This window comes from Natrix helvetica, assembly GCF_964273705.1.
Source record: "Natrix helvetica genome assembly, chromosome: 1".
Classification (NCBI taxonomy): Eukaryota; Metazoa; Chordata; class Lepidosauria; order Squamata; family Natricidae; genus Natrix; species Natrix helvetica.
The window spans coordinates 192,553,536-192,691,043 of NC_138548.1; the positions used below are offsets into that span (position 1 = coordinate 192,553,536).

The window sequence follows — 137,508 nt, forward strand, 5'->3', positions numbered from 1 at the left end:
ATATCTTAAGGGCCCATTGCAATCTAATCTGGAAAGGTTGGAAGACTGGACTGAGAGGGAAAAGAAGGCCTTCATCAGGAGAAATTGAAGAAAACTATAGGCAATGTAGTAGAACACTCTATAAGTTGAAGTTGTGGTGCTCTCCATTCCTGGAATCTTTAAAAGGAAACTAGACAGTCTCCTCTTGAAGATAGTTTAAATGTTTTTCCTACATATTATTTCTACAAATTATAGAAGGTCAAACTATGCAAGTCTATGGTTCCTTCAACTCCACCATGCTATGATTCTATTTGCTCCCAATTACTGCAGCAAAACTATGTGTCAGGGTTCATTCCCTCTGGCCACTGTGGGTCCCTGTGGAGATGACCTTGACATCTGGAATGTGATTTGTTTTGACTGAAATCCAAGTTCCTCGATGCAGCTGTGAGTCTCAATTCCCCATCTATGGCAACTTGAGAGCAGGTCAGGAATGCTTTGCGAGTTGACTTCCTGAAGGCAACCTGTGCAAAGCAAAAATAGTTTGAGTGCAGGTATAAATTTTAGGGGCAATCCCTTATAGAGGTGCTCATGCAACACCTTGTTTATTAACTGCATTAACACCGCCAGGGAGCCCTGCAGTCTGAAAGGCATTACTTTGAACTGCCCTGTTTTCCATTCATCTCCCTCCCTGATGTGGACTCGGTAGTATGTTTCCCTGAGGTCTAATTTAGTAAAAACTTTTTCCTTGGTTAGATGAAACAACATGTCCTTCATGAGAAGGAGGGGGTATAGGTCTGTGATGACAAACATGTGGCACATCTGTGGGCACGCAAGCCATCGCCCCAGCTCAGCTCAACCACGCATGCATGCGTTCCTCCCACCAGCCAGCTGATTTTTGTGTCCCTTCCGTGCATGCAGGAGATGCGCATGCCTGCATGGAGGTGGGGGACTCACATGTGCACACACGGGATAGAGGGAGTGTGGGGGGTGAAGCGCACCCCTTATGGCCTATTTTTGTTCCCAGGAGGCTGCAGGGAGGCCTACTGGGCCAAAACCAAGACACGGGGGGACAGGGAGTTGTGACGAGAAAAAGGTTAGCCATCACTGGTATAGGTTGTGTACACACACGCAATTTATACCCTAAAATCCACACATAATCTCATAGTTCTTTTTTTTCTCTTTAAATAGGACTGGGGCTGGCTTGATGAATCCTTTTGCTAGGTTTTTGCCTATGCATTTGTGCATTTCTTGCATTTTACAGGTCGTCATGGTGTACAGTTTGGGTTTGTATAGTTTTGTCCCAAGGATGATTTCAATGGCGGAATCCATCTCATGGAGACAGGTAGAACGTTGCGCTCAGCCTCACTGAACACCTCTACAAAATCCTGATATTTTGGGGGATCTGTTCGACCTCTGGGGTTTTGACAGAGGTGGCTGCCAATTGTTCTGGTGGGGCTTTGGGGGGGGGTTTCCTGAATGCATGATGTTTCTATTTGTTGGTGTGGAAGGGGTTGGGGTCCCCTTGCTATCCTTAGCCTCCGGGTGCCCCCTGGATACCACCAGATTGTCAGGCTGTACTTGTGCAGCCAAGAGAGCCCCAGTACGACCGCGTCTTTCACTTTTTAATTGAATTGCTTCCCAGTGGTCCGCTAGCTCTAGCCTCACTAGTTCGGTCACGTGGATGGCGTAGACTCCCCTCAATAGGGATCCATCAACCTGTTCAAATCTGACTGCATGGGCCAGTCTCTTTGCTCTAATCCCCAATTTCAGGGCCATGGTTAGGTTAATCAAGCATCTAGTGCAGCCTGAATCTATTAGCCTGAGTACTGAAAAGTATCTTGGGTCCCTGGTTTTGGGGCTGTGAGGTGTATGGAGAGGACGAAGGGGTGGATTGGTTCACTCACCATCGGGTAATTTTCTGTCATAGGGATCCAGCAATTGGTCGGCATTGGCTGGAGTTCCCCCCCACTTCAGCTGGGTGGGGAGGGACCTCTACAGCCTGGAGGGCTTTTCGGGATATGCCAATGGCACACCTGGGGCCTCGTTATGGTCGCACCCTGGGTGGTGGCTCTGGTTTGGATTTCAGAGCTGGGGTCGCGCATGCCTATGCAATGTGGTCCATTCCTCCCCATCTGTAGCATTTCAACTGGCTTCATGGGAGAGTTAGTCTTGGGGCCGGCTGTGCTGCTGCCGTCTCCCATCAGCTGGATGGTCTCCGGTCTGGTTGTCCTCTCTCCTTGGTATCCAGTTGCTTCTGCATTTCATTGGTGCGCAATCCACAGTCAACTTTTACAGCTACTCATTCCAATGTCCCGATAGATGGTTTGGAATGTCCCGATAGGTGGTTACTTGGGCAATATGCTTGTCCAGGCTCATTCTGAAAAAGTGAACTAATAGCCACTGCGGCAAAGGGAGTAGCTTCCCCACAACTCTCCTGAATTCATGGATGTGTTCTTTTTTTTATTGTATTCAGTTTAATGCCATATTTACGCACATTATTTTGTTCTGTTTAACATTAAAAGCAAAGAAATTCAGAAGGGCAGGAAATATTTCACTGCTTTTTCTTCTTTTTTTTTGAACAAAATTTTTTATTGGTTTTACAAAATTTTTAGGAAAATGGGTAATGGGTAAGGTTACAAGTTTTGACAGCTACATTATGCAGGAAATGGTACTCCCCCTGGTTCTCATAACTTTCACTTGTTAATAATTAGATAATTACTACTTAGCAATATTTTGACAGCGTATTTTTACCTTATATCTTCCAATAATTTCAATCTATTTTATATCAAACAGAAAAAATTCCCTGTATCAGCAATTGCATTATTTTTCTAACTCATTTTTGTGATCTAAGTTTTCTCAATGTTGCCTCTCCCCCCCCCCCCACCAGCAAGGCTCTGGCACCTCCCATGTCTTGTGTGTCTTGTGTGGTATCATCAGCTTTGTCTAGGAGAGCTTTGTTTTTTTCCATGAAAGCCTCCGCTTCCGTATGTCAGGGCTGTAGTTATATTCTTTTTAGGATCTTTGGCCTGCCACACTTTCTTATAATTTTCTATGCTGTTTCATTAGTGTAGTAGTTGGGAGGGGGGAATAGAAAGGAGTAGGATTGTGGAATGTATTGTTATGGATTTTCTTAGAAGCTCAAGGTCGTCTTTTGTCTCCGCACCTCGACACCTGGCCGGAAGAAGAGGGGTGTACATGCCAGCGTGGAAGATGAAGATTGGACTATGTGATGAATTATGGGGTGTGGGGTTAGATGATGAACTTTTAACTGGGTGAACTCACAGGATGTACATTAGAGTTGAAATTTAACAGCATAATGCCAAAATGTCTGTCTTATTAAATTGGAGTTTTAAGGATAACTTTGCCTGGGACAATGATTTAATTCTGCATGATATTTGGAACGCTGACATTATTTCAACTCTCACCTAAATTTTTTTATTTTCATCGGGGTACTGAATCCCAGTTCTGACCCAATCCTGGGCAGGACGAAATTTCAGTGAAGATGGAGGAAGGAAAGAATGCAGCAGAGAAGGCTAAGGATGATGGATCGCTTATTTTTGTCGAAACTATCTATGCACCTTCTAAAGAAATAGTTCAACATGCAGAGGCGAGGGAAAGGGAACTTCAGCTGGGCGCCCGGCGAAAGGAACCGAAACCAAGATTTTCCTCACAGACGGAATTAGACCTGCGAGATGAAGCTTCAGGATTTATTGCTTCTCAGGAATGCCTGCTAGAAGGAGAGGGGCCCCCCAAGGGAACTCTGACAGGCGACTGGAGCATGGGGAGAAGAGCAAATGAATGGAGATCTCAGTCGCTCTCACGCAGCCAGTCTTTGATGGGCCTTCAGGACCAATTCCGACGCCTAAATGTGAGTGAACAAAAACCCCTGGGGCCCCCAGAACCACCCAGGTGGAGCCTAGCAAAGCCCACATTATCCTTTCCCAGCAGAGAAACTGCTGCACAGTGGAGTGGAGACCTTGGTTCTTTCCACACAGCCACCAGCGAATCAGCACCCCCCCTCCTGGAGTGAAAAAAAGTTGGGAAGTAAAAACTAACCAGCCGAAAGGGGCCTGGAACACTTTCACCTCCCCCCCTCTGCAAGGTGATGGCTCTGAACCCATCAATCAAGCCAATCCAGGTTGGGCTTTCTTCCCGGGTCGTGGATGGGCTCAATGCCAGTGGACGCCTGCCCCTTCCCAACTAATGGTGCCACCCCAAATAGCTTCCCAGAGGCAGAGCCAGGGACTGGGACCACCACAGGGTCCAGCCCCCCAACCAATGCCTCAGCAGGCTTTTGCCCAACCGATGGGTGTGGCCCCACAAAGAAGCTTACCACCCCAAGCAGCAGGCCGACAGGTTGCTCCGGTTCAACCACCAGCACCCCCTCCTCCTCCCACACCCCCAAGGTTCCGTGCAACCTATGATGGCAGCCGAGACAAACTAGCTTACTTTATGAATCGAGTATTGGCGTACGTTGACCAAGTAGGCCCACAATACCTGATGGATCGAGAACTGATCCAAGAAATAGCAGAGGGGATGAATGAAGGAGAGGCAGCACAATGGATAGCGGAACTCCATGAAGAAGCAGCTCCTGATTTAGATGATATAACGGGGTTCATCCAATTGATGCGGGCCCGATTTTACGATGTGGCCCAACAGGTAGATGCTGAAGACCAGATCCAGGAATTACGACAGGGGGGTCGGCCGGTCAAAGAATTAGTTTGGGAATTCCGGAGAATAGCTGGAAGATACTGGCCAGAAAGACTATTGGTCTATACGTTCAAAAAGGCCTTAGATCCCAAACTGAAACAAGCTTGTGCTGTAAGGGGGACCCCAGATCGTATCCAAGAATGGTACACCACGGCAATCATACTGGACCATAAGATTAACACCTATCCAAAGCCGGGTACCAGAACCCCTGAAAAAAAACCATTAGCCCACCAAACGCAGAGGCAGCAAACTGAAAAGCCCCCACCAACCCCTCGTTCCTGGGCCCCTAAAATAAAGTGCTACCGTTCTGGTCAGCTTGGGCACCGGGCATCTACATGCTGGGCTCCAGCCCCAGTTCCACAAACACGTCAACCACCTGCCAGCACAATCAAGAAAACCCCCAGAAAACCCCCAGAAAAAAGTCGTCTGGCACAACAGCCAGCAGGGGCAGAGAGCGGAGCCACTGAAAACACCCTGGACACCTCAGAGGAGGAAGAGGAAGGAAACCCAGAAGACGACCCAATGGTGAGTGCACCTATCCGCCCCTTCCAGATAAAAGCCAAACTCCAAATACCGAAAACGGGGGTAGAAGGGGAAGTTGGGGTGATTATAGATACTGGCTGCACCCGATGCTTAATCAGCATGTCAATAGTGGAGCAACTAGGTATACGCACCAGACCCCTAAAACATCCCATTCCGTTTGAGCAAGTGGATGGAACCCTAATTGGGGGAGCTCCGGCTACAAAGATCACTGAGTTAGTAAAGCTGGTGATAGGCCGCCACTATGAGTTCCTCAGATTCATCGTGGCCCCTGGAATGCAGGAGTCAATTATCCTAGGGCTTGCATGGTTGGATAAGTGGGAACCTACTATAAAGTGGGAGGATGGCGTTAGAAAGGTGACTATTGGACTTGGGCCGTTACCACCGGTGGAACCAAAAGGCCACCCAGGAACGTTGGAACCTAACAGCCCAACCCATCCAGAACCTGCAGCAACCGCAGCAGACATTAAACCTCTGGGAATCCAACGAGTCCCAAAGATCTATTGGGATCTAGCGGAGGTGTTCAGTGAGGAAGACGGAAACTACCTTCCACCTCACCGCGCCACAGATTGTGCAATAGAGTTCAAACCTGGGGTAACCTTACCAAAGCCCAAAATGTACTCTATGATGCGTAAAGAGATGATAGAATTGAGGAAGTACATCGACACCAATTTGAAAAGAGGGTTTATTGAACCAGCAAAATCAAAAGTAGCGGCCCCAGTGCTCTTCAGAGAAAAGAAAGATGGGGGGGGGGGTTCGCCTCTGTGTGGACTTACGAGCTTTGAATGCGGTATGCGAAAAGAATACCTATCCTCTCCCCCTAATGAAAGATATGTTGAACCACTTGGCTAAGGGCAAGATCTTCACCAAGCTGGACTTGAGAGAGGCGTATTACCATATACGAATCCGGAAAGGGGATGAGTGGAAGACCGCTTTTAATACTCCCTTAGGCAGCTTCCAATATAAAGTCATGCCTTTCGGACTACAAGGAGCACCCGCAGTATTCATGCAGTACATAAATGAAGTGCTACACTACCACCTGTACCGCGGAGTACTCGTTTATTTGGATGACATCTTGATCTTCTCTGAGACCATGGAAGAACATGTGAACTGGTACGGCAAGTCCTGAAAAAACTTCTAGCTGCCAAACTTTATGCAAAATTGTCAAAGTGTGAATTCCACAAGACCTCGCTAGATTACCTGGGATATCGTATCTCCAATGAAGGAGTAGAAATGGACCCAGGAAAAGTGAAAGTGGTGTTAGATTGGAAACCTCCAAGCACTCGCAAACAATTACAAAGCTTCCTTGGATTTGCAAACTTTTATGGGCAGTTTATTCCAACCTTTGCTGAAATTGCCCTACCATTGACTGACCTATTAAGAACGGGGCCTTCCCCTACTAAACCAAAAGCAAACCAACCATTAAAATGGACAATCGACTGTCAAAAGGCTTTTGAGAAATTAAAACGGCTCTTTGCCCAAGAACCCATATTGCAACACCCCGATCCAGAGCGACCTTTCATAATCCAAACGGATGCCAGTGATGTCGCGATAGCCGCGGTGCTACTACAAAAGAATAAAGAAGGCCACCTCTTACCATGCGCTTACATCTCCAAGAAACTCACCACTACGGAAAGAAGGTGGCCCATTTGGGAGAAGGAGGCATTCGTGATCAGGTGGAGCATGCTCACCTGGAGACATCTCCTGGAAGGGGGGGATATACCGTTCGAGGTATGGACTGATCATAAAAACCTCGAAACTCTCCTTGCCCATCGAAAGTTATCCCCCAAACAGGTCCGTTGGGCCCAATATTTCCAAAGGTTTAAATTTGAAATTAAACACATCCCCGCAGGGAAGAACTTGTTAGCAGATGCACTGTCGAGAAAACCCCAGTTTGACAGTAAGAAGGAAGAAATTTTCCACCCCATCATATCTCAACAAGGACATCCTAACGATTAATGATGGCGCAGCCTGGAAGGGATCCAAACTGTACATCCCTGCAGAGATGAGATTGCAAGTGCTACAGCGGAGTCATGATGCGAAACTAGGAGGTCATTTCGGATTCCTGAAAACTCTCCACCTCGCTAGACATCAATTTTGGTGGCCAAAGATGAGGTCGGAGGTGGAAGATTATGTAAAAAGCTGTGCTACTTGTGCAACAATGAAAACCCGTCCGGGAAAGCCCCCTGGACTACTACAACAAGTGGCCAACCCTAGCCGACCATGGGAAGAGATAGCAATGGACTTCATCGTCGAACTTCCAGATAGCAGTGGTAATAAAGTAATCTGGACAGTTATTGATTTGTTTTCCAAGCAAGCACACTTTATCGCTTGTTCAAGCCTACCATCTGCAAAGAAATTAGCGAAAATGTTTGTGAAACACATTTATCGCCTACATGGGGTTCCAAAAAGGATCATTTCAGATCGCGGAGTTCAATTCACCGCCAAGTTCTGGAGAGAATTCCTAAAATTGATCGGGTCCACGCAGGGACTCAGCTCAGCATTTCATCCCAGCACAAATGGGGCAGCAGAGAGAGCCAATGCGATGGTGGAACAGTACATCCGGTGTTATGTGGACTATCAGCAAGACAATTGGTCGGACTTGCTACCCTTCGCTGAAGTAGCATATAATAATGTGGTTCACAGCAGTACAGGATTAACTCCTTTCCAGATTACCAGTGGCATGGAATTCGTTCCCATGCCTGAACTACCTAAGGAACCTCCCTCCTCCATGTCCTTGAATGAATGGCTGGAGGCACTAAAGAAGGCATGGGAGAATACGAAAAAGGCGCTAACAGATGCGGCAGAAGCCTACAAGAAGCAAGCTGATAAACATCGTTCCCTACAACCCCCCTTTCGAGTGGGGGACAAAGTTTTTTGTCTACTAAATACATAAGATTAAAGATGCCTAGTAAGAAATTAGGTCCAAAATTTCTAGGTCCTTTCCCAATAGAAAAGATAATTAACCCAGTTACAGTTCGACTCAGCCTACCCAGACTCTTAGGGAAAATTTACCCGGTATTCCATTGTAGCTTATTGAAGCCGGTAAGGGGGTCTAGCACGAGACCATCCACCCAAACTCCACCTCCTCCCGTAGTGGTAGAAGGGGAAACACATTATGAATGAGGTGAAAAAAATATTAGATTCCAGGCTGTATAGAGGTCGATTACAATATTTAGTGCATTGGAAGGGATACCCTTTGTCAGAAGCTACGTGGGTGAAAAGTTGGGATCTGAAAGCAGATAAATTAGTGAAACAATTCCATGAGAAGTTCCCTGATAAGCCAAAGGGTCCCCCTGGGGGAGGAAGAGGTGGTTAAATTTTAATAGGTTAACTTTTATGTTATTCTCTTTGCAGGAAACGTTTTTCTTTTGAGGAGGGGCCGCCTGTCAGGCCTGTAGTTATATTCTTTTTAGGATCTTTGGCCTGCCACACTTTCTTATAATTTTCTATGCTGTTTCATTAGTGTAGTAGTTGGGAGGGGGGAATAGAAAGGAGTAGGATTGTGGAATGTATTGTTATGGATTTCTTAGAAGCTCAAGGTCGTCTTTTGTCTCCGTACCTCGACACCTGGCCGGAAGAAGAGGGGTGTACATGCCAGTGTGGAAGATGAAGATTGGACCATGTGATGAATTATGGGGTGTGGGGTTAGATGATGAACTTTTAACTGGGTGAACTCACAGGATGTACGTTAGAGTTGAAATTTAACAGCATAATGCCAAAATGTCTGTCTTATTAAATTGGAGTTTTAAGGATAACTTTGCCTTGGACAATTATTTAATTCTGCATGATATTTGGAACGCTGACACTTGAATTAGGTAATGGGGAAGATTGTACTCTGCGAGGTGAGTAGAGATTTTTTTTTCCTTTTGGGAAGAATAGGGGAGTGTTGCCTTGTGTGTGCATATATGAGACGAAGGAAATTCCTACTAGAGGTTTGCCTTTGACTGGAGTGAGGAGATCCAATCTTCGGTTTTTCCAATCTGCCAGAGCGGATAGCCCACAGAGACACATTAAAGCAGGGGTGTCCAAACTTTTTTCAAAGAGGGCCAGATTGGATGAAGTGAACATGCTGGAGGGCCGAACATTTTTCCGAACATTCTTTGAACAATTACAATTAAATGCAAATGAATTATTTTATGCCAAGTTAATTGCAAATGGCATACTTTTCATTTCATAATATTAAGATCAACTGACAGCTGAGTTTTCACAATGTATTTTAAATAAATTTTAAAAAAACTTACCTGCACTAATGTGAAGGGTGAAATTGAAATCTGTACTGCAGGAAATAGGCTCGGTCTGGTACAAAGGCAGTGGTTTTGATGTGCAAAATGTCACACAGATGAGAGTCACTTAGTCTTGTCCTCAAACGGTTGTTGTTAAAGTTCATAGCAGAGAATGTCTTCTCACACAAATATGTTGAGCCAAACAAGCTCAGCATTTTCTTAGCCAATGTCCGAATCTCCTGAAACCTGCCCTTATCCAGTTGGCGGTAAAAGTTCACAAGAGAGAGCTGTTGGTGATGACTGTGTAACTCGCTGTCACAATGCAGCTCAATGAGCTCAAGCTGCAGCTGATCTGGAGCATCATCGGGGTCAACAGAGAATGGAGAGGAGAAAAGGCTGATCTCCTTTTCAATAGCTGCAAAATCTTGAAAGCGCCGTTTAAACTCTCCAGCCAGAAATGCGATGTCTGATTGAGGGCGGCGTGTTGTGAGCGACAGAGGGCGGTGACATCAGGATCGGGCTTCTGATGCGGCCCCCTCACCGCCCTCCCTCCTGTGGCAGACAGTCTTCTGTCACTTCTAACGCGCCGCCCTCAAGCAGAAGATGTAAATACGGCCCTCCCACAGCCCTCCCTTCTGATTGAGGGCGGCACGTTGTGAGCGACAGAGGGCGGTGACGTCAAGATCGGGCTTCCGATGCGGCCCTCTCACCGCCCTCCCTCCTGTGGCAGACAGTCTTCTGCTTGCCGCCCTCAATCAGAAGGGAGGGCCGTGGGAGGGCCGCATTTACACAGAGCAGGGAGGGCTGTTAGAGGGCCGTATTAAACCGCCCCCCGGGCCGCAAATGGCCTGCGGGCCGGACTTTGGACATGCCTGCGTTAAAGGCTGTTGCAGCAATGGGCAACCATACTGGCAGCCTGTTTGGAACAAGTAACCTTGTAAGAAAAACAGAGCTGTGTTTGCCTCTGGACTGCCTGCTAGTCCATTGGGACACAGTAAAACCTATTGCAAAACCTATTGTCCTTACAAAAAGGAAGCTAAAAACACCTCTGCACATCTATCTGGCCAACCTACTCTATTGGTCCTAAGGTAGGAATCTGGCCTCCAGAAGGCAGTTTTTATTTAGATTTTGTCAACAAATTTGCTGATTTTCTGGCTACCATCAGACAAACTGAAGAGGAGCTCTACCTGAGTTTCTTCTCCAATCTCCTTTAATTCTCCTTTATTTAAAGGGAACTATGAATTTGGGTCTTCAAATGCAGGTCTCTGAAGAATTAAAATTGAAATGCTATGTTGATAGTGATTATGCAAATGAAGTAAAAACCAGAAAGTCCAATTCTGGGATTGTGGTAATGTTTAAATGGGCTGTAATTGGTTGGGAAATCCAGGAAACAAACAACTGTAGTAATTTCTATCGAAAAGGCATAATTTATTGCTCTATCTGAACTCTGTTCGGAGGTAACCTGGTATGTACAGCTGTTCCAGGATTTAAATGTAAAGGTAAATGAAGCTGTAACAGTGTATGATGATAATGCTGCCTCCATTAAAATGGCAACAGGTGACAGAGTAAAGAATAGAATCGTGGGACCTCTCTGCCGGCATGCGAGCCGTCACCCCACCGCACATGTGTGCAGGCCTCCCACCAGCCAGCTGATTTTGGGGTCTCTGCAGTATGTTGTTTAATCAAAATGCAGTTAAAACATTATACAAGCCATCGAGAATATAACTATATACATCCAAGGAATAAAGCTGCATACAAGGCAGATATAACACCTGTAACAGCGTAGACATGCACGAGGGGGCAGGGGGAGCACTGGGGGGCATGCCCCCCAAGCCCCCTCACGCCCCTTTTTTGGTCCCAGGAGGCTTCAGGCCCAAAATGGAGCACGGAGTCGCATGTGCAAACATGGGGGGAGCATGTGGGGGTCACACATGCATGTGCAGGGAGCGGGGCATGCCAGGGGGGTTGCACATGCATTGTATTATAGGTGTGGGTATGCAGGTGCATGCTGTCGGGCACACACACACACACTTTCAGCATGTGAGGACAAAAAGGTCAGCCATCACTGGAATAGAAGCAATCATGTGGCCATTAAATATTGTGTCAGGGACGTCATGAAGTATAAATTAATTAGCTTGATTCACTGTGCGTCAGAAGACAATCTGGCAGACATAATTACCAAGCCATTGGGTGAAGTGCACCATGGGAGGAATATTAAGTTAATTGGATGTTTGTCTATTCCAATCAAGAAGGGAGGATTGTCAGAATAATCATGAATTGGAATAGGACAGTAATGGCTAACCTTTTTTGGCTCTCATGCCAAAAGTAGGGGGAGTGCAGGGGGCTTGTGCGTGGGCATGCCACACCCATAATGCTATATGCGCAACCCCAGCACGCATGCATGTGCAACCCCTTGCTGCATGCATGCATGTGCAACCACAGCAGAACACCCCCCTCCCCACTTTTGGTGCATTTTTTTCACCTTCCCCAGGCTCCAGAGGCTTTCTAGGACACTAGGAAGGACAAAAACAGCCCTCTGGTCCCTCCTGGACCTATGTATTGTAACGGCTTGGGTGGTGGGTGGTGTTCGTTTGTTGGCTAGGGCTGGTTTCCAGATGTTTGGTAGGTGGGAGGTATCATCACGTTTATTCATGTTGTGGGGGTGTTTCTCTATTTCGATGGCTTCCATAATTATTCTCTTGTTGAGGTGTTCTGTTTTGGAGATTAACCTGGCTCCTTCAAAGTTGATTTTGTTTTCCCCTCCCACCAAGATTTACAGAAAGACGGCAGCTCCGATCCCATTTTAAGCCCAAGCCTGAAGATGGCAAGTGAGAAAAGACCCAGCATATATATATCTGGATTTGATTTCTGCAACAAACTCTGACAAATACAAAGTCAGGTTCTAGGGTTGAGCAAAAGGTGAAGTGCTTAGGGGTTATGTTGACAAATACAAATATAAAACTGTTCCAAAATAACTATGTCCCTCTTTGGTGGGATTAATATCCACAGGATTTACAAAGATTGTAAGTACTTTTGTTTACTCATGGAGACCACTTCTGAATTTCGTGTTTGATGTGGAGAAGACTGAAACTCTTGACTTTGGGTTTTACTGATTAGACTGATAGATCTCTATAGAAATGGCTTGTTCATATTATTATGAAAAACCAAAAAGTTGTGATTTGATGTTAATGCCTTATTTTACTGTAACAGAGCTTCTTTTCTTACCTTTCCTCACCTTTCCTTCTCCTTTTCTATTGCTTTCCTATTTACTTTGTATTTTGTATTTTACATTACTATATAACTCAATAAAAATGTTAATGACAAAAACATGAAAACATTCAGCTGAATGTTTAATATCATGTTCAACAGCCCAGAAACACCTATTGGAAGAAATGTCCTTCTGGGTTCATCTCCAAGTGGGGAAAAAGACACTGGAAACATGGAGGCTGCTTAGAAAGATGTTTTAATGGTGGATAGGACCACATGACTTGAGTCCTGAACAGAAAAGGTGAACACATGCTTGAAAGAAAAGAGGAAAGAGGAAGGGGCTTGCTGGGTTTTTTATACTCTGTTTGGCCCCACCTCTCTGTTTCCTGTTCCCGTGTAAGAAATGTATACTGATTGGTTGTCAGATTCCCATCGAGCCATGCAGGGGCAAATCTCTAGGCTGTTTTCAGTCCACATTTGGTTGAGCATTGCTTCTTCTCAGGTGCCCTGTGGTGAGATGGGTAAAGAGCTAATACTATCATGCCTTAATCCCCTCACTCTGGAGCTGATGGGGAGGTTCTTTGTCATGTAGAATAGACTGACTCAGATTTTTTAAAATGGCCCATTAACAAAGGTGAGGGCTATTTAGAGTGAGTCTGTTTCCTGCTTTAAAATATGTTTCCACATTTCATATCCGGGGAAATATAATATTCCGCCTTTTCAATATTTCCCAGGATATTTCATTTTTCTAGGAGGGGGTTGGGTGCTAACTTCCTACAACACTAAAAAGTCTAATAGCAGAGATGGGCTTTTGCTAGTATAAGACACCCACTAAACATTCCTAATATGTAGATTTCCCTTAAAAATTTACATTGATTTTATATTGGAAACATTTATAAAGTAGTTATGGAAAAAGTATTTTAAAGGAAGTTTCACAACTAAAATAACTTTCTGCCCTTTTCTCTCTGCGGTTTCTCTCTTTTAATGTTTGGGCGGAATTTATCCAGCATTCTATTGATGCCTATTTGTGTAGCTGTTTGCCGCGCCGGAGAAATAGGAGCAATGCGCGATTCAGTCATCTGTAGTCGCGCCCACCCGGCTTGGGCTACTGGCCGAGTAGCAGCGGAAGACCATCGCGAGGGCGCTATCCAGGCTACGGATTCGTGCACTTCTTTCTTACCCCTTCCTGCCTACTCGCAATCCCTCGGGGGCCGCGCCTCAGAGACGCTTCTGCATTGCCTTACAGCAAGCTACGTTTGAATTCCGCAATGATGAACGGCGATCCCAGCAACAAGGAACCTGCTGATGCAGACAGACCTCACGGTAAAGGCACTTGCTGCTTCCAAGGCGCAGGCTGAGAGAGAAGCGCCCTTGCCGCTGGAGATCTGGCCCCTTGGAAAGCGTCCTCCGAGGCGGCGGCACTAGGATGGTGGGCCAGCAGCCGAGGTGGGCCGCGGCTTTTTTTTTTTTTTTGCCTGGAGCCTTTGGGTGTCCTGCCGTGGTCCCGCCGTAAAGGCGCCGACGCGGCCGATTTGCTGTTGCTTTCCCGGGCGGCAACTGTTGAGAGAAGAACGAAGGGAGGAGGACATGATCTACGGAAAGAGCCCCTTTTAAGCCCGGCCGAGCAAATGAAAGGGGTTCTTTCCTTTTTGAGGTTTTGGGCAGCTAGCCTTTCAGCTGATCGAGACTAGGGTTGGTCCCCATCAGCATCAAGCCGGCGTTGCCGCCCATCAGACTGGAGGGCTTGCTAGCCATGGATTCGTCCCCAGCCCTCTTCACTTTGCTGTAAAGCAGAAAGGGAAAGTCTCTTGTTCCCCAGTTTCAGGCTCCAGGTTGTACATTCAAGACATGGATCAGATTGCTCTACTTAGGGTTCTTTATTCGTTCTTTTTCAGCGCATCTCTAGGTTGATTGTGAGGTAATTCTGATTTGTAACAAGAAATACTTGGCAGTTGTGTAGGTGTGTGTATTCGAGATCAGCAACAGTCCTCCCATCTAGTGAGTTGAGATGCTGCTGTACTGGATATAGTATCTTCCTTCTAGTCGTGATTACAGTTTAAAAAAAAACTCTGGCACAGCTTGCTTTGGGAGTCTATACCATGGTTTAATTCAAGAGACTGTATTGCACTAAATGTATTAGTCCTCCAGTTGTCTCTGCTGTTATTGACTAAGCGAACACCCTTCTAGAGTATGGATCAAAAAGAAGGGATAGCTAATGATAATAGCCATTTTCCTGGTTGAGATGGCTGTATCAGTATTGGAAGAAATATTGCTCTGGTTCAGTTCACAAACTGGGAGAAAGACACTGGAAACATGGAGGTCGATTAGAAAAATGGTTTAATGATGAAGCAGAACCACATGGGTTTGTGGTTCTGGGCAACTGACAAAATGGAGTTGAGAATGGGGTTTTTTATACCTTCTCTGGGCTTTGTATTTGAGCTTCCTGTTCCTGTGCAAGAAGTTAATTTTCTGGCGTGTGCATGTCCCCTGGGCAGCTTCTCTTCCTGGTTGCAGCTCAGACAAGCGCGCACATGTATGCAAAGCATGTGCACATGGGAGAAGTGCTCCCTTTCTGGCACCCAGTGCCTCCCGCCCATGTGCATGCTCCCTTTAGGTTCATCATCACTGCCTTATAGTGACACTCAGACATCCCTAAGGCAATATAAATTCTATTTTTATTCATCTTGTACCAGAACAGTTTTACTTGGATGACCCTTAAGACAATATTGTATAAGTCATTTATTTCATAATTAGAGGTCTCTGTACTAAATTCAGTTCTTGGGAGATATATATCCTTGTTTTCAAGCTGCCAACCTAAAAGTGGGGGGGAGGATTGTGGTTATAGCAACAGAATCAGTAGATTAGTCTGTGAAATAGAGTCAGGGGTGAATTCTTGCTGTTTTCTCAAAAGAGTGTGAATTGGAAAATTGTGTAAATGTAACCTAGGAAGAGATGTTGTTGACAGCTGCTTGCTTCTTATTTTAGAGCAAGAGAGAAGGTAAGCCAGGATTTACAGGCAGATTTATGGATTACTTACATAGCTCTTACATCTCAATGGCTGAGTAATATAGCCAGAAAAATGATGTTTTTTTTGTCTTCAGTTTGACTGCTAAAATCAAGAGCAGATCTGTGTGCAAAAGGATAGGGCGAAGAATGATCCAATATTGAAAGTAAATGCTAATCAGAACAAGCCCTCCTTCATCCTTTATCTCCCTACTTTTACTACTACTACCACTACTACTACTACTACTACTACTACTACTCTCATACACACAAACATACCTGTCTTTGGTAGGTAGGCCATATGTTTTTATGCATATTTATAGTTCAAATTCATAAGGGATCTAAAAAAACTTTTATAATAACTGCATTTTAAGTACAACTATTTAATACAATAATGCTAACAAATAAAACATAAAAAACTAAAACCAGAACAAGGTTAGCAGGCTGTAACCTGCTAATGTTTAGGACCCAACATGATAAAAATACAGAGACAGATATAAAAGGCTACTTCATGAAAATTATACCAAATTATACAATAAATTAGGATTTTAAAATGAATAGAAATCAACCAAGAAGTAAAATAAGAGCTAAGCCTACCAAATTGCAAAGAGGCACAGTTAATCCTGAATTTACAACAGTTCATTTAGTGAAGCATTCCTATGATCATATGATCAAAGTTCAGATGATTGGCAATTGGTTCATACTTATGACCGTTGCTGTGTCCCAAGTCACTTTTTGTGACCTTCTGACAAGCAGAGTCAATGGGGAAGCCAGGTTTACTTAACAACCATGTTACATGCTAACTTAGCAACTGCAGTGATTCACTTACCAACTGTGGTAAGAAAGGTCAAAAATGGGGCAAAACTCAATACATGTCTCACTTAACAAACAGAAATTTTGGGCTCAATTGTGGTCATAAGTTGAAGTCTACCTGTATTTAAAAAATGAACTAAAGGTTCAGATCTGCCTCTTTCTTTGTTTCACTGAGTTCTCTCCACCCCTTGTGTCACCTCCCTTTTTCCTTTCACAGGATGTGCTGCCTTTCCCCACCCCCACCCATGTGACCATGATGGCTCTAAGAGAACCTGCCTCCATTCCTCTTGCTTTTTCTCAAAGCACAAAATTGTTTTGAAGCAGTTGAAACTGGCCTCACCAGCTAAAATGAGGACCATTTGAAGTAGGGTTTCTGTGGTGCTCCAAGCAGCTCTTTTTTCTGATTGTTCAGTGAGAATACCTTTTGCAATATTGGAGAATATAAATGACACATGGTTCAATTTTCGGGTTCTTGATACTTTCTGAACCTGGAGGTTTTATTTGCTGATATTTCATTATCAAATAATATAGTCAGTACTCTGAAATAGGGAAGTGAGGTTTGATGGCTATTTAAGGAAAGCATATGTTTACTGGTAATTTAACATTATAGTGTAAGGATTTCAAAACCACAGGCTGGAGTTGAAAATGATACCAGTGTTTCACATCTTCATCCTTTTTTCTTAGAATGCCCTTTCTTGCTTCTTGGCATAGTATCTTTCCCTGGCAGGTTCTAATTCTATACACTCACACACCAAGAGACTTGTCTTCTTGGCCAACAAACATACATCCCTCGCTCATGCTGTCTGCATTCTCCTTGTTTCAGTTTTCTGTTTAAAGTTACCTCATTTCTGCATGTTTACTTCTTGAGACAAACGCTCCTGCACTGAATTCTAACTTTACCTTTTTTCCCTTTCTCTTTTTGCCTGCAGTAACAGTTTGTCTCTTCTTTCTCCTACTCCCTACTGTTTACACTATCCCATCTCCAAGGAGAGTACACTGTATCCCCTTATGTCTACAACCAAAGCAATGTTCTGATATAGAACATTGATACAGACCTTTTGCAACAAATTTCACCTCTGTCACAACCATGAAGTTGCATTACTTCTGGGTTTTTTTGTAAAAAGTTTTTTATTTTTTTATTTTCTTACATATACAGGTATAAATTCACAGTTATTATTCTTATTATATTTATCATATTTACGCATTTATTTCCCCATAGAAATATGTGCATTCGAGATTGCTTTGTTTACCATCCCATACACCTATTTTATGTTGTCACCACCCTACTTTTCCTTCCTTTCTCCCTCCCTCCCTCCCTTCTCTACTTTCTTCCTTCCTCCTCTCCTCTCCTCTCCTTTCCCTTTCCTTCTTCCCCTACCTCTCCCCTGCTCCTCTCTTTCTCTTCCTGCCCTCTCTCCTTCTCTTCCTATCCCTCCCAAGCTTCCTCTCCTTTCCTCTTTCTTCTTTCCCTCTCCTTTCCTCTCTTCTCTTCTCTTCTCCTCTCCTCTCCCTCTGCTATCTTCTTCGCGCATCCCATTGCCTTGCAAGTCGCTTGAACTTGCAAGGCAATGGGATGGCAGCGAGAGTAGCCTGTTTTTCGCCAACGATAGGACTTTTCAGTGGCCTGCGGCCAGCCACTGCAGAAAGTAAGCAACCAAAGAGGTGGGGGGGGGAGGAAATGGGGAAATGGGGGCAACTAGCAAAGGGAGGGCGGGGATAGATAGGGGAAAATCCTAAAAAAAATTGTACCTTTTCCTGTGGGCATGGCTAGGTGGGGGGTATGTGATTGAGTGGGCATGGGCGTGAGTGATGTCACATTGGCCATGCCCACTCAGTCACATGCCCCCCTAACATAGCCATGCCCATCAAACTAGTAGCTAAAATTTTGGAACCCCACCATTAGAGAGCTCGGTTAATTTGTTGCAGCAAAGCAATAAAGCTGTGGCACAAAACATTTTATGTCATCTACTAACTATCCAATGAAAGGTTTTGTGTGTGCATTACACACACTACTGGAGCTGAAATAAAGACTGGAATCAGACGGAAATGCAATCAAGAAAGATTGCTAAGAGTGCCAGAGCTTCCAAAAGTGCACCTGACCACTAGGTGGAAACAGAGCTATCAGTGTTAAGAATTGTGTGGATCCAGCCAATAGTGGTGTCTTTATCATTTAAGTGTGATTTGCTTCACAACTTATCAAATTTGGTACTCAAAACATTTTGATGTGAAAATATTGTCCCAGTACTCATCGTTTGTTTGGGACTCAACAAACAATGAGTACTGCTGCAAAAGAAAGTGGGGGACAGCTGCAGAGAGTGGATAGGAATTTGGCTTGGAAGTTTGTTCACATAAGAAAAGGGATAGATAGGAAATCCTTCCCAGCTGAAACAAAGGTTCATGTGGTAAGTCACATGGTTTGTTTGGTACTCATCCCTTTTAATACATCGTGCCCCCCAAAATCAGGGTGAATACCAAGGTACCATTGTGTTAATCTAGTTGAAACTCCAGGATGACAAACTCCAGCCTTTGTAATGAGAGTCTATTTCATTCTAATTATCCCACTCTGCCTCACTTCCTTCCTTTCATTTTGTTTTCAGGTTTTGCAAGAGAATTCAGGCAGGATGGAGAAGAGTAGAATCAGGAAGTAAAGTTTGCAGCAAGATGATTGTGGCAGACAATCTCATCTTAAGATAGAAATAGTGGTTATGTAATGAACCACCACTCACCACCAGTTTGAAACTACTAGAAAGAAAATGCAAGAACTGTTCTGGGAGAGCAGAGAATTTGCACAGAGGGTATTTCATAGTTTTTTATAGCTTTGTCCTAGTAGACAGCAAAATTCCTCATATCTAGCCATGCCAGGTGTGAGGGCCTTTAGCTGAGCTCAAGTCAAACAGACAAGATGGCTGTTCCAGGCTATGCATCCAGGAATTTCAACCATATAAGAGTAATCATATGGTGGAGTATTTGAAAAGGCTAACATTTTTTGTTGCTGAGCTGTGGGTGTACTATCTATGCCCTTCTTTTGAAAGGGATTTTACTTGTCCAATAATTTCAGAGAATAGCAGGATCATTGGAATTCTGTCCGCCTTCAAGTCTTTCCTCTTTTTACAAGTGACTTGAGTCTATAATAAGGCTCTTTTTATAAGAATCTTGCATCTGTAAAGTCTGTAAAATCAAATGGGATTCATCCTTGGGTATAACAGAGAACATACCTATCTTGATATACTAATAAGAGCTTTCAGTGAAGAGATTTACTTTATTTACACACAGTTACACACTTTCACTATTTCTGCTTGACAGTTGTGAAATGCTTCGACTATTCAACCTGCAGAATTCTTGACCTTTTGGTTCATTCTCCTTCATCTACAGTGATATTGCAAAGCTCACCCTGAGCCTTCCCTACCATAAGCAAAGAATATATGTATGTATGTATGTATGTATGTATGTATGTATGTGTGTTACAACCCCTGGTATGACTTATTTATCAGTACAAATACAACACACACACACACACATACATACACATACATACATACATACTTACATATATATATATATATATGTATATATATATATATATGCTGGTTTTGTTGTATTCGGGTCTTTTCCCGTGTAAGGTTGTTGGAAGCATGTGGGGATCAGGCTTTTGTCTCGGCTGTTGCGTAGGAATGTTAGGTCACAACCTTACACGGGAAAAGACCCGAATACATATATATACATATATATGTATATATATACATACACACACACACACACACACACACACACACACACACACACACACACAGAGCTTTATATGCACAGCTTTTACTTCTGGTATCCCAGTGTCATGAGATGACAAACATTGCATTAGTTTAACATGTTTGCATTAGTTTAACAGAATAACAGAGCTGGAAGGGACCTTGGAGTTCTTCCAGTCAAATCCCCTGCTTAGGCATGGGGACCCTACACCATTCTGGACAAATGGCTGTCCAATCTCTTCTTAAAAACCTCTAGTGATGGAGCACTCACAATTTGTGAAGGCAAGCCATTCCATTGATTAATTGTTCTCACTGTCAGGAAATTTCTCCTTGTTTTTAAGTTGAATCTCTCCTTGATTAGTTTCCGTCCATTACTTCTGCCTTCAGATACTTTGGAGAATAGGTTGATCCCCTCTTCTTTGTGGCAGCCCCTTAAATATTGGAAGACTGTTATGTCACCCCTAGTCTTCCTTTTCATTAGACTAGATATATCTAATTCCTGCAATCATTCTTGATATGCTTTAGCTTCGGTCTTCTAATCATTTTTATTGCTCTTCTCTGCACTCTTTCTAGAGTTTTGACATATTTTTAGTATCATGGTAATCAAAACTGGATGCAATATTCCAAGTGTGGGTCTTACCAAGGCATTAAAAAGTGTTATTAGCAGATTCAATGTGTTTGTCAATTGCTTGGCTTAGTTTAAACAAACTTTTGCTTTGGGGAGAAGTAAAGGAGAAATTGAAACACTTTTCTTCATCACCTGTAAATTGCCCTAGTAGCAGACTTATCAATTCCTATTTTTTAGAATTCATTTTTATTGAGGTTTATTATAACATAAAATATAATAAAAACAAATTTTTTAAAAAGAGGAAGGGGAAGTGTAGGGGAAAAAAAAGAAAAAAGGTGTTGACTTCCAACTCTTTCCAAGGCAATGCTAAGGATATTTAGAGCTTTAAATGTTTATGTTCCATTTAGTTATTACAAGCCAGGCACACAGTTATTCAATCTTTGAACTAAAATCCAAGTTTCTTTTTTTTTTTCAAGCATAAAACCCAGAAGCAATTTCCTAATACAAACAGGATCAAATAAAATGTCTTTTTTAAAAAAAGTTACATTGCAATCAATACTTCCGGTACAAACTGGTTCTGGGCTTCTCTGGGCTTCATCACCTGTCATTCCCCCTCTCTATTTCCCATCACATACACATAACCATAGTGTCCATTCTCTCCCCCCCCCCAAATCCCTCCAGCCTTTGATGGCAGGAACTAGCACTACCTGACACCGTATGAAAATTGTGACACTTGAAGGGATGCCATAAAGCAGGACAACACAAAATTAGGTCAGAAGGAAAATGCACCAGTTTAATGCTGCAGCTAGAACAGTTCAACATATAAATTAATTATGAACTGTACACATTCTTTTGAACAATTTACTGTCATTTTCTTTTTTATTTGATTTATATCCTATATTTCTTGCAGAAGCTCCAGATTGCATTTATACCATTTATTTTCTGTTCTCCTATATCAGTGATGGCGAACCTTTTTAGACTCCTGTGCCATGAGGGGGGAGCACAGGGGGGGTCGTGTGCAGGTGTGCTGCACCCATAATGCAATGCGCGACCCCCCCAGTGCGCATGCGTGCACAATGCGCGACCCCCCCATTTTACATTCTTTTTTTGCCCTCCCCAGGCTCTAGAGGCTTTATAGGAGCCTGGGGAGGGCGAAAAGAGCCTCCCCTGCCCCCCTGGAGGCCCTCTGGAGGCTTCAGGGACCATCGGGAGGCTTCCCTGAAGCCTTCGGAACGCTTAAAATGACCCAAACTTGGAGGGTCGTTTTAAGCGTTCCGAAGGTTTCAGGAACAGTCCGGACGGTCCCTGAAGCCTTCGGAGCACTCAAAAGGATCCTCCGAGCAAACCGGAAGTGAACTGGAAGTGAACTGGAAGTGAACCGGAAGCAAACCCTCTGAACAAACCGGAAGTGACTTCCTGTTTGCTCGGAGGGTCGTTTTAAGTGCTCCGAAGGTGTCAGGGACCGTCCGGACTGTCCCTGAAGTGACTTCCGGTTTGCTTGGAGGGTCGTTTTAAGCACTCCGAAGGCGTCAGGGAAGCTTCCGGATGGTCCCTGAAGCCTTCAGAACGCTTAAAACGACCCTCTGAGCAAACAGGAAGTCACTTCCGGTTTGTTCAGAGGGTCATTTTAAGCGTTCCGAAGGCTTCAGGGACCGTCCGGATGGTCCCTGGAGCCTCCGGAGGGCCTCGGGGGGTGTGGGGGAGGCTCTTTTCGCCCTCCCCAGGCTCCTATAAAGCTTCAAGAGCCTGGGGAGGGGGGAAAATGGCTTTTAAAAAAGATGAACTCAGCTGGCCAGCGCGCACATGCGCGCTGGCCAGCTGACAGGGCAGCACCTCGCGTGCCCTGACAAATGGCTCCGCGTGCCACCTGTGGCACACGTGCCATAGGTTCACCATCACTGTCCTCTATAATATCTAATCAAAGCAACTTATTAGGATGTCATCCCATTGGTAACACTGAAATGATGTAACCCCACCATGTAATAAAGAAGTTGGTTTTGAGTTTGATACTTGAATCTCATGGGTACTTATGAGACTGAATCTTTTCCAACTTCTATAGAAATTCTTCTCCACAAGTATCAGGCCTGCCTCCATTCAAATCTCAAGAAAGAAAACCCCTGATTCCATTGAAGTAGAGTAGAGGTACTTTTACTGAGTTTGAAATAATAGCAAGATCTGAGCCAAAAGGTGTGAAAGTTACATATTGAAAGTTTCCACAAATCCCTCCCCCCAGGGACCCAGTCTGAAATGAAATGAAATCAAAACTTTATTGTCAATGCACAACATGATACAATAAAATTGAATAAGCCTCCCTTGGTGCAGCCCCCCCCCCCGAAACACAAAATACATCTCAATAACTCAATCAATAAAAGAAAAAGAAATCCCTAAACCCAAATAAGTAATAACTAGCACACATTGCCATATACATATGTATAGTATTATATTACATCAGTATGAACATGTTGCACATTGCGCTGCCCCCCCTCCCAAGTCTTTCATATTAAATCTGTTTGTGGTGTTATGAATAGTGTCATGTGGGATACATCTTCAGGTATTTTCGTCCATCTGGAGTTCCAGTACAGTTGGCCTTGAATGGATGTAAACAACTCCATTCAGCAGCTCAGTAATTCATGAGAGCAAACCTCCCTTTTTATCCACATACACCATCTTCACACCAGGTCACTTCCCAAACCCCAATGCCATGCCCTCACCCCCTGTTACTATGGCAGCCGATAGCAAGCAAGCATCAAAGGGAAAACCCATGCTGGAGATCCAGCTGACAACAAACCTGTTCCAAAGCCTTGCAACTAGCAGAGAGCTCTAAGGAATGCCCCACTGCCCCAGGTTGAATATTGAAGTTTCATGTTACTTCTAGTTAAGACAAAGTTTACTTTGTTACTTGGTATGGATGCAGGGCCACATTCAGATTTAGACCAGTTCTTTCTTCACTTTCCCTACAGGAAAGTTCTGATCTAAAGATCAATCAGCATCAGTTTGTCAGACAGAATTTACGTGAGGCTCATCAGAGCCCACAGTTTTTTCTGTCTGTCTCGCTGAGGTACTTTTGGTCTCAGCAGGGGCTGCTTTAAAAGCATGTTTCTCCATTTCTCATTTAGGAAAATACAATAAATTACCTTTTAAAATATTTCCTAAAATATTGAGGAAAGCACATGCCCCAAAATTCTTCACAGCCATGGTTTTGCTTTGGTAAATAACTACTGTCTGCCCATTTCCAAGGGTTGCTTCTTTAACATGCCTTAGCTCTTAGTCTAGTGCATCCAGGGTTTGTGAGGCCAAATTGAGGCTAGCCAGTGTACAGTCCAGGATATTAATATTTTTGAAATTGTGCACAATGAGCTCTGGGACTCCTACTAATGAAACCACCAGTGCAACGTGCCTTACTGGGCAACTGGGCAGCATCATTTGTGAATCACAATCGGGGCTTGGGGTTTGGAGATCTTTTTTCTGCTAGCTCTTCAGTGAGGGAATTGCCTAAGGGGGCATGCCCCCTCCCCCATGGAATTGGCAGAGAGGTATGATTGCTTGGGCCTTAGTGGCACAGAGCAAGAAGCAGCCTAGGGGAAGCTTTGTGTGGACTTAGGTGAAAGGGATAGCCTCAGTCTGATTCTGAATGGTGTGTGTGTGTGTGTGTGTGTGTGTGTGTGTGTGTGTGTGTGTGTAGTTACTTCTACAAGACAGACAGTACAAACATCTTGGACAAATTCGCTTCCACTAGACAGACGTCCAAGGTGTTCAGGACTTGCTGTGGCAACCAGTCCCAAATGTCATACCTCCATGAATCCATTTAAGTAGTTACAATGTAAATGAAGCAAGAAAGGAAACCTTACAATGAATTTCCACCCTTCTCCCATAGTCTACAGTTGTCTTTTGGGGATTGAAGAGAGTCTTTACTCTTCACTGGTCCATCTCAGGGTCCTCTCTTTCAAGTCTGCTGGGTGGCATTAGGCTTGGCTTGGTGGTAAGGCTGGTCAGTCAGGCTTGGGAAGATCTGCTAAATTCTGGTTGCTGTAATGACTTTTTTGGTAGATGACTGGATGCAAACCCAATTCCCTGGTTCAAATGGATGGAGGGTCTCTTCTGGAGACAGCATCCACAGGTTGCAGAGTCGTCTGTACAAGGCTCAAAGACATGAGAACAGGGGCCTGTCCCCTCTTTGTGGGTGATCCTTCCAGGAAAGGCATTGTTGGAGGATAAGAGATGGAGAGGTGGATAGATACTGTAGCTTGCAGGCAAAGTTTGAAAAACATTAATGTTAACATTGCAGATATTAAATAGACAGATAAAACTACTTAACACTTATAGTAAATACAAGAATGAAACTTTTCATTTAAATGAACATAAAACATTCTCTCATAACCTTGGGTTGTTCTTAAAGGTACAGAGAGGGAAATGAATAAATTCTCTTCACCTTGTTTTGCTAGCCATGCAACCTAGGGTGAAGGTATTGTCAGCTCTGGTGGTCATCTTTAACTTTGGATATTCAGGGCTGCCACACTGGGTGAATGGGCATGCTGTGGGAAACGGGAGGGAGGATGGATGGTGACAGGGTGAGATGTATAGCCATAACAACATTCTTTTCCCTGGGAGTCAAGGACATTCAGCCTGCACCTGGAGAATCGTGACTGGGAAACAACTCCAGTTGGGATGGCGACCTGATTGGACCATGCGAGTGTGGGTGCAGGGGAAGGGACTTTGACTTTACTTCAGGTATAGGGAAAACCTAGGGTCTTTCAGATTCAGGTTTTTCCAGATGTGCCAATATGACATCTCTTAATAAAATTGAATTTTGAGGAAAATGCCTGCCTCAGAGTTTTACTTCTGTTGGAGATGTTTCTTGGAACCCTGACAGGTATTTTCCATTTCATTACTTAATTTAATATTATTTTTAACAATTTGATTTTTTTTCTAGGGATGAGACAATTAACAGTTGCAATTACCTTGAGGGCACACAAAGACTTTGACACACATATACATACAAGAAAAGAGAAAAGGAGAGGAAAGCAGAACTCTCAGAACCAGTTTGCTGAGCAGCCTGCTCTTGAAGTGGTGGCTGTGGCCAATGGGCTTGGCCTTGGGCTCTCACTCCATCTGCCTGGGATGCTCCATCTGCTCCATCTGCCCGGGAGATGGAGCTCAGGGAGGAAGGAAACGACCATCCAGGCGGTTGCGCCCAGCATTCCCACCAACCAGAACTATAAAGACAGTGTTCAGTTCTGGGTCAGCTGAACAAATGGTTGAATGAGTGGATGGATCTTTATAGGTTTCTGTGATTTTGAAGTTTGAACTGTTCTGGAGGTAGTGCTATGAATGGGCTTGTTTTTCTGAAAGGGTGTTGTTGTGGCCCAGCAGCAGCTGACTGAGCTTTTGGTGGACTCTGACAGCTCAGATCATTATGGGACTGCTCTGGAGGATGAGGAAGACTCTGGAGGGTATTTGGAGTCAGAGCAGGAACTAGAGAGGCCTGTTGGCCACCAGGTGGCCTCTGAGTCAGGGAGCAGTGAGGAGGAACTGAGGGAGGTTGTCCCTGATGTGCGTATGTGTAGAATTGATAGGAGAAAGGAACAGTTTGTGGAGAAGATGTCATAGAAGGAAGTAAGGATAGCTGGCTAAGGGTGTGGCCCCTCCCAAAGAGTTTATAGGTGGAGTGACGGGAAGGGAATCTTTGCAGGAAACAACAGTCCATTATACGAGCCTTTGAGAAAGCATTCTGTAAGTTTAATCTTGGGTTCTTGAAGATAACTTTCTAGGCTCCTAGCCAAGGGGTGGCTTTATCTATGTAATTAGTCATAGCAGACAGCCAAGCCTGTGTCTGCATCTTTATTGGAATCATGGGACAGAACAGGTGTTGAGCAATTTTTATTGTGGCTAATGGCTTTTGTCCTGTGTTGGATCTTGGGTGAGGGGCTTTCTGTCTTTAAGAGCATGTTTCTCCATTTCTCCTTTAGGAGAATAATATTTAGGAGAATAATAGTATAATATTCTGCCTTTTTAATATTTCACAAATATTTCATTCTTCTAGATAGAAGGAGGGTCTTCCCACATTTTCTTTTACCTAGAGAATGATAGCAATTTTTGATATTTTTTGTGTTTGCTAAACTATTATTCCCCCCAAAACAATAAAAATCTGCTAGTTTTGCTGATGCCACCAGCAAGTGAAGTACCTATGCAGTATATAGTGCTGCTCTCTCCTAGCTTTAACTTAGACTGTACCAGGGAATTACTTAAGTGTTTTGGCTGGTGGTGTGGTGTTACTCTAAGATGGGGTAGGATCAATAGGGCTTCATAATTCAAATAAATAAATAGTCATTTACTATTTCATCATCCCACTTCTTGGGATGCAGTATCCTTGTCTTAGCAAATCACTGAAAATGTATTTTGTTTATTTTAAACATTGCTTAACTTTTTCCCATTGAAGGAATATAATTTACAATGAAAGATTACAGCTTTCAGTTAAAATAATGTTTTCAATTAATATAAGAGGATAAAACAATAAAAAACACTAATTAGGATATTTTAATCCAAAAGATTGAAGAACAGGCTAGAGAATCAGTTGTCCTAGATCTGGTTAATCAATAAGAAGGAGCTATTTGAAGAGATTGTTTTTTTCTCAGTTCATTAGTGGCCAGTTCCTGGAGACTGCCTGGACAAGTACCTGCAGTTTTCTTGGCCAATTTTTCTGAAATGATTTGCTCTTTCCTCCTTCCTAGGGCTGAAAGAAAGTGGCTTTATCCTCAGTCCAAGTTGGCTTTATCCTTAGGCAGGACTAGATTCGGTTTCTTAGATTCCATTTCAAGAAATGGAATACTGTGCTTTCTGGAATTCCATTTCAACACAGAATAGTATTGCATGGATTCCATGAGCACAAATTCTCAGGTCAAAGGGGAGTACAAGACTGTTGGGAATTTCTCAGAAATATAACAGCACATCATTCCAATAAGAAGTAAAAACGGGAGGTAGTTTAGGAAGTCACTTTAGATCCATAGAGGGCTTTTGTTTGCAAAAAGGACATGTTTAAAAAATGGAAGGTGGGTGCAACCACCCAGGAATCATATAAGCAGGTATATAATATCTGTAGGCAGGGGTGTCAAACTGGTGGCCTGCAGGCCGGATACATCATGTGCAGGCCATGCCTCCCCCAGCTCCATGAATGGGAAAAATGTCATGAAACATCACATGATGACAACATGATGTGGCAAGTTAAGCATAAATGAAAAGCTATAAGCAATGAAAAAGAATTTTTAAAATTATGTCAATAGTACAAAAAGGAGGCCTCTCTGGAGAAAAATGGCAGGTTGGTAAATTTATGGATGGATTTATTCAAATCTGATTGGTGTTTCTTAGCCATGTTTACAAATGCTTTTCAACAGAGCTCCCTATAAATGTTCTGGATAGTCATACTTAATATAGATTGACGGACTAGAGCAGCTATTGGCTATATTCAGACGTTGCATAAAACAATAAAGTCAGTTAAATACAGGAAGTCCTCAATTTAGGACCACAATTGAGCCCAAAATTTATGTTGCTAAGGGAGAAATTTGTTAAGTTTTGCCCCATTTTATGACTTTTCTTGCCACATTTTTTAAATGAATCAGTGCAGTTGTTAAATTAGTAACCTGATTGTTAAGTGAATCTGGTTTCCCCGTTGACTTAGCTTCTCAGGTTGCAAAAGGTGATCACATGACCCAGAGACACTGCAACTGTCATAAATGTGAGTCAGTTGTCAAGCATCTGAATGTAAATCACGTGACCATGGGGATGCTGCAAGGAGCCATAAGTCTGAAAAATGGTCATAACTCACTATTTTCAATGCCATTATAATTTCAAAGTGTCTCTAAGTGAACTGTGTAAGTTGTGGATTACCTGTACTGCAAAATCATTTTTTAGTTTAATGTGATATATGGATCCAGAAAAGAATGTGTAGTAATTATGTCTTAGTAACGGTAATTATCTGTGAATGTAGACTAACAATGTGAGAAGCTGAATGACAGGCAGTAGAACATTTGCTCAAGACAAAAATGGGGATGGTGGGAGGGAGGAGGTCAGATGGAGTCACTTGGCACCTTTCTAGATGTGATGCGATTCCTTAAACTTCCATGGTTCTTGGAAATTCTGAACATTGCAACCCTGGAATGCTGGAAAGTATCAGCTTGAGCAAGACTAGGTGTAACTGAGTGAAAAAAGAAGAGAGCTGATGGCAGGCTCCTCTGTTGACACTAGCAGCTAGCTCAAGGATAACCAAATCTGTTCATTGAATTAATTCTGCTTAACTCACAACACATCAAACTGAAATGCAGCTGAGCATTTTAAATTCAGGCTGTCTTGCAAACGCGAGAAACCCAAGTTCACTTCACCACCGTTGCTGTTCTCTTGTTTTGAAAGCTACATCCCATAGTGGGGAGAGGTGGGGTAATTTCGAGATTTTTGGTGTTGCATTTGGTTGAGAAAATCGAGCGTCCAAGGCTCTGTTTGGTAAAAGAGCGGCGTGGGGAAGAGTAAACCAGCTGCTCTAGTCCATCACGAAGCCGTAAGGCTGTTTCTGTAGGTGGCTTTTCGAGCGCAGACAGGCGCCTGTCAAGGAGCATTGGCCGGGCGGCTCTTCTCCCCCCACCCACTTTCTGCTGATTTGGTTAGTTCGGCCCCCCCGAAGGAGAGACAATCCAAGGCGCCTCATTGGGTGGCTGTTCAGCAGCTGACTTGGAAGGAGGGTGGGGAGAAAACGAGAAAACGCGAGCAAGGAAACCGAGAAGGCGGATGGGATGGCGAGGGAAGAGGAGATTTACTATGGCAAGCACGGTAAGCCCCAATTGAGCGCATTTGTTCCCCGCCCTCTTCTACTCTTGGCGAGGGATAGCAGCAGGTGATCTTGGCCTGGTACAGATCTGGGAAGCGGCTTCCGCGGTTGGCCAGGTACCTGTCTTAGGCTTTGGTCACCTCCGGACCAAAGGAAAGAATCTTGGCGATCTCTTGTGCGGACGCAGTCACTGGTTTTGCTTCGCAGCCGTGTAGCAGCTTTCCTCACATCTGTCTTGGCTCCCAAGGCGGATTCGGAAGATATTGCAAAGAATACTGTGGAAAACCACTAGGAAAGGAGTAGGAGAGTAAAATAATTGAGCAAACCAAACAGGGTTAGGATCAACGCAAAGGAAAGGCCTTTTGCTCCGGCCAGTTCGCATTCTACCACTCTCGTTTCCGCAATTCCCTATTTAATGTTTGAGTTTACAAGTCCCTGAAACTATGCTAAAGCTGGAGTGGATCGTTTGTGGTTCAGCAAGTTGTAAAGCAATCTCTTGGCAAAATACAGAAACAGACTGACGATAACTGCCCAGAGTCACTGTGAGTTTGGATCATATAAATTTAAGTTATTAATTATTATTAAAGCTAAAGTACTGTAGTTTTCTTATTTGGGCATATTCAACATTTTGTGTTCTGCCTACTTCAAAGGCTCTGGGTGATTTGTAACAATCCTGATACATCAACATATAATGAATGCCACAGTCCCCTAGTATTAATAGTCAAATTCCTGATTTAATAAAACCAACTTTTGCAAAATGGCCCAGTAAGAAAGCTCATCCCCACCAAGTGTTCCCTGGAACAGGATGTAGTCTTCTGCCTCATGAATGCCTGGGGCTACCTTGAGAAAAAACTCCATAGGGCTGTGGAAATATAGCTGTTAGATTTTAACTGGGAGTTTTTTCCCTGAGTGTTGTGATTATTAAGTCTGTCTCCGAAGTGGTAGGAAAAAAAAGTAATCAAATCTCGATTATATAGTTATCCCTGTTGATTTGTATACTTGTGGGATCTTAAATATGATTGAAAGACAAGAAAACAAAACTAGGGCAGGGATTTGAAATATGTTGTAAACAAATATTTAAGGCTTAAATATAATAGACTATAGATCTTAGACCACGGTCTGCATTACCTACAACAAGGGCTTCTGGAAAGGAATGGTATGCACCTCATAAGAACCAGGAAGAATGTATTCAGAAAAAGACTGGCTCAGCTTATCCAAAGGGCTTTAAACTAAAATTGTGGGGGTGAGATGACCAATCTTTAGACCAGTGGTTTCCAACCTTTTTTTGTCCATGCCCCATCTAAGCATCTCTAAAATACTGATTCCCCCCTCCATGACATATAATTCTTACTATTGAAAAAGTTAACTCCTATGCACACGGAGGAAGCCTAAGAGGCCATTAACAAGGTTCCAAAGAACATGGCATCCATGAAAGAGAAAAATAAAAGAACGAAAAACAGTAGAAGTACTGAGGAACTTAAAAAATAATAGTATGAAGGGATATGAAAAAACAGCAAATAAAGTTTCAAAACATAATAGAGAACTGAAATGCATAAATATAAAATAATTTTAATGAAAGCTTTTTCTGTAATACTTTAATCATATTAATTAGTATACATATTAAAATAAATAAATTCAAAGTACATGTTGAGCTCACCTCAAGATCATGTTTACAATGCAATCCTATGCATGTCTACTCAGAAGTAAGGACCATTGTCTTCAATGGGGATTACTCCTGGGAAAATGTTGTAGGATTGCAGCTTTAGTCTACTTAAATTAGTGAGATCCTTGTGATTGATGCCTGTTGCAGAGAGATTTTATATTAGGCTCCAATTTAGTCAACTTCATTCTCAAGTCTCAGTGATATCCAGTCTATTTCTTTTCTTCAGTAGCAAATCATTTACAGCACTAAAGCCATGTTCAGCTAAATATGAAGATGGGAATGGTAACCACAGTTTTCTTGTAAAGTTGGTTGAATTTGGGTATTTAGTTTCTATCTCATCACAAAGCCATGCCATCACTCCTTTTATATTTTCAAGTTTTAAGTGGCTCATCATTTGCATTTCCAAGAGTTGTTCTTGGTACTATATTGAAATATCAGATAGATCCACCAGCACTGGCTGCACTACCCATGTTGGAAAATCAATTTGTTTTAAATCAGAAAATCTTTCTTTCAAATCTGAGGCCAATATTTTCAGATGATTCACAATGACAGATATAGCAGCATCAGTCACCTCACACTTTTTTAGCCAATGAAATGTACATTTTTTTGTCAGAAATATGTTTTTGATATACGTAAGTCTATAATTGTAATGAAGCCAAATATCTTTGCTTTTGCATCAGTAAGAGTTTTATTTGTTCCTGTTTATTCAACATATTCAGTTTTTCAAAGATATCTGCTAAATAATGCCCAAATGCTTTACCATCAATGGTTAGCAGCTTCTTCGTTTCAGGCTTGTCGTTTAAAAATCACTAAGAACATAATATAGTTCCATGAATCTTTTCAAATAATTTCTCTTTGACAGCCACCTTACCTCAGTGTGAAGTACAAGTCCCACATGCTCTGCATTTTTATCTTCACAAAATTGCTTAAAAAGACACTCACATTTGGCATTAGCTTTTATAGTATTGATACATTTTATAACTGATTTTAGTACCTCATTTTTGGACACTAAGTTCTCTCTATGAATAACACTGCACAAGAAGCATTTCTGGATTCCCATCTTTCATCAATTTTAAGCAGCCATTTTTCTTGCACATCAACAGGATCACCATCTGCAGGACAAAATGTTATGTTTTCCATTGATATATTATTGACATCTAAGTAATTTTTAGCATGTATGTATGTATGTATGTATGTATGTATGTATGTATGTATGTATGTAGTGGTTGTGGTGGTCTCTAATGATTTGCAGAATAACATTTCTAGAGCAAATTCACCTTTATCAATATATCTTGCATAGGTTACCAATACGGCCTCATTGTCTCTCAGAATTGATTCATTCATTTATACTGAGAATTTTCTTGATTTCAGCTTTTCAACAAGTTGTGTTTCAATATCTTCACTAACAGTATTGGGTTTTTATATATAATTTTTTTTTCCTTTTCATAACAAATAACCATATGTATACTGTTACTTTACCACCATTATTCTGTATTATTAAATATTTAACATCAATTCAGCTTACCATCTGTTGGTGACATAGAAAAGCAGACGCAGACAGGAGTAAGGTTGTCCTGGGAAGGCCACCCGATGGAAGGCACCCCAAAGGGCACCCACCCAGAGCATTGTTCGGAGCTCCCTTTTATTGTCAAACTTCTCAGAATAGTAAAAGTTCATTGGACAGAAAATACACTTGGCAATTATTGATTGGTTTACAGATGCATTCTCTCCTCATGAACACCTCATGGTATAGATAGTGACTAGTTAATATTTTGCTGCATGGAATGTGATGTCTACGTGTACATTCCATTGTGCCTTTCTTGTAAAAAGAGATTAAGAGCCAAAGGATTAAGAGAGGAAGGAATGTGGATTTTGACTGATTTAATCAATGTGGTTTGCCAACTACTGATTAATCAATTAACCCTACATTTCCTCCTTTCTTTTATTTTAATTCATTTTGTTTTAACCATTTGCACGCATACATTATGTCACCACTATGAGGTCGAATTCTGGGCCGAAACATTGTTATTAATGCAGGTACACATTGAATGCAGCAACAGCAACAAATTAACATGATTCTCTGCGATTTCTCAGTCTTCCCTTTGGTGGACGATCTGTTATTATAATAGAGGGAGCAATATATCCTAATGTACATCGACCAGACCACCATGCAGGAATACGTTGATACGCTCTTCTTCCACATAACATCCAGATGTTATCTAATGTATTTGTGGTGTGGTTATTTTCTGATACCAATTGTTTAACCATAGCTCTTACTAAATTACATAAGTGTAAACCATTTGTTTCGATGCTTTGCAATATAGTAGGACACCCCTGTGCTATTGGACAACCTCCCATGATTTGATTTGTACAGCCAAATTCAGTATAATTTGTAAGATGTTCAACAAAGGTTTGATTCAAATGTGAGTTATTATGTGTTATGGGGTTGTTCAACACAAATGTTTTGTCACAATATGGATATTTTCCTACATACAAAGTATTCTTATTGCTAGTGGTATTAGTATATTCCCAACAATATGCTGCCTTCTCCTGAATTCTACTTCCAATCGCTAAAGTTGTATAGCTAGTATGTTCTTTTTCCAGTATTCCATCTTATCCAAGGATGTTGTATCCAGCCAGTTTTGTTAAAAGGCACTGCATGTACCATGAGTCCTCCTTTTGTTTGTGTAGGAACATGCATACAAATCCAACAATAAGTTCTGTTAACTATTCTTGAAACATTTGAACATCCCACAGAAAGTGATTTTGGTCCCAAAGTCCTTGTTCTGGAATGCTGTCCTGTGGGGATAGCGTTGCCAAAGTTGGAGGGAAAAGACATGTAAAAATAGATACACTACAATAGTGAGAGAGTTCGCATTTAGGCAAAAAAAAGCAGCCACTAAAAAGCTATCTGGTGTTGGCTCCACGTTCTGATCTTGTAACAACTGACTGGCTTGAGCAGACAAAGCCTTAATCTGTCCCCAAATTGGCTTATGTTTCTTCCGAGATGCCTGGTCTCGATCTGTTTGAGGATTCTGCAGGCTGAGGGAGAAGTTGGGTATTGGATTTTTCAATCTTTCCAAGGTTTTACACACTGCGCTGGTTGGAGCAAGCACAGCAGCATATCCTCGTCCCCATGTTAACAGAGGAACCGGACCATGCCATTCAGGATTAGGTAACAATCTATACATTACTTGTGGCTGAGAATGACTCGTTCTATGGCCAAAGTGATTATCCACTGGAGTAGATAAATTTTTTATATTAAGATGATTTAATGTGAATAGAACTTTTTTCAGCCATTCCTGTTTCCCAGGAAGGCCTACGGGATTTTCCACTGTTTGTTTATGTTTTTCCAAAGCTGATTTTGGGGTATGATTAGCTCGTTCTACAATAGACTGCCCTGTGGAATTATAGGGAATGCCAAAAATGTGTTTAACTTGCCATTTCTCACAAAATTCAGCAAAGAGTTTACTACAATATGCTGGACCATTATCTGTTTCTAAACTAGAGGGTAGGCCCATAACAGCAAATGTCCTAATGCAATGATTTATAACATGTTCTGTGGCCTCTCCTTTTTGCGGAGTAGCCCAAATGAAGTATCAATTGGAACATGAAGATATTTTCAGGAGAAAAAAAATCAAAATTGTATTCTGAGCAGACAAAAAAATGTAACTGCATAACTTTTATATGCAGATGAAAGAACAGGAGCAGATAGCAGGAGCAGATAACCCATTTACTTCAAATTTCTCAGAAGAGAGAGAAAAAAATGTTTAAAGTGAGCAGAAAAACTTCAGCTGCCTTTAATGATCCAAAAGGAAGGAGGGAAAGAAGGAGGGGGAAATGCACAGAAGCATTCACAGGTATCACTGGGGGCATTTCAAACACACACTCATGGTAAAAATGAACAGACACTCACTCTCCCCACCTTTCCTGCTTCCCTCCAAAGAATGACCCAGAAGGAAGAGGGGGGGGGGGAATTCATACAGCTGGATCCCTTCACTTATCACTCCCTGGGGCATCAGGGACACATACTCACATTCATACTGCAATCAGACCTTCATGCTTGCTCATGCCAACCAATCATAAGTATTTCAGGAAGCTTTTTGTTTTTTCACAAGCCACCAAGCTTCATTTTCTTTTATTAGAGGATCTCACCCTCCCTTCAGATTTGGAAATGATAACACACATACATATACACACATACCATTAAACAACCTTGCAACTTACCATTTCTTTATATGAAAGGGAATCAAACTACATTCATACCAACTTTTACCATCAGCATACTCACATTTGCACTGCAATCACTAATTTCACATTCAAAAATCCCAGTTCATTCTTTCTTCATGCAAAGCAGTTATTACAATTATTTCAGGGAGCTGTACATAAGCCAATGAGCTACATTTTTATTATTAAAGGATCTCAACACACATACACATACATGCACAAATACCATGAAACAACATTTTCATGCCTGGGGGAGGTCCTGACATCTATCCATCCAGACTAATTTTAATGCATTGTTTATTTGGTCAAATACTTCCTTCTGCGTTGCTGTCAATTGTATTAAATCAGAAGGATTATCTCTTAGTTTTAATGCACCAAATAAATACTGGTAGGAAGACCCACATATGGGGGTAACCAGTTAATTGAACTTAAAAGCTGTTGTAATTTAACATATGACAATGTATCCTCTATTTTTAATTGAGGAATTTGTGGGTGTGAATAAATCTGTAGTAGCTTATGACCTAAATAAAGAAAAGGTTCTTTAACTTGTACCTTTTCTGGTGCTATTTGCAATCCATAAACTGCAAGATCTTGAGTCAAGTCAGGTAGCCAATTTTTGCTGCGCCCAAGAATCCTTCTTATTTAAAGTCATGGGCATATTTGTTTCAAATTGTATCATTATGACTCCTTCATAATCAGAATCTACAACCTCCGAGATTATAAAAATTCCCTGTTTACCAGCAGATTAGCAGGCAAGGGACCTTTCAATGGAGATGGCGTTAAGATAACAACTCCTGGAAGAGATAAATTTGTCTTCCTGATTAATTAAATCAATTCTTGCACTGCCGTTTGTGGCTCCTTTGTAATTATTAACTGTAGAGGTGGCAATTTGGCTGGGGCTCTTGATTCATCAGATGGTGGCCAGAAATCAGCAATTTTGTTGACAAAATCTAAATCAAAACTGCCTTCTGGAAGCCAGGTTCCTACTTTAGGACCAATAGAGTAGATTGGCCAGATAAATGTGCAGAGGGTTTTTTACTCAGGTTGAGTAAATGTATACTCACCTGAAGAGTACAATCTTCTAGGGCTGAAAGACATGAGAACAAGATTCCCTCCCCCACAGAAAAGGCATTGTTGGAGGATTAGAGGTAAAGAGGTGTGTGTGTGTGGGGGTAGATAGCTTGCAGGCAGAGTTTGAAAAATAAAACCTCAGTTACTAAACAGATAAACATTGTGGGGATATCACAGGTGAGAAATGGGGTCTGGATTCACATGCTTCAGGAAAGAAATGAACAGGAAAAATCATTTAGACACAATAAATGCAAGGATGAAACTTCTTGCAAATGAACTTAACACATTTCCTGGGTTGTTACTTTAAGTTATAGGGAAGGAAGGAAGAAAAAAAACTTCTCTGTACTCTGTTTCTGCTGGCCAAACAGACACAAAGTAAAGACTCCCATCCCCCTTCACTCAGTTTTCTGGGCCCAACAAACTGAGCGAAGGCAATTTCTCCCAGTTTACTCTTTTCTTTCTTTGAACAATTTAGAATTCTTGTCTTTTTGGATTGGAGACATTTTAGTTACAATTACCTTGAGGGTGCACAAAGACTTAGACACACCTTTTCACAAGGACAAGGAGAAAATAAGAGAGGGGGAAAGAGACCTCTCAGGTTTACACATCCTAGTCATTCCCAGCACAAATCTGTTAAATGAGGGAAGGCACAAATCTTAACAAACAAACCACGTGGTTACATAGAAGACAGAGAAAGAGACAAACAGACAAGAGAAAGAAGAAACCACAACATTTTCCCTTTTCTTTTATACAATACAATACAATACAATAGTAGAGTTGGAAGGGACCTTGGAGGTCTTCTAGTCCAACCCCCTGCCTAGGCAGGAAACCCTATACCGTTTCAGACAGATGGCTATCCAACATCTTCCAGTGTTGGGGCATTCACAACTTCTGGAGGCAAGCTGTTCCACTGATTAATTGTTCTGTCAGGAAGTTTCTCCTCAGTTCTAAGTTGCTTCTCTCCTTGATCAGTTACTACCCATTGCTTCTTGTTCTACCCTCAGGTGCCTTGGAGAATAGTTTGACTCCCTCTTCTTTGTGGCAACTCCTATATAAGTACCTTTATATAGCCAAATAAATTTTCCTGCATCATCTTTCAGCAAAGCCCATTTCTCTACATATCTATTTTGCTTCCTTTTTTTTCCAGTGGGGGAGAGGGAGCGGTCATGTGTGGGTATTCTCAAAGCCTGATTGGTCCAAGGACTGAAAGCAAACTCTTAAATACTCCTGCCTTCCCATTCTTACCCAGTTTCCTCTCAGTCTGTTGGTCCAATCACTGTTGAGATAGGTTATTGAGAGAAAGGTATATTTTAAAAAAATTTTCTTGGAAATTGGATTGTTAATTTGGTTTAATTGGTAACTCTAAATTCAGTTAAATTCTAAATTAATTCAGCTGCGGCCCAAAGGGACAGTCCTTTCTGCTTCGGGCGGTTGGTGGGGGGGCTTGGGGCAATCTTCCTCCCCTCCGCGGGCCTGGAGTTCTAGCCCGATCCCTGGGGCTGCGGGGGTGCCAAGCTCCATTGGGCGGCTGGTGAGTAGCCCGGGCCTACCGGCTGTGTCTGGGGAGAGCCGGGCTTCGCCAACTTGCTGGAGCACGCACGAGACGCCTGCAGAACCGCGGTTTGTGCTCTGGGCGGGTGCCGCGCCTGAATTTAAGGTTGCGAGGTGCAAGGCCTTGACGGGGGGGGTGCGCATGCTGCGCAGGGCCCCAGGAGGCTTTAGGAGACTGCCTTGCCCCCGGATCTGTCGAGGGGGCAAGGGACCTTTCCGCGAGCGCGCGTTTTGGCCCGGTGGCCATTTTGGGGCTGGAGCCACGTGCGCAGGGCTAGGCCTTGGCCCGGGCGGCCATTTTGAGGAAGCCTAGGCTGGCAGGTCCCGGTCTACTGGCAGCTCCTTTAGGCCCAGGTTCCGGCGGGACCTACAGAGGCCTAATTTCATCACCCCAAGCTTCAGAACACGTAAGTGGGGCGATGGAGGAGGGGTCAGAAATTCCCCAGGGTCAGGTGGAGGCCCCTTTGGCAGGGAGTGGAGGCCTGGGGCAGGTGTCTGGGCCCAGGGAGCCCCCAGCCAGGCCCGTGGCCTCTAGTCGGCCTTCAAGATCCACTACAAGGGAGGAGGCCAGGAGGCACAGGGCCTTGGAAAAGACTTTTGCCAGGTCTGAGCGACAGGCCAGGGCTGCTGGGCCTATTTCCTCCAGCAGGTCCAGATCTCTACTCAGGCCTGCTTCAGCACGTTCCTCTCCTAGAGGATTCAGTCCTTCCTCTCCTTCGGCTTCCCCTGCCAGGTCATGCAGCCATTCTAGACGAAGGGAGCATTATTCTCCTTCTCCTTCGGTTTCCCCAGGTTTTGGGAGGGGTAGCTCTGAAGACCCCCTGGAGGGTACCTCTGGGGACCACCGTTATGGCCGTAGGCTGGCACCATGTAGTCCCAGGCATTTTGATAAGGACATGGATGATTTGGAGAATCTCCCTGTAGGGATTCAAAAGCTCATTACCTCTGCCATATCACGGGGCATCGCCCAGCGTGATAAGGGACCTCACTCCTCCAAGTCAAAGGTGGGTTCAGGCCGATCCCATTATAGGGCTCCTTCCCTCTCCCTAGTTAGTGAGGGGTTAATCTTGGGGGAGGAGAACCTCCAGGACATGGGGTTCTCGGAGGATGAGGATGCAGCGCCCTCTGATTCTCCTCGATCCTCGGGCCTTTTTCCTCCAGCCATGTTCAAAACGCTCCTGAACAAGGCCAGAAAGACTACCAAAATTGGGACTGGGGATCCCACTGTGCCACCTCCTAGGGACCCCGATATGGCCATGTTTTCCAACACGGCCACTAACAAGGAGGAAATTCCAACTCTCCCTTTGTTTATGGAAGTACTCACAAACCAGTGGGCCCGGCCATCTAATTTCTCTAATCCGGGGAGCAGTGATCGCAGATTTTATAATGTGGAACAGGCTTTTGCACAAGCCATCCATCTGCCTACCATTGACACCCCTGTAGCTACTCTGGTGCCTTCTTCACTGGTGGTGTCTGGGGATGCGGCTGACAAGTTGAAGCCCGAGGATAAGCGCACAGAGCTTACCTTACGAAAGAATTTCAATGCCACGGCCTGGGCCATTAAGTCTGCGGCGGCAGCGTCTTACTTCAACCGCACCACAGTTATGTGGCTCCGCAAACTCCAGGATCGCATCCCGATCCAGGATGAGCGGATTCACCAAGATTTCACTAAGATCTTAGCGGCCTCGCAGTTCTCTGCCGACGCGACCTTGGACACGGTCAAGTTTGCGTCTAGTGCCCTGGTCACCTCAGTTACTCACGTCGCCTGTTGTGGCTTCGCAATTGGCAGATGGATAACAAGGCCAAGTGGGATTTGGCGGCTGCTCCCTTCAAGGGCCCAAACCTGTTTGGGGAGGCCCTCGATCCAATCTTGGTCGAGAATAAAGATAAAAAGAAGGTCCTGCCGTCCAAGGACAAGAAGTCCGAGTCTAGGTCTCATCCCTATTGTAGGCAGTCTTATAGGGGTTCTAACTATGACCGTGATCAGCGTTTCTCCTCTTTCAGGTCGGACAGGCAGTTCCCTAGGTCATCTTACCAGCACCGGAACAGGTATCAGCAACAGTCCCGGTGGCCCTTTTGAGGCGGAGGTGGTCGTCCCTTCCGCAGAGGGAAATGACTCGAACCCGGTCATCCCATAGGCGGCTGCCTGTCCCATTATGCAGATCAATGGGACGCGATTACGTCAGATCCTTGGGTCAGATTCACGGTTTGCCTAGGTCTCAGGTTAGAGTTTCTCTCCATCCCTCCAGATCTCTTCAGGTTGTTCCCTCCGTCTCGGAGCCTGGAGCGCCGTCACCTGATGGATCAGGCGATTCTTCACCTGCTTGACATTCGGGTGGTGGAGGTTGTTCCCCCGCCAGAGTGGGGCCGGGGCCACTATTCCAATCTGTTCGTGGTCCCGAAGAGTTCAGGGGGCTGGAGAGCCATTCTAGACCTCAAGCGCCTGAACCAATATCTAGCGTACAGGCGCTTCAAGATGTCCTCTCAAGTCTATCCTTCAAGGTATCAGGAAGGGGGACTTCTTAGCGTCAGTGGACCTGACAGAGGCCTACCTTCATATTCCCATACATCCAGCTCACCGCAGGTTTCTAGGGTTTTCCCACGGGAACTGCCACTACCAGTACAGGGCACTTCCCTTCGGGCTAGCTTCGGCTCCCCGAATGTTCATGAAAGTTCTAGCGGCATTGGCGGCTCACCTCCGATCTGTTCCAGTGAGGCTCCAATGCTACCTGGACGATGTCCTGGTCCAAGCGGGCTCGCTTCCTCAGGCGGTCTCGGACCTACGACGCACCATCCAGTGTCTTCAGACCTTGGGGTTTTCGGTCAACTTTCCCAAGAGTCATCTCTCCCCCTCCAGACGCATTCTTCACCTGGGGACCCTCATAGATACTGAGTCAGGAGTGGTCCAACTTTCCCAGGAATGGCAGAAAAGTCTGCAACAGCTGGTAAGAAAGGTTCATGCAAGTCGGTCAGTTTCTGTCCTCACCTTGTCACAGTTGCTCGGCAAGATGGTGTCTTGTATAGGGATAGTTCCGTGGGCCAGACTTCATCTTTGGCCTCTTCAGTGGGAGCTCATTCCGTTCCAGAGGGGGCGGCTGAGCAACTCCCTTCGGCTTCTGCGCCCCTCGGTGGGGGTGCGGGCCTCCCTCAGGTGGTGGATGTCCCCGGCAGTGCAGAGGGGTTGTTTCTTCTGGGAACCGTAGAGAGTGTCAGTGACCACAGATGCGAGTCTCTTTGGGTGGGGGGCCCTGGCGGGCTCCCACCTAGCCCAGGGCAGGTGGACGGCTTCGGATCTCTGACACAATATAAATTGGTTGGAGTTAAAGGTGGCACGTCTAGCCCTGCAGCATTTCTGGACCTCAGTGGAGGGCCGTCATGTGCTCCTCCTGACGGACAATGTGGCCGCCAAGGCCCACATAAACCGGCAGGGGGGGACTCATTCCCGGGCTCTCTGATTGGAAGCCCTCCGGCTCGGGGCCTGGGTGGAGAGGCACCTGGCCTCCTTGGTCTCGAGACACATTTCCAGCCTGGCGAATCACCAGGCAGATTGGTTGAGCTGAGCGACTCTGGACAACGGCGAGTGGCAACTTCACCCGACCTTGTTTTAGAGGGTCTGCCAGAGGCACTCCTCTGGTGGATCTGTTTGCTACCCCGGCGAATGCGCAGCTGCCGCGCTTCTTCTCCAGGTATCAAATCCGGTGGGCGGAGGGCACGGACGCCCTCCGGAGCAGGTGGCCGGCGGGCCTTCTCTATGTCTTCCCTCCAATCCCCCTGGTCCCGGGGACCGTCAGGAAGGTGATGGTAGAGAAGGCACTGGTCATCATGGTGGCCCCATATTGGCCCAGGAGGCCTTGGTTCGCGGATCTCGTCCAGCTCTCGGTGGCCCCGCTGTGGAGGATTCCACAGGAGGAGGAGGTTCTGCAGCAAGGGGTCCTTCTTCACCCGGAGCCTCAGTGGCTCCATCTAACCACTTGGTTATTGAACGGAGACTGTTGAGGGTGGCTAGCCTGTCTGCCGGTGTCATTCACACCATCGAGGCGGCTAGACGCCCGTCAACCACCACGATTTTCAATTCCACCTGGGCATCTTTCGTCAGGTGGTGCGCACCGCTTGGTGTTTCCCCTGAGGGGGCGACCGTTCCGCAAGTTCTAGACTTCCTGCAAGGGGGTCTAGAAAAGGGATTGGCTGTTAACACCCTGCGCCGACAGGTCGCGGCCTTGTCTTCAGTTTTGGGGGGTGGAGGTTCTTCTTCCCTTTCTCAGGTTCCTCTGATCAAGCGTTTTCTGAAGGGGGCGGCTAACCTCCGGCCGGCACCTATTCATAGGTTCCCCTCTTGGGATTTACCCTTAGTTCTCCATGCTCTGACGGGTTCTCCTTTTGAACCTCTTTGCTCTGTTCATCTCAGGCTGCTGCGCCGCTACCATGGCGGCTTGGGCTACTAGAGCTCCCTTTGAGGACATCTGTCGGGCAGCCACCTGGGCTTCCCCGATGCTGTTCATTCACCATTACTGGTTAGACATCTACGCTTCGCCTGAAGCATCCTTTGGCCGGAGGGTCCTTCAGTGGGTGGTGACCGATCCTCCCCCTGGGCCCCAGCCTTTCCTCCCTGGGACGTACGTTAGGTATGTCCCTCACGTGACCCCTCCCTCTACTCTACTGGAAAAAGAATACACGTTCAGATAAGACCAACATTCTTTTTAATGGCCATTTACAAAACTGAGAGTCAGGTCCAGAAGCACTCTGAAATTGCCTACTCCCATTCAAAACAGGAAGGTCTATCATTTATGTGGAATTCTAGCTTTTCACATGACTATCTTTGCAGTTTTGATTTATTAGACCTTATCCGGTTAGTTAAGACGACACACCATTTCTGAGTTAGGGCAGAAAATATAGTCTAAACTGCAGGTTGAAACTATTGAATGATCAGAGAAGAAGAGATAAGTGAAAGAATAAATGGTTTGGGGATCAAATACGGTTGCATGTGATTTGGTATGTACAGTTGGGGCTCAGAATGGAGGAGCGAAGTAAAACATGAGTTTATCTTACAGAGACTATCTTTTGGACTTTAAGGTTTGTTGTTGTCTGGTCACTAAGTCTTGTCTAGCTCTTCATCATCCCATGGATGACAGCTCTCTAGGGGCCCCCGTCTTCTACTGTCTCCTAGAGTCTGTCCAAACACATGCCTATCACATCCATACCCTATCTAAACAGCTCACCTTGTTCTTATCCTACCATTCTACTTTTGTTAGCTGTCAAACTTTGCTACAAGGAGTTTCGAAATATCCTATCTGGAATTGATTTCTGCCTGCAGTATTTTCTTTGCTTATGAATGGAGCCATCTAGATAGTTGGCTTCCTCTTTCAATAAGTTCTTTATCTCCTTAAGTGCTGGCAGCTGCTGTGGGCTATTAAGAAAGACTGGAGGCTGCTTTCTGCCCCTAAAACATGTTTCTCCATTTCTCCTTTAGGGAAATATAATAATATTCCTTTTTAAATATTTCCCAAAATATTTCATTCTTCTGGGGAGGGGGGGACTTCCCAAAGGTCTCTACAATTTCTCCATGGATACTGCAGGAAGAGTCAGGAATGGGTATTATCATGCCTTGATTGGTCCAGAGATTGAGTCATTATTATTAAGCTACGCCTCTTGCTCTCTTCCTCCTTGGCTCAGTTTTAACTCAGTCTGGTCCAAGAGAGGTTTGATTTCCTTGGCTCCATTCCTGAATCCTTCTGTTAATTGGTTATTAATTGACTATTCAACTTTACTGCTATTGGATCGAAATTGTGGTTTCTGAATTTGTGTCTAAATCTGGGACATTGATATCTGGGACATTGATGGGGCTGTTTAACGCTGCCACCTGGTCCCGGGTGCCTCCCGCACCACCTGGGTGGCTATTTCAGGCTCCTCTCAGATAGGAGTCATGGAAGCCTCCATATAGCAGAGGTTGAGGGGCTCTGTTTGGCCAGGCAGCTGTTGGTCTTGTTGGCGCTGGCACTAGCCCATTGATCGGGAACGCCTAAATCGGCTTCCCGACAAAGGAAAGAGCAGCGGAGAGTCACGGTGGCCATTTTGGGTCAGCCACGTGCAAGCACTAAGATGATCAGCGACACCTGGTTCTCGCTCCGATTGCAAAACCGCCCGGATTGGCTGTTCGCACGACAGAGGAGCCAACAGGATTCAACTGTGAGCAGGAAATCGCTCGGAAGTCTCGGAAGGTGCGAGAAGGGCTATGCGTAAGCGGTGATTGCGAGGGGCTCAAAATGGTGGACCCTAGGCCTGAAGATGATGCAGGCCCTTCCACTTCAAAGGCCCATGGCTCAGACAGTTCCCTTTCCAGAACCAAGATTGGGGTCAAGAAAGGCAAGGCCACAGCTGCTCAACGCCTGCCCAGAGCAACTGAAAAGAGGAGCAGCGAAGAGAAGCAGCCTTAGAAAAAAGATAGCTAGAGCTGAGAGGCAGAAAGAGGCTGAGGGGATTAGACACAGTCCATCCCCTTCAGGGTCCAGATCACTGGCCAGGGGGTCCATAGTTTCTTTCCCCCTCCTTCTCCACCATGTTCCAGGGCTTATCAGGGGATTTTTCCCTGTCCCCACCCTTGTCTGGCAGGGCTATGCAGGAGGTGCCTGAAGATCCCTTTGATTGTGGCACCTCTGCCCTTGCAGGGATTGTTCAGCATGCACCTTTGGCTCCTCAGGAGGCCTTGCCTTCAGGCAGTGCAAGATCTTCTAGTAATCAGGATTACATGAGAGACATACCAGAGCATATGCAGAGAATTATTGCCTAGGCTATCTCCCAAGGCATTGCCTCAGGCCTATGCCAGACGGAAAGGGCTCCTGTTCCTCAAGAAAGCAGCAGGAGTCATAGCTCAAGGCACACCCATAGGGAACCTCCTGCCTTGCAGGAAAATAGACCAGGTTCTCCTTCTGTAGCCAATGAGGGATCTTTACTTGGAGATGAGCCCCAGAGGGACTTGACTTGTCTGATGACGAGGAAACCTTGAGTCCTGACCCTCCGGCATTCTCGGGTCTGTTCCCCCCTCCCTCTTTAAGTCGCTCCTGCATAATGCCCGTCTGACTACCAAATTGGGAACAGAGGTTCGGCCTCCAGCTACGGCCTCTAGCCAGCTGCAGTGTGTGTGGAGGTCTGTTTTCCGAACCATTGCTGGAAAAAGAGGAACTACCTGCACCCCAGTTGTTCACAGATGTGGTGAAAAACAGTAGGTTCTATAGCATGGAACAGGTATTCTCCCAGATTCTTCAGGTCCCATCTGTCGATGCTCTGGGAGCAGCCTTCACTACTTCCTCATCCCTAGTGACAGGGGATATAGCAGACAACCTAAAACCTGAGGATAAAAAGGCCGAATTGATCTTAAGAAAAAAAAATTCAGTCAGCGCCCTGGGCTATTAAGTCACCGTGGGCAGCATCATTCGTCAATAGAACTACCTTGTTGTGGCTGTGCCAATTGCAGGACAGGCTTTCCCCTCAGGACGCCCGGTTGCAGCAAGATGTAAATAGGTTGCTGACAGCAATTTTCCACAGATGCCACCCTTAATCCAGTGAAGTTTGCATCCAGGCCCTTGTCGTCTTCTGTAGCTTCCAGAAGACTCTTATGGCTGCGTAACTGGCAGGCCGATGTGAAATCCAAATGCAGATTGGCAGCCTCCCCTTATACAGGTGGTTCTTTATTCGGAGAGTCTCTTGAACCTATTCTAGTAGAGAACAAGGACAAACGCAAAGTGTTACCTACATCTGCCAAGTGTCCTGAACAATGTCCTGCTCCCTACTACCATAGACCTTCATACCATCCTCCAGATACAGAGTTCCAGTACCAGTTATTTCCAGTCTTGTTCGGACAGGCAGACAGATAGGCCCTATCCCCAAGACAAGCCTAGGTACCAGCCCCAGTACCAGCCCTAAACCAGGAGGCCCTTTCGAGGGCCGGTGGCCGGCCCTTCCACAGGGGTAAGTGATTCTTCTCAGAGTCCTCCCATTGGCGGTCGCCTTGCCATATTTGCGGAATTTTGGGAAATCATTACATCTGATTACTGGGTACAGTCAGGGAGGGCCTTAGGCTTGAATTTCTTTCTTCTCCCCAGAACTGTTTTAGAGTTTTTCCTGTCACCAAGAATAGGGAGAAGCAGCTCTGATGAGAACTGTGACGCAACATTTCCTTGACATCCATCGAACTTGTTCCGGAGACAGAGATGGGGTTGGGGTTTTATTCCAATCTTTTCATAGTCCCAAAAAGTTCAGGGGGCTGGAAGGCAATCCTAGATTTGAAGCTTCTCAACACTTACCTTGTATACCGTAGATTTAAGATGTCATCCTTAAAATAAATCCTAACAAGCATTAGGCAGGGGGATCATTTAGTTTCTATAGACCTCACTGAGGCATATTTACACATAATGATTCTTCCAGACCACAGGAAATTCCTCAGATTTTCACATGCAGGAATACATTGCCAGTACTGAGCACTACCGTTTGGTCTAGGGTCAGCGCCCCGGACCTTCACAAAGGTGGTGGCGGCTTACCTCCAGGCCATTACAGTAAGAATTCAGTGCTACCTGGATGACATCCTGGTTCAAGCAACTTCAGTGGCCTGGGTGCAACAAGATCTGCATCTGATGTTATAGACATTGCAAGAGCTTGGGTTCTCGGCGAATTTTCCTAAAAGTCATCTGCAACCCACCACATGGCTCCAACATCTGGGGGTGATCATAGACTCTGAACTGGGGAAAGTCTTCCTGTCTCCAGATTGTTGGGACAGCCTCATACAGCTGATACTTCAGGTGCACAAGTATGGTCGGTGCCCATACTTCTACTTTCCAGTCTCTTAGGGAAAATGATTTCCTTTATTGGCATAATGCCTTGGGCTCAGCTACATGCCAGGACTCTGCAATGGGCTCTGATTCCTCACCAGTGACAGGGGACCAGCGCGTCCACAGCCACTGTTTTGGTATCATCTCAAGTGCTTCTCTCACGACATTGGTGGTTGTCCCTGACTCTGAACGAGGGATCTGTCCTGAGATTTGGAACCTGGCACGTCTCACTCTTATGATGGATGCAAGTCTTTACAGCTGGGGGGCCCTGCTGTAAAGACTTGCACAGCTGGCTCAGGGTTGGTGGACCTCCATCACAAAATCAACTGGCTGAAGCTCAAGACCGCCCATCTGGCCCTATAACACTTCAAAGATCGACTCCTGTGGAAGCACATGCTCCTCCTGATGGACAACATAGCTGCAAAAGCTCACAACTGTCAGGGCGGGACCCACTCAAAAGTCTTGTGGGTCGAGGCACAGAAGCTGGGCACATGGGCAGAGCGTTGTCTAGCATCAATTGTGGCGGAGCGCATCTCAGGGTCGGCAAACCACCAGGCCAATTGGCTCAGCAGGGCCACAGAGGACCACAGCAAGTGACAACTACATTTGTGCTATTCAAGCAGACCTGTCGATGGTTTGGGATGCTGGAGGTGGATCTCTTTGCAATGTCAATGAATGCCCAGCTGCCATGATTCTTCTCACGTTTCCTGACTCGGGCAGAAGGAACCGATAGTCTCCACAACCGCTGGCCTCCAGGACTTCTCTATGCCTTCCCTCCCCTCCCTCTCATTACCAGGGTCTTGGGGAAGTTAGAGGCAGAAGGGACAGAGGTAGTGCTAGTAGCTGCGCACTGGCCCAGGAGGCCTGATTCGCGGATCTGGTCCATCTCTCAGTTTCCTACCCCCCACCCCATGGAGAATCCTCGGGAGCAGATCTCCCTGTGCCAGGGGGTCCTGGTCCATCCGGAGCCCCAGTGGCTCCAGTTGACCACCTGACACTTGAAAGGAGTCTCTTAAGGGCAGCCAACTTCTCCAACAAGGTAATTTCAACCATTGAAACCTCTAGGAAACCTTTGACCACATGAATATATAATGCTACATGGTCGACATTTGTCAGGTGGTGTGGTGAGGCTAGCATTGACCCAACAAGAGTGTTCCTGCCTCGAGTCCTTGAGTTTTCACCTCGGCCAGACGCATTTCAGATCTAGGAGCGCTGTCTTCTAGGGCAGATCTATGCACATTTCATGCCAACAGGGTAGTCCTTCGACTGGATCCAACGTTCCTGCCGAAGGTAAACTCTCCATTCCATAGGTCTCAGGAGGTGGTCCTTCTGGATTTTTGTCCAGGGCCATCCCATGACAGGGAACACCAACGGCACAGACTGGATGTCTGGAGGGCCCTTAAGGTCTACCTGAAATGTATCAGAAGGATGGAGGCACTCTTTGTCTCCTTCCAACCTGCTACTCTGGGGGCTAGTGTTTCCTCTGCCACGCTAGGGAGATTGTTAAGGGCAGCGATTTCATGGGCTTATGAAGCCTGGGGACTTCAGTGCTGTCAGGTATCACAGCCCACTCTGCTAGAAGCTGCCTGGAGCACTTAGGGCTCTCATAGAAGATATCTGCAGGGCAGCAACTTGGCCATCACCTTCTCAATTCATACAACATTATTGCATGGACGCTGTCGCATCGGCATCCTTCGGCCGTGTTTCAACAAATAGTTCATCCATCGGGAACGCCGGATCAGGCAGTGAACCCCCCTTAGGACAATAGCTTTGGTATGTCCCATTCCTGAACCCTCCTGCAGTATCCATGAAGAATATATGTTGTTTCTGAGGATACTGCAGGAGGGTTCAGGTCCCTCCCAATTATGCAGTCAGTGGTTCCCGAACTAGGTGGAGGGTGGCCTGGTTGACTTTTTTCCTTTCCAGAACCTCATGAAGCTGCGACCTCGTTAAAACTGGGCCAAGGAGGAAGAGAATAGGAGGCGTGGCTTAATAATTATGACTCAGTCTTTGGACCAATCAAGGCATGATAATACCCATTCCTGAACCCTCCTGCAACATCCGAAGAAACAACATTCATGTAGGACCAACGTGTCTTTTGTCCATGCACATCTTGATATCTCTAATTTTCTTGAAGAGATCTCTAGTCTTTCCCATTCTGTTGTTTTCCCCTGTTTCTTTTCTTTGTTATTCTCTGGAAATCAGACTGAGCCAGAGGACGAATAAATGAAATATACAGAGAAAATGGATTTGAATTGAAGAAGGAAAGATTGATTACAATGTCTGGGATTGATTACAGTTTGTATTTCAGCACTTTTGAAAGGCATCAAGTTGGTGAAGAGTGGCAAAATTGCTTTTTGTGGAAGCAAAAAAAGCAGTATGACAGAAGAAAATGTTTATAATGGAGATGAATAAGTAAACATTTTGGCAACAGCTGTAATTCTTATCTTATATTATGATTCTTCTGAAATGTACAGAATAATAATAGGTGTAGGAATTCAAATTTCTCCGTTTCCAGGTAATTTGTCAAAATACTGCTGGGGACTAAAATTGATCAGAATTCTGGTTACATATCTTTGTAGCTTTAAAGTTATACAATGATAATAACTCTCCAAGTGTGGATTTTTCAGTTATTTGTCAATCATGGGATGGGGAAAAGTAAAAAGTAATAATCCAGTGCTCAAATTTATAAATGATGCTTTTGTACGTGCAAAAAAAGCAGGCATTTTGAGAAAAAAATCCCTTCTGTTGTAAACTTCTATTGTAAACTTGAAATAATGTGACCATAGCTTTGCCCTTCACTCAAATTCCTGTTAGTACATCTCAAATGAGAAAAATAAGAAGACACAATCTATCAAGATTTTCCCTCCCCAAAGACTAGCACAAAATTAGTAGATATTCTCCAGAGATTTGGATAAACATGTTAGGAACTAGAACCTTTTGTTATATTGGAATCAATGTCAGTCATAACAAACATATCACATCCTATAAGCAAATAGAAAAATGGTAGAAACTTATGTACAGTGATACTTCAAATCCTGATTTTCTATTACAGAATCCACTACCACCATCCTTTTTTCATACTCTCTTATCCTATCCCACCCCACCTGCATGTTTATATTTTCTGCATTCCTGTGCTTCTGTGTAGATAGTTTCTACAAATTAAGCTGAGAATTGTCATGCCATTATTGAACACTGACAAAGAATTTGCACAGTGATATTTATCTTATTGGAATAGTGGAAATAAAATACCCAGTTTACATATTCTTGAGTTATATAAGTTGTCTAATTTAACAATCTCATTTTTAGGGACACCACATAAATATGACCCAACTTTCAAAGGCCCCATTTATGACAGGTAAGATTACCCTGTTGGTAAAAGATTTGAGATTTTTGCTATTATTTTTCAGTGCACTACAATATGTCTAGAGTGACCGTTTATTGCCATCTGTTGATTCCCTTTGGGAAATAATGAAACGATAACTATTGAAAATCCTGCAGCTTAGGGGTCTTGATTATTTCTTTGGAATGCTTAGGGTGGGTTTAGAGCTAAAACTTTTTTTTCTAGTTTCACTTCTTGCTTTGTGCATGGACATAGTTTGTTTTCCAGCTATAGTATTATTTAATTATAATACAAAGATGATAATATAATTTTACTGACATTACTGACATATGATCAGATCAACATTTCAATTTGTATCTTATATTACAAAATTCATAATTTCATCAGCCACCATTTTATTTTTATGGGGGTCACATTAGTTGCCTTATTCTGATGATCAGACAAATATTTGTTTCGTAGGTTCTTAACCAATTATTATAATGCTAACTCATGACTAGCTATTGAATGGAGATTGTACTTATTCTCTGATAATATGTATATTTCTGTTAGTTTAAATGTTAAATATTGCAAGGATAATTCAGATTTATGGTAGCTTACAAATTTTTTTTAAAATAACCATCCAATACTACTCTGAGTGATTGTTGTTTTTTCGGACTGAAATTCAAACATTACTAACTTCAGGAAAAGGCTTCAGCAATTACCGTGCAGGAAAAACATTATTTTTATACTAAAATACCTCTGATTAGCTTCTCTTTAGCCTGCCCCAGCTATGGGAGGCCTACAGGATGGAAGCTTTGTTTTAAAGATATCTCACTAAATGGTAAGTTGTGTGTCATGGTAAGCAGAGTAGGTGGATGAATCCTTTATATTTCATACTGAAATAGTTCTTTTTAAATGAAGGAATCACAAGATAGTTTTCATAAAGATATATCTCATGATAGCAGCCATAAAGTTATGTATCATGATAGCAGTCTTCCAATATATGAGGGGCTTTCACAAAAGGAGGGGGTCAGCCAATTTTTCAAAGCATCTGAAGGCAGGATAAGAAGCAATGGATGGAAGACTATTAAAAAGATATCCTGACAATGAGAATAGTAGAATGGCTTGCCTTCAGAAATTGTGAGTAGTCTATCTACGGGAGGTTTTTAGGAAGAGATTGGACATCCATTTGTCTAGAATGGTATAGGGCAGGGAGGGCGAACCTTTTTTGGCTTGCGTGCCATAAGTGGGGGGAGTGCAGGGGGGTCGTGCGTGGGCGTGCCGCACCCATAATGCAATGTGTGACACACACACACCCCAGTGTGCATGCACGCATGAGAGGTGCTCCCCCCATTTTATGCATGCTTTTTTTGCCCTCCCCAGGCTTCAGAGGCTTTATAGGAGCCTGGGGATGGCAAAAACAGCCTCCCACGCCGCCCCGGAGGCACTCTGGAGGCTTCAGGAACCTTCAGGAGGCTTCCCTGAAGCCTCCGGAGGGCAAAAAAAGACCCTACGAGCAAGCCAGAAGTGACTTTCTTGTAGGGTCGGTTTAAACCCTCCGGAGGCTTCAGGGACCTTCAGGAGGCTTCCCTGAAGGCTCTGAAGGACTAAAAACGACCCTATGAGACTTCCGGTTTGCTCGTAGGGTCGTTTTTTTGCCTTCCAGAGGCTTCAGGGAAGCCTCCTGAAGGTCCCTGAAGCCTCCAGAAGGCTTAAACTGACCCTACGAGCAAACCGGAAGTCACTTCCTGAATTTCCGGTTTGCCCATAGGGCCGTTTTTTTTGCACTCCCGAGGCTTCAGGGAAGTTCCTGAAGCCTCTGGGGGGTGGGGTGGAGGCTCTTTTCACCCTCCCCAGGCTCCTGTAAAGCCTCTAGAGCCTGGGGAGGGTGAAAAATGGCTTTACAAAAGGCTTGAACTCAGTTGGCCAGCACAGGGCAACGCCTCGCATACCCTGACAAATGGCTCCGTGTGCCACAGGTTCGCCATCCCTGGTATAGGGTCCAGAATGGTGTAGCTTGAGCAGGGGATTGGACTAGAAGACCTCCATGGTCTCCTCCCATTCTGTTCTTCTGTTCTTTTATACTGTAAACCCAATAAGGTTATTTGATCTTAGATCTGGATTACTTTGTTTCTATTAACTTCTTGGTGTGTAAGATTAGCAGACTTGGGTTTAACGTATCATCTTCTCTGAATCGTTGTAGTAATCAGCATCATAGTATGCCTGTGTACATCTCTAAACACTAGAGATGGTAGTTTACTAATTCTGTGGAGTTAATGCCCACTCCCCAGCTTCACTACAGGATGAAGGAGGACTGTGTTAGTTATATTTGCCTGTCCCTTATTCTTGAGATGGACTATAGTTTATTTGTCATTTGATTAGAGAGTTTTCAAGCTTTCCTTTTTATTGTAAGTCTGAATTTGAATTATAACAATTATTCAAACAATCAACTAATCATTACTGTATGCCAGAGACAAATATATTGTTACTTAGTCTTACTTAGCTTATTTTCTCTTCCAGGGGCTGCACAGATATCATCTGCTGTATCTTGCTGCTGGTTGCAATTGCGGGCTATGTTGCAGTGGGTATTGTGGGTATGTATTCTACTGTTTATTATTTTTTCTCTGCCTTGGGATGTTATTTTTGTTGCTGGAAGTTGGACATCAAAGTTAAATGGAGAAGGAGAATTATGACAGCCAAGAAAGTACTTGTATATCATCATAGAAGTAAATAAATAGGATTCAATTAATGGTATCAAATCTTAAATAATGGTTTGCTTTTTTATCATGTTGCTAATGTCTACTGTACCAAGGGTTTGACCCTTTTGTAAAAATTTTTATAGTTGATCTTTGAGAGGAATGTTGGGGGCCACATTCTAAACTGTATTGGCTAGTGTGGGAACACAGGCACATTTGATTTCATTTCAACAACATTTAAATGAATTAAGACAGGAGTCCACAACCAGGTCACATAGTTAGAAATGGGAGAGCAAGCAAAGCTTCCTCAGTGCTAGTATCACCAACCCTGCTTCACCTCAGATCATCAAGGATTAGATTCTCATAGGAATGTCAACCATACTCTAAACTGTGCATGCGAGGGATCTAAGTTGCATGCTCTTCCTCCCCCTCCCCCCAATATACATGGGAAAATTGTCTTCCAGGAAAGTGGTTCATGGTGGCAAATTTAAATATAGACATAAATAAAAGGTTATGTTAAAAACTTACAGTAATTGCTTAGAAGCTCTATGGTGCTTCAAGAACTGGAGAAAAGGTAATCCCCAGGTTCTGAGCGTTCCTTTAGCAAACATTTGAAGTTACATGATAAGCGCCCCCTAATCTTTACGAACAAGTCCCAAAACTAGGAATCTTGCAGCACCACAGCAAGATTCACCCTTATGAACAACCGCAGAGGCTCTGCAACATTCGTCCTGCATGTTGCTGGTTGAAATGGAGGTTCTAAGGGGCCGATCCCCCCTCCAATGCTCTGGGCTTCTGCAGGCCTCCCCTGGAATATTGCAGGCCGAAATGGATCCGGCCTTCAGAAGTTCCATTTCAGCCTGCACCTTGCCAGGGGAGGCCTGCAAAGGCCCGAATGGAGTGTTGGAGGGGCACACGAGGCTGAGAGGCTGAAGAGGAGACAGCTTGCTAGATCTTCACAAGGTAAGTGACCCGGCATTGTAGGTTGGGTGGGGGGAAAGCAATTGTGGGGAGCATGATGTATTTCAGTGGGTCGGGGAGGCATTGGGTAGTCTTAGGCAGATGGCCTGTTCCATCACTAGCCCCCACCCCCCCTGGCCGCCTCCACCATGAAATACCTCAAGTGCACTTAACGAGCCTCACATTTGATTAGAGAATGCATGGGTGAAAGGTACGAAGTTCACTCCCATGAATCCTTGGGTTACAAATGGAATGAGCAGGCTCCATTACATTTGAAACTCAAGGACTACCTATATTTTGGAATTGGGCAATGCCAAAAACAAATGACTTAAATTAAATTAATTGAATTGAATTAATTAAACGTTCTTGTCAGCATGGACACAAGGAGACCCTCGCAAGATGATTTATCCAACCGATAGTCGTGGACAGTTCTGTGGCCAAAAGGGCACACCCAATGAGTAAGTATCAAGGAGATAATTCTCTAGTTTTCTGTATGAAATCTGTGCCAAGAAATTGGTGAATCTGAAAGGCTTCCGGTAAATTCTGAAGATCTCATCTGTTGAAGCTCTTATTATTCTAAAACAATAAAATAATTGAGGGTTGATGTTATCCCTTTCTGATATGAGACTGGGTTGCCAGGTTCCAGGTGAGTTGGAATAGGATGATTCTCTGAATTTGAACGAATACGGCACTAAACATATCCAACCAAACAAAGGCTAAAATACATTTGAAGCCCCCACTTAATGGTAATTATATTTTAGCATTTCCATTGTAACTTTGCATTAGACATCTTGGGGGTGTGTGTGAATGTTTTATGAAGATTTCATGATAGCATATTATAATCATTTTGTAAAACAGTTTGCCAAATTGTGCACAGACCTCCATAAACTAAGAGATAACCGTTTTAACAATCTAACAATCTCTTTGCCAAGCCAGAAAAATGTGCCTTCGATTTGCAACAACTAGACTTCTTGGGTTACCATATTTCTGCAAAAGGCATCCAGATGGACAACCAGAAGGTCCAAGCTGTCCTAGACTGGCAAGTCCCCCACACAGCCAAAGATACCCGATACTTCCTAGGCTTTGTTAACTTCTACAGGAAATTTATAACAGGTTTTGCTCATAAAGCCAAGCCACTGACCCAATTGCCTAAGAAAGGAATTAAGTTTGCATCTTGTATTCTGTTCTTCCTCTACTATGACTTTTCATTCCACCACCCGCACCACCCTTGCTACTGAAAGAGATAGAGATCATGAAGAGACTGCAGCGGGATGCTGCCTAAATTTCAAGGCAGTTTCTTAAAATAGCTGGGTTTTGGGCTTTGCTCATTTTGTGGGATAATTTCATTAATCTTCTACATCAAAGTTCATACAGAATTGTATGCTGCAGATATACTTCATTTATAGCTTGCTTTTTCATTCATGCAAGCAGATGAGGTTTATGACAATAACGTAAACTACCAATTGGTAATAATCATACAATTAAAAGAAATATATTATTGTTTAAATCCATCAGCACAGTGGTTCTCAACCTTCCCAATGCCGCGACTGTGAAAGGGTCGTTTGACCCCTAAAGGGGTTCCGACCCACAGGTTGAGAACCACTGCATTAGCAGGATTAGCCCTGGTAAAAGCAAGAAAAATGCTTGATATTGACTTGATTCTAATTCATTTAGAAGTGGTATCCAGCCTTTTCTGAAGGATTAGAGGGAACACCTTCCATTTTTTTGAATCTTTATGTATCATAAAGATCAATCACTTATTGATAGGAACAAATAGGAGAACAGTTTTTAATATTTTTTTTTCTGTTTCCAGGCAGAAGCCTTACTTGTTTTACTTCAACATCATGAAATGTGCTAGCCCTTTGGTGTTGCTGGAATTTCAATGTCCTACTACACAGGTGAGGTTCTCTCTGAATTTCATCCTTAATGTTTTCTCTAAGGGTGTCAAACTAGAAGATTGTTGTGCCACTTTGTTTGAGTTAGATTCATGAAATGAATACATAGAATTTGATATTGCTCTTTGATTTTTGGAATATATCTCAGGGGTGCAGCATCAATTTTGCATGGGCTGAGAAACTAAGCTGAATTGGGCCTGGTTGATACTTAGATGGAAGATCACCAGAGAATATTAGATTTGTAGGCTATTCTGATGTGAGAAAATGTCGTTGCCTCCTCCCTCTCAGAGAGGCTGAGATGCGGCGGGCAGAGGGTGACATTGTGCACTTTTCTCCCCCAGTGCCATGGATAGACCACAAAGTCACTAGCCCGGACTGATAGGCATGGCCACGCCGGCGGAATTCTTGCTGCTGGTGAGCGGCGGCTTCACTGGGGTGGATTTAATGACCGAGACCAAGACACAGTTCGGGGAGCTTTCCGGATGTACAATAATGGAGGGGGGGAAGTCCTGAGGGAAAGCATCCAGTTGTGCTCAGCCAAAGGGAGCAGACCACTTTAGGTGGGGCGAGGCTTGAGCCTGCTCACTCTACCATCTGCCTTTGGTCCTGCATCCAGCCCACAGTGGGGCTGTGCCAGTTCTGGGCCAGCCCAGGCAGCAGATGGATGACCGAGCAGTCCTTGGGCAAGGGAGGAAAACGGGCGAGGAAGGAAAATGGGAGAAGAACAGCTGAGCCACAGGCATGAGGATAAGAAATGAAGCATGCTAGGAAGGAAAATTGCACATGCACCGAACCAGCAGTAATTCCGATAGCAACCCATCCCTGGTCCACCACAAATAATAATATGAACCTGGTATCAGATTACACTTCCAACATTTAGCTGATAAGTTTTCAAACATCTTTGCTAACCTTGCTGCTGGTAAATGCCATCTATAAAACATTTTGTATAGATTTTCCTTATAGGCTGTTGTCATTGTTAATTTACAGTACACTTTCTATCCCACAATTTCTGCCATTTATCCAGTTCTATTGAATAACCAAAGTTTTGAGCCCATCTTATCATTGTTTCTTTCACTTGCTCTGCTTCCATTTTAATACTCAAAGTAGCTATAAAAATTTTAATTAATTTTTCATCTGTCCCTAGTAATATCTGCTCTAATTCTGTTGATTTGTATGGTTTCTCCATACATTCTTGCATCTTTATCATATATTGATTGTATTTGCACATATGGCCACCATGCTAGCTTGATCCCTTGAGTAATCAAATCTTTTTTTGGATTTGAGTTTCCCTTTATCATTCAAAATGTCCTTATACCTTACATTTTTTCCATATTAATCACATTTGGATGAATCAGTGCCTCCATCGTGGAGAGCCAGATTGGTTGTCATCGTTCCAAATATCATGCAGAAATAAATCAGAGTCTTAAGACAGAGTTATCCTTAAAGTTCCAATTTTAATAAAGCAGACATGTTGGCACATCTGTGAAATCCCAATTCTGACGAGCTTCCTGGGATTCCACCCAGTTGAAAGTTCATGATTTTATGCCCACACCCATAAATCCATCACATGGTCCAATCTTCTTCTTCCACGCTGGCATCTCCACCCCGCTGGTTCCGGTCAGGTGTTGAGGTGCGGAGACAAAAGATGACCTTGTTGTCAAAGAATGACAACAACACATTCCCCAAATCTACACCTTTCTATTCCCCCCTCCCAACTACTACACTAATGAAACAGCATAGGAAAATAATAGAAAGTGTGACAGGCCAAAGATCCTAAAAAGGAATATAATTGCAGGCCTGACACTGGTATTTTTAGATAGTCTTTCTTTAATTTTCCCACATACTAACAGTGGTGCATTTCTAACCAGGTGTCTTTGAAAATATCCATGAATGTCATTTTCCCCATACAATAAAAAGGCATGCCATCTCAGTTGGAGATCATGTCCCTCCAAAGTTAATAGTCTTTTATATCTCAAGTTTACCCATTCTTTTACCCAGACAAGTGCAGAAACCTGGAAGTATAGCTCCCAGTCTAACAAGCCAAGCCCACTTTTCAGTTTAGTATCTTGTAGCAGTTTCAGTCTTATTCTTGCTTTTTTACCCTTGCCAAATATATTTTAGTATCATTTTGTTTAATTCTTCAAAAAATATTTCTATTTTTTGAGACGACTTCCGAAAGCCGGAGGCAACGGACGCATGCGTCCGCCTTCTCGCTGCTTCGGTGGGCTCCCCTGAATCCTAGGGGGAGCACAGGGTGCCTTGGAGTGGCGCCCTGCCGTAGGGGCGGCTTGCTGTGACCCCCTGGAATGGCGGCGGCCGCGGAGAGGGGGTCTCCAGCCTTGCCCCAGGAGCTGTGGAGCGTAGGGAGCACGCGGAATGCCATTGCGCGGTTTGCCGAGCGCAGCCAGGAAGGAAACGATTAATTTGAATGCAACAGCTGAAGTCCGGTGAGGTGTGGGCTCTCCCCGGGTCTTTTACAGTTTCATACCTTATTGACTGACTTGCAGTTTCTTCTTGGACTTTGTTTCAACCGGTAGAGACCACCAAACAGGCAGATCCAAAGGAGAATAAATCGTTTAGTTCAAGACCAAAGCAGATGGGTGGATAAAAATATTCCAAATCCAGGGGAAAAACTTGTTTGAAGAGGCTCCTGGAGGTCTCTGGGGTGGAAATTAATTCAAGGCAGCAAAGTTTTTCAAAATTGGAGGGGGGAGGAAATTTCCACTCCCCTCGGAAAAGCGGCACTTGGAAAATCCCTTGCAAGGGAGAGAGAGAACGTTTTAGAAAGTTTAAAATACTTTCACTTCCCTTAATTAATGGGGAAAAAAACATTTTCTCTCTTCTGACTACAACTGTGAGAGAAAGGATGGTTGAACTGATTCTTCTTTAAACTATGCATGGGAACTTTGACTTTGTTGTTTCCTGACCACCGGTGCTGGCTGAGCCAAGATAGCTCACTTCCTCTTTCTTCTTTGTCTTTGTGCATGAGACTCCTCCTTTGAAAAACTTTGCTACCTTGAATTAATTTCCACCCCAGAGACCTCCAGGAGCCTCTTCAAACAAGTTTTTTCCCTGGATTTGGAATATTTTTATCCACTCATCTGCTTTGGTCTTGAACTAAACGACTTATTCTCCTTTGGATCTGCCTGTTTGGTGGTCTCTACCGGCTGTGCTTTCCCACTGATGTCATTCCCTGTATAGAACAATAACTATCTCCGAGCTTCATGATGGGTCCTAAAAAATTACCACCTGGAAAGGCCTCATCGGCCCCGACATCTTCTATGTCCAGCCCCATTGCCCACCAGTCACAATTGGGATCTTTTTTACAACCTAAAGCCCCTGAAGAGAGTTTAAAGGATTTGTCTACTCAGCAGATGCTTCAGGGCCTCTTAAAGGGACAGGACGAAATGAAAAAACAATTGCAGGACTTAAATGACCAGCTCAGAGTGACACAACAAAAAACTACACAGAACGAGCAGAGGATAGGTGTACTGGAGGAGGATGCGGCTGGGATGAGGAACGACCTGGAGGCAATCCAAAGGGGGAATGCAGAATTTGAGAATCATGTGATAAAAATGGAATTTGAAAGGATGTCTTTTTTTCTTAGGTTTCAAAATTTACCAGAAGTTGAAAATGAAGATCTTAAAGAGATCATGACCACAATATTAGCAGAATATATTAACAGAGATAAACAACAGCTTGGGTGGGATATTGACCTGATTTATAGGATTAATTCAGCCTATGCAAGAACACATAATGTTCCAAGGGAAGTTCATGTTAAATTTCTTAGAAAAACCACAAGAGATGAGGTTCTAGGAGCTCAAAGGGGAGGACCATTAAAATATAAGGATAAAGAAATAACCATTCTTAAGCAGATCCCAAAGAAAGTAAGAGATAAGAGAAGGAAATATACCTTCTTAGCAAAAAAATTATATAATAACGGGGTTTGGTTTAGGTGGTTGTTACCAGAAGGCATGTTGATATTTTGGGAGAGCAGTAGAATCAGAATTAACACAGTTGCAGAAGCAGAGGCTTTCATGAAAAAACATACTGCTCTCTTAGGTGACGTGGGGGATGTTACACAAGAAACAAAGCAGGGAGGGGCTGAGGCTCTGCCAGTGGACAGGGGGGAGGATGCGACAACAAGAAGACTCAGATCATAAAAGTGAATTGAAACACTATTCCAAATGTTGTTACAATGTACTTTCAAGGAAGTGACAAAAGTAAAATGATTGAAACATACTGACGATTCTGTGTTAAACCTAAAACTGCTAACATCTACGCAAATGTTCATAATTTTTTATTTTTCCTTTTTGTAAAAGTTGAGAGACCCGGGGGGGCTTCTCCCCCCCCGCACGATGTAGCTGTCAAAATGTTCCATAACCTCTTAACCCCTTTTCCCTTGTAAAACTTTTAAAATCAATAAAATTTTAACAATAAAAAAATTTCTATTTTTATCAGAATTGTTTGGAATAAGACTAACCGTCTTTTTAAAAAAAAATATTGTAGCTATCCTTCCTATCAATGATAGCTGCAGGTTTTTCTATTTCTCCAGATTTAGTTTAATATGTTGTAACAGTTCATATAATTATCTTCTTTTATAGTTGTGCATTTTGCTGTTTATTGAACTCCTAAGTATTTAATTTTCTTAACTATTTGAACATCTATCTTTTCCCCAGATCTTTTTTGTTTCTCTGTGACATTTTAACTAGTATTATAGTTTTCCCTTTACTCATTTTCAGTCCTGCAACTTCACTGTACTCTGCTATTATTTTTATTAACTTGGGTCCAGATTCTTGTAGTTTTTCTAAGATAAATACCAGGTGATCTACAAATGCCTATAGCTTATATTCTTATTTTTATTTCCATTCCTTTTATTTCTGGGTCTTGTCTGATGTCTCTATTTAGTACTTCCAAATTTAATATAAATAGTATTGGACATCCTTGTCTCATGCCTTTTCTTATATTAAAGTTCTCGGTCACATCCCCATTAACCATCATTTTTGCGATTTGCTTGGAATATATTGCCTCAATCAAGTTAACAAATTTCGCCCCAAAGTCCATATATTTTAATTGTAATAACATAAATTGCCAATTTACATTATCAAATGCTTTCTGTGCATCTAAGAATATCAATGACATTTGTTTTTCTATATGCATTTCATAATATTCCAACATGTTCAAAATTATTCTCATATTCCTAATTTGCCTTTTAGGTAAAAATCAACTGGTCTGGATGTATAAATTAATTCAGGAATCTTTTTAATCTTTCTGCAATTATTGAGGCATATATTTTGTAGTCAGCATTTAATAGTGATATTAGGCTATAGTTTTTTTATCTGCATTAAATCTGATTTTTCTTTCGGTATTAGGGTTAGATTTGCTTCCGTCTACGTATTTGGAATTTTGGCCTCTAACAATACTTTAATTATAAACTTCCAACATGGGCAAACCCAAAGTGTCTTGCAAACATTTATAAAGTTCTGCTGATAGTCTGGTCCTGGTGTTTTATTATTGTTTTGTCTTGATTGCCTCTGTTAGTTCCATCATTGTTATCTTTTCATTTAGTATAAACCTTCACTGTTTCAGTTAATTTGGATAATTCAGCTTTCTCCAAATATTGTTTTATTTTTTGTTCTGACACTTTCTCTTGATTATGTAGTTTTTCATAGTAATTCTAGATTGTTTTCTTTTTAGTTTCATTTTGATAGTGAAGGATCCCTTTTCATCTAACAAGCTGTGTATCAATTCTTCTTTTTCTCCCTTTTCAACTTATATACTAATCAACTTCCAGTTTGTTGGCATGTTCAAAGTAGTTTTGTTTTGCTCTTTTAATCTTTTGTGCTAGTTCTTCTGTTTCCATTAAATTGAGTTTATGTTTTATCAGTCCAGGGGTGAAATCCTACCAGTTCAGACTAGTTTCGGGAGAACCAGTAGGGGACATTGGGCGTGGGTCGCCAAACTAGTAGAGACCGCTGGCTGGCCATGTCCCCAAACTGGTCCCCTGGTCACCACTTGCTCCCCCCACCCCACCCAGCCTCTGCTTTCCACCATCCCAGCCTGCCTCCCCATCTCCCTTCCAGTAGGTGGGTTGCAGGCTGTACGCCCCAGTACGGGTGTACTGGAGCTTGCCCGGAGCACCGGATACCATTCTGGTACAGTGCTCCAGAGGGCCCACCCACCCACCTGAGCTCCTTACCAGTCTTTTAAGTCTTTGCCGCTTCTGTGCACGTGCATGGCACATACAGTGCCTGTGCGATGCTCCGCTGAGCAGCTGGAGGCTCGCAGAAGTGGTAAGACGCATGCACGCGCTGCGCACATCCATGTGGACTACACCGGGCCCGTTCCAACCGGTACAGATCCGGAACCCACCACTGCTCCATTCCCTGTAGCCCTGGGGTAATCCATCTGGTCCTGATGATTTGAACTCATCTAGGGTAGACAGATTTATTTATTTATTATTTATTATTCATATTTATAGACCGCCCCCTCTCCCGAAAGATGCTCACTTACCATTTTCTTCCCTATTTCAACTTGTGTTCCTAATCTGATTTTTGTGGTGTTGTTTTTGTTAGGTTGGACTGTTTTTTTCCCTTTGTGTAAAGGCAAAAAATGAATTAAATAGTTCTGCTTTCTCCTTGTTGCTTGTCACGTTCTTGCCTCTTTCTCCCAGCAATGGACCAATTGTTTCCTTGACTTTTTTCTTGTTTTTAACATGTTGGAAGAAGCTTTTTTAGTTATTTTTTACTTTTGTGGCAAGCCTTTCTTCATTGTGAGCCTTAGCTTTTCTCACTTCATCTTTACAGGCTTGGGCTATTTGCTGATATTCTGCCTTAGTTATGTCCCCCTATTTCCACTTTTTATATTTATTCTTTTTGTCTTTCAATTTGTCAGAGAGTTCTTTATGCAGCCATGCTGGTTTCTTTTGGGAGCTGTTATTTTTCTTCATTGGTATTGTGCTAGACTGGGCTTTTATAATCTTGTTTTTCAAAATTTCCCAAGCTTCTTGACTTGTTTTCCCCTTGAGGATTCTCATCCATTCTCATCCCCAAGCTCTCTCTAAGTTTATTGAAATTAGCTCTCTTAAAGCCCAATAGTCTAGTTTGACTTTGTTCTACTACTTGTGTTTGCATAATGTTGAAATCCAGTATTGCATGATCACTTGCCCTCAAGGTATAAAACCAAATCAATCTAATCAGTAAAATTCAAAATCAAAGTTTTATTTTTTTTCTATCTCAAGCACAAAGTCCAGAAGCAAATAGAAACAAAAGTACTATATTCTTTTATTTAATAAAAATGGTCGATTTAGCCAGCTCTGCCAACTTCATCAACTTCTGTAACCATTCTTCCATGGTGGAAATCAAAATGCCCTTCAATTTTTGTGCCTACAGTAGTCTTTCTACTGTCAACCTATATAAGATCAGAATTCCAATTTTTTCCCCAAGTTTTTTTTTTCATTAAGGCCAAAATAAAAGTTCTGGTTTCATCTTTATCTTCACTTTAAGAATTTTCTGTATTAAGATATGAATTCTACTCTAATATTTCTTTGGTTTGTCACATGTTCATCATAAATGGTAAAGGTCCCTTCTTTACATTTACATTTCCAACATTCATTTGAAATACCTTTATACATTCTAGATCAGTTCCCCAACCTTTCTGGGTTGGTGGCCTGGGGGGGAGGGGGGGAAAGAGGAGATGGTTTTGCATGTGCAAGTACCTATTGCTCACACAAGTGGGTCAGGAGTGTCTGTGATGCTCACGCAAGTGGGTCTGCAAACACCAGAAATGCTTGTGTGAGTGGAGCACTAGTGCCTGCAACACTCTCATGATAGGGCTGTGAGTGCCAGAAGTGTGCGAGTGAGAGTGAGGCCCCGAGCACGCACACTGCCCAGTTACGAATATAATTTGGAAATATCCCTCTGCCATTGTTTAAATGGAATATCAGTTGCAAGTATTGATAATGTCTGAAACAGAAAGAACATCTTTGGTAAGACATTCATCTTAATTACAGAAATTCTACCCAATAGTGATAAATGTAATTTTTCTCATCTTTGTAAATCTTTTTTAATCTCATTCCAAAGAGCTTCATAATTATTTTGAAACATTTATATTTATGTTTGTCAACATAATCCCTAAATATTTCACTTTTTTTGACTTTGTAATCAATATCACTGTCCTGAGATGACATGTTCTTAATCAGTGTTGTTGTTTTCAGTTTGTTTATTTTAAAACCTGCCAAACCCCCAAACTCATTTAATTTCCTCATCAAATGTTTTGTGTTATTTTTTGGATCTTACAGGAATACAATCATATAATCAGCAAATGCTCTCAATTTATAAGCTTCTTTTTTGATGTTCATACCCATTATTTTCTCATCTTGCCTAATATCTCTATTCAAAACTTCCAAGACCAAGATAAACAGCAGAGGAGACAAGGGGCATCCTTGTCTTGTACCCTTTTGAATTTCAGATGAGTTAGTTAAGTTGCCATTAATAACAATTTTTGCTTGCTGTGACATGTAAACCACTTTGACTCCTTGAATAAAGTTCTCTCCAAAGTCAATTTCTTCCAGCACTTTAAGCATAAATGTCCAATTTAGATTGTCAAAGGTGGCTATATTAGTTTTTAAAAATGTATTAAATTATAATACTATAACATAAATTTTACAGGATTGGTCTTTGCTGAAATTTAGAATAGTGTAGCCAGTCAAAACAGCAATTATCCAAACATAAGTGTAATCAGTTTGTTTTCTTCTATGCACTTAGCCCTCATAACATCATCGGTTCCCAGTTTATCTTTGGGGGGTGGGGGGAGGCAAATTAACATAATTCCAGACAAAGCATGAGGTGCTAAGAATGTAGAATCCAAGAAAATAATTTCATGGACATTTTTCAGGATAGCACTTTATTTTAAGGATGACATTCTTTAAATTTTACTTAGAATGATTTTAAAATGAATAATAATGGAATCTTGCAGGCACCAAGGATGGCTTTCATAAGCAGATTGACGCCCATGTATGCTTTTTTTTTGGGGGGGGGGGGAGAGCAGAGATTCTTCAGTTAAACCAGAGATTGCAAACCAGAGAAGTTGTACAGTATTATTTATGGTACACTGCAGTGCTTAAATTCAATCAATAATTGAATTTAATAATTCTTTGGGATTTTTTTCAGATCTGTGTAAACAAGTGTCCAGATAGGTATATCACTTTTCTACAGGCCTCCAGTATTGACCACACAGCAACCCAGGAACTAAAATATTATCAACAGTTTTGTGTCCCAGAGTTTACTGACTTGAAGAAGGTAAGTGAGCTGAATTGTTGGATTGTTGCTGTGTTCTTTCTGAAAGTGCAGGTAGAGGATATCCTTTTCTAGACAGAAGTTAATCTTTGATGTACCCTATCTCTTTCAATCTCTGTTCCAGAGTGCACCGGAAGTGTTGAAAGATGGTGAATGCCCAGCCATGCTTACACCAAGCAAGAACTGTAAGTCCTTCTGGAAAATAAGGCTGGTAGAAGAAACTCTGGGGATTTTATTCTAATTTCAAGAGCAGTTGAACCACTTAATACAACCATCAAGGGCTGTGACTGCCAGCTTCCATAGTCATTCCATATACAAACTGTAGATTTGATGCTGATTTTACTTGTTAATCACAGGATACTGTAAATCTCTTATTTAGCCTAGTTTTTTTTTACTCTAAGGTTTAAAACATCCAGATAATTAATTACATAAACTCTGTAGTGCTTGGACTTGGTGGCTAATTCTTATTCACTTAAACTTTACGACACTATTACTATGTAGCTTCAATGATTTTTTACAGAAAGTAAAACCTGTGATAATTTCCAGATTTTTAAGATTATCCCCCCCCCCCCCAAAAAAAAACCTGGGCAACATGGTTTGGTTGTGCAAAGCAGAGTTTGGTCTCTGCTTATTGTTTTAAAGACCAATATATTAGATAGGAAGATCAAGTGTGTTGCTTTTAGCTATTCCTGTCTATTGAATAGATGACTATGATTCCTCTAACTTGAAATGTATATTTTTCTGTGTGCCAAGGGTTCCCTCTTTTTCTATGTTTTTGTTTTTGAGCCAATTTATTTTTGAACATTTAGTAGTGGGTGAGCTTCTTTCAGCCAGATGCTTGTAACACATGTAATTTTAATAAATTCACCATTGAATTTAGATTATGCTTTAATACATCATCAATAAAAACAGTGTATTAATAAAAGTAATTTTAAATACCTCTTAAAAACCTTCAGACTCTTCCCAAAGGGTAAAGAGGAAGCTAATTCTAGAGTTCTTGAAATCTTGGAACCTAGAGATTACAATTCTGGATGGGGAACAGAAAGGAAACCCTTCCCAGAGAATATAAAATATGAACAATATTGTCAGAGGACATACAGTTATATACTGAGAGGAGATGAGATACTGGGAGGCTACTGGGAAAAACCAATAGTTTAAAGTGAGTTGGCTCAAATAGGGAACGTGAAAGCCATGCAGCATTTGTGAAACATGAGAATAATATGTTGCTCTAATGAGGCAGAGGAAATAACTGGGGTTAAGTGTTTAAATCTCTTTGATGTTTAAACAGTGGCTCGTAGATGTTTACCTGCAATCAATAGTAAGAAAGGTGTTATCATGGTTGGAAACGCAACAACTTTTGATGATGGAAGTGGAAGTGGGAAGAAAAGGAATGTGACAGAACTTCTGGAAGGGGCCAAGTGAGTTTTATTTGTCTGTTGTGATAAATTTATTTATTTGGTTTACATGGACAATAAGCAAAAAGTGACTCTTGGTAGGAACATAAAAACCAAGTATTATAATTGCTACCGGAAAAGTGGAATAGTGTGAAAATGGGAGAAGATTGGTCACACTTAGAGGGGGAAATGGCTGTCCTCCTCTTCTTTGGACACTGACAAAGCACTCTCTGTGTTAGAACTAAGACAAGGCTTTAGTGCTCCAGAGAGACACCTACTGGCCAAGGAAGTTGGAAATTTTGAAGAAAGAAAGCCTTTTTAAGTGTCAGTGTTTGTGCCTGTTGAATTGTAGATTTAGGAACTTAGGTAAACTGAGAATTTTATAGAGCCGGGTTGGCAGACAAATAGGGGCCAGATATAGCAATAAGGGACATGTTGATGGTATGAATATAGAGTCATATGTTGAACATTTGACCTGAGTGGAAGGCTATGTCAGAAAATTACTGAACTGAATTTCAATAAACCTCTGTTGGAATCTAGAAGTTACCATCAATACCACTTCCTCAATTATCTTTGATTTACCACTGTGGCTATCATAACTATTATAACATTGTAAGTATTACTAGGATTGTATTTATTTGTATTTACTAAGTTAAGCGGTATTGTTCTTATGTATACTGACAACAGTATATATGGTGCTAGACAAATAAGTTAAATATTGTTAGGTCTATATAATTAGAACAATTTTGATCTTTTTGATATTTAATGACTAATATTAATAATCTAAGTAATGAGCAGTGGAGGGCTCTATTGGTGGGAAAAAGTGGTGGGAACGTTGGTTGGAGTCCAAGTTTGTAGAAAAATTTCTAAAGATGACAAGTACTACAAATTTAATTTAAGTAGGAAGAGGGAGGAAGCTAACGGCCCAGATATCATTGGCTACTTCTAGTCCGTCAAAGCAGAGATCGATTGAGGATATGAGATAGGTCCAATTCATTTAAAGATCTGTAGGCCATGAGTCAATGCAAGAAGCCATGACAAAAAAACCATGATGAAATGAAAAAAGAGATAGGAGAGGGAAAAAACGATATGGGAGGACTTAAAGAAAAAATGCCAAAGATGGATGATAAATTCAAATTTTTTCAACAACAAATTACCAAAAATGAACAAAAACTGCAGATGATGGAAGAGAAAATGGAGAGAGAAGAAAATAAATTGAATGAAATGAGTGAGAAACTAATCCAAGCGAACAAGGAATTAGAGACTAGAGTTATTTTTCTCGAATCAGAGAAAGCGGCACATTATATACACTTCCAGAACATCAGAGAAGAGAAAGGAGACCTGCTAGATATTATGGCGGAACTAATAGCAAAAGCACTTGGAACAGAAAAGGAGGAAATGCTAACAGAGATAGACGAGATCTATACAATACACACAAATTATGTGAGGAGACACAATCTACCCAAAGAAGTACACATTAAGTTCATGAAGACATTGATACAGAATGAAGTATTGCATACAACAAGGGATGATCCAATAGAATATAGAGGGAAAGAACTGATGGCCCTAAAGCAAGTCCAAAGAAGAGTCAGGGAGCTGAGAAGACCATACCATTTTCTAACATCAATGTTGACCAAATTTAATGTGAACTTTAGATGGCTGACACCGGAAGGTATAATAGTTACCTGGCAAGAAAAGAGATATAGAGTGGACTCCATGGACAAAGCAGAGGAATTTTATAATCAACACTTTGGGAGTGAGAAAGAACCAGAAGAAAGGGAAGGAGCAAAAGAAATGGTCTGAAAAATAACGGTAGTGGAAGAAAGACAACTACATTTTAGAAAGAAGGAAAAAGAAGAAGACGAAAGACTGGAGAGTAACGGGGAAAGACCTAAAGAACCAAGAGAGTAGGATAATAAGAATGGCAAGACCGAGATATAAGATATGAACAGAGTAATGCAAGACGAAAGCAAGATTCTATCATTGAACATCAATGGATTAAATTCTCCTGCAAAACGGAAGGAGACGCTTCATAAATCACAAAGCTACAATCTGGATATAATAGCGCTAAAGAAGTGCATATAAAAGAACAACACAAACAGATATTGGAGTCCTCCAAAAATTAGGGAAATTATTTGTATCATTGGGACACAAAAAAAGAGGGGGGTTGAATATTAAAGAAGCAATATAGGCCAAACAAATTTATAAAGATGAAGAGGGTAGGATTTTGATTGTGTAAATAATATTAAACCAAAAGTGGATCCTTTTAGTAGAAATCTACGCTCCTAACGGAGGACAGGAACAGTTTTACAACAAACTGCATAATATTATCTGAGAAATAGAATGTGACTATCTCTGTATGTTAAGGAGATTTTAATGCAATAGTAGAAAAAGAATTGGATTATAGAAATAACAAATTAAAAAAGGAATTAGAAGAATCTTGCCTAAAATCTTTTCCAAAATGGTAGATGAATTAAATTTACAGGACACCTGAAGAGAGAGAAACCAGGGAAAGAAACAATGCACGTAATATTCCAATAGACATCAGTCCTGGTCCAGACTTGACATGGTATGGATGTCAATGGAATTGAATGCAGAAGTGAAAGAAGTAGAAATTGACATAAACACATGGGCAGATCATAACGAGGGTCTGTAAGAAAGGACATAAAAAATGGTAAGATGGACCCCAAATAGGTCAATCCTAAAAGAGGAAAAATTCAGGCTGACAATAGAAAAAGAAATTGAGTTTTTGAAAAAGAAAATAAGAAAGAAGATACATCCCTACAAAACCTATGGGATAGTGCGAAGGAATACATGAGGGGAGTCACTATATCATATATGGCAAATAAAAATAGAGAGAAGAAACAACTACAGAAACATCTAGAAGAAGAATATAGAAGAGCTGAAGAAGAGTTGCAGAGGGAACCACAAAAAAGGAAGCTAAAGTAACAAATGGAGTTAACTAAACATAAACTGAATATGCTTGAGAAGGAAAAGTTGGCAAGAGACATAAAAAAAACCTAACCAAAATTTCTTTGAAAATGCAAACAACTAGGGAGGTGGTTAGCATTGAAGAAACATAAAAATAAAAGATGGATTAATAAACTACAAAATGAGGAAGGAGAGATCTGCTATCAGAATTAGCAGAAAAAGAATATAGTGCAGGAATACTATAAAAAACTGTGTGATGATATAGGCAGGTGTTTGGAAGATAAAAGTAATAAAATGTTTAAAGAAATCTTCACTGCCTAAAATTTCAGAAGAAACAAAAAATATGTTAAACGAAGAAATAAGGATGCCAGAATTAATTGAAGCAATAAAAAAAAGAATAATAAAGCACCAGGTCCGGATGGGTTGCCAGCATAAATGTATAAAGAGCTACAGGATATGTTAGGACAAATGTTGCTTGAGATATTCAATGCAGTGTTAAATGAGGCAAAGATTCCACTATTTTGGGTAGAGGCAAATATATTGATTCTGAAAGAAAATACTGATTTAACGTTAATTAAAAACTATAGGCCTATCTTGTTGTTGAACACAGATTATAAAATATTTATGGTAACAATAGCTGAAAGACTGAAAAGTTTTTATATGAATTCATATACATGGATGAAAACAGCTGCTTGCCAAAAAGACAAATTAGGAACAACATGAGAATAATACTTGATACACTAGAATATTATGAAATACACAGTGAGACACAAGCGGTATTGATGTTCCTAGATGCCCCAAAAGCTTTTGATAATGTCAAATGGAACTTTATGCTGCAACAATTAAAATATATGGTTTTTGGTGATAATTTTTTTAATATGTTCATGGCTATATATTCCAAACAGGAGGCCAAAGTATTAGTGAATATAGAGGCAACACAAAATTTTAAAATCCAGAAAGGTACTAGACAAGGGTGTCCATTATCTCCGGTGTTATTTATATTTATATAGTACTTCTTTGGAAGTACTAACAAGAATAATAAGAAAAGACACTCAGATTAAAGGATTGAAATTAAAGGAGAAACTTACAAATTGCAAGCTTTTGCGGATGATTTAATTTTCATTTTGGAGGAACCATTACAATCGGGTTTGAGGCTCATGGAGGTTCTGGAGGAATATGGAGAAGTAGCCGGACTAAATGTAAACAAGGAAAAAACTAAAATGATAGCTAAGAATATGACTAGCAAACAGAAAAATGATTTGACCAAGGGAATACAGGTTCAGTTAGCAAAAAAGGTGAAGTATTTAGGGATCTATTTTTTAATAAAGTTTTTTATTTTTTTCATTTTCATAACATATAATCACATGTATACTATTACATAGCCAACATAGTATTGTATTATTAAATGTTTACATCAATTCATTTTACCATCAACTGCCAAAAACAATTATTGGCTCTTCTGTTCTCCATGCACCATATTTGTACCTTATCCATCACTTTCTTCTTCCTCTCTCCTCCCCCTCCCTACCTCCTTACTTCCCTCTGTCATTCTTCCCTTCTCTACTTCCCCTTCCTCTCTCCTTCTCCTCTCTCCCCTTTCCACTCCTCATTTCTCTCCTCCTCTTCCCCCTCTTCCCCTCTCTTATCCCTCTCTTCTTCCCTTACCTCTCTCCTCTACTTCCCACTCTTCATCTCATTTACTTGGTGTATTTCAGCTTCTGAGCGAGCTCCATTTTATGTTGATGGTATTTATAATTCCTTTTCAATATACATATTTAATTTTAACATGTATTCTCCTTTTTTAAAAAAATAGAACAAAAAAGTATATATATAGTCATTGTGCTTTTAAACCACCACCCCCAGCCTAATTTTGGCCGAGATGTAGACCTGGTTACAATTATTTAGGGATCTATCTGACGGCAAGGTCCGTATTGATTAAGGAGGACAATTATATTAAATTATTAAATCAGATAAAGACAGACTTGAAAAGATGGAAAGCCATTGAACTCTTCTTTATGGGTAGAATACCTACAATTAAAATGAGTGTTCTGCCTATTTCAAAATTTACCAATAAAATTAGAGAAACAGTACTTTGACAATCTGAATAAAATTGTTTTGAAATATGTATGGCAGGGGAAAAAATCAAGAATTAAATTGAAACTACTTCAGGAGGCCAAAGAAAGAGGAGGATTTGGTTTGACTGATTGGGAATTATATTACCAAGCAGCAGAAATCACCTGGGTCAAAGAATGGATAACCTTAAGAAACAAAAAAGTATTAACATTAGAGCAGTGGTTCTCAAATTGTGGGTCATGACCCCTTTTGGGGTCGAATGACCTTTTCACAGGGGTCACTGAGGAGCCTCCCGTGGAGAGGCTGGCGAGAAGCTGGCCTGAAGGGAAGGAGCAGCTCAGGTTTCCCACGCGGTGGAAGGAGAGGTGTGGTGGTGGGGGAGTAGGAGCCGGAATGGAGGTGAGGGGGGAAAAGAGAGATGCACACAGCACAGAGGATACTGGGAAAGCAGCTCGCTCCGAGTGATGGAGGTTGATGGGCAGAGCTACGGAAGCCAAGAGGTACCATTTCTGAGGCGTAAAACAAGGTAGGGAAAATAAAATAAAGGAATGTGGGATGCACGTATGCCTGCTTTTGCGATTCACATCCTTCGCAAGCAACTCATTGTTGGTAAGAGCTTCAGCCCTTTTCTTGCGCTTATCTCTTCCGTGCTTGCGCACAAGCAAAATAGCCTGTTGGGCCAGGATCAAGGAGGAGAGGACAACGACTCTCCTCCCACCGTTGCCATTGCGCAATGAGGTGAGTAACTGGTTATGCAGCGCAGGAGACTCCTCAGGGTCAGACTCAGTTCAGCACAAGCTGCGGTCCCCTTCATGTTGGCTCAGGAAGGAGGAGAATGGGCAGCAGCAGCAGCAGCAGCAGCAGCAGCTGGTTGAGTGCAGGGAGGGAAGAGCTCCAGTTCTCCTGCGCTGCACAGGGCTCTCCTTGCGCAAGGCTCTGGAACTCTGAGTCTGGTGCTGAGGAGTCTCCTGCACAGTGCAACCAGTTACTCACTCCTCAGTAGCAGCAGCGGAAGGAGTCGCTTTCCCTACCGCCGTGATCCTGGCCCAGGAGGGTATTTTGCTTGCACGCGAAGAAAGAGATGAAAGAGAAAAGGGGAGACAGAGAGAGAGAGAGAGAGAGAGAGAGAGAGAGAGAAATGAAAGAGAGCTGGAAGGAGAGAGTGGGAGGGAGGGAAAGTAGAGGGAAACAAATTAGAAGGAGAAGGGGAGAGGGAGAAAGAAATGAAAGAGAGCTGAAGGGAGAGAATGAGAGAGAGGGAAAAGAGAGGAAAACAAATCAGGGGGAAAGAAGGGAAGAGAAAAGAAAGAAAGAAACTAACTTTCTCAGACCTATAACGAAAGCAATGTCAAGTTAGATCTCTTGCCAAGAAAACTGCAGTTTGCCAGAGGGCACAAATTGGAAGCAAGTCTGATTTAAAAAAAAGAAAATAACAGAGATGGCAAAAAATGCATCTGAAAATAAGATAATTTATAATTTTGGATAATGTATTATATTGTCAAACTCAAAAGAAATCAAAATATACAGTATATCCTATTGCTGTTAATACAATCTTGCCAGCTTCTATCAACTTAGAGTTCACTATGAAAAGATTACAGAGAAGCAATTTCCTACAATTAATAACTTTATTTTGGATTTGCTATCATATTCAATGAGAAAGAAAGAAAAAGAAAGAGGGAAAGGGAAGGAAAGAAAGAAAGAACGGAAGAAGAGAAAGGGAGAGGAAAAATAGAGAAAAACAGAAATGAGAGGGAGGGGGAAAGAAGAGAGAGAGAGACTCTATTCTCACAGAAAACACTGAGCCATGAAACCTTGGTAGGCATGTCTGGGGGGGATGTCATGTGACTGGGTGGGAGTGATATTGAGTTGACCACACCCACCCAGGTTTTGTGGCTCCCGGTGTTACATAGTAGGAACGAAAATAATTTTATGGTTGGGGGTCACCACAACATGAGGAACTGTATTAAAGGGTCGCAGCATTAGGAAGGTTGAGAACCACTGCATTAGAGGGTCATGATATACAAACAGGATGGCATGCACTCCTCTGGTATGAAAGACATAAGGCGCATCAGTACTTCCAAAGACATTATATAAAAAAGGCTCTATTAGAGATATGGAAGAAAATTAAAAAAACAAAGTTTTAGAGAAATACCGAACTGGGTCTGCACCCTAGAAGTGGTGGTATACCCAAACCTTATAAATTGGGGGAAAATTGTAACATATAAAGCAGGGGTGGGTTTCAAAATTTTCTACTACCAGTTCTGTGGACATGGCTTATTTTATGGGTGTGGCTTAATTTTGTGGGTGTGACTTACCAGTCATGTGACTGGGTGGGAGTGGCTTGGTGTTCATGTGACTGGGTGGGAGTGGACAAGTTGATGTCACTGAATTCTTTGCCCAATTAATGACCTACAAAAAGATGGTATAAAAAAGGAAATTTATTATTTTGTGCACTTACTGAAATAAGAATAAAATAAGTACACACAACAATAAAAGAGCTACTTACAGAAGGAAGATGACTGTCCTGCCTGTCTTCAACATCACTGACTGACCACCTTGCTCCAATGAATGACCTGCACAAAGAAGAGATACAGAAAGGAAGTCTTTAATTGCATGCACTACATAAGGGCAGCCATGACTGGGTATTTTTCATTTCCCAGAAAAAAACTGATGTAGTGTTGGATAAGCACGCCACACAGCTATGGTTTTCCTTAAACTACTGGCAGCCCATCTTGATCCCAAAACTCAGCCAATCTTCACGATTTCAATGCCCAGTTGTTCAGAGATTTGGAAAAGTTCCTTCTGGCTCTTGCAGGATTTATGGAAAGTGGTGTGTATTTTTTGAAGTGGTTCAAGTTGCTTGATGTCCTTTATGGAGACATCCAGCACAAGTTGGAGGCGATAGTTCAAGCGGTGCCAGATTACAATGTTTGGAGACTTTTTAGCTATTCTGCTGGTGCTCACTCCAGATTTTCTCCCAAGCATAATGCTGGCACCGTTTGAGCAGAATGCTATTAAATGCTTTCGTAGATATTCTGTGGTAAACTCAACTTTATGTAAGCTTCCCATCACTGAAGAACATATGATCTCCGCATCTTGTTTGTCCAATTCTATCAGCTCAACAAAAATGGTTGTTGGGTCATCTGAATCCTCAACTTTTACAAAAATTATCACAGCTGGTTTGCATGGTAGCATTGAGGCTTTGTCAATGATCAAACACACTTTCAGATTCTTTGCAATAATGCTGGTAAACATGTTGGTTTTAATTTCTCTTGCAATGAAATCAACTATTTTCACTGCAGAACTCCGTGAATGCAGTCCTACTCCCAGATCTACCCAAGTGCAGTTAGCAAATGTCTGAGAATGGTTTACAACTTTGTACCAGATTGTAAACTGAAAGAAATACTGTGCGAGTAGTAGATAAATGTTTTTTCAGTTGACCTATCTACTGATTTTGTTATAGCATCCTGCTCCCCTTGTTTAGTGTTGTCTCTGCAAATGGTGTGAGATATTGTTTTAAAATGTTCCTTCTTTTTTTTCCTGAGAGATGCTTGCTACACCTCCTTATTTGTCCCTGCTGCCTCGATCTGGAAATTTTTCAATTATCTGGAAACATGAATGCCTTTCTCTAATTAGAACCCATGTTTCGCACAGTACTCACAACCTAAGTTTTTGTCTGAAACTTCCAGCCCATCATACTTCTCCTGGAATTTTCTGTATTAGATTAGATTTTAGATTTATTAGATTTGTTAGCCGCTCCCATCTCCACGAAGGGACTCGGGGCGGCGTACAATAAATAAAAAGCACATATTATACAATTAAACATTACACATTTCACATTGTATTGCTGCAAACTCCAGCAGTCTGGAAGATCGAGAAGACTTTCCGTTGAGAAAATGCACTTGCTGCTTTCTCCAACTTCAAGGGGTAGAAGTGGGGGTGCTTATGGTGCTGGTGCTGGTGATAGCAACGGTTTTGGATCAGTTGATTGTTCCTATCTTGGCTTCGTGGTGAAGAAAGTGGTCATACTCTGTTGCCTCTTCATCCTATTAAATAATACTACTGCAAAAGAAATAAAACAATATTGTGCTTTGGACTCGATTGTGGTTGTAAGCTGAGATACTACAGGTAACAGAAGAGATCTCTGTTTTCATCCAACATGTACAGTCTTTTCAGGAAGGATGTCCACAACAAACAGGAAATATATAGTTTTTTTATCTTAGATCAAGAAGAATGAATGCCACAGGTAGATTCATAGAGCAATACAGATTTCTTTTTTCTGAAATTTATTCCTCAGTTCAAACAACAGGACTATATGAATTAGGTTCAGTAGGTTCAGTAGATCAGTACAAGTAGCTATTCAAATGGTGTCATGGTTAGAAGCAATGGTAAAGCAAGATATGGATTTAAAACCAGAAATATTTTGCTGGGTATTTCAAAGGGAATACAATAGATATTTAATTTTACACATGTTAGCAGCTGCTGGACTTGTGTTTGCACAACAGTGGAAAAACAAAGATATGAAAATGAATAAAGAAAATATTAGAATGTGCAGAAATGAATAAATTGACACTTAAAATCAAGAAGAACGCTTCTAATACTTTTTAATGGATTTGTTTTATCAATGGCTAACTAACAGAAACAGAAGTTAGAAATCTAAAAGTATGAAAGAAAACTCCAATAATGTAAGGAAAGGTCACTGAAATGTATAGTCAAATATTATTTGTATTTGATCATTATTAATGTGTAGATAACTGTGGGACATTACATCCCCCCCAACTATGATAGTGCCATGAAAACACCAAAAGAATAACAACAGTTTCCTCAAAAAAGTCTGCAGATGAAACTAGTTTTTCCCTAACCCTAAGGACAGGAAAGACAAAGCTACTGGAATAAAAACCATCAAGGCATTGTGGGAAGTATTAGCATAAAAGACAGTGCCAGAAACCTCACAGAACCAGAAACAACAGAAAACAGTGCCGGGAAGCTCAAGCCAGCTCTTCCCCCTTTAAGAAAACCCCAGACAAAAGCACCAGCTAAAAGGAAGGCTTAAGTTCTTAAGTACACCCATTAAGATAAGGGGAATCAGCAGGCTAAAAATAGCTCACCTGGAACTCCCTTTTCCTGTTTCCTGGCACATCTAACCCCCAGGATAGGAAAGACAAAAGACCTGGGACCAAGATTAATCCAGGAAAACAGGAAAACAAAAGCAGGGCAATCAGAAACCTATCAAAACCCATCAAGCTGCAGGAGCTCAGACCAAATGCTCCGCCTGAAGGTAAGCTGGACTGAAGGCTGTGTGGGGACAACCCAGTCAGCTACACCTTCCTGGCATGGGGCCGAGTGGCCAGTCAGCCGGGGGTGGTGGCGGCAAGAAAGGTGGCAAGAAAAGCCTCAGTCAAGCACCAACAGGCTTCTTGCTGCCAGTCCCCAGCCTCATGTAGGCTGCGAAGACCGCCGGTGCTCTTGGTAGTTTCTTTCCGCACCCTGCGAAGCTGCAGCCGAGGCCTGTGATAGGCTTACTTACCTTTAGGCAGCCACAGGAGGAGGCAGCAGTTCTGTTAGGACACAGCAGGAAAACTGGAAAGTCAGCAAGTGAGAGACTCACAGGTGGAAGTCAGCAAGTGACAACACAAGGCCAGTAACAGTGGTGGGCCATGTGATGACCGCGGTATATATATAGGGCTCAGAGGTGGAGTGAGCAAGTGAGTCAGTGAGCAGCAGGTGGCTGGATAGGTGGGCAGGGCAAGTGAGCAAGCGAGCAGAGATGCCGGCGGGCAGAGCAAGCGAGCAGAGATCGGGCATGTGGGCCGAGTGAGGAGGGACAGGCCAGGGGACCAGACTGGTTCAGATGCATGGCCAGCCTGCTGTTCCTACTAGTTCGGCAACCTAGGTCCAATTTTCACTACCAGTTCGGCCAAACCGGTCTGAACTAGTATGAACTCACCTCTGATATAAAGATATGTTAGATGATCAGAGGGGATTAAAATCAAAACTGCAACTAAAAGAACAAGGATTGGAATTAGAATGGCGGTCATACTTACAAATTCAGTCAAGTTATATGAAAGATATGAGAACATGGGGCATTAATAGTAATTTAACACCATTAGGTAAACTTCTATTGGGGACAGAGGAGAAAATGATCAAAGCAACGTATAAATTTTTATTAGAATACAAAATGGAGGAAGAGCGTGTTAAAGAAACAATGGTGGTATGGACAAAGAACTTTGGCTACGATATCAAATAGAAAAATGGGAAAAATTATGGGAGGAAAACGGGAAACTAACTCTGGCCACATCGTACAAAGAGAACTTATAAAATGTTCTATAGGTGGCACCTACATCCAGTCAGGCTAGCCAAAATATATAAAAAATTATCACCTAAATGCTGGAAATGCGATCAATTTCTGGACATCTACTACTACATGTGGTGGTCATGTAGCAAAGCAAAAGAATATTGGCAAAAAGTTCGAAGGTGGTTGCAAGAAATGACTGGACAGAGATTGGAACTCGAACCAGAAATATTCCTATTAGAAATTATGAAAGAGGATTTAAGCAAAGGGTTAATATATTTAACACTACATATGTTAACAGCTGCAAGAATAGTTTATGCCCAGCAATGGAAGAGTGGAAGCATACCTAAAGAAAGAGAAGTAACAAAGAAAATACTTGACTGTGCAGAATGTGATAGGCTGATGCTAGAACTGAAGAACAAAGGAGAGACAGAGTACTATGAGATCTGGGATAGATTTTATCGGTTGGCTTTAAGGCAAGGAAGTCGGAAAAACAAGCACAAGGATGCATAGATTGAAATAAGAGGCAATATAGATAATATGTAACTAGTAAGTAGAAATGGGTATTAAATACACAAAAGATCTGTGTTATGCTCTGTATGACGGAGAATTCGCCAAGATGGTTTCACCATGTCCAACTTTTTTTTCTTTTAACAATAAAGGTCTTTAATTTAAAAAAAGAAAATTAAATAATCTGCAATTGAAAAGAGAATAAGATAATAAAAATAAATATACTAACCAAATTAACCAAATTAAGTAAAAAAACCACCATGTTTAAGATCTTTCATTCTACTCTAATACTTGAGGAGAAGAATAAGATTTTCATGATCAGTCTAGGTTGCAAATGTATAACTGGATATAGATGGCTTATTGAAGATACTTGACTGTACCAATAGATGTTTTACCCACTGGTTTCATGCAGATATTAAATAAGAGCCCTGAGGGTCCTACAAAACAGGAGCCTTGAGCTAGATTCCACCATGAAATACCAAATGGAAATGGTTCTGGAGGAAGGACAACTAGTGCAGCTCCATACGTCTATTTCCTAAACCTTGAAACCAGTTCAGGATACCCAGTTATACATTCTCCACCTAGACTGACCAAATGTTTTTATCTATAGTGATTAATAGTACCAAAAGCTGCTGGGTAATCAAAAAGAGCTAAGGTGAATATACTACCTATATCACAATCCCTTCAGAGATCATCTGTAAGAGCAATCAGTGCTGTCTAAGAATTATATCCTGGTCTGACAGCCAAATGAAAGAGGTATAGATAATTTTTAAGACCACTTTGATCCAACTAAATGTCATCTCTTGAGAGGCCAGGAGGAACATGGATTTATCGCCATTCTGTGACTTACAAGATTGTGAACTCTACTTTTTCAAGAGTTTCAACAGGTTTAAATTCTTCCCATATCACCATACTATAGAGTGTGCCCTAGTTTTATCAAAAGAACTGCAATACCAGAATTTAATTCTGTGCATTGGAGGAATTGTATCTAACAAGACTTAGAGCAGCGATAGCAAAAAATTTTTGGCTCACGTGCCATAAGTGGGGGAAGCGCAGGGGGTCGTGTGCAGGCGTGCTGCACCCATAATGCAATGCGCGGACCCCCCCAGTGTGCATGCGCGCACTACAGGCGCTCCCCCATTTTTACATGCTTTTTCCGCCCTCTCTAGGCTCCAGAGGCTTTATAGGAGCCTGGGGAGGGCAAAAACAGCCTCCCCCCCGACGCCCTCCGGAGGCTTCAGGGACGTTCAGGAGGCTTCCCTGAAACCTTTGGAACAGTCAAAACTACCCTCCGAGCAAACCGGAAGTGACTTCCTGTTTGCTCGGAGGGTCATTTTGAGCACTCTGAAGGCTTCAGGGACTATTCGGAGGCTTCCCTGATAATAATATTTAATAATAATAATATTTAATGCTTCTAGACCGCCCACTCTCCCGAAAGGGACTCAGGGCGGTGTACAGTTCATACAAAATACAAAATATACCAAGATACAATAAAATTAAATATGTACAGTTGACAATTGACATGGAGGAGGTTAAAATGCAGTTAAAAGAACTGTACAAAGCAGATATAAAATAAATTCAAAACCCCTAAAAACAAATACAGTAAATTAAAAAAAACCTAAAATAACCAGATATAATACATTTGCCAGGAGGGACAGTTGAATTATGCCAGGCCTGCTAATCGGAACAGGTGGGTCTTCAGTTTTTGCCGGAAGGAGCGGAGGTCAGAAGTGGTTCTAATGTCGGGGGGGAGGTCATTCCAGAGGGTTGGGCCCATCACAGAGAAGGCCCTACTCCTCGGTGTCGCCCGCTGGCATTGCCTAGTGGACGGCACCAGGAGAAGTCCCTCCCTGTGTGAGCGTATTGGCCGCAGGGATGTATGTGGGAGGATGCGATCCCGCAAGTAACTAGGTCCCGTGCCATGGAGCGCTTTAAAGATGGTAATCAGCACCTTGAAACGCACCCGGAAAACCACAGGCAGCCAGTGCAGCTCGCGCAGGAGAGGTGTTACGTGGGAGTACCTCGTACTCCCCATCACAGCCCGCGCGGCTGCGTTCTGAACTAACTGCAGTCTCCGGGCGCGTCCCAAGGGCAGCCCCATGTAGAGAGCGTTGCAGTAATCCAGGCGGGACGTCACCAGCGCATGAGTGACCGTGCGTAGGGCATCCCGGTCCAGTAGGGGGCGCAATTGGCGCACCAGGCGAACCTGGTGGAACGCCCCCCTTGCCACGGCTGCCACATGGTCATCCATTGACAGCCGGGCATCAAGAAGGACGCCCAAATTGCGCGCCCGTTCCACAGGGGGCAATTGTTCACCCCCTATGGCCAGCGATGGGATCAGCTGGCTGAACCGAGGTGCCGGTAGCCACAGCCACTCAGTCTTGGAGGGGTTGAGTTTAAGTCTGTTGTCCCCCATCCTTCGGAGCGCTCAAAACGACCCTCCGATCAAACCGGAAGTGCTCGGAGGGTCGTTTTGAGCGCTCCGAAGGCGTCAGGGAAGCCTCCAGACGGTCCCTGAAGCCTTCGGAGCACTCAAAACGACTCTCTGAGCAAACAGGAAGTCACTTCCGGTTTGCTCGGAGGGTCATTTTGAGTGCTCCAAAGGTGTCAGGGAAGCCTCCGGACGGTCCTTGAAGCCTTTGGAGCACTCAAAACGACCCTCCGAGCAAACAGGAAGTCACTTCCGGTTTGCTCGGAGGGTCGTTTTAAGCATTCCGAAGGCTTCAGGGAAGCCTCTGGACGGTCCCTGAAGCCGTCGGATCGCTCAAAACGACCCTCTGAGCAAACCGGAAGTCAGTTCCCGAATTTCCGGTTTGCCCATAGGGCCAGTTTTTTATGCTCCAGAGGCTTCACGGAAGCTCATGAAGCCTCCGGACAGCCTCCGGGGGGGAGGCTCTTTTCACCCTCCCCAGGCTCCTATAAAGCCTCTGGAGCCTGGGGAGGGCGAAAAATGGCTTTAAAAAGGGTGAACTCAGCTGGCCAGCGCATGCATGCGTGCTGGCCAGCTGACGGCAGCGCCTCGTGTGCCCTGACAAATGGCTCCTCCTGCCACCTGTGGCACGCATGTCATAGGTTCGCCATCACTGGCTTAGAGTAATATGTGATCATTGCAGTATTTTGGCCACTGAAACTCTGGTGTCATTGGCATGGTGACCTAAAACTCCTGGTTTGTTCCAAACCCTTTCCCTGAGAGGGCAGGTTAATGTTCCCCAGTACTATACTAGGCCAACAGTTTCTAGCACCATATTTTTTGGAGTATAAGACGCTCTGAAGTATAAGACGCACCTAGCTTTTGGGGAGGAAAACAAGGAAAAATATTGCCTCTGCCTCCCAGCAATTTGCCTCCTTGCAACAAACCGTACAGACAATATACACTTTATAGTGTTACATTTCAGACTATACTTGTACAGATGCTGTTAAAATGATGTGCTTTCTGGAAGTATAGTTATTCTCTGCTGTTTAAAAGAAAATACAATAGCATTGGGCTTCTTCAGATCTAGCATTTATTTTAAAAAGCTTCTTCGTTTTGTTAAGCTGCCTAAGAACAATAATAAAGCAGTATTTAAAAAATAAGTCTAATAATTTGAGCATTCTATAGGCATTTATAGTAATTGACTTACCTCCTTGTAGCAAACAGCCTGATTAGCACAAGAAAAAAAATCTGCCTCCCAGCTATTTGCCATGTGGAGCAAACAGCAAGTTTCACTTTCAATTCTCCCGATCATCAGCTGTTTCAGGCTGCAGGGATTACTATAGCCTATTGCAGCCTCCGCAAGGAGGTAAATTGCTGGGAGGCAGAGGCCAAAGGGTTGGGGCTGGTGTGTGGGTGGGGCTACATTCAGTGTATAAAACACATCCAAATTTTCACCCTTTTTTAGAGGGGGAAAGGTGCGTCTTATACTCCAAAAATATGGTAATTTGGCAAGGAAGCTAGTATCATAGCAGTAATCCCATCTGATGTCTAGAGCCTAGTCCAGTGGTGGCAAACCTATGGCACATATGCCAGAGCTAGCACGCAGAGCCCCCTCTGTGGGCACATGCGCCATCATGCCAACCCAGCTCCATCGCGTTTCTCCATCATGTTTCTCATCGTCATTTTCAGGGAAACAAAAAATTTTGGGACAAAAAAAAGTTCACTCAATCAATTCCAACTTCTCACAAAAGAAAAAGTTCTCATGAAGTTAGAATTGACTGAGTGAACTTTCTTTAGTCCCACATTTTTTTTCCCTGCACACAATGGCGAGAAACACGACAGAGAAGCACGACGGAGCTGGAAATCAGGTAGGCAAAGAAATGCTTGGGGGAAGCGAGGGCATCTGGGTGTTGGTGGGTGGGGAAACCTCTGTGGCGCTGCAATGATGAAAAGGGCAATGAAGCAGCCTTCTCTTCTCCCTGCTCCTCTTCCGCCTCTTGTACTGGCTGCTCCATTTCCCGTTTCTACATTGCAGCCCAGTGCCCAGGATCAACTTCGATAGTGTGTGTGGGATAATTTGCCTGGCCAAACTAATTCTGCAGTCTCCCCTACATTGGGCTCAGCTTCGATCGGGTCAGTGGCTCCATCGGCAGCAAACAAAACTGCCCCATCTCACCATGTCTCCTCCTGCCGACAGGTGTACCCAGCTGTGCTTTCCTCCACTTTTCTTTCCTTCACTGATCATGTGGACAAAAAACAAGAAAGCCACCCGCTGTAGCCAATGTCCCCCCACTAAAAAGCAGCAAAGTGGAAGCAGTGGAGCGTAGAGCAGAGAAGCAAAGATTTTACATTGGTAACTACCCATGTTGTATTTTTCAGCCCTAGACAATCATAATATTTACAGAGTTCAATTTTATTGTTGTTAAACGTAATATTTCAAAAGCAGGGGGAGAAAATGAAGGGGCATAAATGTGCATTAATCACATTTTTCTTAGGACAATTAGCTGTACTCTGCCTTGTTTATCACTATTTTAGGTAGTAAAACCTCAGTGTTCAGGTTAAATTGCTGTATTGGCACTTTGCAATAAATAAGTGGGTTTTGGGTTGCAGTTTGGGCACTTGGTCTCTAAAAGGTTCGCCATCCCAGCTGCGCTCTGCAGAGCTACGTGTCTGAAAACCACCAGGTCCCCCAAATAATGTCCAAAATAACCAGTGGTGCCTGTCCCTGCTTATTTTTCAACGTTTACATTGAAGTCTCCAAGAATGTAAACAATGCCTTTTTTGACCACTTGTTTCAGAGTTTCTTGAGCACGGCATAAAAGCCCTCTTTTCAAGATCTGTTGCAGCAGTTGTTGGGGCATATCTTGGATATTTGTGATGCTGAAGGGCTTGGTATGAATAATTTGGTCATTTACAGTTGAGAAACTTTCTACTCCTCTAGCAGGTTTCTTGCTTACAATAAACACTCAATTTGTTTTCCTGATATCATGTCCTGAATAACAAACAGACTTTCAGACTTGAAAAAGCTATTGTCCAACCTGACATCAAGAGATCATTTTCCAGCCTGATCATCATTTGACAATATCTAATTTACCCTGACTTATTCCTCTGACATTCCATGTGGCTGATGTATCTTTGTACAATGCAGACATTTGTTTCTGCCACTGGCTGCCTCAACAACTGGAATTCCAATTGGGTGTCCTATCTGGCACATTTGAGATCTTTTCCATAGAATTTTCTTGGTGAGTTTTTTTGCGGAGTGGGTTGCCAAGTCTTTCTCCAACCCTGTAACTTTAGTTTCAACAGCTGCTCAGAGACAGCAACTGCCATGGTCCTTGTTAATCCAGTCAATGATCAATCTAGTATCAGGTTCTTTTTGTGTTGTCTTATTCTGGTTAATGGGTTTCTGGATATTCTTAATCTGGCTCCTTAGCTGAGACCTGTCCGGCTTGGGTGATCCTTCTGGTATATTTTCTGGTGGCATATCTCCAGCATAGCTCTGAACCTTAAAAGAACATGCAATACCCCCCGACAAGAGGGTATCCACATGGAGGAGGAGATGCTCATTAGCCTCAGTCATGCGTGAGTGAAGCTCCTGCAGTGCTGATTAACAGATACAGTAAGAGCAACTGAAAGAGGACATCTTGGTATAGATTGGACATCCTTTCTTTCATTTTCAGTAGCCTATATTAAACCAATACTTGCTCTGTAACAGCTTTGCCTATATCACATAGCTTCTAGGGATCAGCTTCTAGGGATCAGCAGTATTCTTCATAGAGAAATGGGAGCATGAGCCTGTTTGCAAAGGCTTGACTGCAATTCTGTTTTCTGTGAATGCGGAGACAGTTGGGAGCAACTTTCAAAGCCCCACAAGCCTTGGGTAAAAATGTGTGCTTTATCAATAAAAATAGGTGCTCACATGCGCTCCTGTGCATTCTAAAGCTTCTCCAGCTGATGGTGCAGGACATTCCAGAAGTGGGTTGTTCAATCCTTATTTGCCCAAGAGATGGAGTCATAGTTGAAGCCACGCCTCCAGCTCCTTCCTGCTTGGCTATATTCCAACTCAGTCATGCCCGAATAGAGACGACTTTTTAAATTGTTTGTGTGTTGAATTATTTGTCTTAGGTTTCTCCTTTTTTAAATTTTACCTATTTTGTTGTTGCTGTTCATATTTGGCTTGCTCCTTGGAGGTTTTTGATGGCTCCCCTTGCATGGGGGGGAGCACAGTTGGACCGCCGGCTATCGGGGCTCTTTTTGCGGCTGGCTGACTGTTGCTGGTCCATTTGGTCGCTGGACTCTTGTCGGGGGCCGAGCTGAGGATGCCTGCTGTTGCCGCTGGTGCTCAGGAGCAGAGCCAGGCTGTCGGAGGTGCTGCAAGTGCAGAGACGCGTCAGGGAGCATCGGCGCCTTCCCGTGGCCGCAGCAGAACTCCATGTTCTCAGCAGCAGCGATGGCACAGCAAGGTGCTGTGGCAGCGGCTACTGCTGGACAGCAGTGATGTTCGGCCTTGCCGGGTGGTCTCAGGGCCAGCTGACTGTACTGGTGATCGGATGGTGGAATTCGATAATTTGCCTGATAACATCCAATCTCTTATTCATCGGGCCATTGCCCACAGCATAGCTCCTCAGGGACAGTCTCTGAACCTGGCTGATGTGGAACTGATAGCGGCTCAGCATAAGGCAGCCCAAGGGCTGGCCACTTCCTCTGGTTGGGCGCAGAGGAAGCGGCCCTGTGTCCCCCTTGTTGAGGAGTGAGATGTCCGCCCAGGAGGAGGAAGAACAGAAGGAGATGGAGCTCTCTGATGATGAGGGATTGTTCCTGCTTTTGCTGGTCCCCCCCCTGGTTTGTTTCCCCTGGTTTCTTGCTGTTCAAGGCTAGGAGCACAGCAGCATCGAAACGGAAGCAGAGAAGCAGAAGGAAGAGGAGGAGATGACGGTTGTGGCCTCGATGTCCAAGAAGGCCTCTGGGAAAAGGGGGTTCTTCGTAGAACCTGCAGCAAAAAGGAGGAGATCCCGTGGGCCAAAAGCAGTGGGCCAAACCAGGTACTTTCCTCACTCCTGGTGGGAACAATAGGTGTTTCTATAATATGGAGCCTGATTTCTCTCAAGTTCTACAGGTCCCAGCGGTGGATGCTCCTGTGGGGCCTGGGCCTCTCCAGCTTCCCTGGTTGCGAATGACGTGATGGACAACTTGAACACGGAGGATAAAAGGACTCAACTGGCCTTATGTAAGACCTTTATGGTGGCCATGTGGGTGATTAAGGCCGCTTCCTCAGCATCCTTCTTCAACTGTGCTACGTTGATGTGGCTGGAACAGATGCACAAGCGGGTGCTATCACATGATGTGAGATTGCTGCAGGACATCAGCAAAATCGTCGCTGCGACCCAGTTTTTCGGCAGATTCCACCTTGAACGCTGCTAAGTTTGCCTCTACGGTTCTTTCTTCCTCTGTTTCAGTTAAGAGGATGGTGTGGCTCTGGAATTGGCAGGTGGACACTAAGGCAAAGTGGAAATTGGCGGCGGCCTCATACATGGGGAAGAAGCTGTTTGGCAAGGTCTTGGATCCAATTCTTATTGAGGATAAGAACAAAAATAAGGTTTTGCCTACCATAGCTAAGAAGCAAGAACACTGTTTTACACCATATACATGTAGGCCTAACTATAGGGGTTCTGATAATGACTGTCAGTACCAGCCCAGGGGCGTTCAGGCTATGGGGCAGGATAGATCTTCCTATAGGGACAGGTCCCAGTTTCAGCCTCGGAATAAGACGCCCTTTCGGGGAGTGAGCGGATACCCTTTCTGCATAAACAAATAAGTTGGCATTGGCAGCCCCCGTAGGTGGCCAGTTGGCGTTTGATGACCAGTGGGAGAGTATTACTTCTGACCTCTGGATCCTGAATATAGTTAGATTTGGCCTGCGGTTGGAATTCCTCTCCACACCACCAAATTTCTTCTGAACTTTCACATCTTCCAAATGTGAAAATAAGAGGAAACTTATGCGTCAGCCGATTGCGCACCTGGTGGAGAGCCAAGCTATTGTTTCTCTAGGATGGCGTGGAGAAGGGTCTGTCTCATAATACTCTCCATAGACAGGTGGCAGCTCTGTCCACTGTCCTGGTGCTGGACGGCAGGGAGAGCCTGGAGGACCACCCAGTTGTTAAGAGGTTTATCAGGGGGGCGGCTAACCTTCGGCCCCCAATGGTGCACAGGTTCCCATCTTGAGACTTGTCCACAGTCCTCTTGGCTCTCATTAAAGATCACTTTGAGCCGTTGAGGACTGTTTCCTTGCAGTTTCTCACATTGAATGTGGCTTTCTTGGTTGCCATCATGGAGAATTTCTGAATTGGGAGCTTTGTCAGTAAGGGAGGACCTCTGTGCTTTTCATCCCAACACGGTCGTGCTGAGACTTGTCATTCCCAAGGTTAACATGTACTTTCATAGGGCTCAGGAGATAGTTCTTCCGGATTTTTGTCATGATAGGGACAAATCCTGGTGTAAGTTAGATGTGCGGAGGGCTCTCTGTATCTACATCAAGTGGACGGCATCCACTAGGAAGATGGAGGCATTGTTTGTCTCATTTCAGCTGTCTGCTGTAGGCTCTAGGTTGTCACCTTCAACCATTGGGCGTTGGCTACAAGCTTGTATTGTTCGGACATATGAGGCACAGGGTAAGCCTGTGCCCCAGGGGATCACTGCACATTCTACTAGGAGTGCTGCTACTATGGCTGCGTGGAACACTCAGGCCCCAATTAGGGACATTTGCAGGGAGGCTACGTGGGGTTCTCCATCGCCCTTCATTAAGCACTATCGGTTGAATGCTTTTGCGTCTGCCAAGGCATCCTTTGGATGAAGGGTGCTTCAAAGAGTGCCTGTTCCATCGGGAACTATGGACCAGTGAGTTCCCCACCCTAGGGACTGTCGTTTTGGTATGTCCCACTTCTGGAACGTCATGCACCATCAACTGGAGAAGGAATGTTGGTCCTACCTGAATGTTCTTCTCAGCGTGGTACAAGATGGTCCAGATCACTCCCTGTCAATTAGGTCCATAGTCCGTGGGGCTGGGCGAGCTGTGGGGCAGGATCTGCTCTTCTTTTGTCCTCTAGTTGGAGCTGTGTTTCGTCAGAATGGAGCCACGCAGGAAGGAGCTGACGGCGTGGCTTCAACTATGACTCAGTCTCTTGGGCAAATAAGGATTGAACAGCCCACTTCTGGACTGTCCTGCACCACGCTGAGAAGAACGTTCAGGTAGGACCAACTTTCCATCTCTTTAGATAGAATAGGAATAGAATAGAATAGAATAGAATAGAAGAACGAGCCAGACGTTGCGACGACACAACGTGCGGCCTCTATAGTCCGAGACCGCCGTTGATTCTTTTACCAGCTGCACGGTGCACATGGACCTAAACCATCCCGAAGAGACGGTGACAGGGAGACAAATCCTTGTTGGTCTCAGGGACACTGCAAAGTCCCTGATCGACCCAAGGGAAGTTTTCCAAGCTGGCGGTAAACAGACAGCCCCCAGGCTGACAAAGTCGGAGAAGGCTCCGGAAAGAAGGCAGTGAAAGTGAGTCCAGCTGGTGAGATTTTTTTTTCTTTGAGAATGATTGCCCAAAGAAATTCTTTTTTTAAAAGATAAATTAGTCCTTTAAGCAAAAGAATAAAGCGGCGAAATTTATCTTTATTGGACTGCCTTAGAAAGTTTTTTTCCCCTCTTCTATGTAACAGTGTTTTGTGGATTGAAGTGATTGGAACACTTCCCGTTTCTCCTCTTAAGTGAATGAATTGATTTTTTCTCCTACTCTGTGCTACCTTTATTTTTTGGTTGATCTAAAACTTTTTTTACTTTTAACAATCCTTCCTTTTACTGTTTATTAAATTTTATTAAAGACACTTAGAGATTTTTGTTTTCCTTAAGTTTGATACAAATAAGAGAAAGTTGAATCTGCCATTCGGAAGCCAGAACTTGGTTTTTTCTTTTTTTGAAACAAAGTATCCTTTGCTCTATTTTCTCTGATTTTGTTGACATTGCAACTAGAGGGTTTGCAGCTTGTTTGTAGAGACTGATAACGACTCAAGGATACGGACTGTTTTCTTGCAGGTGTCTTTGTGGAATATTTTGGACAAGGTAAGGGAAAGAAAAGAAAAGATAGATCCCTCACTTTTTTGAAAAAATTAAAAGGATCTTAAGTTTAAGCAAATTCAAAACAAAAATATTTTTATACATAAAAGAGACATTGAAGGCGAGAGTGGCAGTGGATTTTAAACTTTCTCTTTTCTTCTGGGAAATATGCATTTATATACAGATGAAGAAACCCTAAGTTACCAGGATTTTATGGATGGAATTCTAAAGATATTGGAAGGATTTGAGAGGTTTTATAAGAAGTTGGATAGATTATTGTTTGGCTCAATAAAAGATGAAGGGACTGGAGCCTCAAAAATTAAAGAAGAGAGTGAAGATATAGAAGATAAAGACAAGATAACAGATGAACCTAATAATGGAGCACCTATGAGTGAAAGTGGAAAGGAGGGAACATGGAAACGTGAATCTGATTATTATTATATACTTGATGATCTGGAGCTCTACCCCTCCTGTCAAGATATGGATTTGATGATGGGATTAAGAAGAGAAACAGCTTTAGAAAGACATCTGATAATCAAAGACATGTTAATTTTAATACCAGTTCAAGGGCAACAAGACTATATGAGTGATCTTTCAAGCAAAAAAGTGCGCAGAGAAGTTTTTAAAAACTTTATAAAGAAGTTTATAAGAGAATTGACACAACATATGGCCAAAGAGATAAGTCTGTTTTGTTACTGGAAAGACACAGGCTGATGATGAAGGTTGATAACTTAAAACTTAGTTAACCTTTGGTGATTAATAAGTAGGATTTCTTAGACCCTTTTAGAATGTTTTCTTTAAAATGTTTATTTGTTAATTAATAACTCATTATGATAATAATAATGAAATAATAATCTCAATTAGTAAAAGTAATTTGGATATAAACTGTAAATTGGGACCTGGGGAAAAGATTTATCAATTTCACTAATATATTTTTGTTTAGACTTTACTATAAAGATGTAATTTCTCTTGGGAACTTATAAACTTTACTAACAAACTTTTGTTTAGATTTTATTATAAAGATGTAATTTTTCTTGGGTCGGAGGGGAGGAGATGTGATACAAATGACATTTTTTTTCTTTTTTTTCTTTAGATAAACTATAATAACAATAAGGAAATGTTAATGGTTAATGTTTAATGATTTTTATATGTCTTGGCATTGGTAAAAGCAATTAGATATAAGCCTTAAATAGTGAGTTGGAAAAAAAGGGGAGGAATATGCTATAAAAGGGTAATTATTGGAGGTTTATAGGAATAGCTAATGAATGCCAGTAGGTGGTGTGTCTTTAAATACAAATGATTCTAGATAAAAGCATGTTTAAATAATTATAGCCAAACGAGAATGATGGTATATTGATGGTAAAATACATAAAGATTTTCTATTTTAAAATGTAAATTAAAAATATGAAGGATGTATAGTAACGCACGAAATTTATTTGTAACCAATCAACATGCTTTCTACAAGATGTAATGAAGAATGGTTTTTTTAATGTGTTTTTGTTCTAAAAAAAATAATAGAATAGAATAGAATTCTTTATTGGCCAAGTGTGATTGGACACACAAGGAATTTGTCTTTGGTGCATATACTCAGTGTATATAAAGAAAAATAAAATAGAATATATTCATCAAGAATCATAAGATACAACACAGTGATAGTAATAGGTTACTAATAAGCAATCAAATTATACTAGGAAACAAATAAAATGACATACATTTTAAAGATAAAAGCAACATGGTTATAGTCATAAGCGGAAAGAGATAGATACTAGGAAAGAGATAGGTACTAGGAAGGAGGAGAAGAATAATTGTAATACAATCTTAGTAGATAATTTGACAGTGTTGTGGGGATTAGTTGTTTAGCAGAGTGATGGCATTCGGGCAAAACTGTCCCTGTGTCTAGTTGTTCTGGTGTGCAGTTTTGAGGGTAGAAGTTGAAACAATTTATGTCCAGGTTGGGAGGGGTCTGTAGATAGTTTCACAGCCCTCTTTTTTAACTCATGCATTATACAGGTCCTCGATGGAAGGCAGGTTGGTAACAATGGCATTTTCTGCAGTTCTAATTATCCTTTGAAGTCTGTGTCTGTCTTGTTGGGTTGCAGAGCCAAACTAGACAATTATAGAGGTGCAGATAACAGACTCAATAATTCCTCTGTAGAAGAGAATCAGCAACTCTTTGGGCAGTTTGAACTTTCTGAGTTGGCGCAGACAGAACTTTCTTTGTTATGCTTTTTTAAGTCTTGAGATATGATCGAACCTAGAAACTTGAAGGTCACTACTGTTGATACTGTGTTGACTAGTATTGTAAGAGGAGGTAGTATAGGAGGGTTTCTCTAAAATCTACCACCAATTCTATGGTTTTGAATGTATTTAGTTCAAGATTTAGTTTGGGGACGCGATGGCTCAGTGGCTAAGACGCTGAGCTTGCCAATCAGAAAGGTCAGCAGTTCAGTGGTTCGAATCCCTAGCACCGCATAACGGGGTAAGCTCCCATTACTTGTCCCATCTTCTGCCAACCTAGCAGTTCGAAAGCATGTAAAAAGGCAAGTAGAAAAATAGGAACCACCTTTGGTGGGAAGGTAACAGCGTTCTGTGTGCCTTTAGTCATGCTGGCCACATGACCATGGAGACGTCTTCGGACAGCGCTGGCTCTTAGAGTCGGGAACAGCTAGCACATATATGTGAGGGGAACCTTTACATTTACCTTTACTTAGTTCAAGATTGTTCTGGTTGCACCACAAAGCTAGTTGTTCAACCTCCCGTTTGTATGCAGAGTCATCGTTGTCTTGAATGAAACCAATCACTGTTGTATCATCTGCAAACTTCAGTATTTTAACAGAGGGATCTTTTGAGATGCAGTCATTGGTATATAGAGAAAGGAGAAGTGAAGAGAGTGCACAGCCTTGGGGTGCTCCTATGCTAATTGTACAGGTATCTGGTGTGATTTTGCCTAACTTCACCTGCTGCTTCCTGTCTGTTAGGAAGCTTATCATTTACACATTTACAGAAATTGCATTTTCTTTCCTCCAGTTATTTTCACTTTATGCTGCTTTTAATTACAGAAAGGCAAATATCCTTCTGGAGACAAGACAAGTAGCTATGAAAATCTTTGAAGATTACACCGTTTCCTGGTACTGGATAATAATGTAAGCATAGGACTGAATAGCCCAGCTAATCTATAGAATGAATTTAGGACCGAACTATCCCGAAAACAAAACATTAGAGAAATTGTATAAACTTGATGTAGATTATATGGGGATCTCCCTTAATTTAATCCATATAAGCCTTACCAAGGAGGATTGACCTGAGATAATGACTGGCTCACTCAGTAAGTATCATTAAAAGCAAGATTTTGGGCTTGGATTTCTTTGGTCTCTAGCCAAAATTTTAACTTATTATACTAGCACTTTTGACACACTCTCTTTGCCCTAACTGAAGCAATGCTCCCTAGCCTGCCTATTTGTTCATTCCCTCAGTTTTGGAGAGCATTCTACATTAATTTCTTTTAGATAATTGACATTGTTTATCCATGTCCATCTACATTTTTATTGAGTTATAAAGTAATGTAAAATATAAAATGCAAAGTAAATAGGAAAGCAGTGGGGAGGAAAATGGGAAGGAGAGGACTTCCGACTCTATTACAGTAAAATAAGGCATTAACATCGAGTCACAACTTTTTGCTTTTTCATAATAATATGAGCAAACCATTTCTATAAAGATCTATCAATCTAATCAGTAAAACCCAAAGTCAGAATTTAGTTTAGTTCTTCTCCACATCAAGCACGAAGTTCAGATGTGGTCTCCATGTGGAAACAAAAGTACTTATGTTCTTTTCTTTAATCAAAGTGGTCAATTTTGCCATTTTGCCAACTCCATCAATTTCTGCAACCATTCGTCCATAGTGGGAATCGAAGTGTCCTTCCATTTTTGTGCATACAATAGTCTTTTTGCTGTCAACATATGAAATAACAAAGTTCCCATTTTTTTTCTAGTTCTTTTTCTATTAAACCCAAGAGGAAAAGTTCTAGTTTCATTTTTATCTCCATTTTCAAATAAAAGTATTAAAATATGAATCATACTTCAAAATTGTTTTGCTTTATCACATGCTTTATCACCATAGATCCTCTCTTTATTTTTATCCTTCCAGCATTCATTTGACAACAAAATGTTTTAATTTATTTGGGATTAGTATTATATGTAAATCAGACTGCTGTAGTTTATTCAACAAATCATGCTTTTAAAAATTCTGGTTTAGCATTAGGAGTGACTGTAGTTATTTTGTTTATTAATTTAAGTAATCATAATTGTAAACATCTGCATGGTAAAGTAGCAAATGAGAATTTACAGAAGAAATTAACGATTATTCCATATATATTTATGTAAATGTAAAACAAAGAAACATGGTAGTGAGAAGCTCATTTTACAAATCAGTGATGAAAATATAATATTCCTCTGAGCATACATTTCTTGGATACCTTTTCTTCTTTTAAATATGGTATTTAGTTTCAATGCAAGAACTATTTCAAGATTTTTTGTCTTCCATATGCAGAGGTCTCGTGATTTCCATGGTAATCAGCCTTGTGTTTATTGTTCTGCTCCGGTTCCTGGCAGGGATCATGATTTGGGTGATGATTGTACTGGTGATCCTGGTGCTTGGATATGGTGAGTCAAATCAATTTTTGAATCTGATGGGTTATGGCAAAAGTCTACTAGAAATTCTCATTTTCATCCTGGAGATTTAATTTAGAGGTGGAGAGTATATAGACTTCTAAATATAGACTTCTAAAATATCCCAAATCCTCACAATTGTGAGCTAACCATAATGAGCTGCTGGGGGCTGGAGTTAACAGTATCTAGAAGACTATACTGGTACGCATGGCTGACTCTACAGTTAAGTCTTCAGCTGTTCTAACGGAGCCTTCTGAGAGGTGTAACACAACGTATCTAGAAATATCAGATTTGGGAAGATTCTGCTAAGCCTTTATATGCTATGTCGGTATGAATTTGTTTTCTGTATCTTTTAATCACCACTCCACATTTGGGCTACAGTACTGTGGGTATACAGTAATGAGAATGTTAAACTAAGGTCTTTGACAATCGTTTTCTCTGCCTTTTCCAACTCCTGTTTTTGTCTTCCAGGAATATTTCATTGTTATATGGAATATGCTCATCTGAAAGGACAGAGTGGTTCTGATGTCTCCTTGATGGAACTTGGATTCCAGACAGATTTTCGTGTCTATCTCCACCTGAAGCAAACCTGGTTAGCTTTCAGTGAGTTCCTGTTCAAATATACTACCTAGTGACATGGCCTTTTTATTGAGCAGTCCTAGAACCTTTTTAAAAATGGGAGAAGATCTCTTCAAACCTCCAAACAGATGAAAATATACAGTATTCCTAATAGTTCTAAGAATTTTTCTAGTTTGTGTTTTTATTTTGCTCAGTAAAAGCTGTATAAAGCAGAAATCATGTCATTCCCCCCCCCCCATTTTTTTTATCCAGTGATCATCCTGTGTATTATGGAAGTTATCATTATTCTATTGCTTATCTTCTTGCGCAAGAGAATACTCATAGCCATTGCACTGATCAAGGAAGCTAGCAGGTGAGGCTAACTTGGACTGTTCTTGGAAATGTCATCCACAACAGGGGTAGGTTCTAGCAGTCACTACTGCCGGTTCGCTCGTGGGAGCTTTGCATGTACACGCACACTTGGTGCGTGCATACGCAGTGCAATAAAAATTGTTCTGTGCATGCGCAGAAGCAAAAAACAAGATGGCGGCATCTATGGTGCCACCCGGAGAACCGGTTCAGGGGCATGGCAGGTCTGGGTTTCTGCCGGTTCCAGCGACCCAGGCTACCAAACCACTACTGCTTCAGTCGAACCAGTTCAAACCGGTAGGAACCCACCACTGATCCACAACCATCCCCTCAGTTTTGTAGTTCTCAAGAATTGGCTTACTATTTTGTCTAAATCTATTGCTGCTGGAAAATTGAGCAGATCTGTACAGCATCAACAAACAAAAGAGAAAACTCTAAAATAAGAATAATTCTCTCTTTTTGCAAAGGAATAATTTGGTTGTCCATCTCAAATACTGTATAAAGCATTCTTTTTATTCATTTCTTACAGAACTGTTGGGGTGGGAAGAGTTAAAAGTGTGCAAATATAACATGTGCTCATTGAATAGAAGCACTTAACTATCCTAGATATACCATAAGTTAACTATGGATATACTATACTATAGATGAATATAACATAAGTGAAACCAAGTCCCAATGGGGCCAAAGAATAAGCAAGGCTTTATTGTGGCTGGCTGTACTAAGGCATTAGAACAGAATCATGTGCTTTTTCTTTCTCCCCATTTCCCATTCCTATTGCAGGGCTATTGGACACATCATGACATCACTTTTGTTTCCTCTATGTACTTTCTTTCTGTTGTGTCTCTGCATTGCCTACTGGGCTAGTACTGCTGTGTATCCTTCCTCAATTTTTCTTTCTTTCCTGGGTGAAGGGGATGGGTGGCAATAACACCAAATAACCTAGTTCTCAGATGTTCATCTCAGACAAACAAAAGTGCCATTTTTATTACTATAATGAAGAGTTCCTTGACTGCTTCTAGTTTCTTGTCTACCTCTAACGAAGCTATCTACAAGGTATTTAATGATACAGAATGCCAATATGCTGGAACAACTTGCAAACCAGAGGTAAGGAACTTAAAATAATTAACTAGGGAAAATATATTCAGTCGAGCTGTTTAGAAACCACAAAAATATAGCAGTCCATTTCCTGCTGAATGTGTGGCAGATCTTGCAAGGGCCACTGATGAGGCTCACTCCTTCCAGGCCTTGCTTTGAAGAGTCTGAGTCAAGCAGGTTTCCCTCCTATTCCAGAAAATGTGATGTTCAAAGTATGTTTGTACTTTCTCCCAAGGAAAGGTACCCAAGTGTGCACTATTTTCCTTTAGCAAGTGTAAACATGACTTTATAGGAGAATTAGCTCTATGCCTTTTTATTATTTTAAATTATTTTTGAAAGGCAAAAGAAAAGGAACAATTTCTCTAGTTATATAATGTATTAATAATTGTCACATTCTGGACATTCTAGAAGCCAAATTCTGGAAATTCACAAGGCAAAATTTCTGTTCTGTCTGGATTTTTGGAAGACTGCATATATACTTAGAGAAAAATAATAGAAAAGCAACATTATTTTCAAGTAAGACATTTTAATGGAACTTTAAGAAATAACAATTTTCTTCCTTCTTTTAGACCTTCAGTACTTCCAATGTCACCAAGCTATGCCCAGGAGCACGTTGCCTCTTTGCCTTCTATGGTGGTGAGACTGCCTACCACAAGTATCTCATCATCTTTCAGATTTTCAATGTTTTCATGTTCTTTTGGCTGGCCAACTTTGTCATTGCCTTGGGCCAAGTCACACTTGCTGGGGCCTTTGCATCATACTACTGGGCTTTTAAAAAACCTGATGATATGCCAGCGTTTCCAATCTTCTCCTCCTTTGGCCGAGCACTTAGGTAAAGGAACTGGAGTACAGAGGGGGGAAAAACTCCATTTGCCTTGATATCAGCAATGTTTACCTTTTGGAGGAATAGGAAATTGTTATTAGGGACCATTAAGTTCACAAAAAAGATTATTCTGAGCTTAGTATAAAATCCATTGCAATTTAGATAAGATGAGGTGGCAAAGTGTTCTTTGTTTTGTGGTTTGGAAAAGAGCTGATTTCTGAGAAGCTAGTATTGCAACTGAAGTTGATATTAGGTTTATTCAAGGCCACTTATTCAAGATTCCCTTGGATAAAAAGTGCTGCAGTTTTCTTTGTGAGAGCAGAGTCAACATGATGTACATCACGGGTAGTTTCAAAAACTTGTGAAAGTCTGAAGAGGCTTCTGCAAAAGCATAGTCCTACAAAGAAATCTCTCCTGGGCCTGGCAAGTGCTGCTTGAGAAGACTCAGTCCTGTGTTCTTCAGCACTGTAGCTCCCACAGCCAGAAGAGACTCCAGTGAAGAACTATGTTATCCTCCCCCTTTGTTTAACAAAAACTGTACATGTGTGTTGCAGCCTTCACCAGTGCAATTTTTCTGCTGCTGTTTTCTCCCTTAGGTATCACACAGGTTCACTGGCCTTTGGATCCATCATTCTTGCCATTGTCCAGGTCATTCGAGTCATTCTGGAGTACCTGGATCATAAACTAAAAGGTATTGACCCTTTCTACTGGCTTCTTTCAGGCATTTATTTTGTAAACCTACTCCTAAGGGATGGTGCTGTTGTGGTTTGTGGGATGATAGGTTTTTTAAATTTTTATTTAGATCTTTGTTGTGTCATTCTATAGCCACTTAAGACCTATAGGAATTTGCACTGCAGGAGCATAAATAAATAAATAATCAGAGGGATCATGACTCTTTCTAATGTGATAGAGAGAATACTAAGAACTTTCTCCTGTCCTGTTTTGCAATCCATTAGCTTCTGAGAATATGTTTGCCAAGTTCCTTTTGACCTGTTTGAAATGCTGCTTCTGGTGCCTGGAGAAGTTCATCAAGTTTTTGAATAGAAATGCATACATTATGGTGAGGAATTTGAGCATTTGTTCCTTATTTAGGGCATTAATGCAGATTTCTAGATGCTCTGTACAGTAAGGGAACTATTCTAAATACTTAGCCATACCTTTGGCAGAGGTTGCAAGTTTTCCTTTAGATTCTTCATTACTTGTTAAAACATTTAAAGGAGACTTGGCTGCCGAATGCACTCATCCTGATCATTTGTGTAGTGCATTTACTTGTCCTGATTATGCCATGCCAATGCTGCAGCAGTTATGATGATGATTCTTAGTACTGGTTTTCAGATGAAAATGCTAATTACCCATTCACATTTATTCTGTATTGATTGCTATTGTGAAGTTGGTTGTGAATCATGAAGTTCTTAAGAATTTCATGAACTGGATAAGGGGAGAGGCATCTGAAGGAATAAACTGGGGGCCTGTTTGGAGCCCCTTGATGCCAGGATTGTTAAATAAAGATATTTTTTTTAAAGCTAGGTGAGCTGGGGGGGCATAATGGGAAAACATAACAACCAAGATAAGAGGGATCCAAGCAAGTACAGTGTATTTTCCTTCTTATTCCCTTCCCTTCACATCCCCAAAAGTCATGTAAAAATGTGTTTGTTTATTTGTTATGTTTTTCATAGCTTTAATATTGTCCTAAAATCTATATTTGCCTTTTTCTGGCTCAAAGTAATCATGTCTTTGTAAAAAAAAATGTTCTTCAATAGATTTTTTTTTTCATTTGGCAATTTGCACAGATTGCTATTTACGGTACCAATTTCTGCACTTCTGCCAGGAATGCCTTTTCTTTGCTCATGAGGAACATAATCAGGTGAGCCTGGAAGCTGCTTTTGGTTTTATTATTCTGTTTGGAAGAGCTCGGCCAAGTTCTTTATTGTTTGATTTAGTAGCTGAAAACTCCATGATAAACTGGTATAATGATTATCAGTTAAATGTGCTGTGGCAGTGGGCATTCTGTGTGGTAGTGCTCACCTTGTGGAACAAATTGGACTCCCAAATGGAAAGAGTGCAGAAATATGAATACCTGTGTATATGAGTGCATACAAGTTCTCTTGATTGTCACTTGGCAGAATGATATGGTGGCATATAAATTTAATATAAAATAAATGGTATCATCTCTAATTTTGAAATTATTTATATATGTTATTGGTTACATTGTATATTTTACAACAATTCTTATAAATCTAAACTTCATATTTTTAAAATGGAAAGCAGAATGAAAATGCTGTAAACATTCATTCATCCAAACAGAAATTTATTATGAAAAAATTACAAAGTGTGCTCAGTTTGAATGAGATATTTGACCACATTAAAATATTTGTTTTGTTTCCGTATGATCTAAAACCTGAGGGCTGGGGCCCACTATCACTCTGCAGCCTATTCTCAACCAAGCCACCTGAGCGCTCAGGGCTTCACTCAGGCTAGCAGCACAGGTGCTCGTGGCCTCACTTGTGCTAGCATCTCTGGCGCTCACAGCCCACTTGCACAAGCATCTCTGGTGCTCACAGCGTTGCCTGCAAAACCATCTCCTCTTCCCCCCCCCCCCCCGCCGCCCCCGGGCCGCCAACTCAGAAAGGTTAAGGAACTCTGATATAAAAGAAAAGGTCAAATCCTCTTTTAATTGAGGTTGACTTCATGGTCCTTTTCTATTTCTGGTAGTATGAAAAAGTTTGCTACTACCTTCTTCCAGGATATTTTTTCCCATTGCCCACTAACTTACACCCTGGAATTTTCAGATAGTCTCCCATCATCTAACCAGATCCAGCTCTACTTAGTTCCAAAAAACCGCCCCAGAGCAAATTGCCTGGGCATTGAAAAAAGTGACTTATGACCATGTTTCACATTTAACAACATTGCAGTATTCTCAGAGTCACATGATCAAAATTCAGATGCTTGGGAACTATGATGGTTGCAGTGTTTGGGAGCATGTCATCACTTTTTGTGACCTTCTGACAGAGTCAATGGGGAAGCCAAATTTACTTTACAACCATGTTACTAACTTAAAAACCACAGTGATTCACTTAACAACTGTGGCAAAAAAGGTTGCAAAATAGGGCAAAACTCAACATTGCTTAGCAATGGGAAATTGTGGTCAAGGACTATCTGTAACTGTAATGCTTTTCTCTTTGTATTCAGAGTGGCTGTTTTGGACAAAGTCACTGATTTCCTGTTTTTCCTTGGAAAAATCCTAATTGTGGGAAGTGTTGGTAAGACATTTATGATATTTTGGGTTTTTTCTCAAGTTTGGTCACTTATTGGTCTTTTGGGAGTTTCCATGCAGATTTTACTTAGGTTTAGGGAATTTACATTTGAATGAAATTATATTTGCAATAAAGAATATATTTAAAGCAGGGATCAAAGCCTTTTTTTTTGTACAACAGGAATGGAACTCTAATATAGCTGGAGGTAAAGCTGTTTCTTTTCCTAAGTATGATTTCCACTTGATATGTCACTAGTCATCAGCTTGCCTCAAATTTTAAGATATCAAGAGTTGTAATCCAGTATGTACAGGACATAAAGTTAGGGAAGATCTTTTCCACATTTCTTGCCTGTTATTACAGCTCATTTTCATAATAGGCAGAAACAAGCGCAAAATCTAAACCCCATTTGGGAGACGGAAAAAAAATTGTTAAAATGTATATCGGTCAAAGTCAAACTCATTTGTAAAAATGATGGGATTTCCAAATTAGAACTAAGATATAGAGAAAAATGTGAATTTTAATTATTTTCATTTCATTTTAGGTATCCTTGCTTTCTTTTTTTTCACCCAGAGAATAAAACTGATTCAAGACACCGCACCAACTCTCAATTACTACTGGGTCCCCATTCTGGTTAGTATTTTTAAAAATATGGATGTATTTTTTTTTCTCCAATTGCAGCTGTACTGCTTGGCAGCTGTTTTCTGTTCGTTTAATCTACTTTTACAGCATTGATGTCCACCTTGTGTTGCTTGGAGGGGAGGGTTGAGAAAGAGTCACTACTACTTTACTGATATGTATTCTGTTATTAAACATTGATTATATTTAATTTCCATCTTACTTCATAGGAAAAAGTATATAGGTTTTATGCTACCCATGTTATCTTACCCTAGCTGTGAGTTAAGTTTTGAAGAAAATTAGTTAACACGTTGCACTAAGCTAAAATGTTTTGGGGTGTTTGTAATCTAATGAGTTTATCGACTGCAGTTTATAAACCATGGTTTAATCTGTTGTGTCAATCCAATTAACTGATTCCTTCAACCATATTAAAATTAACCTTGACTTAGAATAATCCTCAAACAATATGTGTATTTGCATGTAGTTCTCAAATGTTTGAAAGAGAGTTCTGATTCACACCAGACCCAATTATTTATGTATTTATTTATTTAATTTGCTTTCCGCCATCTCACCGTGAGGTATCTCTGGATGGTTTAAAGAATAAAATTATACAAATAATAACAATAAAATACTATAAAATACTAATTATCAGATATAATTAAAAGATGGGGAGGGAGGAAGTAGGATGAGCAGGGGAGGGGGATCTGTTGCTGAATCTATCAATCACATCCAAGATGACGCGCCCCCATTGGAACCCCAAGCCAGCTGATAGAGCCAAGTCTTCAAGCTCTTGTGGAAGGTCAGAAGGGTAGGAGCTCACTTCATTCCCTGGGGCAAGATATTCCAAAGGGCAGGAGTGGCAGCAGAGAAGGCTCTTCTCCTAGATCCTACCAGCTGCAATTCCCTGGCTGATAGTGCTTTCAGTGTATCTCCTCTGTTGGCACAGGTGGAATGGGTCAATCCCATTGAAATGAGATGTTCCTTAAGCAACCTGGAGCCATGAAAGTCTTTAAAGGTGATAACTAACACTTTGAATTGCACCTGCAGCAAACTGGTAGACGGTGCAGCTTGCAGTATGGCAATGGGGGCCCCAAAATATGCCCACACTGCAGTGGTGGGTTCTGGATCCCGTTCCAACCGGTACGGGATCGTCGTCCACATGGACGCGTGCAGTGCATGCATGTGATGTACTGTCCAGCGACACCTCCGCAAGCCTCCTCGAAGCTCCAGCTGCTCAGCAGAGCGTCGTGCAGGCGCTGTACGTGCCGTGCACATAAGCGCCAAAGACTTTAAAGACAGGTAAGGAGCGTGGATAGGCGGACCCTCCGGAGCACCGTACCGGAACGGTACCCAGTGCTCCGGGCAGGCTCCGGTACGCCCATACCAGGGCGAACTGCCTGCAACCCACCACTGCCACACTGCCTCATCCTGTACTGGCTCTATCTTCCAAATGCTCTTCAAGGGTAGCCCAATGTAAAGTGTGTTGCAATAGTCCAAATACATGATAACTAGGGCTTGAATGACTGAACACAGGGACTCTTGATCAAGGAAAAGCCACAACCCGAAGTTGTAAAAATGGTCTTTTAGCTGCAACTGCCACCTGTTCTTTGTGCAGGAGTCGTGAGTCCCGATGAACCACCAAGTTGCAGACAAGATATGTCTGGAGTAGTGCCACCCCATCCAGAACTAAGGATTCAGTACTGGATCTTTGGGATCCATACACCCAAAGCCATTTGGTCTTGCCGTGGTGGCGCAGTGCTTAGAATGCAGTACTGCAGGCTACTTCTGCTGATTACCAGCTGCCTGCAGTTCGATAATTCAATTCTCACTGGCTCAAGATTGACTGAGTCTTCCATCCTTCTGAGATTGGTAAAATGAGGACCCAGATTGTTGGGAGCAATATGCTGACTCTGTAAACTGCTTATAGAGGGCTGTAAAGCACTGTGAAGCAGTATAGAAGTCTAAGTGCTATTGTTATTACTTTCCAGGGTTCAGCCAAAGCCTGTTGTACCCCAACCAGGCCCCAATAGCCCCCAGACACAGCAACAGTATCACATAGGTCACCAGGAATGGATATATATAGTTGATTATCATCAATTTAGACATTATTGATATTGTCATAAGTACGATATCACACTGAGGTGACTCTCTCTCTCTCTCTTTTGTAGACAGTGATTGTGGGTTCCTACCTCATTGCACATGGATTTTTCAGTGTATATGCCATGTGTGTGGACACACTTTTCCTTTGCTTCTGTAAGTATCTTGTCTAAACTACTAAATGTAGACAGTCACTGTTGCTATAATTATGCTTTATCCAAAAGTAGATGGTTCTTTGTTGACTCCAAAGCTGTTCCCCAGTTACTGTAGCATTAAGCCTGGAATTCAATCCTGATGGGGCTCCAGGTTGTCTCAGCCTTCCATAGCACTTGCAGAATAGTACTTAGATTGCTGATAGGCAACTTGGAGATCAGAAAGGGATGGTCATAACTAAATTAATCCCCCCTTTGCCAGGAAACTGCATCCTAGTGCTATTCCAGAGATAGCACATTAGTCCGTTGTAGTATAAGCAAAAGGCATAAATTACAAGAAAGGTTCTTTTTGTTCAGCAGCCACTCATTTCACAACTGTTCTATGTTAGGATGCACTGAAGAGTTATAATGGGTCTGTTCTGACCTAGGATTCCCAAGAGCATGAAGCAAACTCCTTGTCCCGACAAAAACTCTTTTTATTAATTTACTGTGAATTCTGCTCATTCGCATCCAGCAAAATCTTTCAAGGGAGGATTTACAATCATAGGCCTTATCTGGCTCGGAGGGCGGCAGGCCAATATCTGCAAAACTTAGCAAGGAGTCTCAGAAAATCACAAACCAATTAAGTGAACTAATTGTCTCCTGCAAACTCCATTCCCCTTTCACTCCTCTTTTATTTTCTCTGGGAGGGGCCATTCATTGTCCACCTGTGTCCTTACTCCCAAGTCGACCCCTGTTCTTTAGCTGTTTTTTTTCCGTCTGGCAACTCTGTGCATACGCACACTGGGAACAGGCTCCAGCTGTTAGTCTGCCTCTCCGATGTTTGACTGAAGGCAGCTGATAACTGGCATACGGCTCTGGCCCCCTCTCTGCCTCTGACACAGGGCCCTCATCAGAGCCTTCCCCAGACTCCAGGACTGGCCCACCCTCCTCACTGTTCGGGCCACAACAGGGTCCTTGTAGTTGTAGTCATTGCAATATCCCTGTGGTGAATGTAATTCAGGTGCTTGGCTACCAGCTTGAAATTACAATGGTTGCAGCATCCTACGGTCACTTAATCACAATTTGTGGCTTTCACTGCTGGCTTCCAATAAGCAAAATCAATGGGGGAAATCAACAGGAAGCTACAAATAGGCCTGTAGCCCAGCATATAATATCACACCTAAAAACAGCCACTTGGTGTGCCAGAATTGTCATTGTAAGTTAGTGCAGTCACATAACATTGCACTTTATAATTACTTCATTTAGTGATGGAATTCCCAGTTACAATGACCATAGTTAACTAAGGACTTCTTGTACTTCAAAGTAAGGTTTACTGTGTTTCCATGTCATGGTTCCTATCAGATAGAAATTTATCTGGCTCTGGGATATTAGAGTGGCCAGATGCAAAAGATACAGAAAATTATATATATATATATATATATATATATATATATATATATATATATATATATATATATATATATATGTGTATGTGTATGTGTATGTGTATGTGTATGTGTATGTGTATGTGTATGTGTATGTGTATGTGTATGTGTATGTGTATGTGTATGTGTATGTGTATGTGTATGTGTATGTGTATGTGTATGTGTATGTGTATGTGTATGTGTATGTGTATGTGTATGTGTATGTGTATGTGTATGTGTATGTGTATGTGTATGTGTATGTGTATGTGTATGTGTATGTGTATGTGTATGTGTATGTGTATGTGTATGTGTATGTGTATGTGTATGTGTATGTGTATATATATATATATATATATATATATATATATATATATATATATATATATATATATATATATATATATATATATATATATATAATTTGTGAAACTGACAACAGTTTCTTTATATTAGAGACTATTCTGTATTTTGTTGAAATTGCAGGGACAGAAGATAACAAATTAGTTATTTATAGTTGAATTATAAATGAGCATTAGTCATACTGTTACTGCTTGGAAGAGTTTGGTTATAAAGCAGATTTGCTAATCCAGTGTTTTTCTAGATGACCATTCCTCCAGTAAGGCAGGATATGACACTTAGCTCAGATGCTAGACTAGAAAGATGAAAGATTTATGATCTTTATTTTAATTAGAAATGCAATCATAGCTGCTATCATCATTTTCCTGGCTAGCAGTAGATTTAAGTCCACAATCCATAAACCAGGTCATTTAGAGCCAGGCATGTAATGGGACATTTAGATTAATGGTGGTGATAGTTTTTATTAATTAGATAAGCTAACTGGGGGAATCTCAACTTTTTCAATTAATTAGGTAGTATCATCTTGGGATTGATTTCTAGTGACTTCCTTAACAATATTCATAATCATGAAGTGCCTCTAGTAATAATCCCAAAATTGATCCTATAATCTCTTTGATATTGCCTATGCATCCATTTGCTGTCTTCTACATCCATTAAGCACAGCAGTTTTCCCAATCTGTCACCCTTTTTGTATCATATGTTCAAAGCAGTGGTGGGTTTCAAATTTTTTTGGAACCTACTCTGTGGGTGTGGCCTCCCTTGTAGGAGTGGCTTGCCAGCCATGTGACCTGGTGGGAGTGGCTTGCTGGCCATGTGAACTGGTGGGAGTGGCTTGCCGGCCATGTGACCAGGTGGGAGTGGCTTGCCGACCATGTGACCGGGTGGGAGTGGCCAAGACGATGTCACTGAATTCTTTGCCCCAATGGATGAACTACAATAAGATTAAAATAAGTACAAAAACAATAAAAGAGCAACTTACAGAAGGAAGATGACTGTTCTTGCCAGTCTTCAGTATCACGGACTCCAATGAATGGGCTGCACAAAGAAGAGACACAGAAATGAACTCTTTCATTGCATGCACTGCATTGGGATGAAACCAGCACACAAAATAATAGAAAAGGAAAATTACTCTCCTTTTTTGCGTCTTCTGCACCACCACCTCATGCTCCAACAACCTGTACAAAGGAGCGACACAGAAAGCAAGACTTTAATTGCTTGCACTTCACTATCTCAAGGATGAACACAGCACAGACCACACCACACCCAGCAATAAAGACAGCTACTTACAGAGGAAGGATCCCTGGCTTGCCGGTCTTCTGCACACCACCTTATCGATTTACTTTGCTCAAAAAACCTGCACCAAGGACAAACACAGAAAGCAAGACTTTAATTGCTTGCACTACTATATTAAGGATGAAACAAGCACACAAAGCAATAAAAGAGCTACTTGCATAGGAAAGATGACTGTCCCAGCGGTCATACTCTGTTGCCTCTTCATCCTGTTAAATAATACTAACTGCAGAAGAACTAAAACAATATTGGACTCAATTGTGGTTGTAAGCTGAGGACTACACTACATGTAACAGAAGGGACCTCTGTTTTCACCCAACAATGTACAGTCTTTTCAGGAAGGGTGTCCCCCAACAAACAGGAAAGATATAGTCTTTCATCCAAGAAGTTAGATCAAGAATGAATGTCACAGGTAGATTCACAGAGCAATACAGATTTCTTTTTCTGAAATTTAGTTCTCAGTTCAAAAAAACAGAAATATAATGAATTAGGTTCAGTACTTAGGTCGGTCCAAGTAGCTATTCAAGAGTTAGTGGTTAGAAGCAATGGTACAGCAAGATATGGAATTAAAACCAGAAATATTTTGTTGGCTATTTGAAAAGGAGTACAATATATATTTAATTTTACACATGTTAGCAGCTGCTGGAATTGTGTTTGCACAACAGTGGAAAAACAGAGATATGAAAATGAATAAATATTACAATGTGCAGGAATAAATAAATTGACAATTAAAATCAAGAAGGCTTTGAATACTTTTTCACGTGGGATTTGTTTTAGCAATTGCTAACTAACAGAAACAGAAATTAGAAATCCAAAAGTATGAAAGAAAACACCAATTATGTAAGGAAAGGTCCCTAAAATGTATAAGGAAATATTACTAGATCATTATTAATGCGTAGATAACTGCGGGACATTACACACCCACACCCACACAAACTATGGCAGTGCCAGGAAAACACCAAAAAATAAGAATCCCCCCCCCCCCAAAGACTGCAAATGAAACCAGTTTTTTTTCCCTAACCCTAAGGACAAGAAAGACAAAGCCACTGGAATAAAAACCATCAAGGCATTGTGGAAAATTATAAAGGACAGTGCCAGGAAGCTCACAGAACCATCAACCACCTCAGAATTACATAAACGAGGGTGAAACCCACAAAATCTTGCAAAGCTGCCTTGCATCAACCTGGCCTGCCCATAGAAAAGCAGCCACTTTGAGATACATAAACCTGGTCTGAACACTTTTAAGCAACATATTGCATCACAAAGAAAACATTTGCAAAAAGGAATAACATTTCTTGTAGGAAATATATTTTATAAACAATTAAAAAATAAAAATTCCCAAACAATAATTCAAAAAAGATATTCTATAAATTTAAAAAATCCTTAAAAACCATTGTTAAGTATTCCACCAGCAATAATTTATACTATAACCATTTCAAACTATTCCACATACAATAATTTAAAATGAAACCATTAAAAATATTCCATACACAATAAATTACAATAAAACAATTTAAAACAATTCTATGCACAATACATTTTAAAGTATTGAGTATAGAATATTTTTAAATGGTTTATTTTAATTTATTTTGGATAGAATCTTTTAAAATAGTCTAAGACAATTTTAAAAAGAATCCACACACAATAAATTGAAGTAAACCATTTTAAAATATTCTATACTCAATACTTTTAAGTAAAATTATTTTTAAAAATTCTATGCACAATAAATAAAATATTATTTTAAAATACATTAAAAAAATAAAAGAAAAAAAAACAGGTTACTTACCAGCAGGCAGAATCAGCAGCTCTCCAATGCGATGGATGGATGCAACAGGCAGCAGACAGGCAGAGAGGCAGCAGGACAGGTAAGACTGTTAGAGCTGGAGAGGAGGGGCGGGGGGCTTTTGGCCTAGCCTCGCAGAGGCTTGCCGCCCACGCCAGCCCGGCGCTTCAGCGAGGAAAGGCCAGACACCTTTCCTCGGCGAAGCTAGCCTCCCACCGGCCGGGCGGCCTACGCAGGCCTGGCGCTTCAGCGAGGAAAGGCCTGGACACCTTTCCTCGGCGAAGCTAGCCAGCCGCGCGCCCTACGCGAGCCTGGCACTTCAGCGAGGAAAGGCCCGGAGGCCTTTCCTCGTGGAGGCTCACCACCCGCCGCCCACACGGCCTACGCCAGCCTGCCGCTTCATCGAGGAAAGGCCCGGAGGCCTTTCCTCATGGAGGTTGCCACCCGCCGCCCGCGCAGCCAACGCCAGCCCAGCCAACGCCAGCCCGCCGCTTCAGCGAGGAAAGGCCCGGAGGCCTTTCCTCATGGAGGTCGCCGCCCGCGCAGTCCACGCCAGCCCGCCGCTTCAGCGAGGAAAGGCCCGGAGGCCTTTCCTCAACGAAGCTAGCCTCCCGCCGCCCCCCTCGCACTTAGTTGCTTACCTGAGGGAAGCAGCAAGCTCCTGGAATGTGAAGAGATGGGAGTTTTGAAATGGAGGAGCCGCTTTTAAACGGGTCGCCTCCAGCCCGCTCACTGATTGGCTGGACTCCAGCCAATCAGTGAACGGTGGGCTGGGCTAGCTAGTTTAGTGTGGACGGGCGGGGGAGTGAGCGAGCGAGCTGCATTGGGACGGCAAGGGCGATCGAGCGACAGGACCGGTGTCGGTTCCCAGAAGTTACTTCCGGGTCCGGTTACTTCCGGGTTCGGTCACGAACAGGATCGCGCGATCCGGTGCGAACCGGTAGGAACCCACCACTGGTTCAAAGTAAGGTAAACCTCTGCTTGTTCTTTATCCCCTCAGTCTTAATTGATTCTTCTTAAAATCATTCACCAAATCCATAATTCAAAAGTGACAAACTTTTTCTATGTCCATCTTTTACATTTGCACTAAAAGACAATTAATCTACTGATTCAGATCTTTCTTGTCTTAGATTATTTCATGATTTTGTCTTAAGTTTGTTATTGCCTTCTTCCTGAGGATTTATTTCCTCACCTTTTCTCCAGTGTGGGTGTCTATTGACTTTGCTTGTGAGAAAATGGTAGGAAAGGTCACAAATGGTGAATATGGGACTGTGGGATGCTGCAACTGTTATGGTTGGCAAGTGCCTGAATCACAATCATATGATTGCAGGGATGCTGCAGTGGCCACAACTTCATGGACTGATTGTAAGACCCCTTGTTCAGTGCCACTATAACTTTGAATGGTCATTGAACAAATTGGTAGTCAAAGCATTACCTGTATTTCAGTATGACAGTATTCCAACTGTCATATCTTTTAGTCTTACTATTCTGCTAATATATTTGCTGTATAACTGAGTACAATATGCATCTTTCTCAAGCTCTTCTTTATTTTCACCTCCCTGTTTCTGAATTTGGTCTTAAAGCAAAAACTAAATTTGGTCTCCTTCATTGTAAAAGTCTCTCAGCTGCCTTAGAACAGAAATAAATGTTCCTGAGCACTCATTAGATTTAACATATACACCAGACGTCCCCAGCACCTGGGCAGAAGACCACTATCAGGCAGTGGCCCATTGAGAATCGGCAGCACAAGTTGCAAGTGCATAAATCATTATTTGTGCATATGTGGGATTGGGATGAGCTCACAAAACCATTCACTCCCTCCCACTGCTGCCATGTGCCACCGCTGATCTGTGAAACCAAAAACGTAGGGACTGTTGTTCTACACAATTAAGCTCTTTTTTAAAAATAAAGGGTGCAAAATAGCTCATATATTCTTTTATTATCTCAATTATTCATTTTATATTGGTTCACTTTTGTAGGTTTACATTTTTGTTTAATTTACATCTACAATTTTTTGCAATTTTGACATGGAATTCCTCAGTATTTTCCATTTCATCTGTAGCAGGTGCATAAAGTTGTACGTATTCACTTGATATTCATTAATAGAATAGAATAGAATTTTTTATTGGCCAAGTGTGATTGGATACGCAAGGAATTTGTCTTTGGTGCAGATGCTCTCAGTGTACATAAAAAGACAAGATACATTCATCAAGAATCGTAAGATACAACACTTAGTGATAGTCATAGGGTACAAGTAAGCAATCAGGAAACAAATCAATATAAATCGCAAGAATACAAGCAACAAAGTTATAGTTCTGTAGTCATAAGTGGGAGGAGATGGGTGATAGGAACGATGAGGACTAATGGTAATATTAATGCAGCCTTAGTGAATAGTTTGACACTGGTGAGGGAATTATTTGTTTAGCAGAGTGATGGCATTTGGGGGGAAACTGTTCTTATGTCTAGTTGTTTTGGTGTGCAGTGCTCTATAGCATTGTTTTGAGGGTAGGAGTTGAAACAATTTGTGTCCAGGATGCGAGGGGACTGTAAATATTTTCACGGCCCTCTTTTTGACTCATGAAGTGTACAGGTCGTCAATGGAAGGCAGGTTGGCAGTAATTGCTTTTTCTGCAGTTCTGATTAGCCTCTGAAGTCTGTGTCTGTCTTGTTGGGTTGCAGAACCAAACCAGACAGTTATAGAAGTGCAGATGACAGACTCAATAATTCCTTTGTAGAACTGTATCAGCAGTTCCTTGGCCAAGGTAATTCTGAAGGTATGAGTTTGTCCTTTGCTGACTTATAGCTGAGGACATACTTAGCCATGTTTTTTTTAAAAATCTCATTGTCACTCCATTATTTTGTAGTATCTCATTTTCAGAACAGTATATTAGGCAAATGAGTTATTTAAATTGGCTCACCCTAAGGCCTAGACTAAGACTCATTCTTGGTTTTAAAATATACCATTCAATATTCTTTATTCTGCTTTGATGGTTTCAATTTTTCTTTAGTTTATGCTTGTCCTGTTCCATATTCCAATTCTATGTGTGAAACAAGGAACTCTACTTTCAGTGCCCGCATCATTAGTGACTTGCTTATTGCTTAATCTTTTTTTTAAATTAAAATTTTCAATAAATTTTACAATTATCACCCCTTCCCTCTTCCCGCCCTCCCTCCCCCCAACCACCCAGAGCAAAGTACAGGGTATAAACATTTAACAACCATACGCTAACATAAGCTAACTAATTTTAACATATTACTATACTTGTGCTTTAACTCCCCCTTTATTAAACTAACTTTGAATAAATTGTAGTGTCCTTTATGCCTTCATTCATAAGCTAACTGAAATTTTTTATTCCGGTATTTGTTTTGAATATAGTCAATCCATCTTGTCCAATCCAGCTTGTACTTCTGATCCGAATGATCTTTCACATACGCTGAAATTTTGGCCATCTCTGATAAGTTTACTACTTTTAACGTCCATTCTTGGATAGTAGGCAACTCTTCCTTCTTCCCGTATTGCACCACCAACAATCTTGCTGCCGTCGTTAGGTTCAAAATCAGATTAGTCTCTATAACAGTACAGTCTGAAACTATACCTAACAAAAACAACTGGGGTGTAAACTTTATCCTCTTTTTCAACATATTTTGAATAATCCACCATATTTTTATCTAAAATGCTTTAACTTTTTTACAAGTCCACCAGATATGGTAGTATGTGGCATTAACACAATCACATCTCCAACATTTAGATTGTAAGTTCGGATACATACAGGCTAGCCTTTTTGGATCTAAGTGCCATCTGTACAACATCTTATAGAAATTCTCTCTCAAGTTCTAAGCTTGTGTAATTTTACATTTCTTACCCAAATCTCTTCCCATGTTTCCATCATTATTGGTTCCTCGAAATTTTGTGCCCATTTTATCATACAATCTTTAACTAATTCTGTTTCTGAGTCTATTTCTATCAATACATTGTACAGCCTTTTTATATGCATTGGACCCTGATCCCTAATTTGTTTCATCAAGTTATCCTCACTTTGGATAATACCGAGTTACTGGTCTTTTTTCCATCTAGCCTGTAACTGACCATACTGGAACCAAGTTTGAATTATCATTTTGTCTCTTAATACATTCAAAGATTTCAGCTGCAGCGCACCTCTATCCATACTAAGGAGTTCTGCATATGTAGTTAGATCTTGTTTTTTTTGTTCTAACTTATATTCTCTACAGCATGTCTAGGCACCCCCCACATATATATTTTGTTGTTTAACCTATATTGATATTTTTTCTAAACATGCAGTAAGGCATTCCTTAAAATATGACTTTTAAAGATCTTATCAACCTTCTTGTCATATATTAAGTAGGCATGCCAGCCATATAGCAAATCATAACCCTCAATATTCAATATTCTATCCTCTGTTAGGTTAATCCAATTGCTAATTGTTATTAAAACTGCTGCTTCATAGTATAATTTTAAGTTGGGCATTTTTAAGCCTCCTCTTTCACGTATATCTTGCATTATTTTAAGTTTTACTCTCGGTTTCTTTCCTGCCCAAACAAAGTTGTTAATACCTTTCTGCCATTCTTCCAAATTTGCGTCTTTTTTAAGTATTGGTATCATTTGAAAGAAGAATAGAAACTTGGGCAAGACATTCATTTTAACTGCTGCTATCCTTCCCAGCAAAGACAATTGTAATTTTTTTCATTTATTCAATTCTCCCTGTATTTTATGCCATATTGGTTCATAGTTGTACTTATATAATTTCCCATTTGAAGTTGTAATACAAATTCCTAAGTATTTAACCTTTTTTACTATCTCACATCCTGTTACTCTTTCTAATTCTCAGTCACCATTTTGCCATGAACTACCTTGCTTGCGACTGAAGGCAAAGCTAAAGCAGGAAAAAGCTGCAGCTGTGACTCCAGCCACATCTGCTCTCTGACCTTGCGCATACTCAGAGAGCACCAGCAATACCTTTTGTGGCAGCAGAAGCCACAGCCAAAGTGTTATTTTCGGCTTCTCTGGGACACTGAACCGCCCTGAAGAGTAGGGCAAAAAAATTAAGACCCCCCCCAAAATAAGCCCTAGCACTTATTTCGAAGGTCAAAAGAAAATAAGACTGGGTTTTATTTTCAGGGAACACAATATGTAAAATGGTAGAGATGTATAGGTAAATTTTAAGATTCAAAATGATCATAAATAAAGAACCAGAAAGAACTGTTAGTGATAGTGATTCAAATTTGGAAAATGAGAATGATTTTCTGTAGCCAAACCAGTATCCTGAGTCTTGACTCTTTTTTTCCCCCTCCCTTTTCCCCCATGAAAATGAGGGTGTTCTCTCTGTCTGATCTAGTAAAAGAAATAGAAAAAATAGAACACATGGTTTGCTTAATTACAGTATTGATGATTTGCTATTATTTTCAACATTAAATTTATACTAAACAGATAAACATGAAGAGATGAAAAATGGAGAATTGTTATCGGAAATTTAGTTAATCATGCAAAAAGCTAACTGCCTCTTCAGTAAGGGGTTAAGACTTCTTCCTGTTTAAATTGAGTAAAACTTTTTTCAGGCGATTTCTGAAGATACCTATTTTGGGTCTTGTCTTCTAAGAAATAAGTATTTTAGGGCAGTAACAAAAGAGGCAGTGACTTTTTCTTTTGGCCCAATTTTGAAAGCTGAGGATGAAAAATAAAAATAAAATTAAGGAGTTCATGAAAGCAAACATAGCTGCCAGCGATCACATTTCAGCTGATTGGCGGGCCAAAACCAGGCTATAGCTCACCAGGATGGCTGGAAGACAGAGAGGAAAAGCAATAGAAATCTAGCCTGATTAATAATTCACAAACAAGATATGGTTCTTTGCTCTATTGGAGATGAGTGAGCCACCGATTGTATATTGTTCTTCTGGTGGCATGTTTTGCTAGTGGAAGTTCTTGTTTTATAGTGAAGTATTTTGTAAAGAAATTACAGCTGAAGTCAGTGCATATAGTTGAAGGGAGGGGGTTTGCTGCAAGAGACTGGAAAAATCTTAGGTCCCACTGTCTACCTAGAACAATCCTTTCTTGTAGAATTTTTTCAAAGGCTAAAAATTACTATAAAGTAAATACAAGTACTATTCATTATATTTCAGCAGCTCCTTATAATAAAATTTAATTCAATACAATAAATATACAAATATTGTCTATATAAATCATACTTTTTATTTTAGTTTGTTGTACAAGCAAATCAAGTTATATAAGTTCTGTAAAATAACACAGTGGTTTTGTATCTGTAATTTTTAAAAATTAAACACTGCATATATATTTGCAGTGTTTGGAGTGATGTGGTGGCATAGAAGTGAAGCTCTCGCCTCATAATCAGAATATATAATATATAAGAATATATCTGCTGAATAAAAGTCCGCATTGGCAACGGGAAGGGCATCCGGCCATTAAACACTCTGCTAGCTCCATTTCAGTTGTCCAGACTTCAGCCCGCAGGAAATTATGGGGTTGTTAAAAGATGATGATGATGATATATCTTTGCAGTGTTTAAAAATTAAACACTGCATATATTTTTGCTGTTCTAAAAATGTTCTTTTCTTTTTGAGCGAACCCTAAGGAGAAAAAAACTGTCTCTTAAATTAACTCAAAATTTGTGAAAATATTCATCTTGAATTAATTTGTTATCAAAGTCCAGGAACAGGATCAGAAACACAGTATTTAAACCTATTTGCCTTCTGCTTTGCTTGCCAATGAATGAATTATAAGCTTTTGGAAGATCACAAGAAATTGCTGGATGATATTGGTCTCAAAGCCACTAGCCATAGGAAATATCAAATTAATGTGAAATGGATGCATCTTCATTCGCTAGAATGTATATTCAATTTTAAAGCAGACTTTTTCCTATTGTAGTGTAGTTTTAGTTTTATTGTCGCATGATGAAAAGCTAATTGTGATTTTGCAACCAGTAACTTTTCATCCTTTCCACATCCATTAATTCACAGCAATTCCCTTCTGCTATACTTGCAAGATCGTGCTATAATATAGCATAGAAATAGGCTACTGTCTAAGCTATCTTGTTCTTTACTTGGTGGAGGAATCTTAATTGCAATTAACTTCAACATTTCCTTTTTTCTCTCCTCTTTTGCTTTGTATCTCTTTGCCTTGTTTATTTTTGCTTTGCTTTGCTTCTCTTATTCATTCTTTTATGCATGCTTTCTCTGTCTTGTTTGGGATTCCAAAAGGCGAAGATCTGGAAAGGAACGATGGAACTCCTGAACGGTCTTATTACATGTCCTCTGCCTTGAGTGAAATCCTCCTGAAGGAAAGCCTAAAATCTTCCAAAAGTGCTGAGAGTCAAGAATAGGGACAATGCACCAAATGGGAAAAATGTATGCTGGTGTCCCACTGCAAGCCTTTTACGTGCATATGCTCTACCTTCAAGGGCAATTTTTGATATTCTGAGAAATGATGAGTGCTCTTGACTTGCATCAAACAAGTAGCTATTGATGGTATATACTTTAATCTGTTTCTGTTCAGGAGATTTTCCAATACCAAAAAGGACTTGAAATTGGAGGGCAAATGTGTTTAAAGTTGGGGGGGAAAGCCTCAGTATGATTGTGCTGTTGCTGTCTTAACTATGGTTGCTTTTGGCACAGATATCCTATCAAAGAATAACACCAGAACAATTCAATATGAAGTAAAATTAATACCAACAGCAGAATATTAACAATTTCCATTATAATAAAAATGTTTTCAAATATTGGACCTTTTCAGATTCCAAATCAGTGGTGGGTTGCAGGCGGTACGCCCCGATAAGCGTGTAGCGGAGCCTGCCCGGAGCACTGGATACCGTCCCGGTACGGTGCTCTGGAGGTCCCACCCACCCGCCTGAGCTCCTTACCGATCTTTTAACTCTTCGGCGCTTCCACGCAGGCGCACAACACATACAGCGCCTGTGTGACACTCTGCTGAGCAGCTGGAGCCTCGCAGAGCCTTGCGGAGGCACTAAGACACATGTGTGCACTGTGCACATCCATGTGGACGCCGCCGGGCCCGTTCCAACCATACCGGTTGGAACGGGATCCGGAACCCAACACTGTTCCAAATTCCCTGTATTGCCTGTGCAGCTGTCCATAAGAAAGATAGTCCAGAATAGCAATATTTTGAGGCTTAAGAAAGCATTAGTATATAACTGCAATTATAGTTGTATACCAGGCATTCTCAAACTACAGCCCGCCGAAGCCATTAATCTGGCCCACTCGGGACCGCGGGGCTGCCCCCGCCCCACAACTCACCACCACCACCAGCCCAGTGGTGGGTTTCAGAGTTTTTTTACTACTGGTTATGTGGGCGTGGCTTATTTTGTGGGTGTGGCTTGGCAGTTGTAATCAGGTGGGGTGGCTTGGCAGTCATGTGGGTGGGAGTAGCTTGGCAGGCATGTGACTGGGTGGGCATGGCCAATTTAGCTGTCCATTTTGCCAATTTAGCAGTCCATTAAACAATAGGCAGCAGCTCCCTTTTCTATTCTTTTTAATACTGCATGAAGTTTTTGCTCTAGGTTTTTTTTACTAGGGAAGAGAGGTTGGCAACGCCTGCCGATTTCTGGGAATTCCTTCTCTATGTTTAGTAGCACTAAAATAACTAAAATAACCAATATGATATAAGGTTTCCTGCTGGAGGCAGGGAGTGGACTAGATGACCTTAGGTCCCTTCCAGCCCTGGATTGCTCTGCTGTTTCAAAGCATCCTCTGAAGCTGTGCCTAGTTTCAGGTCCTTCCTTCCTCTCCTTTTTCTCTTTCTCCCTCCCTCCTTTTATCCATCCTACCATCCATCCATCCATATCTCATTCACTTTCCCTTCCCTCTTTCTCCCTTCCCTCTTTCTTTCTTTCTTTCTTTCTTTCTTTCTTTCTTTCTTTCTTTCTTTCTTTCTTTCTTCTTTCTTTCTCCCTTCCTTCCTTCCTTCCTTTCTCCCTTCCCTTACCTCTTTCTCCCTTCCAACCCTCTTTCTTTTTCTTTCTTTTTTCTCTCTTCCCTCTTTCTTCCTTGCCTCCCTCCCTCTCTTTCTTCCTTTCCTTCCTTCCTTCTTTCCTTCTTCCTTCCTTTCTTCCTTTCTTTCTCCCCTATTTTTCCCTTCTCCTTCCTTCCTTCCTTCCTTCCTTCCTTCGTTTCACCCTTTCTCCCTTCCTGTGGAGAATCCCAGAAGGTCTTTGGTAGGAGAAAGAAAAGCCAGACATCTTGAAACAGAGAACATGCCCATTGATCATCTGGCATTATTAGAGCTCCACTATTGATTACCTTAGCTCAGTGATGGTGAACCTTTTTCGCCTCGGGTGCCAAAAGCAAACGTGCATGCTATTGCACTCACTCGCATGCCCAATCCCATAATTTAATGCCCCCTCTCCACGCCGTGTCCCCTGCGCATGGGCCTGGTACATCCATTTTTTGCCCTCCTCAGGCTCCAGAGGGTTTCTAGGAGTATGGGAAGGGTGAAAAACAGCCCAACACACAAAACGGAAGTTCAGGAACTGACTTCTGGATTGCCCATTGGGCCTTTTTCTCCTCCCGGAGCGCAAAAAGCAGCCCAATGCATAAACTGAACTTCCAGTTCGCCCCCAGTGGGGGAAAAATGGCCAAAAATCAAGGCCAAAAAATCAGCTTGCCAGCGCCCACATGCATACTGGAGCTGACACAGGAATGCCTCGAATGCCCTCAGAAATGGCTGCACATGCCACCTGTGGCAAGCGTGCCATTGGTTTGCCATCTTGGCTTTAACCTTGAGCAAGGATAGCTAGCAGCACTTTCAATAAGCTCTCAACTCAAGCTCCATGCCAGAGGTCTTCAAACTTAGCAACTTTAAGACTTGTGGATTTCAACTCACAGAATTCTCCAGCCAGCAGAGCTGAATTCTGGGCGTTGAGGTCCACAAGTTTGAGGACCTCTGTTCCATACACTTGGGGATCCCAAAAGGGTGAGGATTTCTTTCTTTTTTTCTCTCTTGCAACCCCCCCCCCCCGCAACCCATTTTTGCTCCCAGAGGGCTGCAGGAAGGCTTGCTAGGCACCCTATGCACTATTTTGGGCCTAGTAGGTGTCCCTGAAGCCCACTGGGAGCCAAAACGGGGCTTGTGGGGACTCCTGGAAGGGGCAGGGGAATGTAAGATTGTGAGCCCAGTAGGGATGGGGGGGGCACAGTAGGGAGAGAGGGGCTAGTGAGACTTACCTGTAGGCAGGAGGAGGCAGCTCAGTTGGGGCGCAGGACAGCTCCACATGGCAACTTAGGCAGGGAAGCTTCCCGGGAGATGAGTGGGTGGGTGGGACGAGCAACTGGAGTGCCAAACCACTACCGGTTCTGCTGAACCGGACTCCACCACTGCACCAGCCCCCACCCTTTGGCCAAGTGCAGGACTTATGGTATAGTCCAGTGATGGCGAACCTATGGCACGTGTGCCACAGGTGGCACATGGAGCCATTTGTCAGGGCACACAAGGTGCTGCCCTGTCAGCTGGTCAGCAGGCATGTGCGTGCTGGCCAGCTGAGTTCACCCTTTTTTAAAGCCATTTTTTGCCCTCCCCAGGCTCCAGAGCCTTTATAGGAGCCTGGGGAGGGTGAAAAGAGCCTCCCCCCCGAGACCCTCCGGAGGCTTCATGAGCTTCCCTGAAGCCTCCGGAGCACAAAAAAACGGCCCTACGGGCAAACCGGAAGTTTGGAAACGGACTTCCGGTTTGCTCGGAGGGTCGTTTTCACTGCTCCGGAGGCTTCAGGGAAGCCTCCTGAAGGTCCCTCAAGCCTTCAGAGCGCTCAAAACGACCCTCCGAGCAAACCGGAAGTCACTTCCAGTTTGCTCGGAGGTTCGTTTTGACTGCTCCAGAGGCTTCAGGAAAGCGTCCTGAAGGTCCCTCAAACCTCCAGAGGGCTTCCGGGAGGGGGGGAGGGGCTGTTTTCATCATCCCCAGGCTCCTATAAAGCCTCTGGAGCCTGGGGAGGGCAAAAAAAGGCATGCAAAATGGGGGGTTGCGCCTTTAGTGCGCACATGCGCACTGGGGGGGTCGCACATTGCATTATGGGTGCAGCACACCTGCACACTACCCCCCTGCGCTCCCCCCACTTATGGCATGCAAGCCAAAAAAGGTGCGCCATCGCCGGTATAGTCTTTATTGTCATTGTACAAAATAAATACAACGAAATTGGTTGTTTGCAAGCCCTGGTAGAGTGCTTCTGTGGGTAGGCAGAGTGCTTTCTGGAAGGCGGGGGAGGGCATAAATGGGCCAGGACTTTTGCCAACCAAGGAAAGAGCTCAGAGATTTGCCAGAGATTTCAGTCCAATGTCGCTCCGCTGGGAGGAAAAACCAAAGGGTCCCAATGGGAGAGGCTGTGCACACCACGTAATTACGCATCGCTTCCATGCTTAGTGCCAGGTACCTGCACGCTTTCCATTCATCCTGGGTGAAGCAGAGCAGAAGCAGAGAGGCGTGGCATTATCCCATGCCGGCCAGACTAGCCCAAAAGCTCCTTGGGGCTGAGAAGAATTGCTGCAAAAGCGGACCACTAAACAACTTAAAAATCAACCAAAAGAGCAACATGCAAACAAAAGCAAATAAAACACCCCCAGCAGCAAAACAAATGAAAGTTTGTGTGTATTGTTTAATGGACTGCTAAATTGGCAAAATGGAGTGCTAAATTGGCTATGCTTACCCAGTCACATGACACCTAGCCACACCCACCCAACTGGTCCGCCCCCCCCCCAACAATCTGAGGGACTCTGAATTGGCCCCCTGTTTAAAAAGTTTGAGGACCCAAAAGGCATAAAAGGTTAACACAACTGTTCTAAAGGGGGAATGCTGAAAGATTTTTTAAAAACCAGATTTTTATCTGCTATTTGCATTTTTCACTTGTATCTCTTGGTGTTTCACTACTTATGAGTAGGAAATGTTTATCTAGGGAAGTTTAATTTCAGAAAAGTGGTAAAGAATAATTTTCAAATGTGAATAATGAATAGGAAAACTTTACATAACTCAACTTTTGTTTTCCTAATGACAGTTTATATTATCCAATTTCTTTGTATCCCATGGGGGGAAAAGACGACAGACTTCATGGATGTGCCTGGAATCTTTGAGAATGGCAAAATTTATCCCCTTACTTTAAGACAGCGTTTTAAAAAGTCCCTAACCAGAACTTTTTGGGTGGAAAATTCTTAACATTCTTTCTGTTAAATACCAGAAGAGGAAAATTCTCAAATCAGAATCATTTTCAGTCTAATTATGAATGTTTGTCATATGTACTTATCTGCTCATGGTGAGATCTAATCTCTACTGCAAGCAGTGATCAAGTTTACCTTAATTTCCATAAACCAGGATTACTCCTATGTATTGCTTAGTCCCGAAAAGATGTTTTCACATTCCTTTGCTTGGGGGGGATTTGTGTTTCTTTACAGTGGAAGACCTGGAGCGTAATGATGGCTCTACTGAGAAGCCTTACTTCATGTCATCTAACCTGAGAAAACTCCTGAAGAAGACTAATAAAGAGACAGATGCATGATTTAGCAAGCCTGGCTTTCCATGAGATAGAATGAAATGTACCAACTTGACTTTTGTCAAGATAGAGCAGCATCTGCGAGGTTACAATATCTGCTACCCCTAGCTGTGCCATATAACTGTAGCTTGGCAAAATTAGACACCTCTTATCTTGTATCTTTTGATTTTTGATTGTAGAGGTTTTTTGTTTCTTTTCCCTTTTAAAATGAAAAATTAGCCACAGGTTACAATAGATGTAGCTTAGGAGTAAACCATAATAAATCAAACAGATCTGTTAAGATTGAAACCAGTGAAGAAAACCATTCATCCTATTCGACCTGGACTGTTTAAACATTGGATCAGCAATTCTTGCTTGCTAATACAGGTAGAGTACATTGTACAGGCAGTGCTAAGTATTAGTGATCCAATAAAGCTGCATTTGATCTTTAGTTATTAACCATGTGTTCCATTTTTTTCTTGTAATGGCATTTATTTAATGTAAGCATTGACCACTTAAAAAGGTCACTTTAAGATTTAATGAAAAAAGCAAGGTTCTACATTTTGGCAGATAAGCGCAACAAAGATGATTAGGGGACTGGAGGCTAAAACACATAAAGAACGGTTGTAGGAACTGGGTATGCCTAGTTTAATGAAAAAAAGGACTAGGAGAGACATGATAGCAGTGTTCCAATTTCTCAGGGCTTGCCACAAAGAAGGGGGAGTCAAACTATTATCCAAAGCACTTGAAGGTAGAACAAGAAGCAATGGGTGGAAACTAATCAAGGAGGGAAGCAACGTAGAATTGAGGAGAAATTTCCTAACAGAACAATTAATCAGTGGAACAACTTGCCTCCAAAAGTTGTGAAAGCTCCAACACTGGAAGTTTTTAAGAAGATGTTGGATAACCATTTGTCTATAATGATATAGGTTTTCCTGTCTAGGCAGGGGGTTGGACTAGAAGACCTCCAAGGTCCCTTCCAACTCTGTTATTCTAAGAATCTCAATGATCCCAGGATATTATATAGTAATGTTTATAGAAAAATCTATTTTCTAAAATTTACTTCACTGCCACTCCACATCCCCAAGACAATTTAATAATGACACCAAGCACAAGTAAATCCAGGCAAGAAAAGTATATCCTAGGAAAAGATTGTTAAAACTGGAAATAAAAGTTTCACATTAGCTTTGTATTTTTAATAAAAAATGTCAAAATGATGTAAAACAATAACATTAGCATGAAATATGAAATAATTCATGACAAGGAGCCATAATAATAGAAAAGGTTCAAATTATGTAATATCTACTCAGCAATTTACTTTGAAATTTCTTCTAAAAAGCCCTGTATTTTTAAGCTGCCCAAATACATTTAGCTTAATTTTTGCTTTTTGGTATTTTATTTCCTATATTGCTGTACTTTTCACAGAAAATATGAAATATTAAAACATTTTGTTTTGTAAATTTGTTTAGCATCCTTTTTTAATTACACACAGTACTATAATTCCTGCAAATTGCCATTAAAAAGGTTATCTCTTCTTTCTGTCCCTAAGTCTAGTTGTCTAACTTTAAGCTTGTGGAAGATGTAAAGTTAGTCTTTCAAAATTATTTCTTTCTTTTAACTGAAACCTATTATGTACTTCTTGCAAAATACACAAGGTGTATCACATAATAATTGTCATTTCAGGAACTCAAACATATTTTGGGTAAAATAAACACATTATGTACTTCTTGCAAAATACACAAGGTGTATCACATAATAATTGTCATTTCAGGAACTCAAACATATTTTGGGTAAAATAAACACATTAGCAAACTTCATAAAAACTTCCACAAAACTCTTATTGTTAGCCAGTTGTGATTTGAGAACTAGGTGCTATTAGTACATCAAGTACCAGTAACTAGCTTTCTTTTAAAAAACTGTTAGGGAATATTGTATATCATTGTTGGATTTATTAAAGCTAAACATCTCAGCGCATAGATGTTCAAGAACTAAGTGGTTTTCTTGTGATACCATTCTTCTGACTGCATTCTCTGTGACTCCTGTACAAGCATTTCATGGTAGAGGATAAGATTGGTACAGGCTAGTTTTTGCATGAAATACCTGGTAGGTCTAATCAAACCCCAATAATGGAAATCATATTAAAGCCCATGAATGCACAGAGAGCAGATGGTGATAGTGTGTGTGTGTGTGTGTGTGTGTGTGTTCCAGCATAACACTAGAATGCCTATAGCAATCTCACCCAAACTTGGTACACAGATGACTTACTCTCTGGAAATAAATATTGTGGGGGTAAGACACCACTAAAACCCCTTGGGAGGTGTGTTCTGTTAAGATACAGCCTGTTGTGCCTTAACCATTTTATTGGCTAGAAAGAAAAATACTTCTCTATATCAAAATTGTAATTTTTATTTTCTACTCTACTGCCGTAAAATGGCTTCCACTGTACAGCGCAGTGGAGTTGCCATGGTAATGGCTTCACAATATTTCACAAGGAGGCATCCTCTGGTAAGGGGGGGGAAAATCCAACATTAGAAATTACGTTAGCTCCAGACATTTCCCCCCTATAAATAAATACCCGGGCAATGCCAGGTTAGTGGCTAGTAATATATAAATAACAAAAATGCTTTTTTATATTTTTTATTATCTTGTAGGGCCACATTACTAGTTGCCCAAGGCCACATGCAGCCTGTGGACCTCAGATTGAACACACCTGCTTTAGATAATACCTGAATTCATCTCTTGACTGTAACATAGTAATCTGGATTTATGCAGCCTAGTTGCAGCCACTGCATGAACCTGGAGTTCAACAATGATTTTGTATGATAAATGTTAATAATTATTTTCACCTGTTAACTAATTGGCTTATTGATGTTTAAAAAAAGTGTTTATATTTTGGGTATCATCTAATGATTGCCTGGATTTCTGTAGCTAAAATGTAGCTGCTGGGTAAGTGATGGTGAAGAGTATGTGTAAGAAAGGACTTTACTGATTTAGGTATTACATACAGTAATAATTCAGAGAATAAGAGAGAGAGAAAATGGCTGTTGATTGAAGCCATATCTGTATCAGGTTCTATGAGTATACTTTCTATGTTGAGTGAACTTTTAAAAACAAAAGGAAATGTGTCCAGGCTTCCCAACAGAATAATGGCTAATTTGCCTCTCTTTAATAGGATGGTACTTGAGATATTACGTTCATTATCTGAGTATGCCCTGTAATTATTTGAAGGGCAAGTTTTCTTCCCTTTACACCTGGGTTACCTTTCAAGAAGTCATTGTAGATTTGCCATGATTATAAATGATCACATTTACCATTTAGTTGTATACCTAAGTCATATATGGGAAACAATAGTAATTCTTATATCTGTTGGTGAATTAGTAGATTGTCTTTCTCTGCAGTAAGTAGATTTTTCAAAACAACAGGGTTTTTGGAATTGGGTAGCCTTAACAATTATTCAAAACACAAAATCATAGGGCTTGAAGGGAACTTGGAGGTCTTTTACTCCAACCCCCAACCCCCTGTCCCAGCTAGGAGACTTTATACCATCCTGGACAAATTTATTTATTTATTTATTTATCCATTTTATATGCCGCACCCTCTCCACCAAGGGACTCGGGGCGGTGTCTAATCTTTTCTTGAAACCTTCAGCAATGGAGCACCCACAGCTCTGGTGAGCAAGCTGTTCTGCTGATGATTGTTCTCCCTGTCAGAAAATTTATCTTTAATTCTAGGTTGGATCTCTCTTTAATAAGCTTCTTCCTATTGCTTCTTCCTATTGCTTCTTGTCCTGCCCTCTGGTGCTTTGGAGAATAGATCACCCCATCCTCTCTGTAGTAGCCCCTCAAGTACTGGAAGACAGGTATCATGTCACCCCTAACCCTTGATTGTCTACTTTGATAAAGTAGATCACAACCTACTTCTTGGTAAGTTAGAAAAATGTGGGATAGATAGCATCACCAGCAGATGGATCTATAACTGGCTGACAATTCACACTCAACTTGTATTCATCAATGGAACTACATCTACATGGAAGGAAGGAAGGAAGCAGTTGGGTACCTCAAGATTCCATTTTAGGCCCAGTACTCTTCAATACATTCCTAAAGATTTAGATGAGGGAATAGAAGACGGAACTCATCAAATTTGCAGATGACATTAAGCTAGCTGCAATACCCAACACTCCAGACGATGCGCTCAAGATCCAGATGGATCTCGATAGACATGAACACTGGGGCCGATCCAACAAAATAATTTTCAATGTAGAGAAAAGTAAGGTCTTACACTTAGGCAAGAAAAACTAAATATATAGGTTTAGATTAAGTGAAACCTGGCTCATTAGCAATAACTGTGAGAGGGATCCTCATAGACAAACACTTAAATATGAATCAGCAGTGTGTGGCAGCAAGCTAAAAAAAATAAATCCTAGTTTGCATTAACAGAGGGATAGAATCAAGATCACATAAGTACTACTACTGTTTTATAAAGCCTTAGAGCACACCTGGAATATTGTTACATATTTTATGTTATATATTATGAATATATCACAAATATAAGTTATGAATATAGAGGGTCTATAATACAATCATAGTTAGCCTTTTCATGAACTTGCTGGGAAATTAACATTGCTGGAAAGTGTGTACTATCAATAAGGAAAGATTCTGAGTTCATGTATGAATGATTTATTGTTGGTGATACCAGGTATAACAGTGGGCATAAGGAATGTCTTGGAACAAATAATGAGGATGTAAAGTTCCTGATGTGGATGGGGAAAGTTGTACCATACACATGGATTCCAATTAACTGCTGTATAAAGAGAAAACTGGAATGAACCCAGACCCTGAAGTTCAGAACAACTCTTGTTGGAGCAGGGGATGTCCCAGCCCACTCTAATGCACCTGTGTTGAGAGTGTGAGTGTTGTGTGAATGAGTAGCCTAGCTGGGCAGCAATATTTGCAGCAATTTGAGTAGCCTTGTTGGGCACAGTTATTTGAATAGCCTTGTTGGCCACAGTAACCTGAATAGCCTCGTTGGGCATAACTTATTGTAGTAAGATAACTTTGAAATTAGACAAGTAAATGTACAAATATAAAGGAACTAATTAAACTCAACTGCACACTTGCCTTGCTTTTTGTCCAAATAACACAAGAATAAAAGAACTATTGGAAAACTTAACTTTGAGTGGCTTGAACTCAATTTTATGACAATACTGCATCCAATTTTGGTCACCACATAAAAAAAGATGTTGAGACTCTGGAAAAAGTAGAGAGAAGGGCAACAAAATACGATTAAGAGTCTGGAGGTTAAAAACATATGAAGAACACTTGCAGGAATTGGTTATGGCTAGTCAAATGAAAAGAAGGACTATGGGTAACATGATATAATGTTACAATATTTGAGGAGCTGCCACAAAGCGGGTCAACCTATTTTTCAAAGCACCTGAAGGCAAGGCAAACGATGAAAATTAATCAGAGAGAGAAGCAACCTAGAACTAGGTGTCAAAAATGGCTTGATGGCACATAATTGAAAAGGAAATTAGTATTCTTGGAAATTTGTCCCATTGTTGCATTGGTCTTACTAGTAGGAAATTTGTCCAATGTTTAATTGGAATGTTGTCTTCCTGTAACTTTAAATCCAGTATTCTATGCCCTGAACTCTGGATGACAGAATACCTCTTGACAATCTTCTATGTGAACTTCATTAGGTATTTAAAAGGTGCTATCATATTGCATTTCAATTTTGTCTTCTCAAGACAAAATGTATGCAATTCCTTCAGTGGTTCTTCCTAAAACTTTTCTTCCTTACTTACCCTAAATAACATTCTTTGGACTTGTTCTGTTTTTCCTGAACTCTTCTCAAATGTGCCAATGTTGGATATAATATTAGAAATTTAATCATTGTGAATGATTAGACATGTACAAAATATAAAGTGTATTTAGCCCTACACCTGAAAGAAATACATTGTGTCCTAGATATTGTGATCAATCATCCTTCCCCCCCCCCCCAGCCATGTCTCAAACAAAACTGCCCAGCGAGATTTTATAAAGATTTAGAAATAATGTAGGGCATGGCTGATGTGCATCACTCTCTCCATTTCTCCTGCCAACAAAACACCATTTTTTGATCTCTGCTTGGAACAAGTAGCCATTTTGTTCCATATCTGGACCGTACATTTTGTTTCAAGCGAAATCCACCACTATTTTTCTCATATTTTGGACAGTGATTGTCATCTGAATCAATGTGATAATGGGAAAAGGTATAAGGTTTCCAGTATCAAAGATAATAATAAATAGTACAGCTCTATATACTAGTGAGGCCCCATTTAGAATACTGCATCCAGTTCTGGTCACCATGACACAAAAATGTTGCTGAGAGACCCTAGAAAGAGGCAGACAAAAGTAACAAATACGTATGATAAGAGGCCTGGTGTCAAGGATCTAAGTAATACGTCCCCAACAAGTACTCCGAGGCATGCATATTCCTCAAATTTTATTGGAACATTTCAAATTGGCACAGAATTGTTGGAAAGCAAGCTCTAAGTTCCTACCAGCTTTTCACACAATTAAAAGTAAAACTTTGTCACTTCCCCCCAGAGTCTCCAGTCACATGATCCAATTAGCATATAATCCAGTTGCTAGGTGAGCTCAGTCTCCATAGATTTTCTCTATGAGATCTGTCTTACCTGTTCTTTCCACTTTCCTAATGGTGCATTCATCATAACTGTAAACTGAGTCCATCCATCTTGCTGCTGGTTACCCTTTTTTCTTCCTTCAAATGGAAGGCATTAGAATGTTGTTCAGGAAATTAATTTGTCAATTAATTTACTTTTGGATGCTATTTGGAACCCTGACATAATTCTTTACATTCATCTGGTTGGACATATTTGAATCTAATCATTTGTTCAATAAGCTATCAATTTATTTTCTTGGCTGTCCACAGCATTTTCAGGAATCTTTCCCAAAACCACCATTCAAAGGCAACAGTACTCCTCCTATCTTGCTTCTTCAAAGTCCATTCCAATGGAGGAGTTCAACACAAACATGTCAAATAACACTTAGGGAAACATTTAGGGAATTCACACACTGAAAGGGGAATTGAACTTGTTGGCATTCAAGGATATGAATCTATTAATTAAAAATGAAAATAAAGGGGGTAGTAATGCTCAGTAAATTTATAATGATTAGAATGTAGGTTTTGTCAGGGCAGCCTCCATCAGTAACCAAGAAAGAAACCACTCAACTCCATTTTTCGGAATTAAGAGTACTTTTACTGGTTATGAGTAGATAGCAGCTAGGCAAAGCAAGATCTGAAGCAAAAGCGTGCGTAATCATAGATATCAATATGTGACCCAACTCCCTCCCCCCGGTAACCCCATCCCACAGTCCAATCTGCACACCCCACTGGTGTCATGTGGGTTGCATCTTCAAAAGGCATCATCAGGTTGGTATGCTGGACAGTTGGCCTTGGCGACAAATCTACTATCTCCCACATGCACAGTAGGTAGTGAGAAAAACACTCCCTTCTTCATTTACTCCTGTACTGACAACTTCCCCTCCCAAATGCCATATCACCCCCCCTCCCCGTTTCAATGGCAGCCGAAGCAAGCAGCAGAGCAGAGGCTGACATCCGGCCCTCAGGGATGTCAGGAAAGGAACTCATCCCTGGAATAAAACAAATGCACACACACACACACACAAACAGGAACAAGACAAGTGAAAAATATATAAGTCAACTTGGGTTAGGGTTTATTGGGATAAGTAGAGTAGAATTTCCTCAAAAGACTAGGAGCCCTAACATGAGACTTATCAACTCATTCAGCATGGGAGGGGGAAAATGCTTCCAGGAGACCAGACATTGACTCTGATTCCTACATTTCCTGGAATCCAAAATCTCCTTGATCTCAAAATGCTGCTCTCCCTCAATGAGAAGAGGATCAGGTGGCGGAGGTAGGGGTCCCCGGACCGAGGAAGTGTGCACCGGTTTCAAAAGGTTTACATGAAACACCGGGTAAATACGGTTGAGATACTTTGGACAGAACCGCACAGAAACAGGATTGATGACCTTCACAATAGGAAACAGACCAAAATACTTAGGTCCCAATTTCTTTTACTTCTGGATGGTTTGGAGAAACTTGATAGACAGAAATACTTGATCCCCAATTTTGTACTCCCTTTGCTTTACCCTCTTTTTGTCGGCTTGCTTCTTGTGCGCCCGATGAGCACTTCCAATGTTTTGCGGGTCATGAGCCAGATTTGTTGGAGTTGGTCACTCCACTCCGAAAGGGACAAAACTTGTGGTTTTTCATGGGGTAATTCTGGAATAGGTACAAGTACTGTCCAAACACAACCCTAAAACGGGTGAAGCCAGTGCTGCTGTGCACAGAGTTGTTGTATGCTACTTCCGCATGTGGTAACAGTTCAGCCCAATTATCCTGCTGATAATTGATGAAACACCGGAGATACTGTTCCAAAACAGAATTAGTTCTCTCACAAGCCCCGTTAGTCTGAGGATGGTGGATGGAGCTTAATCCCTGGGCAGAGCCAATTAACTTCAAAAACTCCTTCCAGAAGAGGGAGATGAACTGCACCCTTCTATCTGAAATTATGCGTTCCGGAACTCCATGTAACCGATATACCTGTGTAATAAACAATTTAGCTAACGATTTAGCTGAAGGGATCTTGGAACAAGGCACAAAATGAACTTGTTTAGAAAACAGGTCCGTGACGACCCAAATCACGGTATTACCTTGACTCTCAGGTAATTCAACAATGAAATCCATTGATATTTCCTTCCACGGGGGTGCAGGATGGGCCACCCCTTGGAGCAGGCCCTGAGGCTTCCCTGGTGACCACTTAGCGGCAACACATATGGGGCAACTGGCCACAAAGGACTCAATGTCTTTTTTCAAAAAAGGCCACCAAAATTGTCTTTTAACGAGATGCAGAGTCTTTACAAATCCAAAGTGGCCTGCCATACAGGAATCATGGGCTTGTTGAAGCACAAAAGACCTCATGTTCACAGGAACATACAGTTTAGCACCTATCCAAGCTAGTCCATCTTTCATGGTACATTCATTTGAATGTTCCTTAAACCAGTCATCGGACTCAAGGTCTTCCTTGAGTTTGCAGATAAATTCTGTTGTGACCTGCAAATTAGAGTTGCTCTGGCTTCTGGTAACCATTGGTGTAGCAAGACTCTTCGCCAGGATGACTGGATGAACTATGCTTAGCTTCGAACTGTTGTATTGTGGGAGTCTGGATAATGCATCAGCCATGAAGTGCTTCTCTCCAGGGATGTACTTTAGAGTGAAATTGAACCAGTTGAAATGTTGCGCCCAACGCATTTGTTTAGGAGATAGCTTTCGAGGGGTCTTTAAAATGCCTCCAGATTTTTGTGATCAGTCCACACCTCAAAAGGGTGTTTAGTCCCCTCAAGGAAATGTCGCCAGGTCATCAAAGCCCACCTGACAACAAAAGCTTCTTTTTCCTATATAGCCCATCGTCTCTCCGTTTCTGTCAGTTTTTGGGAGGTATAAGCGCAAGGCTGCAGGTTCCCGTCAGTGTTTGTTTGAAGTAACACTGCCCCCAACGCTACATCACTAGCGTCAGTTTGAACGGCAAACAGTGCATCCATGTCCAGGTGTTTCAAAATGGGCTCAGCTGCAAAGAGTCACTTTAGTTTTTCGAATGCGGCTTGACATTCCATAGTCCATTTTTATGGCTTCCCTGGTTTGGGCTTGGCCTCCCCTTTAGACTTCAGGAGATTTGTAATTGGTAGCGCAATGCTGGCAAACGAGGGGATAAATTGACGATAAAAATTTGCAAATCCCAAGAACCTTTGTAATTGCTTGCAGGTTCGGGGGGGCGCCCATTTGGTGACGGCCTGGACTTTCGCTGGGTCCATTTCGATACCATTGTGGGAGATGTGATAACCAAGGTAGTCAATTTTTTCCTGATGAAATTCACATTTAGATAATTTGACATATAGTTCCATGGCGCGTTTCTTGAGAACTGAGCGCACCAATGTCACGTGTTCTTCACGTGTTTCTGTGTAAATAAAAATGTCATCAAGATAGACCATCACGCCCTTATATAGGTGATCATGCAAAACTTCATTTATTAGTTGCATGAAAACCACTGATGTCCCCTGCAGGCCAAAAGGGAGTACTTGGAATTGGAAACAACCTAGTGGGCAGTTGAAAGCAGTTTTCCATTCATCTCCCTTTTTAATCCTGACTCTGTAATATGCCTCTCTTAGGTCCAATTTTGTGAAAATCTTCCCTTTACCAATTGGGCCAACATATCCTTTATCAGAGGGAGGGGGTAAACATTTTGTACAGACACCACATTTAAGTTCTTATAATTCACACAGAGGCGAAAGGAGCCATCTTTCTTTTCTCTAACCAACACTGGAGCAGCCACTCGGGGTCTAGCAGGTTCAATAAACCCCCTTTGTAATTTTTTGTCAATAAACTTCCGTAATTTATCCATTTCACAGGGAGTCATTGAGTAGATTTGGGGTTTTGGAAGCTTTACACCCGGGAGGATATCAATGCTGCAATCTGTTGCGTGGTGAGAGGGTAATTTATCAGAGGATTTTTTACTGAAAACATCCTTTAGGTTCCAATATTCTTTTGGGATTTTCTCCTCCCCCTCAATTTTCTCTTCCCTGTGGCTGCTAGGTTAGATTCAGCATCAGCAGGCTTGGGAGTCCCCCCCTCTCCCCTAGGGGGCATAGCAGTTCGGATGCGCAACCACCCTTTTCTCCAGTTGATGTGTGGATTCCACTTCCATAAGCAGGGTAAACCCAGTATGAGAGGCCGATCCATACCTGGCGCGACAATAAAACTTATGGTCTCTTGGTGAGTGCACATGCACATGTCTATTGGTTCAGTTACATGTCTATTGGTTCAGTTACAAAATGGGCAGGGCTCCCCCCAGCTATTGACATCCAGCTGGCAAAATGCAATGGGGACTTTTAAAGTTCTTAATTTCAGGCCCAGTTTTTCCACTATCTAACGATGCAATGTGTGGAACCCAAATCTAAAAGGGTCAGCAGTTTTTCTTGCGCTCCAGTAGAGGGCACTTTAAGTTCTACTGGGATAGTCATGGGGCCCGATCGGGAACTTACCAGACGTTCGTCATCAGATTCGGTTTCACTTTCCTCTGATGAGGAGGATGGTTCCTCCTCCCCTGGAATAGGACGGAACTGTGCTGTAGGCGCCACCCCTTTCATGGCGGTTTCCCTTCTTTTCCCAGGCTGTTTGTCTGGCTTTCTCTCTCCCCCGGCAGAAGGTTTTGGGCCCATCCTGATGTGGCAGTTTGCTACTCTGTGCCCCTCCTTCCCGCAACGGAAACAGATGATGGCCCGGGGCTTGCTAGTAGACCAACTTTTCCCTCCTTTTGGAGTTCCTTGGGGGGGCTTGGGAGGGTAGCCTTCTCTTTTTTACTGTCATCACGGTATTTGTCTTGGGCTAAATCAATTTCCACGTCCGCTGCCAATTCATACCAAGGCTACAATCTGCGGGGGGGGGGGCTGTTTACACAGTTCTGGTATATATCTTTGTTTAAACCGTCCATGAAACCATCCAATAGGGCCTGTTCGCACCAACCCCTCATATAAACAGACAATTCACGAAATTCTTGTATATATTCAGCAACCAGCCTGTTCCCCTGGGTGAGGGTTTTAAATTTAGTTCTAGCTTTTCGCTCTGTGAGTGGATCATCAGAGATGGCGGTTGAGACCCCCAAACTTTTAGTTATGGGGGATTTCAACCTGCCGTCGATGGGAGAAGCATCCGAGGCAGTTCGGGAGTTCATGGCTTCCATGGCAGCCATGGATCTGACTCAAGTAATTCAGGGCCCCACGCACGAGGGAGGCCACACACTGGATCTTGTGTTTGTCTCCGACCAGGGGACGAGTGATCTAGGAGTAGGGGATCTAGCCATCACGCCCCTGTCATGGTCAGATCACTCACTTCTCCGGCTCGATTTCCCTGGCGCTACCCCCCGCCGCGGGGAGGCGGAACCAGATTGTCCTAGATGGTTCCGCCCCAGGCGCCTGATGGAACCGGATAGGTTCCAGACGGAGCTTGGGCCACTTCCTGTGGACCTGACCCGCTCCCGGATGGAGGACTTGGTGGCTGCATGGAATAGTGCGGATGCCGGGGCCTTAGACCGGGTTGCGCCTTTGCAGCCTCTCCGGTGGCAATGAACCACCCTGGCTCCCTGGTTTAACGAGGAGCTAAGGGCGATGAAACGCCACAAGAGACGCCTAGAGAGCAGATGGAGATCCTCTCGCTCCGAATTTGACCGAACACAGGTAAGAACCTACCTAAGGACTTACCTTGTGGCATTAAGAGTGGCCAAACGTCGATATTGCGCCACTCTTATTGCGTCCGCAGAGAACCGCCCTGCTGCCCTGTTTCGGGTGACCCGCTCCCTCTTGTCACAGAGGCAGCGGGAGCCCCCTTTGCAGGGCAGGGCAGAGGAATTTGGGGAATACCTGCAGGATAAAATCGCTCAAATCCGGAGGGAATGGCCCCCCTTCAGTGTTCCAGGGGGGACGCCCGAGGTGAGTCTTGAGAGACCATGCTGGGAGGAGTTTGACTCTGTTGCCACCGAGGATTTGGACAGGCTGCGTGGGTGACTGCGAGCCACCACGTTTATTGGCTTGTACTGGCATCCTGGGAGGTCACACGAGGCTGGCTATTGGGACTTGTGAACGCTTCATTGAGTGAGGGTTTCCTGCCAGCCGCCTTGAAAGAGGCGGTTGTGAGGCCCTTGCTCAAGAAGCCTTCTCTGGACCCAATGGAGCTAGCAAATTATCGTCCTGTCTCCAACCTTCCTTTTTTAACGAAGGTTGTAGAGAGTGTGGTGGCTCAGCAGTTCCCACGTCACCTGGAGGAATCTTATTATCTAGACCCGCGCCAGTCCGGCTTCCGGCCCGGGCACAGCACAGAGACGGCCTTGGTCGCGTTGGTGGATGATCTCTGGAGGGCCAGAGATAGGGGTTGTTCCTCTATCCTGGTCCTATTAGACCTCTCAGCGGCTTTTGATACCATCGACCATGGTATCCTACTGCGCTGGCTGGAGGGGTTGGGGGTAAGGGGCACCGTGTTGCGGTGGTTCTGCTCCTACCTCTCCGACCGGACGCAATGTGTGTTGGCAGGGGAGCAGAGGTCGACCCGGAGGCCGCTCACTTGTGGGGTGCCACAAGGGTCGGTCCTCTCGCCTCTCCTGTTCAACACATATATGAAGCCGCTGGGCGAGATCATCCGTGGTTTTGGGGTGGGATACCATCTGTACACTGATGATACACAGCTGTACATTTCCACCCCAAACCACCCCAACGAGGCTGTCGAAGTGATGTCCCGGTGTTTGGAAGCCGTACGGGTCTGGATGGGAGACAACAGACTCAGACTCAACCCCTCCAAGATGGAGTGGCTATGGCTACCGGCCCCCCGGTTCAACCAGTGTATTCCATCGCTGGCCATCGGGGGCGAGCAACTGGCCCCCGTGGAGCGGGCGTGCAATTTGGGTGTCCTCCTAGACGCCCGGCTGTCTATGGATGACCATGTGGCAGCCGTGGCGAGGGGGGCGTTCCACCAGGTTCGCCTGGTGCGCCAATTGCGCCCCCTATTGGACCGGGATGCCCTCCGCACAGTCACTCACGCGCTGGTGACGTCCCGCCTGGACTACTGTAATGCTCTCTACATGGGGCTCCCCTTGAGATGCACCCGGAGACTGCAACTGGTCCAGAATGTGGCCGCGCGGGCAATCATGGGGAGAACGAGGTTCTCCCATATAACACCTCTCCTGCGCGAGCTGCACTGGCTCCCTGTGGTCTACCGGGTGCGCTTCAAGGTGTTAGTTACCATCTTTAAAGCGCTCCATGGCACAGGACCTAGCTATTTGCGGGATCGCATTCTGCCCCATACATCCCTGCGACCAATTCGCTCTCACAGGGAGGGACTCCTCCGGGTGCCGTCCACCAGGCAGTGTCAGAGGGCGGCACCCAGGAGTAGGGCCTTCTCTGTGATGGGCCCAGCCCTCTGGAATGACCTCCCCCCAGACATCAGGATAACGACCGATCTCCGCTCCTTCCGCGCGAAACTCAAGACCCACCTGTTCCAACTAGCCGGCCTGGCTTAACTAGAACCTTCTAACCTCCCTGGCAATTTTAATTATTGTAAATGTAAATTTTGGGGTTTTAAAATTGTTTTAACTGTTTTAATTTATTGCTATTTATTTTAACCTAGTGGCTTTTCATTTGAATCTTATTTGTTAAACACTGATGTTACCTCCTCCATGCCACATATTTGTTCTGATTGTACGTCGCCCCGAGTCCCTTTGCGGAGAGGGGGCGACTGATAAATCAAATAAATAAATAATAATAATAAATAAATAATCAAAGCGTTTCCTCAGGGCAGCCATAAATCTATTATAGTCTCTCAGTAGGGGGGAGTCAGCGTTATGCAGGGCAGCCATCCAAACCGCTGCTTTATTTTCTAATGCTATGGTAATGACTCTTACCTTGGCTTCTTCTGTAGGGAGGTCCTCGCCGAATTATCACATATAATTCCATACTTGAATCAGGAAAAACCCGAGATCCTTTGATTTTCCACCAAATTTCAATCCAAGTGGAGGAACTTTGGCCATCCGGCGTCTGTGGGGGGCCCCTCCCCCTCTTGGGATGGCTCTGGCCACCGCTGCTACTGGGGTGGGGGCTCGTTCATCATGATCAGTGCCACCCCCCCCCCCCCCCAGCTTCTCTTGGGCAGAACAGACCCTCTGTCGTTCTCTCCTCCGTTTCTGGGAGATCCTCTTCTCTTTCAGGACCACTCTCACTTAAGCGTTGCCTCTCCCAAGCCTCTTCGAAGAGTTTCATAGCCTGGGACATCATAAGGTTTTCCTCATCCGCCTCCTGCCACGCAGCAGCTGATCGCCTCCATCTCCTTGTGGTGACTCCAATCGGAGTTTCCTCGGAATCATACTTCTGTCCCACTCCCAATATCCACCTGGGGTGAACGGATCGTTCTTCCAAATGTAGTCCAGCCATTCGCTCCGTTTCCAGCAGGCACGAGGATGTAGCCATTCCCATGTCATCCTCCTGGTTGCTGCCTGGGTGGGACATTCTTTTGAAGTTTGGTAGTTTGTTGCACTCCCCTAGGAAGGTGTTAACTCCGGGATGAATGCGAAACTGAGATCTTGCTTAATGTCAGGGCAGCCTCCATCAGTAACCAAGAAAGAAACCACTCAACTCCATATTTCAGAATTAAGAGTACTTTTACTGGTTGTGAATAGATAGCAGCTAAGCAAAGCAAGATCTGAGGCAAAAGCGTGCGTAATCATAGATATCAATATGTGACCCAACTACCTCCCCCTGGTAACCCCATTCCCCAGTCCAATCCGCACACCCCACAGGTGTCATGTGGGTTGCATCTTCAAAAAACATCATCAGGTTGGTATGCTGGACAGTTGGCCTTGGCGGCAAATCTACTATCTGCCACATGCGCAGTAGGTGGTGAGAAAAACACTCCCTTCTTCATTCACTCCTGTACTGACAACTTCCGCTCTCAAATACTATATCACCCCCCCCCTCCCCGTTTCAATGGCAGCCGAAGCGAGCAGAGGCTGACAGGTTTGTTTATTCAATTTCTATAGCTGTCCATCTCAGCTAATGATGCTGGGTGACTTACAATTCAAAAAAGATATCACAAGTAAAAGATTAAGACAATAAAAACAATCAAGGTCAAGCTATCAGGTTATTCGAAGAATTGGTTCTTGCAATAACCCTAAACTGGCTGGTTTAACTGGTTAGGTTTCTTAATTATTAAATATTATTGAAATAATTTTGAATAAATATTCTTAATATTGACTTATATATTCTTAACAAAGACTATCTGAGTTTTATATCACTACTAGTATTGAGATATTGCAGGTTTTTTTATTGTGATTGTTATGGAAATTTAGTCCATGAAGCATGATACAAAATATACAGTAGCTTCAACTGCATGATCTCTGAACTACTGTACATAGGAAAAAGGACTGAGAATAATCAGCATTTCTGGTTAGTATGCAACTACCTGTTATAAAATGACTAAAATGAAGTTGATATACTTCTATATAGATAGTAGTGGCTGTACAAATTTAGTGACCAGTTACAATGGCTTATAACTCTTAAAGCATCCCCATGATCAAAGTTTGGACACTTTACAGTTGGCATGTATTGATGACTGTCCCCGAGTCATGTAACCTTTGAATATGATTCACTTAACTGCAGTCATTTGCTTAAAATTGTAGTAAAAAACGTTGTAAAATTATTTGCTTAGCAACAAAAATTTTGGGTTCCATTATGGTTGTATGTTGAGGACTACCTGTACACTATACCAGTGATGGCTAACCTTTTTTGGGTCCCATGCCAAAAGCGGGAGGGGTCATGCGCAAGCGTGCCACACCCATGCTATGCGTGTGACACACACACACGTGCACACATGTGCACACAACCAGCACACACACACACTTTTGTTGCCCTCCCCAGGCTCCAGAAGCTTTCTACGAGCCTGGGGAGGCCGAAAACAGCCTCCCCCAGAGGCCCTCTGGAGGATTCACGAGCTTCCCTGAAGCCTCCGGAGGGCGAAAAACGGACCTACAGGGAACCGGGAAGTTCGGGAATAGTGACTTCCAGTTTGCCCATAGGGCCAATTTTCCATCTCTGGAGCCTTCAGGGAAGCCTGACTATCAGTGTCCTCAAAGTTACCCTGAAAAAAAAAAGTGTAGTTGCCTCCTGACACAGCACCTTTATCCAATAAAGCTGACTGATTGGAGTTTACTTTTAAGCAGTCACAATAAACAGTCATAGGTACCTTAAATTGTTTAAAAAGTTAGATTTTCAGAAGGGAAGTTATCAATGGCTGATTTTATGGATACACACAAGGATTTTGGTCCGCATTCTTCACTGTTGGGTTATACTAAAAGTAGTGTGGGAAGCCCCCCCTCCAAAAACGAACTATTTTGGGGGTTATTAAAAAAAGCAGGATAGAATATTTCCCCTAAAGTACAAACGTGGGGATGGGAAAACCTTAAAAGCAGCAGAAACCAGCCCCGGTTTCCCTGCGGTGGGGTGGCCAGCTTTTAGAAATGCAGTGGCCAGCTTTTAGAAATGCAGATTTGGTAATCTATTCAGAAATACTGGGTCGTGACAGAAACTCAGATAAGCAACAAACAAAAGGTTGACAAAATTAGCTCAGACACCTAGGATTTGCATTTCCCCTTTTGCTTATAGAGCCAGCCGCCCATAGGAATCCAGAAGGTACCACTCTAAACTCCATTTTATCAGCTGTACCAGAACAAAAAACCCCAGTGGTTCTGTTCATCAGTAAATGGACCCTCTTTCCATTCAGCCTCCATTTTATTTCCAGTGCCTTTCTTCCAGCTTTGAACTGAACCAGATTGATTTTCCTTCCAACAGTAGTAAGTATAGGTCAGGAAATCCAGAGGTCAATTGGATTACAGCCTTCAGTCTATGCAGTTTATTTTACTTTTTAAAGTTTGTTAGTTCTTACACTCTAGTTTGAACTCTAAACTTTGTTTTGATTACCGAAACATTTTAATGGAGCTTCCGAAGACGAGTTAGACGCATCAATGGTACAGAATGCTGTTTGTTAATCGACCAGCATACTAACGGGAGTTGGAGTTCGCCTCCAACTAAATTTCAGG

At 42.3% G+C, this 137,508-nt stretch overlaps 1 protein-coding gene across 4 annotated transcripts; it reads left to right on the top strand.

Moving 5' to 3' along the window:
• The first annotated feature begins 13,886 nt into the window (after positions 1-13,886).
• SLC44A2 (solute carrier family 44 member 2 (CTL2 blood group)) lies at positions 13,887-120,245 on the top strand. 4 transcript variants are annotated; one of them, XM_081947131.1, is made up of 23 exons: positions 29,561-29,603; positions 48,859-49,012; positions 50,242-50,290; positions 52,775-52,848; positions 54,284-54,368; positions 55,724-55,808; positions 64,976-65,104; positions 65,226-65,286; positions 66,390-66,519; positions 91,893-91,976; positions 93,380-93,492; positions 93,970-94,101; positions 94,330-94,429; positions 95,206-95,298; positions 95,445-95,529; positions 96,090-96,352; positions 96,940-97,034; positions 97,300-97,403; positions 98,134-98,207; positions 99,533-99,603; positions 100,139-100,227; positions 102,381-102,465; positions 114,528-115,599. In XM_081947131.1, the coding sequence occupies exons 5-23, from the start codon at positions 54,310-54,312 to the stop codon at positions 114,647-114,649; spliced, it is 1,974 nt and encodes a 657-aa protein (XP_081803257.1). In that variant the 5' UTR covers positions 29,561-29,603; positions 48,859-49,012; positions 50,242-50,290; positions 52,775-52,848; positions 54,284-54,309; the 3' UTR covers positions 114,650-115,599. The 4 variants fall into 4 exon arrangements, with proteins under 4 accessions (XP_081803255.1, XP_081803258.1, XP_081803256.1 ...); XM_081947129.1 differs by lacking the exons at positions 29,561-29,603; positions 48,859-49,012; positions 114,528-115,599 and adding exons at positions 13,887-13,985; positions 119,718-120,245; XM_081947132.1 differs by lacking the exons at positions 29,561-29,603; positions 48,859-49,012 and adding an exon at positions 13,887-13,985 and having other exon boundaries at positions 114,528-115,637.
• Positions 120,246-137,508: the final 17,263 nt, after the last annotated feature.

Bases quoted from the DNA above. Each gene is read 5' to 3' on its own strand.
- SLC44A2 (XM_081947132.1), top strand. From the start codon at position 13,931: ATGATGAACGGCGATCCCAGCAACAAGGAACCTGCTGATGCAGACAGA. The intron at 52,849-54,283 runs GTATGTATTCTA...CGTTCTTGTCAG, and splicing joins TGTTGCAGTGGGTATTGTGG to CATGGACACAAGGAGACCCT. The intron at 98,208-99,532 runs GTGAGCCTGGAA...CTTTGTATTCAG, and splicing joins CTCATGAGGAACATAATCAG to AGTGGCTGTTTTGGACAAAG.